The sequence below is a fragment of the Diadema antillarum genome, unplaced genomic scaffold (assembly GCF_040938485.1).
Source record: "Diadema antillarum isolate AM-2024a unplaced genomic scaffold, OU_Dant_1.0 seq00001815_RagTag, whole genome shotgun sequence".
Lineage (NCBI taxonomy): Eukaryota > Metazoa > Echinodermata > Echinoidea > Diadematoida > Diadematidae > Diadema > Diadema antillarum.
Genome location: NW_027272490.1, coordinates 240,525 through 359,303, shown reverse-complemented (window position 1 = coordinate 359,303; position 118,779 = coordinate 240,525). Strand labels below are relative to the sequence as shown.

At 38.5% G+C, this 118,779-nt stretch overlaps 4 protein-coding genes across 4 annotated transcripts; 2 read left to right on the top strand and 2 right to left on the bottom strand.

The window, feature by feature from the left end:
• Window positions 1–7,186: 7,186 nt before the first annotated feature.
• Window positions 7,187–24,618, bottom strand: LOC139712518 (uncharacterized). Its single transcript, XM_071624333.1, has 3 exons — window positions 23,865–24,618; window positions 8,728–8,873; window positions 7,187–7,666 (listed from the first exon to the last, which is right to left on the bottom strand). Exons 1-3 carry the CDS (start codon window positions 24,367–24,369, stop codon window positions 7,187–7,189), a joined length of 1,131 nt encoding a protein of 376 aa, XP_071480434.1. The 5' UTR covers window positions 24,370–24,618.
• A 14,973-nt stretch (window positions 24,619–39,591) lies between these two features.
• Window positions 39,592–54,411, top strand: LOC139712509 (tetratricopeptide repeat protein 29-like). The gene is made up of 10 exons (XM_071624324.1): window positions 39,592–39,727; window positions 43,716–44,047; window positions 45,090–45,313; window positions 45,941–46,126; window positions 46,532–46,750; window positions 46,964–47,049; window positions 47,689–47,780; window positions 49,205–49,328; window positions 50,299–50,530; window positions 52,466–54,411. The coding sequence occupies exons 2-10, from the start codon at window positions 43,824–43,826 to the stop codon at window positions 52,477–52,479; spliced, it is 1,401 nt and encodes a 466-aa protein (XP_071480425.1). The 5' UTR covers window positions 39,592–39,727; window positions 43,716–43,823; the 3' UTR covers window positions 52,480–54,411.
• A 1,667-nt stretch (window positions 54,412–56,078) lies between these two features.
• LOC139712517 (sequestosome-1-like) lies at window positions 56,079–68,039 on the bottom strand. Its single transcript, XM_071624331.1, has 8 exons — window positions 67,740–68,039; window positions 66,375–66,557; window positions 63,969–64,064; window positions 61,955–62,217; window positions 60,994–61,294; window positions 60,039–60,307; window positions 59,288–59,414; window positions 56,079–58,510 (listed from the first exon to the last, which is right to left on the bottom strand). Exons 2-8 carry the CDS (start codon window positions 66,544–66,546, stop codon window positions 58,332–58,334), a joined length of 1,407 nt encoding a protein of 468 aa, XP_071480432.1. The 5' UTR covers window positions 66,547–66,557; window positions 67,740–68,039; the 3' UTR covers window positions 56,079–58,331.
• Window positions 68,040–71,271: 3,232 nt separating this feature from the next.
• Window positions 71,272–114,785, top strand: LOC139712527 (sterol regulatory element-binding protein 1-like). Its single transcript, XM_071624340.1, has 17 exons — window positions 71,272–71,465; window positions 93,680–94,080; window positions 103,153–103,449; window positions 103,772–103,969; window positions 104,417–104,692; window positions 105,120–105,252; window positions 105,410–105,751; window positions 106,772–106,965; window positions 107,510–107,777; window positions 108,073–108,239; window positions 108,876–109,035; window positions 109,446–109,563; window positions 110,450–110,565; window positions 110,718–110,850; window positions 111,274–111,439; window positions 113,469–113,751; window positions 114,233–114,785. The coding sequence occupies exons 1-17, from the start codon at window positions 71,345–71,347 to the stop codon at window positions 114,478–114,480; spliced, it is 3,621 nt and encodes a 1,206-aa protein (XP_071480441.1). The 5' UTR covers window positions 71,272–71,344; the 3' UTR covers window positions 114,481–114,785.
• The last annotated feature ends 3,994 nt before the right edge of the window (window positions 114,786–118,779 follow it).

Sequence of the window (118,779 nt, the reverse complement as noted above, 5' to 3'; positions counted from 1 at the left end):
CGGTGAAAACCGTGAGAAAGGAGTTGCGTTTCCCTTCTCAATTACCAGGACCAGGACAACAGGAAGAATAATACCAATTATGTAGCTTTCCGTGTTAGTGACTGTTCTATAGTTGAAAGCCCACTGTGGTATGGCATATAAGGAGAGGTGGAACTGGTAAATTATTCACTGTAGGCCCTACTCATTTCCAAATCTATTCAGCAATTCTATACAGACTCTGTTTTGAGTTTGTGTATCATTATTTATGAAGAGACCATTGCGATTCATTATACTTCGTTTTAAGTTTACCTGTATTTATTTCTTATCATATGCAAACACCTAAGATTAAATCATATTCTACACAAAATATACGTCAAATGATATCCTCCATTGGTTATGATTCACCTCTTTTCTCACCATATGATATATTCCTTAAGCTGCCCCTTCTTTTCATGGTTCTTTTTGTTGAGTGTATTATGATTGAGATTTTTTTTTTGGTACAGTACTAGGCTCCCTTCTCGCATTATGGTATAGGTTTTATTTTGGTTTGTTGGTTTGGTTTTATTTCTGCCTTTTTCCAAAACACACATAACAAAAGAATACATATATTTAGCAATTAACATTACACGACACATAAGCTAGCATACTGTCTTACAAATTGATTCAAAGTACATGTATATACACTATGAACATGACAGTATTCGATGTATGAGACGTATAGCATCACACACACACACACACACACACACACAATGTTCAGAAGGAAATTATGGAATTAACAGTTGTAAATTATCTAAATGATGATTGATTATTCATTCAGAAATGTGTCATGTCGTTACAATAAACGAATTTCAGAAAAAAAAAATAAAAGAGGGGGAATTGAATGAATTTAGTTTAGGATTGAGCATTTTTAGACATTAACAATAACAGAAAAGCAGGAGACCGCGATCATAAGCAGCAGCTTGACATGGATCGAGCCCTCGGGGTAAAATTCGAAACTTATAAAAGTCGATTTACATAACTGTATAACGGACGTGTCTACAAAATAGAATCAATAATCAAATCTAAAATATCATAGTAATTTGTGAGATCCAATAGAATAGAGGGAAAATTCAAAATAGTTATCGTTTATTTGTTTCAATGTATAGCCATTCTTTACTATAATGCTGTGCTGTGCTGTGCTATGCTGTGCGTGCATTCATTAAAATACAATTTTGTTAATTTAACGTTTCGGCATAATACATAATTAGGTTTATTTTTAGTTTATTTATGTATCATGTGTATGTCTGTTACATATTTCTGTTTACAATATTAATCTTAATTAATATGATCATAAATATATAAAAAAAAACTCATGCAGAAAATGACTAAACTCATAATCCTTTTGATTTTTAGTATTTATTAATATCATCATTGTATTTATTTTGTGTGTGTGTGTGTGCATAAGTAAGTTATTCTGTTTTCAGTGAAGCAAAGTTGAATGTACATGTTTATTTGTTTTTAATGTACGGCAAGGATCCCTTTGAAAATCAGCCCTAACTTTGGTTGACAGGGCAATCCTTCCCATGTGTGGGGAATGAATTAATAAGATAAAAAATAATAAACAGAAAAAACTGTCTTTGTTTGATCATTGTATGAGGGCTTGTGAGTTGTCTCGGATTCATTGTTGGACATGTATCTTTGATTGTATCAGTTAATTGTTCTATAATAGGTACCTATGAACGGTATGTTACATTAAATGTTCTGTCATGACCAGCCAGGTGGTAGGCCTATAGTGGACAGTCGATAAGACAAAATAGAATGTGGTCTTATCATGGTCCACCTGGTGGTCACTTCTGGACATGCACGATCACATGAAATCGAAATGAAATGATCACGTCATGAAAAAGCATGAAAAGAAGGGACAGCTAAAGAAACACGGTGAGAAAAGAGGTGAATCATAACCAATAGAGGATTTCACTTGGTGTGTATTTTGTGTATATAATGATTATAAATTTGTTAATCTAATCTTAGATGTTTGCACACAATAAGAAAAAAATTAGGATTTCATCTAAAACTATTTTCTTAGTTCATCTCAGTTGCAGTCGGAGAAGAAAAAGGTTTTCCGTAGATGGAAATATCGCATAATTACGGTCGGAAGTCTCTACAAACTTGTCGTTTCTCAGCAGAGCACATCGCCACAACAAAACTACACTCTGGCAGTGCCTGCTGGACAGTTATTGACATTACCAGTGCGTGTACATGAGGTGCGTAGCGTAGCCAAAGGTATAGTCTCCTTCTTCTAGACGCTGAACAATACCAAATCGCTACCACTGATTTTGTGTCGAAATAAAGTGGCCGTTGGGGGCGGTCTTCAATATCCCGTCGCTCGTTGCAAATGAAAAATTGAAAAACGAATATCGAACCGATATCCTGTTTGCCATTTCCTATTTTTTGAAATGTCAAGAAAATAGGATTTTGAGTCATTTTTCGACATTTCATCATAATGAAACACGGAAAACAGGATTTCAGAGCAAATCCATTATCCTGTGTTCCATTTTCAGTTGAAAATAGGATATTGAGATTTTGTTCATTTTCCCGTTAGAATAGCCGACGGGCGACGGGATTTCCACGCAATATTCGATTTTCCGTCACCAGTTGTCGACCGGTCACTGAATGGTACTTTAATACCCTGTTTCATGACCTAAGTCTAGATATGTGTAAGACGGCTGCGAGGCGCACATTGTAATTGCTGATTATCAAGCAATGTATACGAGGTATATAATATATACAGGTATATGAACATAAATAATTTAGTTATATAGATAAACCCCATATTCCGCTCCGATATGGCAATCGAAACTTGGATGTAAAGATTTATTATGGCCATGCAGAGTTTAATTTGAATCATTAATGGACACATAAACGTATTGTTGTTGGAGTGATTTGTATAGTATATGGTACTTCTGCGATCACGCCATTTGATTATACAGAGGATCCTTGCTTTGTAGCTGATGATTGATTGTTATGGTGACGAATATTCCTAGTATGGAATAAATATTAACGGACATTTGCAATGGATGAATATTGATAATGGTTTCATTCACCAGTGCAGTAGATATCTATGCTACAAAAACATAATCTAATCACGACTGTTCGTCATCAAAGGACAACTAAAAGTAGTGATTGTATTTCCTGCTGTTTGAACATCATGATATTACTTATAGAACTTTTGGAGAAAATAATTATAATGAAGATCAAGGTTTTCATCACCTTCATAAATACCGTTAGTTTTCAATGACCTGATAATGACGCAGTAAGTAATTAAAGTTTCGAAAAGATGAAATCAATATTACAGTTCACTGCATATACTTTATTTTCTACAAGACAAACGAGTAGTCAGAGACGGAAAAATTTGCTTGCTAAATAAAAAAAGCCACAATAAAATGTCTCTCATTGTCATGAAATACGTGTTAAAATCATATTGTCTAACATCAACTCAACATAGAATCTAGCTCTAACGTAATATAGTCTACATAAACCAGCACTTAAGCCATACTGTCACTCAGTCTTCTCTAAGAACTCGTCGACGAGTATCAGGTCACTAAAAAAATCACATGGAGTAAACAGACTAATCGCGATATTGTATCATTTACTCCATCAACTATCACAAATGAATTAAATATGACATCAAATATTATAATCTAACAGATTGACAAACTAACAAACCCTTTGATGCAAGAGAATAATAGACACCGAAAATTTATAATCAAGTTAAGCCACGAAAATCCCAAATCACAGCTTTAAACAAAATCTTGCTTTTGAATTTACAAACTGATTTGTATATAATTGATAAGATGGTTTACTGTTCTCAAAAACTTGAATTACAGTAGTTGACAAATTGTACTGAGATCTTGAGGTGTCTCTTGCCACTTCAACGAATTCACACCACACTTCATCCAAAAATGATGCGGAACACATAAAATTGCATGGTTATAGTATGTAGTGAATTTCTGCTTTAGTTTCAAGAGTCTGCATCATTATGAAATTATTATTTTTTATTTTTTTATTTACTTTATATTGCAATCCTTTGTAAGAAAAAAAAACCTCATTTACTTTTGAGACTGCCAAAATAAGAATAAGATAAGGACCATACAATTACCGAAAGAATCTGGCGATGCGTTTGGAAAACTAGGATTAATATCAAGAACTGTTAAAAAAGTGAGTATTTGATTAAAGCCGTGGTCTTCAATCAAATTTTTTGCTGTACACGTTATCAAAATCACATTATAAAAATAAACGTAATAGGGTTCGGCACATATTGTGCTCTCCTGTTGTCCAACAAAGCGTTGGCAAATGAAATGGCGTGAAAATGGTAGCGATCGTTTTGCCAAATGACACCAACCAAATTTATGTGCATTTCTGAATATCATAATTTCATGCAAACACTTCCCCTTTCTGCCGTTTTCTGCTTTCATCGTCGGATATGAGGAGCAGCACTCCTGATGGGATATCATTTGTGATATTAGTGTCGACCGCAAAGAAATAGATTGCAATATGATGACGATGATTAATCATCTTCTAAAACTGCAACCAACAGCTTGTCTTGTCAATTTATCTGCGATCACACATTAATCCTCCTCTGACATCCCTGATAACATGAAACATACTTATGTAAACATAAATATGTATATATATGTACATAATAATTACATATACTATATATATATATATATATATATATATATATATATATATATGCATAAACATGATATATGTTTATCTGTGTATGTAACAAAGCAAGATTCCTTTAATAGTTACCTCAGTGGTGTACGCTGCTATTAATTGGCATTTGTTATCTTGAATACCACTTCAACGCTGATCATATCAATCTAAATAGTTTCAGTGCGGGGCAAAACCTTATAAAAATATAAAGTAGTTTCTGCGACGAATCGAAACAGAGGATGTCACTTAACGTCTACTCAGCGAAACGGCAACACAAGCAAGCGAACATGCAAGGCCTCCATTAAGTGGTATGATGTTCATATTAATTATAGCAAATACATTACGTTTAATGATTTTGTAAAGGAATAACATGCATTGAAAGTGGCGAGTAAAAAAAATATGCAAGTACCACCGAATTCAAATGAAGCTTTCAGTTGAAGCAAATTTGACTTAATAATAGCACTTGGATGCATCATTAAACACGGATACAGCTTAAATCAGGGAGGCGCCTCTCACCTCCCTGGCTTAAATCAAACATACTGCAATGGAGTAGTAAGGGCTTCCTATAAATGTATCTTATCTAGCTACTGACTACATGACAAAGGGTAAAGTTCCTCTAAACGAAGAAAAAACTACGTACAATCATCTATCGTCTATCTATGCAATGTTTGTCACTTAAATTTGTCATAATTATAAATCTACATACAGATACATTAATTTTCAGGTAGAAACCTTTTAAACAAACATCCATTGTCAATTTATCTTCTGCATATTTGTAGAGGCCCTCTTCTTAGTATCAAGTTTTGCGCATGAGCTAATGTGATTAGCGTCTACGCTTCATAATTAATATCAGTTTCACCGTCGAAAGAAGAAAGCCCTCTCGCTCCTTCTTATGCCGCAGGTGGCTGTATGCCTTAACCGAGCATTTATGAAAGTTTGCTCTATATAGTTTACACTATAATTACAAGTTCGGATTACAATAAGACACATTCTACAACTCTCACTTCCCTACCAGCGAAGGAATATGATACAAGCACGTGAAGTATGCTGAGATGCATGAGATATCCTACACTTTTTATCCTTAGAGCTACATGAAACAAGTATTATGATACAAGAGTACATGAAATGTCCAGAAATGTGCATGATTTTATGTTATGTAAGCATACTTATCCACGAAGTACACAATCGCTGGAACCCGGCTGTATAGCTTAAGACAATGTAAGATTGGAACTACAAAGACAAAGAGAAATATAGGACAAACACAAAATCGAATCCTGTATATATACATAAGTCTGTTTCATATCATACACTATATACAAGGTTTTCAATCAAATATCTGTTTTGTTCAAACAGTCTCGACTGATATAGCTTTGCCCGGCCAAGCCTCTTAAAGTATGGAAATCCACATGATGGGTCATAACATACCCATGTTAACATTCATAAACTTGTTGCATCTTATGATAACTACATGCAAAATGAATAAAATACTTCTAAATCTAGTCTACAATGGTTGCATCTTCCGAGGTATCTGAGAACCAAGTACCTTACTTGACACAAGATGTATTGTGATTTCATTAAACCTTAAAGTTTCTAAATGTTTACTGGATTTTGATATGAAAAATCTCTGATTGGCACCGATTGGGTACTTTGCAATTTCAGAGGGTTTGCACCAGTAAATCTGCATGCCTGATAGCTTTCACAAACATTTCCCCCAACAGGAATTTCTTGCGTTCTCGAAACTCTACGTCTCAACTAAACGGTACAAGGGCACAGATAAATCGCGATTAACTCTTGGACTCCAATCTTTTCTATTTTAGCATACGGTAGTGTGCGCTGCGCTGTAGGGAAAAAAATTCGAATCTATACAGAGTGTGAAACACTCAAACGAATGAAATTTAAACAGCAAAAAGGTACAGTTATCAAATTTCAGTATCTTTAAGAACCTGCACTTCTTCATTATGAAGAATATCATTGTGCTCCGATTTGAAAAGTGTTTCCACGTTTATTCCATATACATGTACATGTAGTAGGGGCCGCGAAACGTTTTTTTTTTTTTTTTTTTTTTACGTGCGGGGATGGGGGAGGGGCGTTTTACCTCTCTTGATGGTGGGGTGGAATTCAAGCCCGGAAAATCATGGGGTACTGTGAGCTTGTAACTTGTAAGATTCTTTTTGATAAACCAAACGTATGTGTGCAGGGGGGGGGGGGGGGGGGGTTGCAGCCCATCTGCGCGGGTATCCTTGTATTCCCTGCTTCTCCACCAGAGGGACGCGAAGCTCTCGCAGGTCTTACTGGGCCTTAAAAAATATAGTAGCCAAAATGGGTCTCAAGTTTTTTAAAAAAAGGTCGAGAAGCACGGCTTATATTCACATGAGCACCAATTTATGACAAACTACAACGGAATGATTAATACTCCTCTCCGCCGCTCAGTTTCTTATAGGAAGTTTTTTTTTTCATGTTTCCATCTCTGACGTTGTGTAAGCATGCATCAAACGCGCAGGAATTATGCCTGCAGAGAAGGCGTTTTAACGTTCAGCATGTTCACAACGTCAGAGTCCGTAATTGGAATGTGAAGCGAGCTCTGCCCTATTGGGCCCGAGCTGACGGCGTCACCGGCAGTCAGCGTTCCGCACACGGCAGCTTCAACAATGTCGGTATGCGGAGTTGACGCGATGGGTGACAGGGTGGCGGTTTTACTGATGGGGGTTGGTAATGACGTGATAGGCAGCTTGGGTTTGGTGTCGGTGAGAGCTTGAGAGTTGCCGGAGTGTGAAATGCTGTGGATGTGGTGATGTTGGTTGTGGGTGTGTTGTTGTTGATGGTTGTGGTTGTAATCCTTCTGCTGTTGGGAGGTTCTCTCCTCCGATTGTTGCCGATGTTGCTGTGTTTGTTGCTGCTGTGGCTGCGACTGGCTATCTTGTAGTTTCATTTTCTTTGTCATCTTTCTTTCTTTGGCGCGACGATTTTGAAACCAGATTTTCACCTGAGATAGGCAAGTAACAGTGACATCGTCATTGTGTTTGCATTGCACTGGGGCAATAGGAGCATAAGAAAAAAATATATCAAATTTGACATGAATGTAACTTGTACTGTTTACACAAGAAATGAGGAACATGCACTTTTCTGTTTCTATTCCATTATTCATGATATACTTTAAGATGATCAAAATGTTTTCCAAAGGAATGATAGACATGAAACTTCGACATAACAGTGAATAAATAAACTTTATGAGAGACTATATTTATTACCTACAGATACTAAATATACCCTTATTCAAAAAAAAAAAAGAAGCTTGGTTTTCTCCCCATTTCATGAAAATAATAAAAAAAGCTTAATCGAGATATGGACAACTTATAAATTCATATGATTATAATTGTACATATATTTGACATAAAAATATAATGATTGCAACTGCTGCACTTAGAGAGATCATAACTATTATGTTTGTTGATGTTCTCATAACTTCATTATGTTTTTTTAAAGACTGGTGGTGTTTGTGTATAACCTCAGTTAAGATTAATGAAGAATAATTGAAGGTTAAAGTTCTTCTTAAAATCGTGTTTGTAACTTGATTATAAGAAAAGGATAGTGTGCATGCATCATTATGTATTGCCATTTTATTTGTTTTGTTGTTTTTTTTTACGACCTAACGGATTTGATAGCGACATCTTGATTTCTTTCTCATAAAGTAAGCTATACATTGCTCATTACGGGATAACGATATCAAAAGAGAAATATGTGGGAAAAAATCTACCACTCGTGAGCTTGGAACGAGTACTCATGAATTTTTGTATAAACACTAACGGTTCAAATTCATATTTAAAACAACAGTACATTTTCATAATAATATCCGCTTCCGTTTGTGGGGGTTCGCTTTTTTCCCTTCTTAAAACCGTCTTCGCGCAGGTAGTCTTTGTTTGAACGATTATTTCAAAGTTAAGCTATGCCTACTGCAGTTGATTTTCCCATCTTAATGTTTAAATTGCCCGTCAAGTTCTTGTCACGAGGCCTGTCAAAGTATCCACATAAATTTTAAGTTCTCACCTGTCGTTCAGAGAGGCCCAATGCCAAGGCAAGTTCACTCTTTCGTCTGATTGTGATATAGCGGCTGTAATGGAACTCTTTCTCCAACTCCAGTCGCTGGTGGTCAGTGTACACGACCCGGTACTTATCCTTGGTCCGAGTTTTGCCTGCTTAGAAACATGGTCAGAAAATGCCGAAAGGTCACCTCTTTGTTTGAATTTTAAGAAAACAGAAAGATAGCAAATCTAGAACATTTTTTTTTTTGGTCTTAATGATTCCTTAGCTTTCTAGATAACGAGTAGTAACATTATTTTGCAAGAGTTTTAACAATATCATGTAAGTGAAAATTGATTTTGGACAAGCTGCCACATCTGTTGAAACTTGAAAACCCCCTCTTTCCTGGCTGTATGCTCCAGACATGTCGGCATGAGTTCATAAAAGAAGTTAACATAAGAACCATGGTTTACACTTTAGTTATAAGTAATAGCGCCAGGCCGTAATTCCTTTTGCATGCTAGCGTCAGAATGTTTGCTTGCCGACGTTATGAGCATAAAGGCGTCCGAAATATGCATAATCCGTTGACTACAATAAACGTAATCGTGGCCATTGTGGTTGCCTTTTGATAAATCGTGAATCTGTTTTCCCTATCTTGACCCTTATATAAGGGGAAGCCACGTACAAATGACAGAGGTGAAAGTGTCAAAGATATAAAAAATATAAAGAAGTGTCAGAGGTAAGAAGTCATGTTCTAAATAATGCCATGTACAGTCCTTTGTATTTTACCTCGGAAATTTAACAAAATTGCAATTGTTTTCTTAATTGTGCTGTGCTAACTTTAACTTTGACATGTTAAAGTAAACCATTACATGTATAGTGGCTATATCATCTTCTTCTAATTAAAGCAAATTTTAGATGGAAACTTTTTCTTTGAGCAAGAGAGTGAAAATGCGAGTTGGGAGTTTGTTTTCTGTTTTAATGTGTAAGATTTTGTAGGTTTGTGTGTCTTGTGTGTGTGTTTTGGTAATATTCACATCATTTGAATATCAAGCCAATTTTGCAGAACAATAGCGCCGACAGGGCAACGTGTAGATAATGTCTCTGGTGATATATTACTCGAGAAGTTCAAAAGACGTCATCATGAAAGAGCTAAATCACACACTCAGCTACTGCACGCACACACAAATTGAATATGAATTTGTTGAACAGAAAACGTGACATCCATGATAAGCCTTAACTATGCTGATGAAGATTCTTTCTTGAATGGTTGGTAGCATGCCAGCAGGGGGGCGTTTCATCAACGAGTTCGTCGGAGATTTCACCGACAAATTTGCTATCAGCCAATCAGACGCAAGGATTTACACTGACAACTGTTAAAAGCTAATGAAATCCTTGGTCTGATTGGCTGATAGCAAATTTGTCGGTGAAATCTCCGACGAACTCGTTGATGAAACGCCCCCCTGGATGGACTTCTTGTGCAATGATTTACAGATGGTCGAACAGTTTCGATTACATCTTTATTTGATGTCTCCATTGTTCCATCCCAGAATGCTACACTGACTTATACCTGAAATACTTCCAATACTTCCATTTCTAACAGCTTGTTAAACACCATTGTATGTGAGTAAAGTAGGAGAGCTAGGGACGGCTTGGAAACTCGAGGAAGTGTTCAATGTCATGTGAAATTCCCCACAATATCGATGTTTAAATTTGACATTATAAGATGAGTTGTCCCAAACTGTGTGTGATGTGATCATTAGTGAAAGCAAAAAGATTACCAAATTTTATCAGTGAATGAGGAAAATCGGACAACTAATGAACTAGAAATTATCATTAAAGTTATGGTTATAAGTCCATTTCCGACCTCTCCATATGAGATTTTGAAAAAAATGTTTTGTTACAATAGTGTAACGATATCCAGAAAATATACAAAGACTCCTAAAAACTTCCATTTGGTTTTTTGAAAACACAAACTGAAATACGATAAGAGTAATATTTTCCAAGGAGCTATACGTCAAGTGCTCGGCTGCTGTACTTAAACTTTGAAACTTTGTCAAATCATAGTATGACTATCAATAACTTTTGAGTGTTCCCCAAACGTTCAAAGATTTATTTCATTAATCCTTTTGCTTTCGCTGAATTCACGTTAATGCTTGAGAAAGCTTCCCGTTTACGGTGCTTATAAAAAGTTTTTACTCTCGCTGATTACGAAACCAACTATTCTCAGCATTAAATCATCTCAATTTTGTTTGGTATATATTCTTGAAATAATGAGATAAGTGAATTTTTGACGTTTACACTAAGAACAAGATTTAAAGAATAGTAAGGCATTTTTACTTTGACGGAGGAACAGTGAAACTTAACAGAGCCTCCAATGACAAACAAAATGTTGAGCATATCTTTATCATAAATCTAGTTTACAACGCATTTACGACATTATCGATAATTTCTGTCTCTTGCCGACTATGAACTCATAACTATTATGATTTCAATAATCGAGACGTCTTGCTTATATGACAGTGGACTCCAGTGTTATGTCACGTTACTTCATGTCAAATAGAGACTTAAGCTAGTAACAATGCGTCGATTGCAGACCGGCCATCGTAATACATGTAATTATTTTGTAAATGCAAGCTAGACAACAGAGACTTAAACGTTTCATAAAAACTTAATTTCCAAATTTGAAAGGAAAAGGTGCAATGGAAAGGAATTTATTATTGAAATGACGACAGCAACGGATGGTCAACAAAATAAATGCTTTTTAAAATTCTGTGTTTTTGTTGATTTACACACTACGGATGGTGCAACAATTTCCGAAAAACGTCTAGCCTATTCTTTCCGAAGCACAGTGAGATAGTAATATCAGGTAAGAACCAGAAGAGAACAAATTTTATCATGATTACCTTCAATCATGTTATGAATCTCAAACTACTGGTCGCTATTCAAATTGTTATTGATTATGTTCTTTGTACTATGACAAGGTTAAATCAAATATTCTTATCACAAAAGAAAGAGGTTTAGGATTTGCACAGTATCATAATAATACCATTATCAGTCACACATGGATCTTTTGTTAAGTCATTTGAAAATCTTTAAAGTATAGATATTCTATGATTCAATTGCTATATTCGTGTTTAGATACAATGAAATGCTTCCCCAATCATTTCTTTTCACACAATAGCAACCTGAATTTATACGTCGCACTAATAGCATGAATAAAGTAGGCCTCTAGATATCTGTTTGTACGAAATCATGTTAGTCATGAATCATTCCCTGTTATGAGTGACGAATTTAAAGTCAGGATGGCATGCGATTAATGTTTCATTCCAAATTAGTTTGGAGAGTAAAATTACGATAAATTGTTCCTTCTAGACAATCGAATTACTAATTTATTATTTTCTAGACACTTTCCAAAACACCCACGCAACAGCGTTGTCAACATAGTAACGAAATCGGACTTCTCGTAAGATGGTCATAACTATGCTCGTACATTTTAGGGTAAGCAGTTCTTCATCAGCTTAAAGGGATCGTATAGTTTTGGTTGAGACCTGATTTCAGGTTTCTAAAATTTTTTTGTGAGATAATGAGAAACCTCTTGTGAAATATGAAAGGGCGGGTAATTCCACGAGGAATTCAACATTTATTTGATGAAAATTGGTTTTGAAATGGCTGAGATATCCAAAACAGAGCGATTCTAGTAAAGTGTGGGACCCACACTTTGTTACGATCGCTTTCTTTTACTTTGTTTTTGGATGTTCCCGTCATTCCAAACCCGATTTTCATCGAATAAACTTTGAATTCCTCCTAAAATGGTATGCACTGTACTATTTCGTAAGTGTTTTCTTGGTATCTTGCAAAAAGTTAAAAGCCCAATTCTCATCTCCACCAATACTGTACCATCCCTTTAAAACAAACTAGTCAATATCATTGAAAATATATCAAATTACAAAGTCGATCATGTAGATGTGGTAAAATAATTTTCACTGCAGAAGTACATAGTTCTTCAACGAACGAGAAAGAGAAAATGATATGTCACCGAATATATCTGAAAGTATACTAGCTTATTACACCTTTGTTCTTACGACATATTCGTTGGGATGACGCTTGGCCATGTTGGTTGGTACACTAGGGTACCTTTCGAAGCGTCACCCGAAATGGTGGCAGAACATTCAATGGGGCCTGCGCCAGAACATCCATTACGAACTGTCACATACTTGGAGGCATGGTTAATGTGATACTGCAAGTCGCGCAACTTGTGACCATTTTTTCTCAAATACTACTAACATGTGATATAAATCCATGTGTCCCGATTTTGTCATTCTCTGTCAGAAAACAGGATATACTATCTAAAAGAATAAAAGGTGTTGGATATCCCAGAAAACCTTTGAATAAGAATTTTCCCTGGTCAGTAGGCTCTATTTTACCTTATATATAGATGTGCAAACAATTAAAAAAGGGTCAGGTGCTAAGAACGGGTGCGCGTCACGAGCTCGACACCCACGAGTTATACAGCTCACGGGTAATACAGCACACGAGTAATACAGCACACGAGCTGGACACTATTAAGTGAACAAGGCCCACGAGCTAGACACTTGGCCAATAAGGCCCTAGAGATCGACACTATACAGGCTAACAAGACCCACAAGCTCGACGAAAGACAAAAAGGCCCATGAGCTCCACAGGATATCACGGGTCGAGCTCGTGGATTTTTTTTTCCTGGTGTCGAATTCATGGACCTTATTTGTGTAGTGACGAGGCCATGGGCCTTGTTTGCCTAGTTTCTAGCTCATGGGCCTGTTCTACATAGTGTCTAGATGCTTGGTCTGTTTTACTTGTTGGTGTCGAGCCCGTGTGCAGTATGACTCGTGAATGCATGATTGATTGACCTTTTTTCAATGTCTAGCTCGTGGGCCTGTTTTAGTTGATGTCGAGCTCGTAGGCCGCTCGTGGGATGACCCCGTTGAGAACAAGGCCAGCGAATCACTGCACACAAAAGGATGTTGACCCTAATTCCGAAGATTCGTAGTATACGAATATTACGTATTCAGTGTATACATCATCTTACGTGTTTCTATTTCTCCCTCTTGCGAAATGCTGTCTGCTTTGGTTTTCTGAGAGAGGCAGTGCAGTAATGATTGCACTCGATCTATATTAATGCTTTCCAGGAACTCGCATGGAATTTAAAGAAATAAAAGGGGTTAAGAACCTCAAATTTCTACCTGAAATGCATCACGTTCTTTAGTGAAAAATATCTATGCTCTACATACACCAAATAAAAGGACACCATAGTGCATAACTGGCAGTTTGACGATCAGAAGTATTCCTCTATATTTGCCAAGATATAAACTGATTTGTTGCATACATCTTATTTCGAAAAAAAAGTCCGCTTTAAAGCACTACCACATGTTTGTCACATGACAACGTGGATTAATGATTAATCATCAAAGGTGCATGGCAAATGTTCTTTGCGACGTCTGTATAGGGGAGACTTTTCTCGCAAAAGAGAAGACACACCAATTATCCGAGACACGATATATAATTATGTGGCTTTATAATTTAGAAAAAAAAAACACCCGTAACGATATTTAGATAGTTTACTTATAGCAAAACGAGGGAAATCAAGGGAAATGAATAGAGGGAAAAAATCGTTGCCTGGGTGATAGGTCGCGTGGATTGTATGAACATACGGGTTCGTATGCGGGCGAAAAAAAAACAGAAGAAGAAGAAACATCCTGGTAGGCCCGGTTCTTTCCACAGTTTAGCAGACTTCCTTGTTGAGCATAAGCGACTGGCTTGATTTGAATTGAGAGTGGACGAGTGATGCTGAAAATGAAAACTGTAATTTTTGTTCCAAGGTGCTCAACAAGAAGTTAATTCATGGTCTTACGCCTTGCCCCCTTTCAATGGTTTAGTTTTATGGCACCCCGCTCTTGCGTATCGGGCAAAGAAGGGCTAAGATTTATTGGCCTCTCGTCAATACTGGCTTAATGTTTAACCAAGTTGGGGATAATAAATCATCGAAGTTCCTGCCTGTGTCAGCGAAAGAAGAGGGCCTATAGTTACATGAAGACGTGTTACAGTCACACTGATTAACCAGAAATCATATTTGTTAGTCCCAAGCACTGGCATTTCTGTAGGAGACTTTTGTTGACAGACGTCGACTGAGCTTATGCCATTATCCATGAGTTGTGCACAAAGAGGGCCATATGAACATTTCGTATTATTCATTTTGAAGGTACTAATGGCTGATTATATTTGATTTATCTTTATACACTAAAAAGACAGCACCATTGTTTTGGTCTGTGCATAATTGTCTCAACGTTTTTTCAGGGGAATGCTACAAACTTATTATTTTACTCCAGACTTTAGCAGAGAGTACATATAGAATATTGCGTGTCATTTATTTTTCTGTACCACAACGAATGCTACGAAAACTAAGGAGGGAGAGAGAGGAGCAACGGATAGGATCAACATGAAGAAAATAAATGATTTTAATCCACCCCTCTTAATCACAACAAGAAATTTTCCTCGTTAAAGTGCATCAGCAAAAAAAAAAAAAAATCTAAACTACCACACAAAGGAACTTAGATTGTTCCTGTGGTCAATGCGTATTTTCTTGTTCTTATAAGTCAAAGAGCTTTGTCTATATTCTAATTTTCCATAAATGATATCACTTTGAACTGCAAATTCGTTTCTTTACATTTTACTCTCATTACAGTTTCGATTTCCTCTGCTTCAAAGTAGAAGGCATCAAAATTCGCAACATCTTTGATTAACCCCATAGAAGCTCATGCAAACTCACATTGTTGTCAGTATCAAATAACAATGAATGCAGTTAACGAAACATCAAAAATCATCTGATGCCTCTGCCCAGGTGATAATTCCTGCATGAGTATTTCACACTGTTTTTACACCTCTTTGTCATATTTGCTAAAATTCTATTTAAATGAAAGTAAGATAACGTATCATTATTTAATAAAAGCAACTGACATCACATTCATTATTTCAGGTTTAATTGTAGTCGCTAAGCTGTTACACAAATGAAGTTCGCAATCCAAAATTGCATTCTTTAAAACGAGAAGACTCTATATGCGTCTATCAAAGTTATCGAATCCTTCTAGGAATGAGATTGAACAACTTACAGTCATGGTCAAACTTGAGTCCCCGAAGTCATAGGGGTGGTAAAGACGGGGACCGACAAACAGATAGGAACAGATAACAGGAATGCGAAGAGAATGCCAATTATTTGGCGTCCTCAAACAGACATGTTTAATGATTTGACCGTTAACCACGCTAACGAGATTTTCATGTTACCTCTTGTTTGCACGAGGATTTTCATCGACAAGGCTGACAATCTAACTGTTTTTGCGGCGATAAGTAAAAGAAATCAGTCGATGCATTTTTTCTTGTCCACCGCGCAATGGTGATATTATGAAGGGCTCGACATTAGCGGCGGCCAGGTGGCCCGGGGCCACTAAAAAATGTCGGGCAACTAAACTTCCAAAAAGGTTATCTTTGGGTGGCCGGATCGGGTTACTACGATTCAACATGTCTTGTTTACTTATTTCCCTTAATATCGGGCTGATACACAATTATGTTTGTTTGTTTTTTTTTTTCGGTTTTTTTCGGGCCACCAAACTTTGAAATTTAAAGAAATTATGACACATTTATACATTCATAATCTTCTTGTTTCTCTCATGTCAGTATTTAATCTTTCTCTACCTTCTAATTTTCTTTCATTTTTATCGAATTATTTTTTTTACGTTAAATGTTTTTGGCGATTTATCTTATACGGGAACCCTTTACTTTATTCTTTTCTACTTTTTCTCAAGGAATGAGCTAATTTCAGAGAGAGAATTTAGACCACAAACAAATGCAAGTTGACCAAAAAGATTTCAGTGAGAATTCGCGATGACTTTAAATGGCAGAAAATCATATAAAGTTCATGTTCATTTTAGCTATATAATTTAAAATCTAAAGTGAATAATCACTGATGGTAGGGGTGTCATTGAAATCGGATGTAAAATAAGCTGTAGGGTCTGAAAGCTCAGAAAACAGTAATATTGGTAACTGCTGCATGTGAAATAGTGTTAATGTCCTCGTCTCCCAATCATAACACTGACCTGCCTATACACATTCCATTACGAGTTTCTTTCCAGAAAATGAAATTGTATTTAAAAAAGAAAGTTTGTATACGTCGCTTAAACTTATTCTTGCGTTGTATCTCCTCTATTATGTACAACAAACACGACTTTCAGGTGGGGCGTGGTATAGTTGATAAGAAATAGATAGCAAAAGCAGGATTTTTCCACCGTTTTGCGTACAGTAAGTGTTACACTTGTAATATGACGTCAACATCCCCTTCGAAAAGTTAGCGCGCACGAGTGATTTCGGCACAATATCACTCTTTTGTGAACAATTTGACTCTCCACTTCTGAGATACTTTAAATTTTGTCATTTTTGTCGAAACATTTACCACTTTTATATTTCTATTTTCAGTTTGTCAGAAATAAGTTTACTTATTCTTATCTGCTACATCAGTTGTCTGGAGCAAGTTTTGGAACGTACTTAAACATTTTTGCTGGCAACAGTGTTTGATCTAGCTATGTTCCCAACTCTAACGTCACTTGACACTTTTCTCTATTTATTTGTCTATTTATTTATTTGTCTATTTATTTATTTATTTATTCAATTATTCATTTATCTATTTATCTATTTATCTATTTACTTATCTATCTATCTATCTATCTATCTATCTTTCTATCTGCCATTGGTATTTTCCCAAGCTTACGAAAAACATTATACCCCCATATACAACATGAAAACAAATTCTTCCAAGCTACACAAGTTAATAAATATCTTACTTGAAGTTGCTCTGCGTTGAAACTATATGAAACGTTTAACTGGATCAACAATCTATGTACACCATGCATGACCTAAAGGGTGATTTCAGGGATGACGTTAGCTGATTAACCTGGCATTCAAATTTTCACGACGCAGCAGCATTTGCTTGAATTTCGATGGGATTTGAAGCAAATTGTTGCCTTATTTTCACTGTCTCTGACTCTTGAAATATGTCCTCTTTCCTTGCAGATAAGGTGTACCTCACCATTGATTATAATACATTTTTGTACCCTATAATCTTATATAGGCCTACTAAGTAGTTAGTCATACCGTTGTATTACTAGTATTCAGAAGGAACAATAGGACTACTTGATAAGAACGTATAGCTGACAAACAGGACGAAATCATGCATCAGCATCTGCAGAAGCATAATCAGACATCAATAACTGAAACTTGAACAAGAATGCATTTACAAGGCCAAATTTCAGTGGAATAATAATATTGTTATATGTACATAATGCTGTATTGAAATTTATTGTTTTTTTTCGGATTAATGCACTTAGAAACGTCAGCATTATGCGCTATATAACTGTTATCTATCATTATTATTATCATCATTATTTACCCAAACTGTCATGATATATATAATGAACATATAAAATGCATATATTTTGTTTATTAATGTGTGTGTGTGTGTGTGTGTGTGTCTATGGTTTTGGGAATGAAGTTGATCAAAAAATGTATCCAGCGTCAATAAATTATTAGTTTCACTTCAATCTGAGCAAACAGAGGCTTATCTTTTTAATTTGCATTGATGCCATGCTCTTTTACATATACACTATGTATAAGTACTACAAAAAATAAGATAAATGATATAAGAATACTACTAGTATGAAAAATAAAACTGAGGTAAAATGTCGTAGGTGCACGCTTATGCTAAGACCCGTGAAAATCAGCCTAAAATTCATTTCAAAACTATGGTGTACCGGACACTTCGAACTCTTATACTGACTCAAATGCAGTAAGCTTCCATGGACTATGATGATGCCTGATATATTGAGACGTTAATTTTAGATTTCATAGGATGCTATCCATTTTTCAATATGTAATCTTAAATTAATTTGTGTTTGCCATCACACATCAATATCATTATATCCATTTTCCCTAGTTGGCTGTTTTGACAAGACTATCAGTAATTAAAGGGATGGTATAGTACTGGTGGAGAGATGAGGATTGGGCTTTTAACGTTGTGCGAGATACCAAGAAACTACTTATGAAATAATACAGAGCATACCATTCTAAGAGGAATTCAAAGTTTATTAGATAAAAATCGGTTTTGGAATGGCTGAGACATCCGAAAACAAAGTAAAACAAAGCGATCCTGATAAAAGGTGGGTTCCCCCTTTTATTAGGATTGCTCTGTTTTGGATATCATCTTAGCCACTTCAAAATCAATTTTCATCAACAGAACTTTGAATACCTCTTGGAATCACCTACTCTTTCATATTCCATAAGAGGTTTCTCATTTTCTCACCAAAAAAATGTTAGAAACATAAAGTTAGGTCTCAACCAAAACTATACTCCCCTTTAAGAGTCGATGCATATTGCAAGCCCGGATGTTAACAAATGTGAAAATAAATACACACATGACACTGAGGTGTAATAAAGCACATTTATAGTCATTGACTCCCAAACATTGTTCTTTGAAATTGTCTTCAGTCAATCGAAGGATGCTGACACAAAACAAATTAAACGATACTTGTAATCTCAAGTCCCATTGTAACATCATATAGTAGCAATTGCGAATTACAGCAAATAGGTCGAATTGCCAATTGTTATATCATAAAACTCTTTTCAGGTGTAGTTACGTTGAAGGGTCTCGTACATACTTACTATTAGCGAGCTTGCATGGAAATTGCTTTACAACCGCTCTCCTGTGGATTTATAATGTCTAAATAGCGTTCTGAGAGTTCTCGCCGTGACGTCTCATAAAGTGTACAACCACAAGAAAAAAAAAAAAAACCCTGCCTCAATACGCACAAGATATATGGTTGTATGTCAAGTGCTGATGCACATCTTATTTTCATAAAGAAATCATATCGAATAAAGTCTTCTAAAATCTTCTACGTATAAATATACAAACTACGCAGTTACTTTTGGTTTCATCACTTTGAGCACACAATAAAAGTATGCCAGTATTTCCATAATGAAGGAAGTTAAGCTAGTTAGTTTGCGGTGCCATCCACCAAGGTAATATAATCGTTGTACTTTCTGTAACATTATACTATAGGGCAAAAAAAAGGATAAAAAAGCTCGATCCTTCTACCATTGTGGTTAATTTTGCTCTTTTCCTTTCTGAATATTGCGACTTCAAAAAGAAAGAAAGAATAGAGGTCAGTTTCTCTCCCCTCCCCTCCCCCCTCCCTCAGTGTCTCAGTTAAAGTTTATGAAAAAGTTATCTTAAGATCAGTGATGATTGCTGCGGAGTAAAGGGGAGCAGGGAGAGAAGACTATTGTTTTTAGTGTAAACGGCTTTCACAATCACTTTGATTAATCATGGAACATTATTTTACTCTAGTTGCGGGGAGGGGCGGAGAGGGTGGCGGGGCAAAAACACAAAAATATGGCACCTGTGTAAATATTTATGTGAAACCACGCTCCGTCTTATCACCTGAAACATAGATTGATCGCTTTTTCTCATAAAACACTGTAAAAGGCGAAATTAACGAAATCAACGAAAGTAAAAGGCATCCATTGTAAAATGGTTATAATTTCACCGAAAACAGTCGCTGTCTCTTATCGATTTCTAACGTTGAACCAACTCCTATTCTCTTTAATCACATTATCTGCGCACACTCAGTCAGTCTGTCGATCATCTCTTTTATTTTGAATAATTTTCGCCGGTTATGCTTTAATACACTTATATCTGCCTTACCCCTTTAAATATGCATCCTTATAATTACACAAACACTCATTCTTTTGATTATGGGGTGCTACTTCGGAAGAAAAGTTGAACTATTTAATACAGTTCCATCAGTTTGCTCAAGCTTTGTTCACAAAGCTGTAAAGTGAAATTCCTTTTGGTTTTGATCTCCCTGTTTTATTCCCTTCTTGTACGTTTATTTTGAATATAGTATTATCATCTCACGATAACGTCCTATAGTTACTTTTGCAATAGCAAATGTTCAAAGATTATTCACGTTGCGCATGGTCATATATAAATTTAATTGTCTCTACAATTTTGATATGCATTTCCTTGACTTCAAAAAGGGAATAATACTCCAAGCAACTGTAGTATTTATTACGTCTCTCAAAGAAATTAAACTACAATAGGGCACTGACGATTAGTCAAAAAATAAAGAAGAAAAGAAACAATCCAGGAATGTTTACCAGTAAGTGAATGAAAGAAAGAATTCTGTTGAAAGAACAAAGGCTAGAGGCAGAAGGAGAAGTAAAGAGTGTCAGATCGTGAGATCAAAATATTGTGGTCTCTATATAAAGTAATCTACAACTACATTAACTGAGTGATTTCTCTGTAATGTGATCCACTGCAATTATATACTGCAATCTGTACAATTGCGCAAGTGACACTGAAAGTCTTGGAACATGGTGTCGGAGTAAAACCCAATCGTTCATATTTTATTGCAATTATCTATTTCATTCACTGATGATGGAAGCTTGGCAAAAGTGTTAAAAGATGTCAGTATCAAAAGTATCGAATACAAATGATGCGAGAGTTTATTCATCATATCTTTTTAATGGTATTCGACATAGAGAAACGTCTTGTCCTTTCTTCCGAAGTATCAAGTGACGAAATTTATCGATGATATCCATATTTTCCTTGAAGAGAATGTACAATAACGCACTCATCGTGTGTATGAATACAACTGTGCGCGTCATTCTCTGACGAAAAGAAAGTTTTCTATGTTTTCTCCTGCATCAAAAAGTATTGATGCATGCATTAACTCCTATATCAACACACTGCGATTATATTTACATTTGTCTTTTTTTTTGTAACTGACCTCGAAAAAAGTGGAAGAAATCTTTGTCTCTATATCTTGCACATTTAGGAAACAGAAAACGTAGTTTTAAGGTTTGTTCCTTTTTATCGCTGTAAGCTATCACCTTTAATCGAGTTGGGTGGCTGGCATGATAGCTTTATGTTATTATAAATGGGATTTTAGATCTTCACTTGAATGTTTGCTAAGCGTTCGATAGCATTCGGCTGTAAATGCTAACTCCGAGAAAAGACATTTTACAAGGTGAAGAAGTATAAGTAATAGCTTTCTTCAGCACGTAAAGACCAGCACGTAGAATAATTGAGACTGAATGTAAAGTAGCTCTGAAGTAATAAAACGTGTATTAGTCAAAATACCTAGTGGAAATTGTACAATAAAAGAGCCTTTCAGCGCACAGTATGGATTATAAAACTGTTATTGGCAGCCATATATCCGTTGCTTTTATGGGAGCGCCAAGAATGGCGAGTGTGTGTGTGTGTGACACAGAGATGCCAGCGGCGCGAACCCCGTCAACAAAACTGGTATCAACCGCTCTCATCTTCTCAGTTTGTAGAACGGCGATCAAAATGGGCATCGCATCCAATTCATTTCAATATTTTGATTCTTCGTTAGTGTATTTAACTTATCAACTAAGCAAAAATTGAATTTCACATGTGGAATATCAACTGGCAGGAAGAAAATGATTGCTGTGCCTCAAAATGAGATGTGTCTCAAAATGAGTAACGTGGTACGCTATGTCACCCCGGACCCGGATAAAATCATTTGATACCAAGAAGAAAATGGCAATGGGATTCACTCATCTTTACATTTACCATAAAAGGTAAGGCAACCTTTTCGAGTGCAGTTATTTCTTTTGCCATGACAGCTAAATGTAATTTTTGTGCAATTGTAACTGACTCTTGTGAATTGCTTGTTTGTTTTTGTTAAGATTAAGTTACCGTAGTCATTATTCTTTCCCCATATTTTGTGTTCATCGTCGATGTTAATAGCCTGAGAATCAATCTAATTTTCAGTCCAATTTAATTCGTATCTTGGGAAAAAAACATTTTACGAAATGGGAAATTGACTTTTTGGAAAAGAAAATCTAATCATACTTGTAAGTTTCATCTGCGCACTTAAATAGAAAATCTTGAGGAAAACTTTAAAATGTCATCTCAGGAGTGTTAGATTTCTTGCTTGGTTGGTGATCATTTCGTTGATTTTTGTTGATTCTAGGTATATATATTTGTATTTATGTGCTCGGTGTATATAATATAAGAATATATATCAATCTATGATTGCATTTTAGAATTTGAATGCAATGCACCCTAAGTATTTTAGTCCTTTAATATACGAGTTTCTTTTCAAAAGTGGATTTCTCTTTAAGAACATCAGCATGATATGCTACATTTGTGCTGGTGAATTTTGTGCACACTTTTGCAAAACAATAATAATAATAATAATAATTTTGTTTTTCATCTTAATTCCTCAGCTGGTGCGTTTGTCGTTGTCACCCCCATGCGTCACTCGAACCTTTTCCAGTCTGCTCACAATCATATTCGTTTGCCTTAGATTTATATGTAGGCCAATAATCTCTGCTTGAAGAAATAATAGCTTTGGTGTCTATATGTCGATAAAGAAACTGAAATCACGAAAAAGTGGAAAATTCCCATGATTACTATTCCCCATCAAGTCATTTAAAGTGAATTAAAACAGAGGAAGAACTTCTTCAGAAAGTGTTTTTGTTTGTTTTTAAATTGCGTTTGTTCTCAAGAAGGTACAATACATTGTAACTATGATTATCTATCCCCGTATTATGTAAACTTTCCACAAAAAACCTAAACTTTCCACAAAAAATATAAACTTTTGAGATGAGATATAGATATCTCCGAAAAAAAAGTGCACTCAGTATTCAAGTCGGAAATTTTCTTGATATGATCTAGTCGTTCGTTTGTTTAGCAAAATCGTACATAATCATGCATGGATATCGCATGTGATATAAATTTGTTATCCTCAATAGTGTTCATACATCTTTAGAACATCTCTTACTAACCTTGAAATATGGACAAGAAATAGGAACGTTATAATTACCTCATTTGTCTCGAAGAAATTTAGCAGTAGCTAGCATTGTGTGAGCATCTTTTCCGTGGTATTTTATGTTTTATTCCAGTATAGCGTAAAAACAACCATTGCTTTTTTTTAGAGTCGATTGAAATCAAGAACGCGTAAGTGGATGACCTTTTGTGTGAGGTCTGCATGTGAACCGTGATCTATTTTGTGGGATGTTTTTGAGTCTGCATCAAGAATAAACAGAATTACCTGTTTGTGGATTGAAGCGATATGTAGAACTTTTCATCCAGTCGTACGTTCTCAAAGGCCGATGAAGAGCTTGGGCAACAGACTGGATGCCACCGGAACTGGTATATGTTTGTGATTGACCAGGCCCGTTCGAGAAATCATCTACATTTCCGGAATATACAGTAGTTGGCCCTCCCGATACGCTTGTCGAGTTCGTTGACGGATGATGGAAGTACGGCCAATCTCCAGACGTCGTCGTGCCGACTGAGGTTGCCGAGATTGCCCCGGGTAGACTGGTGCTCCAGCCCGCTCCCGAATTGTGCTGGAGTTGAGACGAGGCGGTCGCCGTCTGGCCGCTCTCCCCTCCAGTCACCCCATGGAAAGGCAGGGGCTGCCAGTACTCGGCCGAGGAAAATTGATGATGCGGAGCAGGATGATGGCCCTGCTGCGGGAAGGTTCCCGGGGCGGTTGGGTGGAGGTACATACTCTCCGCCTGCTGTGGGTGCAGATACTCGAGCGTCATCATAAAATATGGTTTTATAGTTCTGCAACGAGGCAACCGATATTATATGACCCCTCAACCAATAGGCGTGTTGATGCCGGCGGCGTTCTACCAACGATTACAGATTTTATGTCCAAACTACTATGAAAACAAAACCCGCCCTTTTCGTAAACTTCGTACTCGAAAGTTCATGCACGACTGATTTTTGATATAATGTCTATGATGAACTAGCTCGGGAATTTGAAATCGTTGAAAGAAAGGTAACTATAACTTGTCCAATGCTGCGATTACCGCAAACGACGAGTAAAATATTCGGTGACGTGTTTACCTTTGTCAAACTTTTCCATCCAATATGCAACTCTCATATCGCTCGCAACACCGACTAAAACGAACGCTCTGCGAAAGAGATATCTGTCGATCATGTGACGTCTAGGCCAGGTCTTACTGGCTCAGCTTTTGAAAGGATTACAATAAACGTCATATGCTGCCGTGGAGCTTGTCAAGTCACACAACTGGAAGCTGCTCGAGCGGCAAGTCCTTGTACAGCGAGTTGAGCTTCAGTGGAGGATGCAGATCCGTCTCAATTTATGATGGCAAACTTACACAGCGAAATCTTCGAGGAAATTAGTGCCTTGGAGAGCACGACTCGAGAAATGGTAGCCCATAGCTTTTATGACAGTTTCTCAAGCACAGGTGTCGATTGGCTCAGGTGTGTCGAGTCCGCGGTTATTACCTGTTCAAGTTTTTAGCAAACAGAAGTTCAAAACAGACCCTTTGCTGCTGGGCGTCTAAGTTCAAATGATGAAAATACCATGAGGATACTGTCCCTTATATCTTCACAGAGACTCACTTTGTTCCTTTGCTTAATTTGTCCAAGTTGAGCAGCTATCAAAGGTACTTCATTTGGAAACATCAAAAGCGCCGATACATGTCCATCGTACAAAGATGTGGTGACGGCATAACATCTAGAAAGGCGCTAATGAGATTTTTAATGGGCGTGTGGCTTGCGCGCTAATTTGCATACTCGTAGAAAACCGTGATGACGAAACGGAACTAAAGCCTCGTCGCACAATGGCCCGACACCCGATGATCATTATTTTGTACATTTGGTTAATGCACAGAGCTTTTATGAGAGCTGTAATGCTTGATATAGTTTTTCTTTCAGCAATAACACTGGATTATTGAATGCGATGCAATTCAATCGTTTCAATATTGTAAATAGTTTTATTCGACAAGATGTTGTATCGACAAAATCCAGCGAAAGCGACTTTATTCCCCATGGTAAGAGAAAAATCAGCATTGATAAGCTTTAATTTTCACGAACAATAATTTTCTCAGGAGCACATATTTTGCTCTTGGAGGCATCTCATCACGCAAATTTTCAGATATTTTTTCTAACAAACTGCTTTAAGCTACTGAAATCCTTGCATCTGACTGGCTGAGAGCAAATTTGTCGGAAAAAAATCTGACAAGACGCTTGATGAACTTGATGAAATGCCCCCTTCCCCCGATACCGGTGTGTCCCATCTATCCAGCGTTATTATGCATAACCATTGAGGATATAAATGTTGATTCTTTCCCGCCAAATACGTGATATCAACTAGGCGTATTCTGTCCATGGCATTAAAAGCTCATTCAAACTGTAAAAAACCAACAACAAAAACCAATGTTGACGAAGTAGGTCTCACTCGCCACCACGATATGGCACAGTAGATAATGACTGTCGGACCTAAATATTTTGTTCCACAAGTAAACATGTACATCTTCCGAAAATCCCCCCCCCCCGATTTTAGAATATATGCCTTCTTGTGGGACAAAATAACATCCAGTTTAAGACATTGACTACCAAAAATAAAATGCGCCAAGAAGTTACCTTACAAGACAGAAGTGCACTACAGAAAAGGAAATTTATTGTGCTCGCAAAACCTGTATTTGAATCATAGTGTTCATCATCATTCGTTTCACTTTATAAACACTAGTTGTTGTTGTTTTTTTTAGATTTATCATATTCATAATACACAAATCATTCAAGTACATGTCATATCATACTATATAAATTCCATTTGGGAAGAAGGAAAGAAAATACATTATATCATATACAAATTGTAATGCATATACCAATAATACAAAGCGGATGGGTCTACTTGGAAGCTCAGCTTGTGAAATAGACCCCCAGACGATTAGAAAATTTAATATATACATTATTATGATTAAACCAAGCAAATCAGCAAATTTCATAAAATAAAGAATTAGAGACAAACATTGTAATTTTATGTTTATGTACACTATAAATAAACATACAAATGTTCTGACTATTTTAGTCAACAGTAGTTACTGAAGTCCATGGATGCTGCAACATGATAGATCGCAATCATTCTAGCACAATGTTTCACGGTTTGTTATTGTTTCAACAATGTCACCATAGCTACGATGCTGCCGACTTTACTCGAAGATGCTATTGCAAGCTCGAAAATTTGTTAGATGACCAATGAAGTGAACATGATATGGTCAGCCCCCGTGTCCTAAACACCCTAAAGGTGGGCGAAACTGTAGCAAATTCCTTGAAAGGTGCCAAGTCTGCACAAAGATGGCGGCCATAAATAAGGGTTGTAAAGTCATTCAGACGCCCATATACCCATTATCACAAGAGGCTCAATGAACACTCACTTACTGTAGTAGCATTACAGTCACTTCTCACTGTTCCACGTATGGATGCAGAGACTGTTCATCTAATTGGCACTATATTTTTTTACGGTTTACTAGCTCTCAAGTTACATACTATATAAACAATGCAATGACACACGGAGCAAAACATAGAATACGATTTGCCACATTAATGCCGTACTGTTTGTTTAAAGACTCTGAAATAATTTTAGTGTAGAAGTGGGGAAAACGAGGTAATGCAACTTTACAACAAACCAGCAGCTATTGAAGAGTTTTCATATACTTTTAGACATGCCTTAGTTAGTCCAAAATGTTTGAACAAACCTTCAGATGATACTGAATAACCTCTTGTGAACGTGACAACAGTTTTCAAGTAGCCAGTCACTTTTCTTGATGATTTAGGAAAAGTACCTTTTAGCCTCGAACAATACTGTAATATACGACAGAGCAAATATGCCGTTGGTGTGATAGATGTAAACTTGACATGATCTCTTTGCGTAGAGGTGAAACATTCATTTATACCACGAACGCTATTTCTTGTATATGGCGAACTTTCCAGTGGTTACTTCAGTAATTGCTTTGTAATATTAATTCTCTTGTTTTACTAGCTACAGCCATTTCCACAAGAAAACAAGACATGAATATACGTACAAAATCAATCCACCCTATGATCAAGTTATTCAAGTTGCATTATAAATACATCATACTTTGTCAGTGAGCGTTCTATATATTCATTTCGATTGTTTGGTAAAAGATTTAAACATATCATCAAATGAACTATACAATACAGTCCTATACTAGTAACCAATATACATTATATTTTAGACAAAAGATAACTACAACAGAATTATAAGATCAGATGGAAATCTAGAGTACAGTCATTATTACAGATAATGAGCAGGCAAACAGGTGTTCACATGGTCCCATACTTGACCTTTTCTTTGCCATGAATGGGTGTGGTCTACAAAATTTACCTCATTACTTGAAAAACCAAAGGCTTTACAGAAATTACATTACAATTCTCATATCGAAGCACACAAGAAAGCGGAAATACTTCCAACATTAACAGATGAAGAAGGTATCATTACACACAGCTTGCACGTACACGCCAATAAAGTGACGCGATACCGCTAACAACGCAAACAATGCACCGTTGCTGCAAATTGTTTAGGAAGAGTCGTAAAATTCATTGGACTTAATGAGCGCCCGGTATTCACCCCTCTGTTTGGATTGATGGCATAGACCGGTACTTCAACCAAACCAAAATCCAATTGAGTCCCTTGGTGGCGTTGCCACATCAAACGTGCCCGGGGTGACCTATGACACTTTCAACTTGAACGTCGGAGTACTGTCCCGTTCCTTAAAATAGGCGGAGATGCGATCAAAGTCAACGAACAGTAATTGTGTGTCTCCAGATAGCCGCTGTATGAGAGGTTTGCCGCCAATTAAACACCATAACGGTACCTTTTGAGAGGTCGGCCCATAGACGGTCGAGTAGGAAACGCGCCACTGGAGTAACAAAGACAAAATCAATAAAGCCGACAAAAGAATTACTCATGACTTATCAGGGTCCTGTCACAACATGGAGACACTTTTTTCCCTCAAAAAGAACAAAAATGCACTAACATAGTATTACATGAATTACACAAGCAAAGAAAAAAAAAAACACACCTGAAACACATAACATCACACGGACTTGTACTTCAGTGTTCACATTTCACATTACACGAAGTGGAGTGTTTCTCGAATTAATGGAATTAAATCACTTCCTTTTTTAACACACTGAAATGGGGAAAATATTGTGTTTATTCCATTCTTCATTATCACAAAAGTACACAATTAAATATCGGATTATAAACAACAAAATATTGGCACTAAAAGAACAAAGAAGATGTATACTCGCTTGCATACTATTCAGCCCCTGCTTAGACACACAAACAAACACACGAAACTGGGAAATGTGACAATAATACACAGAGGTCAATGATACAAATTCAATATTTCATCAACTCTTTAAGAATGATACATTGTGAATGAACAACAATGTTTACCACGTTGATAATTTATTACATGTACAAGCAAACGCTTTTAAAATACTTTACAGTAGTAATCAAAAGAAACGCTCTGTTGTTAAAAAAAAAAACAAACAAACAAGCCACACAAAAAAACCCACAAAAAACTGCATGTCAAGACACTGTGGATGTAACTGATAACTAGTACATTATATTGTTGATTGGGATTTGCACAAACCATTGTGATGGACTCTTTCTATGCCATTTGAATTATTTGCTATACGATATACTCATAACAAAAGTTCGGTGATGTGAATGGTAAAAAGTAGCATTACTGATTTTTTTTTCATTTTATTGATGTTTGCAGGGCCAGCTATGATTTCTTTCGTTCCTTAGCAGACAATGAACGTGTTTCATTGTATGTAATACATTCCTACCCTTTGAAAAACGGGCTCGCTTCTCCTCATCGATCAGCCTTGTAATATTTATCAACATGCAGATTAAATGAACATTTTTTTTTTTTTTTTAATTCAAGTTCCATTTTCCACATTCCATATTCAGGTTTCATATTCCATTTGATTTCGGAGTAAAATATGTATAACACAACATTCAATTTTAGACATAATTTCACAAATGTATATAAAGGACATGTAATAAAATGATGTGTAAATATGAGGAACCTACTAAAAAACAATGCTTGTAGGATGTAGGTTCCAAAGAAATGATATAAGCGTTTAGTACAACATGCTAATTACGAAAGATGACGAAACACAAGCGAAAATCGGTATGTGTAGGGATGTTATAGTTATGTTATAGTTAGATGTTATAGGGATGGGTAAATTCAATCTTGTGTGTACTGTGTATGTGTGTGTGTGTGTGTGTGTGTGTGTGTGTGTATTGGTATGTATGTTAGTTTAGGTTCATAAAGCGAAGTGCATGTTAGCATTACAGGCACTGGACGGACTCAATCCTGCAATAAATTGGTATGAATTCATAATCTATTATAGTCGTACCCACATTCGTTCAACCGTTTTATTTTCCATGCATGCCATGATTGCTTCAAGCGAAGGTCGGACTCTGGATGCGATATGTTACAAATTGTTGTTGTTGTTGTTGTTGTTGTTGCTGTTGTTGTTGTTGTGTTTGTTTTTTTTGTTTTTTTTTTTGGGGGGGGGTTATCATAATTCTAAAAAGAAGAAGAAGAAGAAGAAATGTTGTTAGCTGCACTGATGAGGACAGGTTCTTCACGGCCTGGCACAAGTTGATCACAGAACCGTTCGCAAACTGTAAAAGAAAAAACAACTATCATGCCTGTCTCAAATAACCCAAACGATCAGCGTTAACAGCATGATGGAGCTGTCTTGACAGAGGTGTAGATTACCAATCAGTCAGTGTAAAAAGTTATCGTATTGTACAATACCTTTGAGAAGGTTTCTACGTTAAAGACATTGAGAAAATCAATACAGTCAAAATGTTGCATAGGGCACATTCACGTGTACCGAATTACAGTTTTGAAAAAATATTATAGCTTTCGGGGATCTCCTAATCTTTAAAAATATAATTATTGTGTGTATATGTGTAATATTTGGGAAGCTATTCCATAATCCTGGGGCAGAAAGCCCGAAGCTGCGTTAAATGCATAGGCCCGTACTACAGGGTGCACGTCACGAGACCGACACTCACGAGTCATACAGCCCACAAGTTATACAGCTCACAAGTCATACAGCCCACGAGTCATACAGCTCACAAGTCATACAGCCCACCAGTTATACAGCCCACGAGTTCGACACTGAGTAAATAAAGCCCACGAGTTCTACATCAAGTAAAATAAGCCCAGGAGTTATACGGCTCACGAGACCGACACTACGCACAAAAGGCTCATGAGACCGACAGTAAGCAAACAAAGCCCACGAGACCGACACTACACTTAAAAGGTCCACGAGACCGACGCTACGCATACAAGGCTCACGAGACCGACATTACGCAAAAGAGGTTCACGAGACCGACCCTAAAGCAAAGAAGGCCCACGAGACCGACACAGTGAACCGACAGGATGAACAGCGCCACCTATCGACCAATAAATTGTATAGGATATCCTGATACCTGTAATAGCATAGGAAGATATGAGAGATGGAAAAGAAGAGTTGCCATCTCCGGCAGGGTGTTAGCCCATCAGTTGCCCCTCCCCCCCCCCCCCCCCCCCCCCCAAAAAAAAAAAAAAATGATCAGGATCTTTAATTGTGTTTGCATGGGTGTGTGTTTGTGAAAAAAAAAATGAACAAAGTACAGTAAAAGTGTGTAACAGATCTTTCTACTATAAACCTGCGAGGGTGTTGATTTAGTATTAATTAAAAATAAAAGATAACGTAATCGTCTATTAAGGTAGCGTTAGGGATTCGGAAAAAACCAGATGCATCCATGAACAGCTAATGTATTTCACGATAAAATGTACTGTTCGGAAGAGAATAACACAAGCCACAAAATTGAGGTGAATCCCTGCGACATACATCATAGTTACAGAGAAAATTACAAATAGATCTTACTGCAAAACGTCAAAGCAGGAGGGTAGAATATCTAAAATAGAATAAGTAACTAGTGAATCGGGAAAGAGAAGAGGTAAAATTTATATCCTGTCCATTTTCTAGCTAAAAACTGGTAAAGCCTATTAAAAATAGCACGATGGCATTACCAATGCTCTAAATTAATCCATACATCGTTATTGTCCTCTTTTAAATTCATTTGTGTTTTTGTCTCTTTTTTTTTGGGGGGGGGGAGCGGGGGCATGAAGAATACAATTCAATTTGTCTACTTAATAACAATGTCGCTCCCTGACACACTTGCCCCCCCCCCCCCCCCTCCCCAGAAGTATGTAGAAATACATATTTGATGACCTTCATAATTATGTAGATGGTCACCATCTTTCAATTGATAGCGTTACGAAATTACACCCGCCAATATGTTATTTTTCCGTTCATGGAACACCCTGTACAGGTGATTGACATGTAGATGGCGCTGTTTATCCTGTCGATCTCGTGGGCCTTCTTTGCCTACTGTCGGTCTCGTGGGCTTTCTTTGCTTAGTGTCGGTCTCGTGAGCCTTTTTAGCTTATTGTCGGTCTCGTTGGCCTTTTTTGCCTACTGTCGGTCTCGTGGGCTTTCTTTGCTTATATAGTGTCGGTCTCCTGAGCCTTTATTACTTAGTGTCGGTCTCGTGGGCTATGTTTGCTTAGTGTCGGTCTCATGAGCCGTATGACTCATGGACCTATTATTGATGTCGGTCTCGTGGACCGTATGACTCGTGGGTGTCGGTCTCGTGGGATGCCCCCGTACTACATACAAGTCCATCTGTGATGATCCTAATTTTGGATCTGCATAGGGCACATTCACGTGTACTGAATTACAGTTTTGAAAAATTTTTTATAGCTTTCGGAGATCTCCTAATCTTTTTTTTTAAATATAATCATTGTGTATATATGTATAATATTTGGGAAGCTATTCCATAATCCAGGGGCAGAATGTCCGAAGCTGCATTAAAATAATGTATGAGAAATTTAAGGTACTACATACAAGTCCATCTGTGATGATCCTAATTTTCTCATTGGCTCGTATTTCCCAAGGATCTCTGAGAGATACGGCGGAGCAAATCCATGTGAACATTATAGTCATGATAGTAGGGTATACGCATACAGATCTTAAATGCACAGGTGATAAATGCACAGGTGATAGAACCAACGCAAGGCTGTTAAAACGGGTGCCATTCATTTATGTTTTTAGTCATTGCCACAAGCCTTGAAACCGAGTTTTGAATAGCCTGAGTTTTCTGGAGTTGGATAGCTGGTAAGACATTAAGAGATAATTACAATAATTGATAACACACACACACACACACACACACACACACACACACACACACACACACACACACACACACACACACACACACACACACACACACACACACACACACACACACACACACACACACACACACACACACAATGTTTATACAAACTTTTCAGTGGTTTCTTTATCAATGCAAGATTATGTATGACTGGCGCTGCACAGTCCGCTGCGTGAGGCGCCTGGTTTTAGAAGACACTATAGGTTCCACTCTTCTAAATACACATGAACTTCCTATTTCCGCAAATCAATCTACACCTGATTTAAGATAGAAAGTAGTAAGACAGGTTAATCATATTTAAAGTACAGTAAAATAAGACGACAATACTGCGACAGATAAAATAAGAGAGAGTGGATAAGAATAATGAAAGCATTTCCTGGTGACAATTCATCAAGTTAAATGTGACAAGGTAAATTATCTCACCTAAGACACTCTATGCTGTGTGTTCGGTTTTGTGTTTTACTCTTAACCTGTTCGTTCTGAGATTGATATGATAACATCAAATGCATCATTTGATTTGTGATATCACACCCGGTCTATAGTGCCTTAAAACCTGGTTGCTGCTCAGATATACATTTCATTATCAAAATATGAAAACACATCTTCATTACAAACTGAAATTGCTTACAACATGTAACAACAGTATAGGTAACATTTCAATACATCAGTTAAGAAGTTCAGTCCTTGCGTGAATATTCAAAATTTATTTTGTTTTTGTCTATTTCTTCTACTTTTCGAACAATAAATTCTTGGTAATGAATATTCACAATGAGTGTAGACAGTGACAGAGCAAATCAAACGGTGACGTTACTACAAGGTTGGTTTTAACCGTTCATTCATGCACCAAAGTTAACCTAAATCTAACATTACTCTGCAATGTTTGTTTTCATATCCTTAACCCTAAAAAGGCCGGGGGGGGGGGGGGGGGGTTTGAATCAACCCCCCTCGACATTTTTCGCGACTATTCCGCCGCGTAAAATTTTTGGACCGCGCCGTTCGCTGACTTTTTAAAGGACAAGTTCACCTTCATAAACATAAGGATTGAGAGAATGTAGCAATATTAGTAGAACACATCATTGAAAGTTTGAGGAAAATCGGACAATCCGTTCAAAAGTTATGAATTTTTGAAGTTTTTGTGCAGTAACCGCTGGATGAGAAGACTACTGCAGTGTGTGAAAAACTTAGATGTCACATGCGTACAACAATATAAGGAAAATATAAAGAGAATTTCACAAAATTTCATCTTATGAAAAAAAAGTACACATTCCCCCGACTCGTTACCGACTGGATGTTATGGGTAATATTATTCCCCCTGCCTTTAGAAAGAGGCAAGTCAAGTGCTCTTTTATTATGCGAAAAAAGTGAAAATATGTTGAATTTTCTTTATATTTTCTTTATACTGTTGTACGCATATGACTCACAAGCTGTAGTAGTCTCCTCAGCCAGCGGTTCCAACACAAAAATTTTAAAAATTCATAACTTTTGCATCGATTGTCCAATTTTCCTCAAACTTTCACTGATGTGTTCTACTAATTTTGTTGCATTCTCTCAATCCTTATGTTTATGAAGGTGAACTTGTCCCTTTAATTTCAAGTCTCGCACGTCTTTGACACCATTTTCGCGAAAATCGCGCATACTGTTACGACGCTGCATGACCTTTTATACATGCCTGTCAGACCGAAAATGGCTCAAAAACGTGATTTTGTGTATAAAGTCTATGCAAATGGAGTTTTCTCTCACCTTATTCATAAAGATGTGATTATTTTCACTTTCATAGGCTGAAATCAATTAATTTTTAGCATAATTATGCTTGAAAAAGGTTCCGTCATAAATTTTGCGGAAAAAAATGATAAAACAAAATGTCGAAAAACAAAGAAATACATAAGAAATTCATAAAACAATAAAATACATAAGAAATTAAGTTTTGATACCAGATTTTTTTTTCAAGTACATTGTTAGGAATGCTGCAAAGGATGTTATCACCAAAAAATTGGATTCTAGGAGCTTTACTTTTTGATTTAGAGCAAAATGTATGATTTTATGCATTAGCATAATCAATTAATATAATGAAAATTTCCATTTCTTTTTGTATAGTGTGGTAAATTACGCCACAGGTAATGCATGTGCCAATTTTCATGGTGATTGTGCTATCGACGGCCGAGATTTCGGGGGGGGGGGGGGGGTTGAATCAACTCCCCCTTGGCTATAATGTACAGAACACCCCAAAAAGCCCGGCCTGGTTAGGGTTGATATGCCATAGACAATGAACTAATCAATGTAATTTATCGTTACTATACCTTTACCTTTTAAAGGACAAGTTCACCTTCATGTACATGTGGATTGAGTGAATGCAACAATATTAGTAGAACACATCAGTGAAAGTTTGAGAAAAATCTGACAATCCGTTCAAAAGTTATGAATTTTTAAAGTAATTACTGCTGGATGAGACCACAGTGTGTGATGTCACATGCGTTCAACGATATAATGAAAATAAAAAGAGAATTTCACAAAATTTTACTTTTTAAATAAAGTGCATATTTCTTGGACTTTTTACTGCTGATGTATGTTAAGGATAATATTATTCCCCTTGCCTTCTGAAAGAGAGAAGTCGAGTGTTCTTTTGTTATGCAAGAAAAGTGAAAATAAGGTGAATTTTCTTTATACTTTCTTTATACCGTTGTACTCATGTGACATCACAAGCTATAGTAGTCTTCTCATCCAGCCATGACTGAGCAGAAACTTTAAAAATTCATAACTTTGTCGGATTTTCCTCAAACTATGCTCACTGATGCATGTTCTACTAATATTGCTGCATTCACTCAACCCACGTCATGTCTATGAAGGTGAACTTGTCCTTTAAGTGTTAGCTTTGGCACCAAAGAAAACCAAAATGTAACGTTATTATAGCCTATATATCATGTTTGTCTTTCAGCTTACAAAACATGGAATTCTTGTCTTTTTTGCTTATTAAATCTTATAATTCTAATCAAGATATAGTGACGGCCTTATAGATAACGATTCATACCAACAAACTGAGGACTTGAAAAATACTCTAAATTTGTATGCGCGAGTAATGAGTCTTTTACCCTACTACCCCAAGTTAATCTAAATGTAAGGTTACTGCAAAGTTAGAGTTTGGTTAGCTCTGACACTGTCTGGTGCGTAATTTCATGACTGAAAGACCAATTCACATTCGTAACGTTATATTTCAGACAACTTTGGAACTTCAACGTCGTATATCAAAGTTAGAGTTGTCTGAAATATAACGTTACGAATGTGAATTGGTCTTTCAGTCATGAACTTACGCACCAGACAGTGTCAGAGCTAACCAAACTCTAACTTTGATATACGACGTTGGTCTTTTACCCGTTCATTTAAGGGCTAAAGTTAACCTACATGTTGCGTTACTGCAATGTTTGCCTTTTAACTATAACCAGAGAACAAAAGCTAACCAGTATAGCCTACTGCTTGACTATATAAAGCATTGGTGCTATAAAACTATTAAAAAAAACTATCAAAATATAACATACATACAACGTTGGTTTTGTAAACAATAGGCAGTGCAGAGCTTACGAAACTGTAACGTTGCTGCAACGCTAACCAAACTGTACCCTACTACCCCAAGTTAACCTAAATGTAAGGTTACTGCAACGGCACATTTGGACTGCATCATTCGCAAGCACCAATTCTAAGCTTACCATCATTCATGTGTATGTTACTATAACGTTAGTGTTTTGATTTTTACCAGAAGCTCTAAAGTTAACCAAAATATAACATTTCTACGATGCTGGTCTTTTAACCAGACAGTTCCAGAGCTATCCAAATTTTAACGCTCCTCCAACGTTGGTCCTTTACCCGTTTTTAAAGCACCAAAATCAAACTAAAATTAGTATACGTTACTGCAACCTCTACCCTTCGACTAATAATTATACGTTAGTTTCGCAGCTAACCAGAAGATAACATTACAAGAACGTTGTGAGATCAACGGTAACCCAAACAACCATTTCAAACGTTGGAATAACGTGTACCTGCTATGTGGGAAGAACGTCACTCTAATGTGGGAGAGGTGCGGTGACGGCGAGGCGGGGCGGCGGCAATCAATGACTTTTTTTAACGTATTGATTATGTACAACTAATCCTTTGTCTCTACCCTAAAACTCTACTAACTAAACAGCTTGCTAAAAATCACTTATTATAATCGTGATTGTTGTTAGTAATCTGCTAACATGCATTTCTGAACTTGGCTCAGTGATTGACGCAGTTTGTTGTGATGCTCTATACTCAGTACCCTTTTTGCCTCTTCTGCAGACTGAAAAATCTGTCTTTAGAGGGCGCTATTAAATGTGAATCTTGGCCTCACGCTCCTTTTCCGGGCTCCTATAGAAACCTGTGTTAAATGCAGCATATTCCATAAATCATAAAAAATCGATCGAATCATAGAATTTTAAAAAATTGAAGCAGATGAAGGGAAATTTTCTCTGCTTTCAAGCAAACAACATATTCTGGGATGTTTTTCAGCTCTAAAAAAAGTTGAGAGCCTCCATACGAGACTAGTCATCCAGTCACTCTCAAAAACGATAAAAATAGCAAATTACCTCATATATCAATAAAAATTCATGAAAATACAAAAAACCCTGATTTATTCAACTTCTTCATAGCCTGCAGAAGCTCCTGTCCGCAAGCGATGTCAAACACTGCCAAAGATGGCAATTTTCCACTTGACTGATTTTTAATGATTTTTTGGTAAAAAATAACATCAAGTAGGCAATGCGCGAGTTGAATTAGGAGCGTGAGGCCTTTTATGCACACGATGCATCTTACTATCATTTATTTTTCTTCAAGATTTTCAAGAACACCTTTTTTTAATTCGTATCTTTTTATTACTACTTCCAAGGGGCAATAGGGAATTTTCATTTCATAAACAAGTAACTTAAGATTAATTTAATTCATTGTTCAATGCACTTCGTTTCTCTTGTTTCGCGATCTTTTTTTTTTTTTTCTTCAGAGGTATAAGCTTCTCACTAAATTGAATCGGTCATGATTAGTGTGCCACCTCGCGTCAAGACTTACAACTGCAATAAAGTATTTAAATTCTCTCTATGAGTGACATTTTATGCAATTCAAATTTGAAGTTGAAGTGGAATTTCGTACCATGAGACAGATAGATGAAAAAGAATCGCCAAAGTTTCATGACACTCTGACATAAATTAAGAAGCTTGTGGAGGTTTTAGGTTCACTGCGATATCAAGAAACAGGGACAGGGGTACTATAGCAACCACAAAATAATAATAAATTCATGATTATGTTGAAATAATCCCACAATAATAACTTTAAGGGAGATGGTTTAATGCAGTCGCTAAAACAGATATAATGTTCATGACATTTTTGCGGGCCAGTTTATGGAGCAGCTATGGGTTTATAACAACATTAGCTAACTTGCCTTTGTAGGTGATTGTAACTTTTAGTATACTCAGGTATACTCAGTATCTGTAAAATATATGTACAACATTGAAATGCTCTCATTTTACTATCTTTATTCCGATTTCAATGAAATTTCGATAGTCTGTTTATTTCATATAAAACCTATTGATCTTGTCACTAATATTATGTCAATGTCATCTTGAACGCTAGGGGCCATTACATTTCATGCATATTTTGATATGAGAGATTAGATAAAACATTTTCCTTTATTAAGCATCACACACCACTGGATATGTTTATAAAACTTTAAAATGCATTGTTATAATTCTGGTGTTCAATTCATTGTTTTGTCCCTTGAGTGCGAATTAAAACTGAAAAGCGAACAAAAGCCAGTTTATAGGGCTACACCGTTACAGACTTCGACCCTACGGAAGTGCTTTAGGAAATCTACTTTAAAAATCCGTGTAGTTTACCTACGACCTACGTATTTCATAAAACAGACTATATGTAATAATTTTTCATCCACACAATGCTCAGCATGGTTTTGTTCTCGATACATGAACAGTGTATGTATGTATACCTACTTTTGTCATTCAGCCATGTTCAAGTGCCACAAAAATTGTCGAAAATTCTTATAAATGCGTGTATAATTCCAGTCGATAGACACACACTTAGGCCCTACACACTTCTAATATCTCTATCGGGATTTTTAAAAAAAAAACCCAAAACAAAACAAAACAGAAACAAAACAAATAAACTCGTCTAATTCGGCATTTTTTTCCCTTTCATTTCCCCTCAAAGCCCAGGGAAAATAAATGGTAGGGATCTCCAGAGCCGCTCATGATCAGAATGATGACCACTTTTATGTTGCGCAGTCTGCCATCGACCACTGACCTCAAGCGCTACCACTTACCTACACCAACCGTCAGTGCAGGTGCATTACCGTACGCGCACCGTACCTACGGTGGACGAAACTAGGAGATAGCTATATTTAACATAAACAGGCAGTGCATCAACGCATGCGTACCAGCATGCCTGTTTGTGGCCTGTTCTTGTAGCAATTTAAAAAATATAAATAATAACTTCATGCATCAATAAATATATATTCTAATATATTTGTATTATTTAAATGATTTTCAGATAATTTTTATATTTTTAAATATATATTTTAACTTACTAAAATCACTTTAGCTGAAAGTGCCTGAAAGTTCCCATAACAACAGCAACGCCTGTCAGCCAGCCCATCGTGGAAATTTGTGACAAGACTACCAATTTTATACTCTTTTATAGATTTGTGACAATAATACAGATCATATGAGTACGCCAGTAGCCTAAATGTACGTTTGAGCCAACATGTAGCTTAAAATGTAATAAGGGAACTTGAGGTAAGTAACATTTTGTGTATATTATATCCTGTGATTAGGAGTGCCTCACCTCACTCACTAACCTACTGCACAGCAGTCTGCAGTTCGATCATCGCCTTTCCACAGTCACAGACAGTTTGCACAGCGTGACGCACACCACTTGCTGCCGCCGCGGATGCCGAGTGTTTTGTTACGCGTTTAGAATGTTAGAAAAACCTTGTAAGGTTCCAGTAGATATCCTTACACTTATGTAGATATCCTTTTACTCATGATTAATGTTTACACTAGACTAGACTGTATTATCTTTTGTATCTTTGTGTCGACTGTCGTTATGTTGTTAGATTCTAATCTACAAGAATTGCTATTCAAAAGTACAAATTGTAGTCTAGCCTTGGCTCTGGCACTGCTGTAGACCTATTATGACCTATGTCATGTCATAGCCTATGACCTGTGATATCTTATGTAAGTTAGACCTAACGTTAGACTAGTTCTAACGTTAGATATTCTATTTCTAACGTTCTTTTGGGGTTTTTTTGGCATGATTGCAATTAGATAGATGCTCTAGAAAGTCTAACGTCAGTTAGACTACCATTAGTATTAAGTCGCCACTACACTAGATCATCTACCTAAAGTCGCCAGACATTGATTCACATTGCATGTAAGACTAGATTCCTAACGCGTGCCGCAATCAGAGATCAGCTGGGCCAACAGATTTTCATCGCTCTCAAAAGACATTCCTAATTCACTTTTTTCCTCCATAAAAACACAAATAATTGTAATCCAAATGTATTTTACCATATGTAACACTAACAGGCAACAAAACTATTTTCAATGCGAGAATGTTTTTGATTTCGAATGGATTTCAGGTGGCAGATTAACAGTTTTTCAAACGCGATCATGCACAATGCTTGACCGAAAGATCGGTCTGTATCTGGTCCGTCGGGGAATGTTCCGCGAAGACTGCGTCTGGCTTCATGGATTCCCTCCGTATACAGACCGAAGTCAATGATTGCGGCTCCTGTGTGGAGCAGTCGCGCACAGATCAAACGTTACGATAAAGCAAATTTCAGACAGTTTTTTTAACATTCAAACAAGTTTGACATGACATGACACATTATGCAGCAATATTTGGGATAAATTTCTCACATTGTGCAATCGAAATACTCACATAAACTCGGTTATAACGCAGAAATTTTATCTATATCGCAACATCGCCGTTCGCAAGCAGTAAGTCGCCATTTTGAATCTGTAAGCCAATCACATGCGAGGTACGTGTTTTAGTAAAATAAACACGTAGAAACTACCTCGCGTGTGATTGGCTAATAGTTTCATAGTGTGTGTTTCTGCAGTGTAGTCTGTGTTTTACGTTGAAATTTCTACTGAAATGTTGGATTATTCATTAATCTGGTGAGTGAAATGTATTCTTAAAAAGCTAATTTCACTATACAAGCTTAAATTTGCCGACCTAGGGCCGTGAATTAGACACAATCGAGAAGGGTGAGGTACCTCACCCAATTTTCCATAGAGACAGTGGTTAATAACATCCACACAGCAATGGGTACTGATACCTTCCGTCTGTCTACGGAGGACAGCGTTAATGGCAAAAGTATAAAACAGTCCTCCGGACAGACGGATCTTTCTGTCTAGCACAATGCATCCTACATTGTCATTGAAGTGTGTGTTTAACACACGCGCTAAGAATATGTGGCGTGCTATGGACTGCGAACTAATTCAGTGCCTAGCGTTAGTTTGCCAACCCGGGAGTGCATAGGAAATACACACAAGTGGCGACTATACGGTAATTGACGTTAGAGTCTATATATGCCAATATTGTTCTTTTCTGATTTAGCGTCAATTCAATTTCAATTCAATTTCAATTTATTTTCACAAACCATTCACATGTAATACAAACCCCTTGTAGGGACGCGTACATTGTTTTGTATAATTACAAAACTGAACCAGGTTGATGTTTTACATGGAATGTTGTGTGGGACCTGGCGACCTTTAACAAGCACAGCTTGTTAAACAAGGTCCCCAAAAATTTACATGCAGATGAGTGGAAATGATGTATAATGTATTGCAAAATAAATAAAGGGCTGAGGTGAGAAACAAAAACAAGAGGGAGGTGGGGAAGGAAGAGAAGAAAAATAAAAATGGAGAGAGTCATGACATATGGTACAAGTATGCGTAAATACATTGGTTATTAATTAAAGGTCATATTATCATCAATCAACATATTGAAAGATGCAAGGAGGTGTTTTTGAAATCTTTGCATGAATACAGATAAGCTGGGGCAGATTTAACATCAATTGGCAAATTGTTCCAAAGCTTAGGACCAGAATAAATAACAGTGTTTTGTGCAAAGGTGGTGCGTGTACGTGTACAAGGTATATGGAATAAGTTTTGCCGACGAGTAGGCCTAGAGTAATTATGAACAAGACTGTTTTTCTTATATAAATCAGAAGGGGCAGTAGGACATTCATTCACGTAGGTTTGAAACATCAAGCATCCAAGATGAACAAATCATACAATGTATATTATTTTCAGTGATTTTTTTCTCAAAAATTATATTTGAAGTGTGTGAGCAGAAGTCCAAATCACATATCACTGGTTTGGTGGTATTAGTAACTACATGTATACACAGCCCTGTCGCTGTCGCATGGCATCTGGTCCGGCTAGTTGGGTAGTTGTCTAGTTCTACATTATGTAGTTTGCCAATGCATCGAAAGATTGAAGACAGCATTTGCTTAATTGATGAGGTACAGTTAAACTCGCATAAGTCGATCTTCTCGGGACTGAGCAAAACACATCGACATAGGCGATTTTCGACTTGTGCGTAAGTCGAAAAAAATTGACTTACAGTTACACCACATTACACATACATTATGTATTAATATGTATGTATGTTGTCTACTCCTGGAGCCGAGAGCTGGAGAGGTGTGCCCAAAGAGGTGTACCGCAGCACGGGTCGCCCGGCAGGGCCGCGGCTAACTTTGCATCGACAGTGCATTAGTATTGGCACAGGTCTGATTACTTTACACCCTTGTTAAACCTTGGGGAAGTGAATATGAACGATATTTGAGCAGTGATTGATTCCAGTTTACCATACCGTGGCTTGAAATGTGTGTAGAGGTGTAATTCTGATTTGCCCGTGCCCGTAACTTCCCCCTACTTTCCGCTTTGAAAGCTCGGCAGCTTCATCTATACCACTCCACTGCACAGCGCAGACTGCAAACATACACAGACTATACACAGCCCAGTCGCTGTACGGACGTAGCGCGACAGGGCTGTACCAGCGGACCTCCAAATACGAAGAGAGTTCGACGATCGCATGCGATCGCTTTGAATTTTGATACTTTTGATCATTTTTTTGTCACCTGTCTGGTCGGGCTAGGTCTTATGTAAACAAAAACTGGCGTCTTGTGATTTTGACAGTGATTTATTACACAATAAAATCTTATTCGACTTAGGCACAGTGAATTTAATGGTTTTTCCGTGAAAGTGTTCTTGGAATTGTACATAAAATTCAGAATGTGAAAGTACTCCAACTTTGTTTTGTGAAACCAGAAACATTTGCGACATGAAACTTTTTTAAAGGAGTCAATGCCATGGCCTTTTTCAGGGCATGAAACTTTTGCAAATTTCCACTGGCATTCAATGCATTGGGTAGATAAAACCTTTGATGTGCATTTTTATTTTTACTTTTGCAAATCTTTGCTCCTTGTGAAATTTGACAAAAGTTTCATGTTGTGTATTATGTGTATTGTTTGGCATGCATTCTACAAGTACAAATATTATCACAATGGGACATTTGGTTATACTAACAATGTGTCCTGTGTGCATGGGTGTTATGAACTTTGCAAAATTTTTAAAGGTGATAAAAGTTGTCAGAAAATAATATGACATGCTTTATGTGAGCTCTGCTGACAACATTGATCATTTAAAAGCAAACCAGAAACCAACAATTACAAGTTTGTGAATTTCACATTTTCTTTTTTTATCTGTGCAGTGTACCTTCTAGAGCATATTGAGGGCATATATGTGTAATTGAATATCACTCAACATCAGCTGTGACGTCTGCTTAGGTGGAGATATCTGACAAGCAGTCTTCGTCAAGATGGCTGCTCCATTGCCAGCCATTCACAACATGAGGGGCCACTCCCCGATCCTTGACCCAGTTATTCAGCACCGAATACCCAGTCCACCCAACAAAGTGAGACCAGCAGAACTCCACAATAAGCAAAAATATAGGTTGCCGGGCAGGAGAGACCGGGATCTTTCACTCAAGCATGGGTCTGCCAAGAACAAGAGTCCACAACTGAGCAAACAAGAAGCACAAAAGTAAGTCAATGCATGGGAAGCTTTTGCCATGCCTTAGAACTATTACCTGGGTAACACTAAGTCAATAACAGCACCAGAAGCACTATATTTAAAACAATTTAATCTCACTTTGAGTACCAGTAGTCTTCTATTCCTCTGCAGCTTTCAATTGCTAGTCACTGATGCAATGTAAACTTAAATTACTTGAAATCAGTGTCTGGAAATCACTGAAAAGGCATCTTTTATAAGTGTAGATATTTCTATTGCCTTGAAAGAGAGGCTGTAGGATTTAAAGGTTTCAAACTATTTGGGAGCCTCTTTAAACAAATGGAATTTCTCTAATGATATCATTACATGCTCTCTTCAGCTACGAGTATATGTGTATTTTGAGACGAAGAATGTTTCAAGGGTGGCAAGATACTTTGCCACATTTTTCATGCTATGTTCAGGTCCCAGATGAGTATGATATTTCTTGAATTGGTATTCTCCATCTTCAGGAGAATAGTCTGTTATTTCCCACCTTGGAAACGATATACATTTTGTACAGCGTATTTGCATTATGGGGGCAATGTTTTTGTGAGCTGTTAATTTTGCAAATATCAGATGGTCAACAATACTAGAAACACAGCAAAATACTGTAAAACGAGGAATGTTCGCGTGCATTTTAATTTCGCGAGCAACAAGATTCGCGAAATTAAAATGCACGCGAAAGTTCTTGTCTACACTATATGCATTGAATGCCAGTGGCAGTTCGCGAAAATTTCATGCCGCAAAAAAGGCCGTCGGCTCCAATTCGCGAAAAATTCATGCCGCGAATATATCATGTTTTAGAGTATACAACATATTGTAAAGGAAGAATAGCTAGTGTATTGTTGATGCTAGCGATTGATTAGTGTAGTAAACATACAGAAATTTAACTACCAGCCATCTGCACTGGACTAATCTTGTATAGGTCATCCTGAAAATATGATTCGTATACTTATCGTATTATGAAAAGTATTCAAAGGATTAGGTATTTGTATCTTAAGGCCAACTTCTTGTGTATCCCTTCACACATTCCCAGGTACCGCAACACCTTCTTCCACAATCTGTGCCTGGAGGTTCTGCAGGGGGGTTTCCATCGCTCCTTCTCCGAGATCTTTGCCCTGGTGAAGCACCAGCAGAAGATTGTGGAGGATGCTGGGGCGGACTCCTTGCTCCAGGACAGGACCCTGCTGGCAGACCAGCACGAGAAGCTCAGGCAGATGAAGACACACCTCACTGCTGCAGAGCTTGCCCTCAGGCATGGTGTGTTGATTACTCATGTCCCTATAGCCTATGTATAGCACCGAGTGTTGAAAAGCATTAAAATGCACTCACCCTGAAATAGCTTGGTTTGTGCTTTTATTGTATGTTCATATATTTATGTATAGTCTGCTGAATGTAAAAAAAAGATACTTTCATTTACATTGTGGTTGTGTGTCATCATAGTTATATGAACATACACTATACACTTTACACAGATGCATAGTTCTCAGTTATGACAAAGAAACAGTGCTGTCATTATGTAGTTTGCCCCTTGCAAAATAATTCAAGATGAACAAAAGAGGGAGAACCTGCAATATAAACCACATGCTATTGCTTACAATCAGTGTATATGAAAACCTAAGTAATGCCACTGTTTTTGTAGTTGTGTATTCTACTTTGTGATAGACTGTGTGGTGATGTATATTTGAAAAGAAGATAAAACTAAAGTTATGTCTACTCTACCCTCTTTGTATTCTCACTTATAAGAGTCAACATTTCACAGAAAATCGAGTGTGTTAAGTTGTGAATGATGGAATGAGTATACCACATGTACATTTTGTATAATGTATTTGCTTGGTAGTGGTATGTATCTATGCAATGAAGACTTCATGCATGTCTACCTCACAGACGATATGGCCAAAGTGTATGAAGAGAGGGAAAAACTTGCCAAGTACTTCTTGGACTGGAATGACCTTTGGCTGGCTGACCACTTCTTTCAGTCCTGCCTGGAGACAGCTACAAAGATTGCAGATGGTGGGGATCGGAAGGAGGCTGAAGCTCACTGCTATATTGGTCTTGGCTATGAGAGGAGAAGTAAGTCCATCGTACATTGTGAGGTTTTGCGTTTGTAACAGTGTCATGTAGAGCTGTAATATTGAGGTAAATCTAATCTAGGTGCACAAGATGGGTCACATCCTTGGAGAATGTTTGTGTAAGACTACAGTGATGGGAGAGATCATGACAAAACATCAAGTCTAGCGACAATTTGTCAGTGTGTAAGTTTACAATAGTTGGAGGGCTCCAATGATTGCACATACAGTAAAATCAGTCAAACCAAATCTGGTACTACTGATGCATGAAACAATTTCTAGTACGTGCAATAACTTGTCAAACTTTCTCTTTCAAAAAAAAAAAGAAGTCTTAAGACTACTATATGTGTTAGAATTTAAATCAAACAAGCTATAAAGAGGAATTCTCTGTGTACATTTTATCCTCTAGGAGAATTAACTGCAGCAGCCAACCACTTTGAAGCATTCTACACACTGACTGATGCCAAGGAGTGGATGACATCAGATAATACTTCTCTGCACTCAGTTGCATGCGAGCACCTGCGACGCCTGTACACTGCCATGGCGGAGACATTCCACAGAGGAACAGACACAGACTTCCAGGAAGCCATCAACTTCTTGCTCAAAGCATTTGAGATGGCCAAAGAGAGTGAGTAAACAGATTTACAAGCAGTTAACGTTACCATTTATCATACCATAACAATGCTTCGTATTATACCACAAATAAAGATTCTATACAGATTTTTACAGTTAGCAACACCTGTTTGTAAAAAGAAGAAGAAGTAGTTAATGGCAAGAATTTTTAATGTATTGTCTAACTGTTCTCCACCATTTTTGGTCTTCCTTGGTCCTTGATGTGCAGGCCAAGATGGTCGCAAAGAGGGGGAGGCTAGCTACCGTCTTGGACTGGCATATGAACAGAGTGGAGACTGCGACACTGCCCTGATGGTAAGTACATTGTCTGTGTGGCTTCATAAAATTGGTCGCTCAGTCACTGAACCATGCTCTGTAATTGATGCCAGAAATACATTGTTTGTTTGTTTGTTTGTTTGTTTGTTTGTTTGTTTGCTTGCTTTCAATGGAGATACAGGCAACCTCCAAATAATCAACAATCTGATGTGTATGATAGATAGTTGATCATAATCTTAGTGCACAACTATTGCCATCACTTAACTTTGCTCATGCTTTGGACTCCAGCAGCAGTAAAGCATTTTAAAAAGTTTGATGGATCAGAAGCATTTCATTGTGGGTGACTGAATGTCATAGCAGCAGGTGTAATATTCATTTCATAAGAAATGAAATGCACACTTTCTATCAGAATGCTCACAAACTGAAGAGGTCATATTCTGTCCCTGGTGCTCCATTCTGGAATCATCTGGATGAAGACTTACAAGAGTTGCGCTCCTGCTGGGACTTGTATTACTGCGATTAAGCAATAAGCCTTGCTACCTTTGAGCTTTTTGTGGATATATGAGAAACATTTTATAGCATGTCTGAGATGTGATGTAGACTGAAGTGAAGGTGAATTATTACACACCATGCAAAAGTATGCTGTGACTCATAGTATCTCTAATGCTTTATTTCCAGTATCTTCAAGGCTACCTCGATATCTGCAAAAGGTACAAAGACCAACAAGGCATTGGACAGGCCTGCGAAGCAATTGCAAAATCGTATGAAAAGTAAGTAAACCCACACTCTTGTCTTTAATATGTATGATCTTTACACACAGGGCATCATGATTATTAAGCATCTTGTCATTTTTGACCTCTGTTGCAGGGGAAGGCCTTTTCTTTGGAAGTAATGTGAGCCTCATATGTTACTGTGTGTTGGCATTATGCACTATTGTGAGGGATCATGCTGCTGCTTTTGGCAGGTGCTAAATCACAATGTCCTGTTATATTAAAATTACATCATAGGCATGGTCAGACTGGCAAAATATCGAGACGTTTAAGATCGCGAAGTCTTCGCGATCTTTTGTCGTGCGGTCACACTGGCAGTCAAACTTCTCGATTTTTGGATCGAGAAGTTGGATCATCAGTGCGCGCGCGCAAGAAAGAAGAAACAGCGTGCCTTCTGATGGCTAGTGATTGTGACGTAACAATCCACGCCTGTACATGACAATGGCCTCGCGCTTCGGAGACACTGTCCGCAAGCATGTGGTGGACTGGTCACGTGACAAAGATCATGAAGTTTCAGTTTTTCGCAGTCACACTGGCAAAAGATCGAGAAGTTTGGAGGGGGTGGGGGAAAAATCCCTAGTTGATGTGGGAAGTTTCGCGGGAAGTTTGTGGTCACACTGGCAAAATTTAAAGATCTTAAAGATCGCGATCTTAAAGTTCTCGATGTTTTGCCAATTTGACCGCGCCTCATGTTAAATGATTTACATAAATACTGGTAAGTGACTGATCATAATGCAATCACATGACTAATGCAGTGGGAATCAGAATTGTTATATCGCGAGCAGTGATACTATGTCAGGTAATACAATTTCAGAATTTGACTCAATGCCAGCCTGGCTAGATTAAAATGATGTGGTAAGAAATATTGCCCTGTCTATCATTTTAAGTCAACTTATGACAGTCCCTTGGGAGTTTTGATTTCCCCTCAAGACAATTTTTTTCCCTCAGCGATGCGCACTTAGGGAAAATATAACTCCTGCAGAGACTTCGAATATCAAATCACACCTCACACCAAAGGCAATATCTGTATGATATTCATCATTTCAAGCATTTTACAAAGATCATGTTTGAGCACTGTAGTAACGGTGGTAAATTGTAGATAAAACATGTATCATTCTAGTAGGAATTCTCAATGGAAGATAGTTTGCTACCTTGCACTTGTTAAGAAGTATTTGTAGCAATGTTTATACAAATACAATGTTGTCCACTGAGAGTATGCAAGTACTATATGGCTGCAGCCTAATCTTCACAAATATTCAGTACAGTTCATGCACCCTAGGTCCTGTTTATATAGGCCAAGAGAAAATCTGTTGAAGGAGTGAATTTCTGGTGATTAAGCACTTATAATCCGTACATTGACATTATCTGTAAATCAAGCGAAGAGTTATCTATTTCCTTTGTTCTTAATGTATTATCCATCATAGGCAAGGCAAGCGGGATGAAGCTGTTACATATCTAGAGATGTTCGTGGAGATTGCTGAGAACAGTGGAGAAGAGAAGTCAATGAGTCAAGCATGTCGTTGTCTGGGTGCCATCTACAACTCTTTGGTGAGTCGCCATTCTTGTCTGTGCCTCATCTTCGCCTTTCTTTTGCTCGTAAACTCTTCTTGTTGGCCTTTAATGTCCAATTGCTGTTTGATCTGTCAGTAATGATACAACCAGAATTCAGGGATTTGGATAAGGGTATTGGTCGACGCTACATTAGGTCTGGGTTGACCTCGAAGTTCAGGGTTGATCCAGGATAAGGCATTAGGATATAGTGTGAGGTTTATAGTTTGGTCAGTGGACTTCTAACAAAAATCATCTGGGGAATCAGGAGAAAGAGAAAAAAAAAAGATCTTGATAGGATAGATGTGGCAATATCTTTTTTCTCATGAGGAACATACTTTTCACCTGCTAACTGTCTATTTAGAACACCTTTCCCCCCTACTCCTTTTCTCCTCTTCCTCTGTATTTTGCACCTTTCTCCTCCATTTTCTTTCCTTCTCTCTCATTTCTCCTGTGTCCACCTCTTTCCATTCAGATTCTCTATTTTTGTTCTTTTGCATTTGTTCTTTTCTTTTCCTTTGTCTTTCACAAGCTGGTCATTTTTTGTATTTGTGTTATATAATTCTATGTCATGTACCTTTTTGTTTCATCCTACTTCATCTCCTCCCTTCCTTTGTATTTTCTGTCTCCCTCAGGTATTCTTTTATGTGTATCAGACCTACAGTTTAGCTGTTTTCCATTTGTCTGTCTCCCCGCCTTTTTGTTCGTCTTTTCCTTATCTTGCATTTACCACATGATCGGTGTCTATAATAAATGTATAAATATTTGAATTACCTTGAAACACTGAAGAAATGAAGCATTGTGCTAGGTTCAAGATTTGTGACGGTCATACATGGGATCTCTATGTAGATGCAAGAGAAAGTGACCCTTATGGTGATAAAGTTGCATGGTCATGTACAATCAGTTTGCCTGCCAGTCATCTCAAACTCCTCAGGGCATCATCATTATTTATGTTCTTACTCCCTCTCAGGGTGAATACGAAAAGGCTTCACACTTCTTTGGCAAGGCCTACACAATTGCCCGCACCATGGGAGATGCTGAGATCATCGAGGAATCAAGAACACAGTTTGGTATTGCTGCTGCGCACAAGGCATTAACAGCATTTGTCTCCCTTGTTGAGAACCCTTCACGGAGAGTCATGTCACACCTCATGAACTGGAAAGATGTCAGGAATGACGCTTTTGTCGTCGCAGAATCAGAAGGTAAGGAAAGCAGTTGCTTAAGGTGTATTAAAGGAAACCGAAACCCATGGAGAATTGTGGATTTAGTGAAAGCAACAACATTAGTAGAACACATCAGTGAAAGTTTGAGGAAAATCGGACAATTGAAATCATGAAAATTACACATTCCATCAACTTGATACTGACATATGTTGAGGGTAGCAATTATTCCCCCTGCTTTCTGAAAGCAGTTAGTCAAGTGCTCTTTCATTATGCTAGAAAAGTGGATTTTTGTGGAATTCCCTTTATATTTTCTTTATATTTTTGTCCACACATGAAGTCATAACCTGTAGTAGTCTCCTCATCCAGCGGTTCCAACACCAAAACTTAAAAAATTCATAACTTTTGCATCGATTGTCTGATTTTCCTCAAACTTTCAATGATGTGTTCTACTAATGTTGCTGCTTTCACTCAATCCCCCTTTCTCTTTGGGTTTCGGTTTCCTTTAAATAAGAACCATGTCAGTGTCTTGGAGCAAATACACCAACATTATTCTGCTGTATTTAGAAACATATTGAGATTTATATGGCAATCACATCAGACACAAGCGACTTGTGTACAGTCCTGCGGCACAAGACTTCCATGATAATGTGTGAATATGACTTTCATATGTACTGTATATGGGCAGGTGTAAAAAAAAAATGCCCTGTGGGTAGTAATGATGTGATATATTGTTTTAGAGAGCTGTATTTGCTTTACTTGTTGCATGTACAGTTGGCAGCAAAATTATTCAACCCCTCTCTTGCATTTTGGACACTCTGGCACAATGAATTACATTATAACTGCAGATTATTACTAAATCATACAAGTGGTGATCAGATAGTTTGTTACAAGTAAATAACAGATCAGTATAATAGCCTTTGATTTGCATATAGTTACAAACTTTGATCATTCATGTATAAAGAGATAAGGTCCAGTGAGCACTTTTATGGTCATTTTCAGTCCTTTCGGTGATCACTGAAGCGTAACGTGAAATGCTTTGTTGAACATGGTTTGTTCACTCAATGTTTTGATAGGTGACACTATATGACTGAATATGATGTAGGATTCTTAATATTTCAATTGGTATTTTTCATTGTACAAAAATATTTGAATGAACTAATTTCTAGTGAAAGTTGCCACCATAGAGTTTGTACAAAGGTTTATAGCCATATGATATTAATAAGTCAAAGTTTAAGTCATGTCAAAATGAATATAACCCATTGAAATGCTAAGAGTTGTGTATAGAATGGCAAGATATAATTTAAAATTCCATAAAAACAAAAGAAATTAATCGTGATCATCAGACCATAACACGTCATGCTTCAGTGATCACAGAAAGATCTGAAATGACTATAATGTGCTCACTAGACTGTATCTCTTCATGCATGAATGATCAAAGTTTCTAACTATATGCAAATCAAAGACTATTGATCAGGTAATTATTTGTAATAAACTATCTGTTCACCACTTGTATATGATTTAGTAATTGTAATGTTATTTAATTTGCCATAGTGTCCATAATGCAAGGGGGTTGAATAATTCTGCTGCCAACTGTATGTCATGTAGATCAAAGGTTCTCACATTTCGTATTGTTAAATGAGTCAATAAAGATTATTATGAAGATTACAGCCAGTGTCAGTAAATAGCAAATTTAATTCCTCAAACATATTAAAGGCAGCAGGTATGACGAGGAACTAACACCAGCATTAGTTAATAACAAATTGAACGCCTTGGACATGGGCCAACTGGAATGACAAGGAACTGTGTCAATAATGCTAATTTTACAACTGTGACAAGGAAATTTAGGTAATTTGCTGACACAACCCAAATAATGTATAAATGGAGATGCGGGCTCTCTTTGACAGAAACTGCAACCTGTTCCTCATGTAGGACTGCTCCATAATAAAAGTCCCCGTATGGTCATATTTTCAACAGATGGCAAACACTGATGTGTCTCTGGAAGCATTCACCATTTCACCATCAAACCAAATGGATCCACTGTCAAGGAACTACACTGTTCTACAAAGTGGACCCCCTGGAGGAGGAGCACAACGTATAATGTATTGCCGTCCAGCTTGTATAAGTCTCTATCGGATAGATGTACATAGGACTATTTACAACGTGTACAGTTAGAAAAATGTACAGACTGTAAATATCAGTATTTTTTTCGGTGGAATCTATCGATATCAAAGTGATCAGACATTATTATCATTGTTATGATTATTATTTTTTTTTCATCTATAAGGGTTCGGGTCCATACCAAAGCAAGAACAATCCATGTTCTTTTACAGGTATTTACGTTCTGTCAGCTATGCATATCCTTGGTGACCAAGGTAATAATATACCGTACCAAAGTGTCATCAAAGAAAATTAGTTCATAAGAAACAGGCATTTACAGTTCATTTTTATGTATGAATGTATGCGACTGAGGACAGCCTTACATATAAAGTAGTGCCACAGTTGTTGCCACAGTCATCTTAGTGGACTTAAGTTGAAAACCTGCAACAGAATAGATTAACCAGGTATTTACTTCAACTGTCAGGTATTTTTGTCTCAGTGGGTGCATTCAAGCGATATCCCAAAATGTTCCATACCATGCCATACCTGAGCCAGGGGAGCGCTCGAATGATCCCAAAGTGTACCGTACATCACTGAGCCAAAAATAGACCACTTGCTAATATACTTCAAAAGCGTACCGTACTGCACCAGAAGTTGGCATGAGAAGTTGATTCTCTTTGTTAGGGACACCTGTATGTAGTGTAGGTAGGCGAGGTGAATGAGTTGGTTGCTTCAAAATGTGTGAACCCTCTGATTTGAGTCTAAAATAACTCGTGAGGTATCATGCTATCTCCACAGAGCACTTGAACGCTCCCAGTCAGGCATGGTATGGTATAGTATGATACGGTATGGTTTGGTTTGGTTGGGTTCGCTTTTGAGTGCTCTAACGCAGCCTAGATTCCTTGTGTTGTGCCATGTGGTGCTCCCTGTATCAATGGTTGTGAATCACTGGATCAAATTAGCACCATGTTGTAGATCGTGTAATGCATTATGCATTTACAAGCACTTGTATGAGTAAGGATGGATGACATGGATGGCTTTGTGTAGTGGATATGAGATATCCTTCACTTGGATAGGATATTTATAGGGTTCAAGGAATTCAGTAACTCTTGTGGTCACTTATGAGGATTAAACTTTGCTGTGCTGTCCTGTGTTTACACCCCTGGGTAACCAGACAGGTTTGTTTTGGATGTCATACATTCTGATTTCCATTAAACAAACTTGATTTTAGCCAGAGTGTTCTACTGTGTGGTGCAACAAAGCTCAAGTTAGAATTGCTCTGACAGGAATTCCTGATGACCTCAAGATCTACGTTGGGGTGGGTGTCTCATCCACTCCTCCATACATCAGTTGTAAAGTATATGCACTCTTTATGTGATAAAAAAAGCACAGACATGAACATTTACTTGGTAATTTTCATGAGGCTAATGAAAGATTTGCAATGCTGTGGTCAATGCCCAAAACATGTCCAAAAAAAAAAAAAATTCTGACACAAATTGATGGTCCTCTTAGCTAAACAGCTTTTGTCTGACTTTAGACTTTGCAAAGGCATAGAGAGCATCTTCTTGTCCAACAAGGCCACCGACTGTGAAGTTGTCTAAATATCTTTTTTTATGTGATATCCGTGTATCAAGATGAAAAGAAAGGGTAAGATAAGGGCTTCATGTTACACATAGGTCTGTTCTCATAGCAGTTTGCATTTCCTGTGTAATGGCATCCACTGAAGGATCACTTTTTAAAATGAAAATAGTGTTGTAATATACAGCCTGTGATTGTACATCTTGGTTGTAATTGTCAATAAAAGATATCACAGTGATGAACAAGTTATTTGTGTTTTGCATTCCCATTCCACGCCTTTTTGCTACAGGTTCACTACAGTCATGCCGTATGGAACCAGTGGGTACTGTAGATAGTTGATTACCTTCCTTACTTATCCTCAGGTCAAGTTTGCAATAGAGTTGGCCCTCATTGCAAAGGATTTGAATGATTTCATCATACAATTCATACAATCACAGCTTAAGTTATGACAAAAGTTGAGCACTGTAGAAACAAATAAATCTCATGTTTCAGTGATACATGTAATGGAAATGTTTCATATACAGGCAACTCCCAGTATGAAGTCCTCAAGACTGCCAGTTTCCAGCAATACAAATGTAGATGATAAATTTTGGGCCCTGAATTTTTTCTTTGTTGAAACAAGATTTTTGTTATAACCTTGATTTGTTATGACGGAAGTGCACTGTACAATAGTGTGTGTGTGTGTGTGTGTGTGTGTGTGTGTGTGTGTGTGTGTGTGTGTGTGTGTGTGTGTGTGTGTGTGTGTGTGTGTGTGTGTGTGCGTGTGTGTGTATATATATTCAAGATTCAAGATTCAAATTTATTTTCTCTTCCATCAAATAAACAAAGAAATTATATACATTGCATACATACAGGATATTTGTAATAATTGCAGAATGTGATTTGACAAAGTACATATGAAAATGAGAAGCAGATGAAGAAAAAAACACAATTATATCTTTGTGATTACATACATAAAGCGTGTAATACAAGTCTAATAAAGCGTGTAATACAAGTCAACTGATGATGAGAATGGAAGTGGAGGGTCCCACTAAGAAGCAGAGCTTGTACTATATGGGACCCTCAGAAAAAAAAAAAGACAGCAATATAAAACAAAATGAAACCAACCAATGTCAACTGACATCAAAATAATTGGGAAGGGAAAAAGAAAGAAGGAAAGAAAAAAAAATGATGTGTATGTATATGTATATATGTATGTGTGTGTGTGTCATAGCACTTTCGCACTTTCAAACAAACATCACTTTGCTATTTTAGGCTGGGAAATCTGCAGATCTTCACTGTGCTTTACAATTACACCACTTTTCACATCTCTCATAAGGCTGTCTTTTACTGGTCCCATGGAATTTCTTCCCAACACAATGTCCATTATAATGGCGCCTCTTTATGCACCACGGTGTAAACATGTGTGCCACATTCTGATAATACAACGTAGGCATGTTGTGGGAAAACATTCAGTTTTCAGATCCACGTGACTTTGAATAGATGTTTGCTATGCTGCGCATGCAATAAGTAAAGTTGCAGAGAAAGAAAGTGCAGGAATTTGCTTATGATGTAAATTTCATGACAAATCAGTGATTATTTTTCTTTCAAATGACCAGTAGCTAGTATATTGTCCAGGCATGACTGCTCTATTCAAAAGCAATGACAGAAAGTTATAATGTACCCCCAAATTCAATAGAGAACACAGTTTGATATTCAATCACCACAAATTGCAAGCTACATGTGACAGGAATGGAATCGTGAGTGAAGCTTTCATTATACTGTGGCATTTGGCGATTCATCGATGGGTTGGGGCGGGCTTTTGCGTTTGAGCAAAATATGCAAACTTGGCACACCGTCAACTGAATCAGGCTTGCAAACAAGGCAAACAAGGCAAATAAAGAGTTCACAGACATAATCAAATGTGACACAATTTCATTCATGATGCAAACCCCATGGGTTTCTGCAAGTTTTATTCCTCAAGCCAGGATAAATGATACACTAGTGCACTGCTTGTTAGTAACCATAATATAATCCCAAATAACTTCAATCACTTACACAAGTAGTTTCTTTGTGAGACACAGTATGTAATTGTCATACGTCATATGGAAAAAAACAACAACCAATACATGAGCATGCTTACACATTGATAACAATTGTATCACTACAATAGCAAGTAAAGGTTTTTTCCTGTAAAATGAAATTGTACTTGACATTTTTAAAATGGGTAAAATCTTCTGAGTAGAAACCAAGTACAATTGTATAAAAATTGTTTCTTTACTGTAAAAAATATATATTTCAATGCCAATCTTTGAATGAAAATATTTATTTTTTCATTAAAATTCTTAATATTTGGGAGCATTCCTACAATCATCCTCATCATTGTTTCATGAATTCAACATGTATAGGACAGATCACTGCAAAAAAAAAAAAAAAATCTTTTAACAGACTTGATTCATGTATGACAATTTAATGCACGACAAAGCAAAACAACGCGATACAAACAGGTGAAGAAATTCAAGATACACAATGGTTATACTCATGATACAGGAGTCCACCATATTCCCTAAAGCAGTACCCAGACCAGCTAAGGTACCACAAAGAATAGGCACTCATCAAGAGTATCAATTAAGTTACAAGTCTACCAATAAAAGCCAAACACCAACAAAGTTTGCAATGTCAAATTAACAGCTCTTCAGCTATTTCTTGCATTGTCTTGGGTCTGCCTATGATTTTTTTTTTTCTTGGCAGGGGAGGGGATTGGGGTGGATAGGCCGAGTCTTGGTGTTTTTTTCAAATCACACAAAAAAATGGACAAACAGCTTTGACTGCTGCAAGAAATGCTGCCTCTTAAACCATGCTGCACAAAGTTGTTGCACTGCTTAAGAGGATCTCTGGCTCACCTGCAGAACTCTGTCTATGGCTTGTTATCAAAACTTCTTGTTATCACTTTCTCTCCAACTTGACTTGATATTAAGCTTCAGAACAATGGATATACCACTAGTCAGGTACTATATTTCTCAATGCCCATGTAACCTTTGTTACAGTCAGTGGGATGTTTAACATTTAACATAAAAGATGCAAGTGATACGATTAAATCTGGCATGATTATGCATGCACAAAGGCAGTACGATGCAGAGTGGCAATTGTACGATAAAAGATCACCACAGATGTAACAAAGAATAGACTGAATACATCCTTGCCTTCACCAGGGTACAAGTTGTATATGACATGATCACAACTCTGGCTGACAGTGGCATTGTTTTTAAAAGTAAGGTAAGTTACACCCATTTAATGTTTGCATTTTGGTTGAAGTATGATTGTAAACATTCAATGATATATGTCAAAAGCACTTTATCACAAAAGATTTGCATTTTCACATGTGAAAATTGCATTGAATATATGTACATAATGCACATTGAAGTAACATTAAACAATTGTAATAAAGAGTTACTAAACTTGCAAAAAAACTGTACTCTGTTGAACCTATCCAAACTATATAGATACTTCAACAGTAGGAAGAACAAAAACAGCCAAAAATGGGTAATTTCATTGCATAAAATGCACACTCCTTCACAGAGTTAGGCTTAGGAAATCATAACTATGGAGTGATCATGCTGGTTACAAGTACTTTTCTGAACTTTTATTTTCAGCCATGACTGCTGCATTAGGAAGATTTTAAGATGTAAAGCATAAGTATTAAATGCCAGTTTCCCTTTTTTCATATATTGTTTTAAGCAGCCAATACCTGCATGTTCTTTGTTATTCAATTCTGTGTTGAGGCACAGAAATTCTGTTTGACACACTGAATCTCGGCCAAATTCTATAGTTGATGTGATGGGAATGGAATTTTCAACTGACACCAGGCACTGTAACAGTGCTTTATAGACAACTGCAATCTTCTCTTGGCACACAAATTCACAACATTTCCCTTGAAGATTTGCTTGCATGGCATCTTGACCTTAGACCGGAGTTGGGATAACTTGATAGATACCATTATTTTTAAAGACATGTTGATTGGACATTATACAAACCTGATGTGACTTATAACTTAATTGATAATCATTTTCATGAAAATGGATAATATATGATAGCTATAACTAGAGCAAGCAGTGTAACACATGTGCTGCAATCAATTCATCAATCGATTCATTCAACTTGACAACGTGACTGGTGTCTGGCTCGTCTACTTTGCGTTGCTCGGGTAGGTTGGCTGGTTGCCAACCTTGATGGCATCGAGGACACGCCCAATGTCGCCGCCCTTGGCCTCGAGAAGGCTCTGCAGCCAGCCGCCATCATTGTCGAAGCCCATTGCCTGCATCTGGCGCAGGGCAGTCTCGTACATGAAAGCATATTCAGTGGAATCTGTCATAAAGATCAAAGAAATCAATGTCAAGACTTCTAGAAGAACTGGATAACTTGATGGAAGGTCTGGTGTAAGCAGATGATTGCACTCTTGATCATCTTATGTAGCAAGAACACCACTTTCCAATTTGTAACTCATTTCCAACCATGCTTCTTCAGAAGCATTACAGCAAATTCTCAGGACCAGGCACAAGTAAAATGAGACTGAGAATCACTTAACATTCTTTGTCAGAACATTGTTGAAATCTTTGCCATCTCTTTATATATGAAATATACTGCACTGTGGAAAGGACATCTGTTCAGTAACTACCTATCACAAAGTGTCTACATTATTTTGAATCTATGTGATAATTTGTGAAAAGTACAAGTATGTACCAGTATACATAATTATCCAAAATGTTTGAAGGGAATGCATGAATCTTTTATTTTCTCTTGAAACTCACTGAATAGAATGTCAAATTATGGCTGCACTTATGGTATAGACAAAGTAGCACAAACACAACCATGTATCAAAAAGTGTTACATACCTACATCTGTATATTTCTATGTTAAGATAGAATAACTTATAAACAAAAAAGAAAATAATGAATGTGCATTGAACATAATCTATTAAATTGTATGAGCAGATAGAAAATGTAATAAAATTAAATTGTATGAACAGAAATCAAACAAGCAAACATGTCTGTGCCCAGACACAAAAATCTAAGGAGTGGGACATTCAAGCTACACACTCATGGGCTCTGCAGTGGTATTCACACAAGAGAATGCATTACTCACCATCTTGCACTTTGACTTGATCTGGTGGTGGTGTAGACTTGGTACCCGTCCCATCCTCAAGCATGGTCCAGTCTGCATCGTCGCTTCCACTGGAACCAGCCTGCACCTGTACCATTCTCACCCATTTCTGTGACCAAAGAAAACATGATTGACAATACAAATTTGATGTTCAACAAGATAAGCCATGCACAGATAACAAGCTGATGACACATTTTCTTATACTGAACCTCTACAAGAATGTCAGACTTATATCAAACTAGCACATCATCAATTGATAAATGTGCTCTCATTTTAAGTCTATCTTTTCCAAAGCCCAGTGCAAAAAAAAAAAATACCAGTGTGACAAATATGGCATCAAACATGCTCACATGCCATTATCTGTGCGCATTGCTGGTGTATCAACAACCAGGACATTCAAATATTTGCCATTACTAATACTCACTGGCATAAGACATATACAACAGGAATGACACAAACAGAGAAGCAAATACTTTGATGAGCTCAGCAAGCTTGCAGCATTCGGTACATTAAATCTTTCACTTCAAGCATTACATGAACTGTCAACTAAATCAAGGCATACTTCTGGAATTTTAATTTCATTCAAAGATTTTGAAATCTACAAGGTGGCATAGGGGCTTGGCATTTTCCATTCTAATCAGGGCTCAAAGTGTAGAGCTGAGAGAAAGAGAATATGAAGAAGTCTAACCCTACATACTGGCCAATTCTACAGGAGCAGTAGCAGCAATCTTACCATTGGCTCAGCTGTACCCTTGCTGCCCTGTGAGGGGGTATTGCCTTGCTGTTTCTCCTGGCTCCCTGATCCTTCATCTGGCTTCTTCTGACCCTCGCCTTCCGTTGGAGCCGATGGTGCAGCCCTTTCCTCCTCCTCTTCTTGAGAAGTGCCAGCCCATGTGTAGCGACACCCCCGACGACCTTTGCCATGGCGACGGCCGTGCTTGCCCCGGCCCCCACAGTGTGTGCGCTGTCCATTGTGATCAATGTCGATGTCAACATCAATGCCTGTTTGAGAGGAAATCATAGAGGATACTTAGTTTCAGTCCCTAACAATTTCTGGTTAAGATACTTGAACATTAAAGCAAGTTTCAGAGCATTATGAGTGCATGACTAGTACAGAGTCTATAAACTCTGAAAAAAGTGAATGAAATCTTCATTTCGTCGCTGGGGCGACAAGACCTCGTATCTACAAAATGTCAAATGTTCAGGAGAGCAAAAAAACATGGCAGCCAAAGCACTGTATCCAATGGGATAGACATTCCCTTGACATGCAGTGGGTGGTAGCTTCATTTTTTTTAGGTAAGACATCTAGGATTTGGACAGGACAACACTTAACTGATTATCTGACCATTAATCCAAAAAAGTCATTTTCACCAAAATTGCAGATACAAGGTCTTGTCACCCCAGCAACGATATATGTCGATGTGACACATGATCACATTTGTTTCAGCAAAACTTTAATCTACTTTTGCAGTAATCTTGCTGCAGAAAACATGCCCTGCATTGCTTCCAAAATTAACTTTGTCTGATATTCATATAATCAGAAAAATTTCTCCACTTCATCTAACTGGTCATCATATTAAAAAGTCCCTGCACAAGGAATCTCTATTCACATGACACATTAATGATGCTCATCCAGACCAGGATATCATCATTTAATTATGACAAATGGAAGATTTCGCAGTACTCACCAAGAGGGTCAAGCATCTGTGCCACAGACTGACCGATGTCCCTCAGAAATTCATGAGGTGGTGGTGGTGGTGGCATGTGTGGATGGGGTGGGGGGCCGAATGGTCCAGGACCCATGGGACCAGCTGGGCCATCTCCATGAGGTCCAGGAGCACCCGGGCCTTGGTGGGCACTTGGTCCAGCTCCACCCTGCTCTCCCTCTTGGCTTTGGTTCTGCTGCTGCTGCTGCTGGTTCCATGCCCACCAGTGGCGCCAGCCTCGGTGTCCATACGGACGGAACATGCCGGGATGGTGGAAGAAGCCCTATGGTGGGGGGGGGGGGGGGGGGGGGGGAGAGATCATGGTCAGAGGTAACAAAGTATGTAGACTGGAGGGCACGAGTACCAATGAGCAGGTATCTTGTTTACACAAACATGTACCTATGAAAAGAAAGTGCAAACAACTTGATTTAATAAATACTCGGTATCAAATTCAAGCGCAAGTAGTGACAATGATTGCTGAAGATTGCTTTGCCCGTTTGCTTATCAGTACAGGAAAAAACCCACTATTGGCCTTAGGGTTGCATTTCAGTGTGAGTCCACACATCGGTTTACAGCATTAAACAACACACAATACAATACCGGTACAAAATATCACATTCACAACAAGAGAAAGAACGTATTGAGTATTACAGTGGTAGAAAGACTACAGTTTTTCATCTGCCTCCTTCACTGCATTTACCTACATCAATGTACAAAAAAGTGCGCGTCAGCGGTTCCCATGTTTCTTGGAAGCAGGATGGAGTGTATATCCTTTCAAAAGTTTTTGTTGATGCTGAATGCTTGTCATTTCCTATGATAAAGCTAATTCAATAATACAATATAATGATATCTTTAAAAACACATACACAATACATATTGCCTTTCATTGCAAGAGTAAAACAGTCATCAAGGAAAAGTAGCCCAGAAATATGCTTTGTCATACCCCATGATGGCTGCGACCAACTTGTGGCTTGCGGAATTTCACGAAGCTGTGCTCCGGGTGGATGCCCTGTCCCTCGCAGAACTTGCAGAGGTCATAGTCAGGGCAGGTGACGCACTTGAAGCGTGGGCCACGGATGCGGTTGTTGCAGCCGTCACAGATAACCCCAGGATGGAACACCTCCTCTTCAGTGCCCTGTTTTGGGGGAGGGCCATCTGTAGAAGACTTGCCAGGGCACTCACGATCTCGGCGTCCCTTCCTGTTTTCTGCAATGATGGGTAAAAACCACACAGACAAAAAGCAAGGGAGTCATATTTATATGCATCAATCACAAGGACTACATACAATTGTTGCATGAGGAGCTGAGGAGGTATATTAAGTTCAGTGGAGTTAGAATGCAGATTCTCAACTCAAGACAAAACAGGTGTGAATGACAGGCATTACCTGTATTTATAAAGCAATACATGTGAGATGTGAACACGCAGAAAACCGGCAATACATACAATTGTACAATTTGGGGCGAAATAACTGGATTCCATCTACCATTCATGATTACATAAATTCAAACATTTTTCCATTGCCAATAATAACTTTTGCATGTTATGACACCTTCAAGACTGCATCTACTTGTATGATTCATCAACTGTAGGAAGGAGTCTTTGACGCACTGAAATATTGGCATGTGTGGAGCATGCACATATGTGACCCTGCACCACAAAACACACAAAAAGTCGCCAGACATGGATTTTTAGTTAAGGACAGATTCTGAAAGAGCAGACTCTTAGCTTTAAAATGATGCATAACTCAATTCAAATGGATTCTCCTAACCTATATAAATATTGGAAAGAAAGCAGACACTCAGGAAAAGTGTGAACTGAGAAAAGAGGCTCTGAAGTACAGTGTGTATTCAAGCGCTCAATCTTTACCAAGCCGTGCTGCCTGTGCAATGAATGGGACAAAAAACAGGAAGTAAACCACTGGAGTAACAACAATGAAGGGATTAATTGAACTGAAATTGAGCATGCCTTATTAACACTCTCTGTCCATAATAAACGCCAGCTTTCAAAGCAGTAGCGTCATCCTTTCAAAAGTCATTAGAGTTGAAAGTGAAGAGTGTGTACAAGGTTTCTCAGAAATGAAAATTGGACTCTAAGGACACATCTAATCACAATATTCTACAAAAAATGTTCGAGATAAACTGCTAAAAAACACACTTTCCTGACCGTTTTATGATCCCAAATTTTATCATAATGTTGAAGAAGACTTGCTCTTTCAGAAAATATGAAAAAGTCAAGATCGGCTAGGTACCTGACCCATTTCACCTATTTTCAGTCCTCGCGCAAAATCAGTGTGTGCGACTTTTTGTTCGTTTCGTGATGCACGGTCAATATGCAAATCAGTGTACTGTACAAGTATGACAAAGAAAGGGAAAGATGTGGTTACTGATCCAAATTTTCAGAGAATGTGAAATGCAATACACAATGGCTGCTACGGAGCCTCAATTGAGAGATCATTGGAAATGCATAACTTTCCATTCTTACTTGACACATCAAACATGTCTGCTTTAAAATCCTGCCCTTTCCATACCTCTTTTTCATCAGACTTCCTAATCTTGGCCCTGTTTTTCACTAATTCATGCAGAGTGACAGAACTAAAGAATTTTGATATCTACTGTATAACATCTAAGTACTATGATTGAGAAGTGAAATAACTTTCCTAGATGTATCAAGAAGCAACAAAAGGTTTGGGTAGACTTTCTTACAGCTAGATGGTTGCACACTATGTGGCAGCATCTGAAAACCCTCCTCTCATTTCTTGCGAACAAATCACTACATGAAGCATACTCCTCGCCCCCCCCCCCCCCTACCCCCTGCCACCATCAGATTATACTTTTTGTATTGGATGATCTATAGCAGCACAGTAGTACAGTATGACAGCAAATTACTGGGGGGGAAATGAAGTCATATAAGCTGTCATAATTCTAGCTGATATAATTGTAGTGTTTGATTTCACTCACCTTTCACATAGATGCGGAAGATGTCCTCATTCAGCTGTCCTAGAGCTTCCATCAGCTCATCATCACTGGAAAAAGTGATGAGGTCTCCCTCAGTGTCTATAAAAGCACAAACGCATAGACGTTCAATGTATATTTACATCAAGAAGGTATCTTTACATCGTTCGTTACGAGCACATTACAAGTAAAAATAGTGACATTGTCCCTTAGTCAAGGGTTCAAAGAAGCTTCTTGTGTACACTGAAGATTTTTGTATTTTAGCTGGTTTGAAAACATCACTCTATTACGTCCCTCTTTTTCTCTCACACAAATGTGCATAAAATATCACAAAGGCTATCAAGGAATCTTAGGGTGCGAGCAGTTCTCACAGACCAACAGTTCTCCCACACTGGATATCAGTAGAAGTGGCATCAAATTGCAAGAGCTCTTCTCAAAAAAAAAAAGAAAGGAAAAAAAAAACCTCCTATAATTTTATTTCAATTCTCATATTATATTATTGTATAGCGCCCTCTACTGACTACATACATTGTACAATGTATTCAGTGTAAGCCCTACTCTCTGAAATCCAGTCACAGCAAAAGGAAATACTCTGACAATGCAGGAAATATTTCCTCTGATGCTGTGAAATTACATGCAAATTATCGCTTTTTTTTTTCTTTTTACATCAAGGACTAGCGTACCTCAATCATGGAAGCAAAATAGCAATAAAAAAACATAGTATTGTATCAATCGTTCCAGATACTACCCATCAAATAACTTGCCATCAATATGGAAGCAAACAAGATTGTGTGGTACAAGTCAATGTACCTTCACTAATTTTCTCCTCCATATCAGCGAGTTTCTTTTTCCTCAAACTGCTACGATTACCTGCCAGTGAGATCAATATGTGGCAACACATTACTGTCCCTGTATGGAGCTTGTGATCTGTATCAGCATCTTTTTCTCGAAAGTTTTGTTTCAGTACACCCCATCCCCATTTCAGTTTTATAAGTATTTCCCATATTTACTCTCTGCATTTTGATCTCAACAATGTGCATTCTGAAATGCTATCATCCAGAGCTTTTTTTTTTTTTTTCATTTGTCTTTCTTAGAAAGGCAACTACATTGTCACTAAGATTATACAATTGATTGCCTGGAACTGATACATTTATTATGGGAAGTGGTCAGACATAAATAACACGTACAGTACAATAACTGTTGAAAAATTAGCATTCCTTCCTAGGAAAACTGGTAGGCCTACATTTTATTTATGGCACACTTGTCCACCTGTAGCAACAGTAAGAAACCTGGTAATACTTAAAGGGCCATCAGCCAGGACCTCCGAAAGATTTTCAAACTTTTACATTTGAACAACTATAAATAAGTTATACGGGTACTGAGTACAGAGTTTCAGATTTTATAGTGACTGGGATGAGGACAGGCAGGAATACTAATGTTTTCAAAATTTATAACGAATTGCAATAAACAAGGATGATGACATAGCAGCCACACCAGGAGAATGCATGAGTTGGGGCTCAAGGAAGCAGAACAAAAGAAGAAGGCACGCATAACTTCTACACAGGTGAACTTGTTAAGAAAGCAGTATTGTAATGGAATTTCACTGCTACATTTCTGAAATATGTGAGGCTCTATGTCATCAACACTGATCGGTGAAAATTTGTTAAAGATGTTTAGATTATTGGTTTCTCTGCCACAATAAATTTCACAAGTCTATACATGGAGCTGTTGATTTAGAACGTCTATGTACTACATGATGTGAAATTATGGAAATCATCCCCTTTAAAGGGATGGTATGGTATTGGTGGAGATGAGAATTGGGCTTTTAACTGTTTGCGAGATACCAAGAAAACACTTATGATTTAGTACAGAGCATACCATTTTAAGAGGAATTTAAAGTTTATTTGATGAAAATCGGGTTTGGAATGACTGAAACATCCAAAAACAAAGTAAAACAAAGCGATCGTAATCAAGTGTGGGTCCCACACTTTATTAGAATCGCTCTTTCTTGGATATCTCAGCTATTTCAAAACCAATTTTCATCAAATAAATGTTGAATTCCTCACAGAATTACATGCTCTTTCATATTTTATAAGAGGTTTCTCATTATTTCACAAAAAAAAATGTTAGAAACCTGAAATTAGATCTCAACCAAAACTATACGATCCTTTAATAGGATTAGGTTTATCTTCGAGTTGCACACTCATACAGCCCGTTATAGAATCATGTTACAATTCAAGAGTTATTGTCTTCATAATAGAATCATATCACTAGAACATTAGAATAGCATATGTTCAAGTATCATTTTCTGCATGAGCTCTATTTGTACAGAAGCCATATGAGCAGCAGCATTTTCATCTCTCTGGTAAGTCCTCATCCCCCCCCCCAAAAAAAAAAGTACTTCTGTGTTACCTTTCCATGCAATGGTGAAGTTCTCTGGACTGCCAAGGCTGGGAAACACTTGAGACACCTTCTTTGATAGGTACTCAAAGCTGGAGGTCACACTTTCATCCACAACGAAGCGTCTGATTTCCGCATTTGCATTCTCCCCACGCTTCAGGTAGGCTTTCACAGTCATAGCCATGTTGGTTTATGCTACACACAGGAACAAAATAAGGAGCCCAAATTATTACAACTGCACAAACAGTAATGATGACCATCATCATGATATGATCTAGCTATTCTGTAGAGGTTCCACGCCATATGTTGATATCTAGCAAGTCTAATCTTATTTTGAAAATCGGGCCTTCCCGACAAATTTACAGGTGGTTAAATTCACGATTGTTAAGTACAAGTGTCTGCAGTGACCAACAGAGAAATGCACGCAGAATGAGAGCTAACAACAGTAACATGCATTTTTATGTGTTTTAAAATTCATGAAAATAAAAACCTCGCAAAATATTCAGGGTATACAGCAGTCTATATACGGATACAAAAGCAGATAATTCACCAGATCAGTGGAATTCAAGTATGAGTTTAATGCAACAGCCGCAAAGAAGAAATTTTCGATGACGCAATCTGATCAAGTTACATAATGCAATGTCACTGCTGAAACTACATTTGTAACGTTTTAGAGTAGAAAGAGCAAAGAAGATGGACTTAAAAATGGCAGGCTCTATAGTCTATGCTGCTGGTTTCTCTTTTCACTGTAATTTCAGTTTTATCTGTTTTCAGAATCCACTTCAAATTGTTATCAAAATTGAGAGAAAAAACCCTTCGTTCCTTACTTTACTATTTTATATTTGATTGATACCCGACCTGCATAAAAAAAGTCCCCAAAAATTTCATTATGATCGAGATATGTTCTGCGGTGGGGGTGGGGCTGATTTCAAGATTTTGCCAATGTTAGAATTGGCAAAATCTATTACCGTTCATGTGTTAATAGGCCCTAACGTTTGTAAACTATTAAACGTTACATGTTAAATATCAAAGTCCCGCACAGCCTTCCATAGATGAAGTTGATCTTACTGTTAGGTTCAACTTAAATTTTTCGTGAAACAACCCGACCACGCCAGACCAGGCCAGGCCCCAGGGATTCATTTCCAATTTAAAAACATTAAACCATGGAGGTAGGCCTATAGAAAGAGTCTTTACAAATTCTAGTATTTCTACCTCTTAACGTTATGTGATCATGGTGATTTCGTTAATACTACGATCAGCTAAACGGGCTATCATATCATACGAAATGCCACGCCCCAAAAATCTACAGGCTATCAACAAAGGTTCATATATCCACGGTGTAATCGTGGCGATTTTCCGGACCCCGATTTTCCGTACCTTCTGAAACGTTCTTTTCCGTCCGTCAAAATTACTACACAAAATTCGGTGTCCAACTCTCTTCTCAGCTCCCAGCGTCTGGTTAGAAGTTATGGTGCAAGTAGGTTCAGTTTGGCTCGCAGGGTTGTAGCAGATTTTTCGTTGCGCTGGCTTTGAATAGTGAAACGCCCTTACGAAACCACCCGTATTTATAGTGTGGACACTCCCGTTTCTGGAACGCACAAATCCGGACTTACGCAGCAAAATTGAACGTCGACATTACGTTTTCCAGAACGTTTCAGTAGGGGTTCGTGTGCACAAGTTTCGATTGACTGCTTTGTTTATGTCCTGACTATCTAAAAATAGAACATACGTCATTACTTGTGTACCACCTTGTGTAAGGCCTGCATGCATATGCATATTTCACCGACCTACCAGCATATACTAAGATCATAGTCTAAAACGAAGACTCTAATTCCCAAAGACTCATGAGACTTGTCTAACACCTTTAAAATATATATATATATATACAACATGTAGTTCAATCAGTAAAGAGAAATACATTTCCTTTTCTGCACCGATCCACAGTGAATCATCTATTGAAAAACTGTCAAGTAATAGTTATGAAACTGTGGCCAGTTCTAACTCCTATAGCTATTAGTAAGATAACATAGCCCCCAAGTTGGTGTAGAGTCTGATTTACCAAAATCGTGCTTTCCTTCTGTAGGCCTTGAGCTAGTTAGTTATCAAAAAAAAAAAACAAAAAAAAACAAAAAAAAAACCAGGTGTAAAGCGAGAATCGTGCTAAAAAAAAGAAAGTTGGTACAGTGTACTAGACTATCCCTTTCAGACACTTTGTGATTGCATAATACTGAAGACTATCATGACAACGCGCTTTTTGTGAGTTTTTCGAGAATCCTCCATAGAAGGTGTGCGCTTCAGAACAGTCGAAGATGCTGTACACTTTGTGTGTGCGTGTGTGTGTGTGTGTGGGGGGGGACCCCACTCAGATATAAAATTCAAAGACAACAGAAACATTATTAGAAATGCATCTAGGTTTGAGTTAGTAACTCAGACAATCCATTCAAACGCTTTGAATATTTTGATTGTTGGTTCGTTTGTGTTTTATGTCATGCAATCACGGGATATTTCAGTGCCCTCGAACAGCCAAAAAGGCCGTTTCAGAATCAGATAGACTGTAACCACACTAATTTGCAATAATAAAAAAGAAAATATTCACAGATCATTCAGTTCAATTTAACAAACATAGAAAGAACGTATAGAAGACACATTAATTATTACACAATGACATGGGATAGGTTCACGCAACACAAAATGCTACAAGAGAACTGTAGGGCCAATATAAGCTCCTTGGTCTGTACGCTCTTGCGCATTTATAGGCCTAGCCGTACAGTCATGTTATAAACTTTTGCCGTCATTGCTTGTTAACTATAAGTGTAGGCTATAAGCATGTGATGTCACAGCAGTATGATATTAAAAGTAATTCACAAAAATTAGATTTAAAAAATTCGAAGTATCGGGTTACAGGACAATGAATCCCTCCCCTGGTACTGACATACTGCAATATAATCACCCGCCTCCAAAGACCTGAAGTGCAGTCAAACGCTGTGCTATTCGATACGAAATGTATAATTAAAATCATGAATCAGAGGATGAAACAAAGAGGAAATAAAGGCCACTGAGAAATGATTTTATTGCACAAGAAAGTGCGCTACGTCGGTTTAAACACAAATCACAACATAACTTTATACAGAGGATGAAACAAGGAGAAAATAAAGACCACGCAGTTTGTGTTGGTTCGCCTATACCAGTCATATATCTTCGCCCCACAGTTCAAATGGCCTATGGGAACTGGAATATTATTTTCCTCATGGAGGGCATCCTGTCTTATACATATACAACTCATTATTTCAGTATCGAGTTCTCTTGATGTAAACTGAATGTATTTGCTTGACTGTAAGCAGGGAAATGTCTTTTTCCACCTGCCTGCTAATGAGTCATTATCTTGCAACTCACATGCAGGTATATGAAATAAAGTAAAATAAAAAGGGTGATTATTACTTTACATAAGATATGCATCAGAAAAAAAGCTTTTCTGTCCTTCAGGCAGTCTGTATGATTGAACTGGATTTTCTCTACCGGCTTGAAAATCTGATTCTCAGTTTTCTATGAAATCTATATCAAATCCCTTATAACCGGAAAATAATTTGAATTTTTCTCTATAGGCCTAAATGAAGTAAATGCGCTCCTTGGGACAACGTACGCAATGTTTGTAGAATAAAAAGAGTAAGAAAACGAAAGAAGCGGTGTGAGGTTAATATAGATAAAATCGTCCATTTTTCTTTTTTTTGATGTCTTTGATATTGTAAATATTATTACATCATAATACATATATTTCGATGTTTTCTTTTCTATGTTTTTTCCTATTATCTTTTCTGCATGATAACGACTTAGTGTCGGGATTTGTCTAGGCACTGGTGTTTGTTTAGGGATGTAGTTAGGTCTATCTTTGCAATTTCACTTTTCATGTGTAAAAATACCAGGTTAATTAAGTAGGCCCTATAATCATGTTCCTGTGTTAGAGGGATGTATACCTTACAAGCACTGCTTTTTAGCATTCCTCCCCATCTCTACAATATAGCATATTTTCAGCATGTTTTTGTAGTTTTTCTTTTTACCTTTCTTAAAGTGGTATATGATAAATTTCACTTAGATATTGAAATGTCAATTTATGAGCTTATATCTTCTGAAAAAAAATCGTACATGCTATGTTGGAGATGAAAAACAAATGAATAAATGGATGAATAAATGAGAGCAATATTCATAATATATTGCTCACTTCTATTGGCCTTGTGAACTAAAACATCCCCAACAAATGCATTTTTAAGCACGTTTTAGTTCTCTTTTTATTTCATAAACTATTGAAGATTTTGTTGCTCACATAATGCACTTGCTGTTTGTATATCTTTCATGTTATATTTCATATTTTATGTTCACGTATCATTACCATTGTTATTCTACATCGCTGCCCAAGTACACCCGAATCGCAAAACTTCGTAGAAGAGTTGACATTGCGTCAGCGGGAAGTTATACATATGCATAAGGGGATCGTTTTCTAGAAACATAGTCTCTATATTCAATCCAGATATATGGTATGAATTTTCTACATCGTGCTTTTACTTTTTTTAACTTGTACAGCTTCTATCTAATATTCATTAGATTGAATATTCATGGCCAGGAATTAAATTTTGTATGTTATCATCAACTTTTTGAGCTTTTATGCTATTCATAAAAGGAAGGCGGTTGAGCGCCAAATTACACTAACCTGAAAAACTGCGATTGTAGACTAAGAGGTAGCGTGGCACGATGTATTTTTGACCAATCAGGGGCCTGTTTACAGTCACACGGTTTTTCTCGCATGGCACGTCACTTGCCTAGCACAATCGCATCATGGACCTAGCAAATGCTAGGTCCATGATCGCATAGATGTACGTATGCATTGCGCATGGTATGTGTGGAACATTACGAACGACTATCGCGATTATTGTGTTGCCGTGTTTACTTACGGGGATTATGCCAGTGAATCGCTGAGAAATGATACGAAAATGGGCGATCAAACTCATTGGTTATTTTCACCGGATTCGGTTATGAATTCTGATCCACATTTGATATCTGTCAAGAAAGAAGAGGACGAGAGTTTTCTCGATGACTTAGATCTTCAAGATGGTGAGAAATTAATACACAAAATAGTTTCGTAGAATTATCACAGTCCCAGGTACTTATTTCGGCGCAAGTGCAACAAAATATGGTAGTGTAGTCAACAAGTTTTGCCGGTTGGAATATAGACTAGTAGTTCTAATATCACTAGTCATAGGCGCCGGAAGTGGGGGGGCAGGGGGGGCGGCCGCCCCCCCAATCCAAAAAGTGGGGGGGCAAAACGCATTTTTGCCCCCCCAAAAAGCCCCCCCCCCAAAAAAAAAAAATAATAATGATAACAAAAATAAATGAATAAACAAAGAAAATAAAATAAATATGTATATGAATAAAAGGGAAAAAATACGGCTACAAACGGCAGCTTTTGGACTGTAAAATGTCAAAATTTTCAAGCTCGCTTGCTTCGCTCGCTCGCATCCAGCAGTTGAGCCCGGTGTGAAGCGAAAAACTTAGCTACGACGGCAGTTGTTGGACTCTAGGATGTCAGAATTTTCAAGATCGCTCGCTTCGCTCGCTCGCATTGAATCGTTATGCCATTCTCCTAATGTTGCTGACAGTAATTGCCAGTAGTTGCGCCCGATGCCCCCACCCCTTAATTTCTAAAGCGAAAGATAAATATAGCTACAAACGGGAGTTTTGGGACTGTAAAATGTCAAAATTTTCAAGCTCGCTCGCTTCGCTCGCTCGCATTGAATCGTTATGCCACTCTCCTAATGTTGCTGCCAGTAATTGCCAGCAGTTGCGTCCGATGCCCCCCCCTTAATTTCCAAAGCGAAAGATATAACTACAAACGGGAGTTTTTGGACTGTAAAATGTCAAAATTCTCAAGCTCGCTCGCATTGAATCGTTATGCCATTCTCCTAATGTTGCTGCCAGTAATTGCCAGCAGTTGCGCCCGATGCGCCGCCCCATTTATTTCCAAAGTGAAAGATAAAGCTACAAACCCCAGTTTTGGGACTGTAGAATGTCAAAATTTTCAAGCTTGCTCGCTTTGCTCGCTCGCATTGAATCGTTATGCCATTCTCCTAACGTTGCTGCCAATAATTGCCAGCAGTTGCGCCCGATGCGCCCCCATTTATTTCAAAGCGAAATATGTAGCTACAATTAAAACTCCAGTTTTGGAACTGTAGAATATCAAAATTTTCAAGCTCGCTCGCTTCGCTCGATCGCATTTTATTGTTATGCCATTCACCTTATGTTGCTGACAGTATCTAATTTGTCGATCGTTTCACACCGTCATTCCATAATCCATGTAAGGAAAACTTACAATGTTCCTCAATGACTGCGTTGTTGAATGTATCACATTCCGTAATGTATTGTAGTCCCATTATTGCTCACGCACACACGCACAGGCATACAGACCGTCAAAATTACTTTATGGTTCCCCCCATGTTTCGACCCACCGTACGCCACTTTACATATATATATATATATATTAGATGTGTGTGCGTGTGTGTGTGTGTGTGTGTGTGTGTGTGTGTGTGTATTGTGTAACATATGCATGGTCTAATCTTGAGCCCCCTCCAATGTTTGCCCCCCCAATCCAAAACTGCTTCCGGCGCGCCTGTCACTAGTAGTACTAATATCACAGCCCAGAGATTGCTTACTTGCCTACTAAAATATGTGATTATATATTTGTATTTTATCAATATTGCCTGTTTGTTTTGTTTGGCTCTGAATCGGACCAATTGAGGTTCCTGTGCTGGTAAGCATCGGACTCTACTGCCTGCATATCGGAGGGGCCCTAGCCTAGGCCGCCGGCCGTTGATAACGGCTGAGAAGTCTGCTCGAGACAATGTCATCATCATCATCATCATCATCATCTGGTACGGGAAGAAGGCGTTGGCCTGTAATTCCTGATCACTGCTTCTTGTTTGGCCTGTACTTAACTGAGTATGACAGAGTACGACATGCGTGCATGCGCAGGAGTGGAGTCATGGGACTCGGAGATCAAAATGATGCTCCCACCAATATTTGTCAATATATCTTTTAGATTTTTCAGTTGTTGGCAAGACCACTATATGTTCCGGCAAGCTGTTCCAGTCCTGTGTTATACGTTTGCTGAAAGACTTGCTTCGAACATCCAATCTGCAATGTTCTCTCTGGATCTTGAAACAGTGCCCTCTTGTGGTTCTACTTGTAGGTTGGGAGAAGAAGTGGTCCTGTTAGATGTTGAGAAGTCCGTGCATGATTTGATGAACAGCAATCATGTCTCCTCTTCTTCTTCTGTAGAACAGAGAGTACATATTCAGATGCTTAAGTCTTTCTTGGTATGGGAGGTCCTTGATTTCGCGAACCAATTTGGTTGCCTTCCGCTGGACTCTTTCAATTTTCATTGCATCTTCTTTGTACCTGTTGTGCCATAGAACACTCCCATATTCTAGGTGTGGTCGAATTAGGGTCTTGAACAAAATTGGTAGAGTTGTCTTGTCTAGTTGTGAGAAAGTTCTCTTTATAACTCCCAGTAGTTGATATCCCTTACTAACCGCTGATGACACATGTTGATGGAAATTCAGCTGGCAGTCAATTATCACTCCAAGATCCTTTTCGGCTTTTACTGGTTGCAGATTTTCCCCTTGCATGCGGTAATTTCCCTCAGGGTTTCTCTTACCGATGTGGAGTACTTTACATTTGTCCTCATTAAAAGGCAATTGCCATCTCTCAGACCATCTATGTAGATTGTTTAGGTCGTCTTGGAGGTCATTGATCTGTGCTGGTGTGTTCACTGTACTATACAGTTTTGTGTCGTCAGCAAATAGGGCTACTTTACTCTTCCTCACGTCAAGTGGTAGGTCATTAATGAAGATCAGGAAGAGGACTGGTCCGAGTACACTGCCTTGCGGTATCCCGCTTGCTACTGGTGACCAGTTGGATAATTCTCCATTTACGAAGACTCTCTGTACTCTTCCTGTCAGAAATGCTCTAATCCAGTGTAGGAGTTTACCTCTGATTCCATATGCCTCTAATTTGAGCAACAGTCTTTCATGTGGGACACTGTCAAATGCTTTTTTGAAGTCGAGATAGAGAACATCAATCGCCGTCCCTTCATCCAGCAACCGTGCCCATTCTTATACTCTAGTACATATAGTAATTGAGTTGCACACGTTCTTCCAGGGGTAAATCCATGTTGACTATGTGAGAGTAAGTCACTACTAAGTAAGTGAGTAACTATCGCATCTCGAAGAACTTTCTCCATTACTTTTCCCGCAACAGAGGTGAGGCTTACCGGTCTATAGTTAGAGGCTTGTGTTCTGCTACCTTTCTTGTGAAGAGGTATTACGGTGCCCTTTTTCCAGTCCAGTGGGAGTTTACTTTCTTGCATAGATTTATTGTAGATCAATGTCAAAGGTTCAGCAATAGTCTCTGCCAGTTCTTTCATCACCTTAGGATGCATCCCATCTGGACCCGCTGACTTGTTAGCGTTGAGCGTTTTTAGTTTGCTTACGACATCATCCACTAGTATTTTTACTTCACTGAGAATAGGTAAGTCCATTTGTACAGGTATTTGTATGTCAGATATACTTTGCAGGTCTTCTTGTGTGAATACGCTAGAGAAGTATTCATTCAGAAAGTTTGCAATTTCACTGTCGGTTTGAGCAAGTTGACCATCCTCATTCACGAGATTCACAATACGACTCTTACTCTTCACCTTACTGTTGGCGTAACGCCAAAAGGCTTTGGGATTTTTGTCAATATTCTCAACGAGGTCTGCTTCAAAGTTTCAGCTAGCTGCTTTTGTAGCTTTCCTCAGTTGATTTCTTGCTTGTTTATAATCCTTTAAGTCTTGTTCCCTTTCCTCTCTTGTTTTATTATCATCTCTATAGCGTTTCCAGCAACGTGTCTTTTTCTTAGATAATTTCAAGATGGGTCTTGTTATGTAGATATTTCGTCTTTTGTCTTTACTGTGCTTCCGTAAAGGCACATGGTTTATCAACACACTCCTTTGTTTTCTGTAGAAATATATTCCATGCCTGTTCACAGCTCGTTTCTGTAAGATCTTTTTCCCAGTCCATTGTCTCCAGTGTTTCATTCATAGTTATGTAATCTCTTTTCTAACAAATAAAGACAGAATAAACTGACCAGAAGGAATATAAATTATTAGTGGAAAAGTGAGCAAAGAAAATGGGATTCCATCGGGATCCCGATGGAATCCCATTTTCTTTGCTCACTTTTCCACTAATAGTCTCTTTTCTGATAGATTACACGTTTTTTCCCCTTTGTTGTCTCCTCTGTTTTCTGCAGAATGTCTAACACTGCTAATAAACACACGTGATCGCTCAGTCCTAGTGGAGGCAGATGATCAATTGAAGTAATCATATCAGCAGTATTGGTAAATGCGAGATCAAGCACATTGGCACTTTGTCCATTTCTAAAACGTGTAGCCTCATATACATGCTGGTGAAGAAACGATTCCTGTGTAGCAGTGAGGAACATGTTTGATGAGTTATTGAGAGTAGAGTCCACATGTGCTCTCTTCCAATTAATATCAGGATAATTAAAATCCCCCATGATAAGTTTGTACTCCTCTCCACTCTCACTAACCAGTTCCATGAGTTCGCATAATAATTTGTTGTTTTCCATCTTGCTAGATGGGCTCCTGTAGATGCATCCCACCAGAAGCTTGTCACTTCCTGTCAGTTGGATAGTACACCAAATGTTTTCTGTGTAGTTCAACTCAAAAAAAATTTCTTGAGCCTTGAGATTTGTACTGACGTAAATCGCTAGGCCTCGGTGCTTATTTTCCTTGTCTATATTTGTAAATACATCATATCCTTCAACTTAAATTAGTTCATGCAATACATTAAGGGTGCCGATTTCGGGATAACTTCACATATCATAATTACTTCTGGGTTATGTTCTCCAACAAGTACTTGCAGTTCATCCATTTTGTTTATAAGAGAGTCTGCATTTGTATATAATACCTTGAAGTTGTTCAGATGATTGTGCTCGGCACGTGTAAACTCTAGTCCTCCCATGGGTCCTCCATTATTATGGCCAAGTCATTGGGTCTTTGGAGACCCGCCTACTGCTCCAAATACTCCATCTACTTGAATGTCATTATCATCGTCTATGCAGTGTGGCTTATGTAGAGCTGAATCCTGAGTGCTTTCCGGTGGATATGCTTCAAGATTCGCTTCACTTGGCTTTCCTTTGTCTCTGTTGCCCTTCACCTTTTTTGGCTGATTCTTCCTCCATCTTGTCACAATTTTTCCCTGACGTATCATTAGGTCCTGTTCCCCGTTTTTTCTCCTCTGCTTGAGTTCTTGTCTTAATTTCCAGCTTTCCTCCCTTTGTTGTCTTGTCATATCAGGGGATATGTATGTGTCCTTCCATTTGTCTGTTTGTCGCAGCCTCCTAGATGCAGAAAGTACTTCGCTTTTCATGTGTGGGCTCTCCAAATGGATCAGAAGGGCTCTGGGTTTTGACGTCTTACTCTGCCGTTTACTTCCAAGGCGAATGGCTTTAACTATTTGGATGTTGTGTACTTTAAGGCCATTTTTGGTGATATCTAGGACTGCTTTCTTGTCTTCCGCAACCCTGTCGTGCAATTGTTCTTGTTGGGACTCAGGTATGTTGTAGAAAACAACATTACTGTATACGCTATAATTTTCGCGTACATAAATTTTCGCGAATTGCCGCTGTCACACATTTTCGCGAGTGGTTAAATTTGCGATTGGGGGACCAGAGAAAATATGAAGTGGCCAAGAAAGTGTGAATTTTCAACTTACTAGCAAATAAGAATGCTAGTTATACACTGCATGAAAAAAAAAAAAACTTACCAAACTCTGCTAACTAGTAAGCTAGAATTCAACATTTTTGAAGTGGTTAAGTCCATCGCGCTAGATTTCTGATGAGTGGTCCCCTTGCGATAATGGATTGGCTCTCTACAGTATTCATAAGTAGACGTGGACGTGCTATATGTACGTAAACAAGCTTAGCTAGTACAGTACTAGTATATGGTCTGTTCGGTAAGCCATGACATGGTACAGTTTTACTACTACTAGTACTGAAATTTTCGTATCATCAAGGCAAGGGATTCATTTTGGAAGGTAATATTTTCGCGTGTTGTTAAATTCGCGAATAGCTCCCAACTCGCGAAATTCGCGAAAATAAAACCCCCGCGAAATATATAGCGTATACAGTATTCTTTCTCTTTTCTCTGTCCATGATCTCCGCCATTGTAGTCATAGTCACAACATTCCCGACTTCATATTTCGAGTCCAAGTTACCTTCATCAGAACTGTCTCTATCAGTATCAGTTGTGCTGTTTACTTTTCCCGTGTGCGGTCTTTGTAGTACAGTAATTGCAGGATTTGGTAATCCTCCTTTGACCTTAGCATCCACTTCAGCCTGATCTCTACACACATCGGCATAAGACTTTCTGAGCTTTTTAACTCCATCATTCACCATCTCTTTCATTGTTTCCTGTGCATTTTTCAGTATCTTCTCTACAGTTTCCTTCATTTCACTTTCTACATTGTTACATAAGTTTTTTGTTACATTTTTGCTACTTATTATGCCTCCGCCACGAAGTGGTGCCGGAGGCATTATGTTTTCGGGTTGTCCGTCCGTCCGTCCGTCCGTCCGTCCGTCCGTCTTTCCGTCCGTCCGTCCGTCCGTCCTTCCGTCCGTCCGTCCGTCCTTCCGTCCGTCCGTAATGAATTTTGTGGACAGGGTAACTACCAAAACCTTTTGAGGTATCCTAATGAAACTTGGCATGTATGTGTATTAGGGGGTGAAGTTGTGCCTATCAACTTTTGGGTGCACATGCTCAAGGTCAAAGGTCAAAAGGTCAAGGTCAAATGCTTAAAATTTTACCATTTCCCCCATATCTATGCAATGCCTGAAGATATTTTCTTGAAACTTAGTGTATACATGTACTACCCAATTAAAATTCTCTGGTGAAAGTTTGGGGTCATGAGGTCAAAAGGTCAAAGGTCAAAAGGTCAAGTAAAATTTTAAATTTTCACCTTTTTCTCTGTATCTTGGAAATTGTTCAAGGTATCTTCATGGAACATAGTATATATATGCATCTACTGACTGGCAGTGGTTATCTAGGGAATTTAGGGTTCATGGGGTCAAAGGTCAGGGGTCAAAGGTCAAGGGCAATACTTCAAAATTTTACTATTTTCCTTATATTTATGCAATGCCAGCAGGACTTTTTTTTTTTTTTAAACTTGATGTATGCATGTATAACCCAATAGAGATTCTCTGGGATTTTTTTTTTGCCAAGAAGGTCAAAGGTCAAAAGGTCAAAGATCAAGTGAAAGTGCTGAACTTAATTCTTTCTCCATATCTCGGAAGTGGCTCAAGTTATCTTGAAACTTAGAACATGCTGAATTTATGTATGTTCTGCCTGACAGTGATTCTCTTATAAATCAAAGGCCAGATGAAAATGATAACAATTTACTGTTCAATACAGAAATTGCGCTTTTTCTCCATACCTTGAAAATTACTCAGTGCATAAACTTATGAAATGGTCAAAGTCAAGATAGTTCTTAAATCCCTAAATACATGCTCTCCTATTCATCCAATTAAACATAGGTCAAGGAAGGTAAACATTCAGTACATTTGTGACAAACATGTCATTTTAATATTTTGCCAATTTTGTGAAAATGTAATCACACATTGTCCACATGTACTATAGACCTATTAGGAGAATCATGCATTATGGCGGAGGCATACCAGTCGCCATAGCGACATTTCTAGTTTTCTTTCTGATTTTTGCTGCTTCAATTGCAATTGATTCACAATCTCTGCAGAACCAGTGGGCTCTATTCTTATCGTCAGTGAAGAAATGATACATGTCTAGTGTCACATGGTGACAATCCGGGCACGACCACCTCTCGCATGCTTCACACTCAATCATATGGGTCATGCCCTCTTCGTTACAGTACTCACAGATCATGTCCTTTTTGCTTGATCCCTTCTTACCACTTGCACGACCTAAGTCCTTTCTTTTCTCCTGATCGCGGCCATGGTTGCTTAAGTCGGCAAAGGTTACAGTTCGTTTTGCTTTAGAACTGGCTTGTTTCTTGGTTCCGGTACGTTTAGATGCATACGTACGTTCAGGTCCTTTATTAACATCCGGATGATGGCTTGTTGTAGTAGACTCTTTCAATACAACTTCTGATGAGGTGTCATCATCAAATTCAGAATCATTTACATTCCCATCCTGAATGCTAGGATTTTTATCTTTGCTGATAGGTGATAACTTAGAAAGAGTTTTCTGAAGTGTATCCATTATTCAGGCTTCTCCACTATTCCTGATTCCTTTGGGTTGCATGACCTCTGTGTAACCTTGTCAGTCGCATGCAACTTGCCTGTAGGCTATGAAGTACGCGTGCCTGGTTGAACAGCCGGGAGTACCCTGACCTGGGCAATGGCCTGGCCTTGAGCTTTGCTGTAGGCACCCAAAAAATTGGCACCTAAAATTGAGCTTTTTGAAGCAAAAATGATTTGACAAAAGTCGACTGGATTGCTCAGAAATGATCAAAAGGTCATATGCAAGTAACCATTTCCGTATTTTTGAGCAGAAAAGGGTATTTGAGAAAATTTTCTTGCAGAAAAATCAGAGCAACGAAAAAGACGTCCGACTCCTGCGCCTCCGCACAACTTAGTTCAAGCCGGATGAGCCGGATTGGCCTGAAGATATCTAAGCAGGCAAATAGACGTACCGACAGCTGACCAAGGATACTCATTACCAAAAAAAAAAAAAAAAATTTGAAAAAAAATGATAAAAGGAAAAGAAATTTATAGACAAGTGTTTGGCGTAGTAAAGAGAATGGAAAACGCCACTAAACACAAAACTACAACAACAACAACAACTGACTAGACTTGGAATTTGTCAGCACTGACAAATTAGGTGATCCGATCTATTCGAAAATCAATGATTTCAGTCCTGATTCCATTAGGCATGACCATACAGGTTTCATCTGTGTTTAGGGACATTGGCCGTGTGATGTTTGGATTCTCATATAGAAAAGGGAGTCGGGTCTGCCATCTTTGGTACCAAATTCCGTATACACTGTAACGAAGATACAGAATGAAGTATATTTGACCATTGACCCCACTTTGCACAGCCAAGATGGCATCTGAGCAAAAAGTGGTTATTTTGTGAAATGATCCTTGTAACATTGTCTTTGCGTGTTCAAAATATGGAAAATATTATACATGTATTCACCAAGATACAGGATGAAACATTTATGACCTTTGACCCGAATTTACCTACCCAAGATGGTGTTCGATCAAGTAGTTGTTATTTTATAAAATAATGTACATGACATGAGCTAAACATGTGCAAAATATGGGGGTAATAGGGAATGTCTTTCTTGAGTTATTGCAAAGAAAGTTGCAAAAAGAAAGAAATATGAAAATACACTGAAGCTAAGCTTTAATTTTAGCGAAGTTTTTCGACATGATTTCGATGTCGTATGAACAAACGGAGGACACATAACGATAACGCAAGGTCTCAGCTACAACATATTAAAATCAGGGAGAAATTCACAGAAGGGTAAGTGAGCTAGTGCTCGATAAAGACAGTCATGTCAATTTTCACATCTAGAAAAATTCCCTCCCATAGAGATAACACGTAATAACGAAGATAGAGAAAAAAAGTACATATGACCTTTGACCCCACTTTGCACAGACAAGATGACATCTGAGCAAAAAGTGGTTATTTTGTGAAATGATTCTTCTAACATGGTCTTTGCGTGTGCAAAATATGGGAAAGATAGGACATGTATTCACCAAGATACAGGATAAAACATGACCTTTGACCCTAATTAACATACCCAAGATGGTGTCCGATCAAGTAGTTGTTATTTTATGAAATAATGTAGGTGACATGAACTAAAAAACATGTGCGAAATATTGGGCTGATAGGACTTGTTTTTCTTGAGTTATTGCAAAGAAAGTTGCAAAAAGAAAGGAATATGAAAATACATCGAAGATAAGCTTTAATTTCAACCAAGTTTTTGGACGTGATCCCGACACCGTATGAAAAAATGAAGGGCACACTTACGATAGCCCAAAGTCTCAGCTACATTATATCAAAATCTGGGAGAAATTCACCAAAGCATAAGTGAGCTAGTGCTCGAAAAAGACAGTCATGTCAATTTTCATTTCCAGAAAAACTGCACTCCCATAGAGATAACACGTAAACTGGTCAAATTTGACAAGATTACTTTCAATCCATTTTTATGAGGTGATGCCGTCATCCAATCAAAATGTTGTTATTACATGAATGAAAGACCATTTAATAAGCTACAACATACTGAAATTTGGGTGAAAATTGGCAAAGGATAAGTGAGATACGCTCGAGTGAACTTGAAATTTGATGACGTCATTTTGAAAATTTACTTTTTTTACTTTATTAAGAAATTTGATATCTTTTAATCATTTTTTCTGTATCGCCAACCCATGACATGACATGTACAATTCATCAGCTTTCAAAATATGTAAAGAAATTTGGGGGTCACCGTCCATCGTGACGAGTATTATCGGATTTAAAATTGGCGGTTTTTTGGCATAGTTGCACTGTATATCGCCATTGACGCGCGCGCGGAATTTCAACGTTGACGGGCCCGTATGACGTCATATTGAGTCGGATTGACTTGAAACGTGGCAGAAATATTCCTTGACATTTCAGACATCCGATCAAAGTGAAAAAACGGGAAATTTCTATTGCATATGAGCTGTGCGTGCGTATATGCGCGCGTGCGTACGCGTCCGTCCAATTTTTTCAATTTATCAAAAAATGCTCCAAATGGTCTGAAACGTGTGCAAAAAAATTTTGAGCTCGATTTGAGCATACAAATATTTCAACACGCGCGTACGCGCACGTTTTAAAGGGTATAGATGAATTTTGAGAATATGCGTAGAATCAGCTTGACTTGAAATATATGTGACGTAAATTTCATTGAAAAATTCCTCAAAGTGCGCCAAAATTATATTCCATGGTTTCTTTTTACCCAAATGTGGTGTTCAGGGGTAATTGGGGACGTAGAATTGATTGAACATAATTTCAAACTCACGTCACTGTGATGCTGTTTTTTCATTGGCTACCAAAAATCTGTCTGTAAATGACAAATAAAGCAATGCAAATCTTAGGCTGTTATTTTTTTTTCTTTAAAGATTGATTTATTTTTTCACATTCACTGACACTGCTTACAATATACTACCATTGAATACACGACGCTTACATGTACATGTCACAGAAAGTGTACATTCGGGTTTCGTTAAAAGAATCGAATTTATGCTGAAAGTTCCATATTACACACATACTGCAAAATGATACTGTTGTCCGTGTAAACTAGTTAGAATATAAGTTTATGATGTACGCTGTACTTTTGGGTGAATTTATTCACTTTATTCTAGTTCTAGCAGGTCATAAATGTGCGATATAAAGTCAATCTCCGATATAGTTCTTATCTCTCTACTTCATAATTATAACCTTAGGCCTATGCCATATCAATTCATACAAGTGCCAAAAACATTTTGTCTGATTTGACTGGAGAGATAACAAATTGTGAAGTCAGTAATCAGGAAAATGAAAGGTTATGACTTAGCAACTAAGAATGATTCTGCCGTGTTGGAAAGTTTCTTGGAAAAGCTAAAATAAAAGATTTTTTGCATGAAAAATTTATCGGAATCACTATCACATTAAATTATAAATTCATTCACGTTCCACTATGATTTTTTTTCTCATCAGTCGTCGGAAGCAAAGTTGTTTGCTTCCGACAACCCACATGGGATCACAGTCTGATGAATTCGACTTGTATTGGTCGCCTATCAGGTCAATGTCAGACATGTCAGGCATGATCCAATGAGGCAAGATCGTCCGATGAGGATCACGCGAGCAATGTCTGACATTGACCTGCAATCGGATTCACAAACTGCGATCCTATACACATTTGTGAGCGGCCGGAAAGCAACAGACTTTGCTTCCAACGAGTAACCGATGAGAATAAAATCTCTATGTTTTAGTGTATAACGTTCTATCTGCATGAATCAAGAGTAGGATCGAAGTATTTAGGTGTCCATAACATGTAAATTGTATCGCAGAGGGAGTAGCTATGTTTACAGTAGTGGCTATGACAATTATGGACAATATGGCTATGGCCTTGGCTATGTGCAATTATGTACTCTTTTGTCTTCGGAAGAGGAGTCTTTTAGGTACCGGACTAGCCCTATACATGTATTTTATAACTCTGTTTACCTCTTATTCAGTGTTATTCATGTTTTTGTGCCTTTAACGTGCGAGAAAAAAATGATAAATAAAAAGAAATGCCGCCCTCATGTGGCCCTGTATGATATAGTGTCAGCATTCCTATGCGGCTGCAAGGTCCAAAATAGATGTAATGTGTCGCGGAAAATCAGCTCTAACTCAAAAAGTGGCAAAAGGTGGCAGCCAAATTTGGTATCAGCTTAAAGCTGAGACATCAAGGAATGTGGTGGTTTTAGAATTTAGTTGGAAATCCATGGAAATCTAAACTTTTCATTAGGGTATATAACAAAACGACAAATAATTAGCCTCTTTTCCAGGGATAGCGTAAAATATGCATGAAGATAAAGTTTCTTTGCATTTTTACGGCATTCATAACGTAAAATGAACTCTCAGAAATATGTGGGAGAAATGACAGGTTGATATCTGAAAAACTACATGTCGAAATTACTTTGAATTATTATTATTGTTATTATTATCATTATTATTATTATTATTATTATTATTATTATTATTATTATCATTATTATTATTATCATCATCATTATTATTTGTTCAGATCATGTTGATAAGAGTATGTACATTTAAAATTGGGCCAATGAGTACAGTAATGGGCATCATACAGAAAAATTGGCATTTCAGCACATGGTCAGCCATGGAGTGTAGAGGGATATGGTCTTTATGGTAATGCCAACCTTATAAAACAAGTCAGTCCCCTAATTAGATGAATAATTCACTTGACTTCTATGTCTCGCATTAAAAAGTAAGATAAAGCCATGGGAAAAGGCAAAGAAAGTGGTATTATTTTTAGGAATACTTACAACTTGTGCATGTATATAGTGATATCCCTAGAAAGTTGTCATGACATACAATTGATATATTTTATGCCATTGTTAACTCTACTTGTAGATGATTTCTGTAAGTTTTGCAGATTCTACTTACAAGTGATTCACGTACAATCATGTATCATCTCTTTGTTTTCACTATATGATGGAGTTGTAAGATTGAACGCAATGCCCATATCCCACTCCTTTCCCTGACAATCTTTAGCATATTGCATCAGGATGAATGTCACTGTGAGGATGTGCATATGGCTCAGGAATTGTTTTACCTAAATTACATTTCATAATTGCATATAATAGACTTGAGATATGCCACCTTGGGCTATGAGAACAATGTGTTCGGAACTCTGGGGCAGACACAGGAAAATATTTAATATCAGTTATCATCAAACTCTGTTTTTACAAATTACTGTAAAAGTGGATATTTTCGCGCTTAGCGGGGTAAGATGAGTTTTATGTGTTTTTCATCAACTACAGGAACATATGGCAAGCAAAAATATTCTCGTGCTTTTATTTTTGTGCTAGTTTCTGGTTGCGCGAAATGCACTAAAATTTCAACACTGAATATTTCCACTTTTACAGTAGATCTTTATGCTTTGTGAAAAACCCCTGTTTCCTGATCAGACTTCATTGTACACAGACTGAATACCAATAATAGCCAAAGAGCACATAATTGAGTTAATTTTGATGGGGGGGGGGGGGGGGGGAGGGGACAGTGGGTTTCAAAACAAAAACATTCTTACACGGTTTTTATACAGCGTATACATGTAATCATTGATTGCAAACATGTGACTGTCATGTGATGAAAAGTCAACACGTTGTTTAAAGGCTACTTCCTCCTACCAGCACCAGAATTTATAGAGAGTTCACGTTTTCACTTTCACTAATTGTGTTGATCTGTTGTATGAGCAGCCAAGAAGGATCTTTATATGGCTAAGTTTGGCTTGTGCTAAACATACTGTAACAGCTGAATTTTATCTGTTGGTTTGTTTTTGTTTTTGTTTTGTTTTGTTTAATTTCGCAAATTACTCTTGAACTAGAATGTAACTTTATGCGAATATAGTAACATGTAAAAACAACATTGCATAAAAATGCCATTTGTATTAAAAAAAAAAAAAAAGTTAAGCCATGCCTGTGCTAGACTGCTTGCAACAAGGCTCCACAATGTAGTAAAGTTCATACAACTACACTACTGAAGGTCTAGCACACTGCATAGTCCATGATATATCTAAATATTATGTAGGGCATTAGGACATGAATGCACTACTAGTTTATGTACAGGGAATCACCAAGTAATAATGCTGATACATGATGATAATATTTATATAATATTGACTGGCCCTGAGGGAGGTACCAGAAAATATTGCCCAAACTGAAAGCATATTGCCCGAGTCGAAGACGAGGGCAATATTTATCTGGTACCTCCCGAAAGAAAGGCCAGTCAATATCATAATTATTACCTATCCCCTAGGTAAATTAAGAAAATATGTGAATACGGCTATACACTATGATACAGATCAAGCCACATTTGACTACCTGTAGACCATCAACATGTTGAATAATTGCAAAATTCTTCATCAATGTATTTCATTCAACTCCAACTTCAAAGATACATATGTATTTGTAACAGGCAAACTTCAAACATCTGAACGCTCTTACACTTTATTTCTACTTCTCTGTTTAAAGTTGGAGAGTTGTAAAACTAATGGTCACTGTGCAATTACTGAGCACAAATGGACTAGTCATTGTTTGATGCCTAGTGCTGCTGTAAGTGGTCGACCTTGTATGAGTTGATTTATCAGCGTTCTTCTGCGGTGCGTGTAACCAGGGAGGTGAGAGGAAACTGGTGTAACTGACACCCTGGACGTCCTGGAATGTTTTCTTTTTGTGGGCGATCGGAATGTTTGAGCAGGGAGGTGGGGAGAGAGATTCCACTCTTTCTCTTCCCACCTCCCTGTTATACAGTGCACTCCTATTATAACGAACTCGGTTATAACAAAATTCTGGTTATAACGAAGTAAAAATTTGAGCTGCAATGTCATCCACTATATGTATTTCTATTGTTTATTTGTTCAGTTATAACAACATTCCGATCTAACGAAAAAAAACTGCCGGTCCCGAGGATTTCGTTATAACAGGAGTCCACTGTATATGTAAAACCCCCGGATGCTTGTGATATGCTCTAATGTCGCCTGCTGAACTCCCGACCCTGCAAAATACCAACTGTAATTGCCTCCAAAACTACCTCGTATAGGTAATAATTCTTGATATCAAACTTTCACTATTATTACTGTCATATGATATCACTGGCATCATATTATTATTCATCAGGACGTTGCATCTAAATTGCCTCATATCAAAATGTATGAATATAGATATATATAAACACTCAGTGTGTCTGAAAGTGCTGAAAGTCTTCAATTTGACTGACAACTTTATTTTCACAAAATAAGTTCTTTTAAAAAAAAAAGCAAAAGGAATTTCATGTTCAATTCCTTTATTTTTGTGCTTTGGATTTTCTCTTCTCATCAAATGTGGTCAATGGTGTAAAGAATGGTGTAAAGAATAAGAATAAGAATTAACTGATGCTACAGGGATGCCAAGTTCAAAAAAATTTTATGAGTGAGATTTTCATGACTCGGCATCTCGGAGCGCGAATGTGCGCGCGAGTGAAGGTGTGGGAGGGGTTTTCCCCCCTCCCACGGCCCGTTAAATTTTTAGCTCTTAATGGTGCGATCAGGTACATGCTTGAGTGACTATATTTGTCCCCGCCGAACGAGTTTGAGCAGGGGACTATGAAACGGGCTCCGTACGTGTGTGTGTCCGTGTGTCCGTCCGTGTGTCCGTCCGTGTGTGCGTCCGTGTGTGATCAAAATCTTCAATTTGCTACTTCTCTGTCATTTATGAGCCAATTTTGATTCTGTTTGCTTTATATGATAGCACTACATGGGAGCTTTGAAACTTCTACACAGAATTTCAGTTGTGACCTTTGACCTTGACCTTTGACCTATATTGTACATTTTGCTACAAAATGCTACTCCTTCGCCATTTCTAACCCGATTTCGATTCCGTTTGCTTTATGTGATGGCACTAGGTGAGGGCTTCAAAACTTCTACACAGAATTTTGACCTTTGACTTCTTTGACCTTTGACCTTGATTTTTGACCTATATTGTACATTTTGCTACAAAATGCTACCGCTTCGCCATTTCTTACCCGATTTTGATTCCGTTTGCTTTATGTGATGGCACTAGGTGAGGGCTTCAAAACTTCTACGCAGAATTTTGACCTTTGACTTCTTTGACCTTTGACCTTGATTTTTGACCCATATTGTACATTGGCTACAAAATGCTACTCCTTCGCCATTTCTGACCCGATTTCGATTCTGTTTGCTTTATGTGATGGTACTAGGTGAGGGCTTCAAAACTTGTACACAGAATTTTGACCTTTGACTTCTTTGACCTTTGACCTTGATTTTTGACCTGTTTTGTACATTTTGCTACAAAATGCTACTCCTTCGCCATTTCTTACCCAATTTTGATTCTGTTTGCTTTATGTGATGGCACTAGGTGAGGGCTTCAAAACTTCTACACAGAATTTTGACCTTTGACTTCTTTGACCTTTTACCTTAATTTTTGACCTACATTTTTTGTACATTTTGCTACAAAATGCTACTCCTTCGCCATTTCTAACCCGATTTCGATTCCGTTTGCTTTATGTGATGGCACTAGGTGAGCACTTCAAAACTTCTACACAGAATTTTGACCTTTGACTTCTTTGACCTTTGACCTTGATTTTTTACCTATATTGTACATTTTGCTACAAAATGCTACTTCCGGCGGGGACATATATTACGCACCGCTTAATTTTCTGCTTTTCCTTGTTTTCACTTATTTTGAAAGACAAAAGGGATATACCGGAGTTATGGGTAAACCCGGCCGAGCGGGTAAAGTCGTCGTCCCCCAGCGCACGCATTAAATTGTACAAGTAGTTGTACTGCGCGCGCTGGGGGCCGACTTTACCCGCTCGGCCGAGTTTACCCATAACTATGGTATATACCTTCAATTGCAACTGTCACTTTAATCCTTTGAGCTATGCTCGTTATTATAGGCCCAAGTTGCAGACATCGCCCGATGTGTGAGAAAAATGGGTGCCATGCGTGAGATCGTGAGACGGACCCTAAATGCTTGAGTCTCATGCAGAATGCGTGAGACTTGGTAGCTCTGGATGATAGTCACAGTTTTTGTGAAGAGAATGTTGGGGTGCATGCAGCAGCAAGAATGCAACATATATCAGGGCCCTGTTTTATGAAGAGTTGAAATTGATTATGAAGTTAATTTCTATGGCAAGTCTATGGCATCCTGTGTGGTAACAGGTAAGGAAATTTTGAATAAATTACAAAATGTGTATATCTTGATAAAACAGGGCCCAGGGCATAGATACATGTAGATACGTACACATTTTCATATATTGCAAAATAATGCCATGGTGGTTGATAATATATCTTATGATTAGCAAAAAAAATTCCCTTGGTTCTGTGAACTAACAGTGGGTTATTTGCCAGATATCAGAAATACCATACATAGGTAAATTTGTAGCAGTGTATTTGAAGCTATCATTGGCTATCTACATGTACAATTGTATGTCAAGAAAAGTCAAGATCATGGCATCTCAGGGTTATGATGTGAGATCTATAGCAACATTAGTTCCAGTTTGAGTGGTGATGTAAGTATCACAGAGGTCACACCAAGGTGATCAGGGAAGCTACATGTGAACCAGCAAACCTCCCTAGGCAAACAGAGTTCCCCAGGTCCTGCCAGCCCTTCCCACAGCCTCAGCCATCCCTCTATCATAAATCATTGTTTGCTGGTCATATGCATATCATGTGAGCAGTCAGGAGAGATCAGGGTCGGACATCAGTGTCACTGCCAGCAGGCACGATGAACCACTGAGGAAATAACAAATGTAGGATGAAGTGGCAAGATATTGTGATTTTATTCCATTAGTGTGTTGTCTTTTGCCTTTTCAGTCCATTTGTTCCTGTCTGTCATGGCTATGTAGAGTAGTCACTAGTCATATGACCTCCAAGGAACTTTTCTTTGTGTACAGCTTCCAGTCAGTGTGTTTTTCATGCAGCACAGGGTCTGCATAGTGAGACTATAATTCCTGGAAGCTGTTCAATAGGTGTCCTATTATTGGATGAAGTTGTATGCTATAAGTGGCAGCGTGTTTTAAAGACGTGGGGAATAGCACTGGGGACATGCTTTGTGCACGTGCTCTCTTGCCAAGTAGTTGGGAAGGATTTATCTGACCGCCAAATTCTAAACTGGGACAAGGGCTTTTATCAGATGCCTGTTGAGAACTGACCAGCAGTAAATGCTCTGGCAGATCAGAGGATGATCATTTAACAGCTGCCAAGACTTAAAGACATATCAATCTGTGTTCAGAGCTAGGGGACCCACTTGTCACGTCTGCCTGCAGTATTTCTTGGAGGGAATTGTATCAATCTATGTACATTCGTACAATGTACATCTTGCTCATTGGCAGCGTTGGTCCTGGGTCAGGCACCAATCGGTATCCACAAGCCACTCCACTGAAAATGAAGAGACCAACTGCTCATCTGTGGTTAATTCATGGTCAAGGATCAATGATGTGCTCTGGTTGACATTTAATATGCCTCCTTCTCTGTTATCCCACCTGAGAAATGATCTGCCATGAAATATGATCACAGACGAACGTCATTGCATATTGCAGTGACTGTGAGCAGTTTTGATATCAGGATGATGATCTCTGTTCAAAATGATATTGAGGATGTGCTAAGATTGGACAGCGAGAGTGAGGACACACTTCACTCACTCCATTCTTATGTACATTGTTTCTCTTGGGCTTGCTGGTTGGTCTTCTCCCTAGAGCATGAAGATGGCCATGGAAGTGTAAGGCCAAGTAAAAAAAGAAAGTAGTTTCTCGTCCGGGTTTTTTGAGCAAGGCGATGAGGGAGGTCCTTACTATTTGATATCTTACTATTTTTTCGAGGATTGTCAAAATGAAAGTAACATGTGTTTCTCGTCCGGTAATTTTGAGAAAGGTAACGAGAGAGGGCTTTACTATTTTCTATATCCAATTTATGAAGACTCTGGTATGCGGTAGCTGTGTTATGAGAGACCAGGTCCCAAGTGTATGTCTTGCCAGCACTCTGTGCATTTTCAAACAAATAGATATAAATATGTACCATACTTGAAATGAAACTTCATGCATGCAGAAATACATTTGCTTTTCCTTTCCACTACAGATGTCAAGGGAAAATGACCATCTTAAAACTGGTACATGTATTTAGTGTTGTAATGGCATTTCTGATACCAGTGTACTTGCAATTCTGATGTATTGTGCTATTAATTGAAACAGGTATAAAACACTCTATCAACAAATGTACGACTGAAATAAATTCCATGATATTCAAAAGACTGCTTTATTTATCATTGGTGTTTGTGACTTTTTGTGTCCACACAGCTGCGCTGTAAGCCTATCTGCATCTCTTCACAGTACAATTGTAGCACATTCAAATGGAAACTGGCCGGTACATGGATGTCAAAATGATACTGATATGGCATTATAGCATTAAACATTTAAAGATGTTTCTTCATGTTCTAAAAGACATTTGATAATCACTCATCATTTGGATGATGAATGATTCAATCACACTTCAGGTGATAGGCCTACGACTCACGGCCGTGTCTATGAATTTACATCGTAAAGAAAAGTATCCCGCAGAAATACAAGAGAAACCAGAATCCGTGGAAAAGTTATTTATTTTGTAGATACACCCATTTAATGATTCTACATTTGCTGGAAAAGCGCATTCATATTCTCTTCAAAATAGAATACAAACTAGTACATCGCTGTCAGATGCAACGTTTGTACAGAGCAGTGTTTGCGCCTCTACACATTCGAATGTGTTCATGCGTGCGTGCAGATAGCTGACAGACAAGGGGGATGGGACCAAAGACGCTTAACTAATAAGACACGAATCGATAAAAAGCTAAGATTATAATTTTTAAATCTTTTTAAGATAACAAAAATACCACTACCTTTGGAAATGAATGATGTTCCTAGGTGTACTGAGTTTGTACTTAGCTCTCTTTTGTATCGTCATGTAGGGTAGCCATTTTGTGTCCATTGTTATCGCGCGCCTTCGTATCTTGTTATCTCTACTACTTCAGTATCTTTGGATGGGACCCTGACAGCTACAGACACGCATACGCGGCCGGCACGGCCAGCCACTGCACTGGCACCGTACCTTCCGACACTGCACACACATGCACATAGTCACAATGACATGAAAATGTATACATTCAAACTCGATACAATCCTCACAAGCATTTGCACAGTACAATTCATCCGCTTAAAATATGAGAAACGGGGAAAAATACGAACAATGCGCGAAATATGCGTGGAATATCAGCGATTGTTCGAAAAAAATGTTGCCGCTATCGCGTTCACGACGTACCGAGTGCGCTGTACATATACATCACACAGCCAGCCCAGGCCCGCCGCGCGCCCATCCAACTACAGTTCGAAGCTTCTTGCCGAGCTCGCAGTGTGAAATGCATGCGTTATATTACATACGCACTACATAAGCTACAGCTGTACTAAGTAGAGGACGCAAGGCGTATTTAGCAATGAGAAATCACGATTGGCGGCCGAAAAAATAGTACATAAATATCAAAAAAAAGTCAATGCGGCAACTGAAATTTGATGCGGGCGGGGAGCGGGATGGGACGAGAATTATGAATTTCTTGGTATTTTCATCGCCATTTTGAAAATAGTAAATAGTAAAAAAATCGATGCGGCGGCCAAAATCGATGCGCGCGAGGACGAGAAACTGGTTTCTTTTTTTACTTGGCCTAAGAAGTTTGTTAGTCATTTCATGTAGACAGTAGGCCCTACTGGTATCCGGTATATTGTCTATTAATGAGAATCATTGCTGGCAGGAGGGAGTGAATACTACAATCTCTATCATCCATCTGTATACATTGTATTGTCTTATGCTTTGTTCTGCTTTGCCTCTAGAGGTAGATGCAACAGATGATGATTTAATTTGCCTCTTTCACTCCTTGAAGGTTCTTGCAAGTTGTGAAGTATGATGGACAACCCGTACTTGCATGTCATTCTCCTGTAGAATCTATGCTGTATGTTATTGCATTGCCATGTTGATTCAGTGAAACAGTAGAGTATCAGTGGTGTTAAATTGGGTGCATTATACCCGATAAAGATATGTTTTTAACCTGTGAAAACAAAGAGATCATCTTGATTTCACACTTAATACAACAATTTGTAAAAATTTGATGATTCGAGTGTGCTTTTCTAATTCTAAGTGAAATATGTTATGTAGCAGTGGTTTGCAGCATCACCATGACATAGTGACATCCTGAGCTTGATAGTTTTTACAATTGTAATGCCAGTTTCTTACACGGCCGGATTTCATACCGGATGGCGGGTCCATAAGGAATTAAAACCGTATCGACCCGGTTTGAGCTGTAAACATGGTACAGACCCACATTGACACGCATCGTAACCCGTGTCAATTCCTGATGGATTCCAGGGGCTACGATACGGCGGGGAAAATTTTTAGGTCATGTTCAAAATTTTCTCACTGATTTCAATTCGGTATTGATATCCAAATTGACACGGGTCGAACCGCATTGACCTGCATCGACCCGCTGCAACCCACAGCGCAAAACCCTATGGACCCTTGCCGTATACCGCATTGCCTTCATGCAACAGATGATGACAAGGTTTACATCCGGGTCGGTACGGGTCGATAGGGGTCGAAAGGGATTCAGTTGAGGATTTTAAAGCTGATTTTTGTGCAGTTCAATACGGGTCAATACGGGTCTCTACGGCTCGAGCCTGGACGATATGGTTTTAATTCCTTCTGGACCTGTTTCGAAATCTGGCCGTGTGTGACTGTACAAGTAGCATAAATTGCCCACCATTCTGGGACTAATCCGGCTCATATTCACCCAGATCAAACCCGTTTTGTTACCCGGCCGTGTATGACTCTAGCATAAAACTACCTATAGACCTGCTAAGACTGTGATCATGGTGATAGTGACATCCATAAATCATTGACTTTGTGATATTCCCATTCATTCTTTTGCAGAGGACATGAGTTTTTCCGACTTGACGTTCAATGTGTCGGATTACTCAGACCTCGTTGGAGAGCGCCTCCTTGGGATGAGTGAGGAAGAGCTGACAGGGATGTGCACCAATCAGCAGGAACTCCCTCACATGCAACAACAGAATCTGACCCTTCAGTTACAGCAACAGCAACAGCAACCTTCGCAACTTCTGCAACCACAGCAGCGGACTGTGGTGGAGCAAGTGCCAGATGTCTGCATTGTCCCGCAGCAGCAGGAGCAACAGCAGCAACGAGAGACCTTGTTGCAGGAGGTTGCCCAGCTGAAGCAGGCAGAGACAACATCCCAGCCAGGGATAAGTGTGTCCAGTGATCTCACCAATCTGGTAGCCCTCTTGCTTGGGAATCAGCAACAGCAGCAGCAGGTAAGCTTCATACACATGCACATGTACATATTGTTTATTTTTAAGAGTTTTGAAATGCAAGTTATTCAATAGGCGTGTCTTCATCAGCCCGAAGTTTCAAAATAGCGCGCTATCTTGCGGTTACCAGACTAGTCCGATGTCAAAATAGCGCGCTATCTGTGTAGTGAAGACGCAGATAGCGCGCTATTTGATCGGGAAAATTTCCCCAAAAATCTTGGTCTAGTTCGTCAACTAGAGCGCTAATTCGTGAAATAGCGCGCTATCTTGGGTGCGTCTCCATCAGCCCGAAATTTTCTCGATCCCTCCACGCTTCTGGTTAGCCAGCTGGCAATGGAAAGCGCATGTACAAGCAGCTAGTGATTGTGTATATAGTACATTACACGCACGGTGTATTCAAGGATCACATGTGTGTACTATATAGGCCTACTGTTGTTGTAATCTTTAAAACCAGGGAGGTGATTTCTCTCACCTCCCTATTAAAACTCAGTGCCGTGCATGCTAGCTGTTTTTTTGTAAACTTCTTCTTCTGGTCCACTCTACCTTAGCTGAAGATTCTTGCAGATTGTGTGCATTTTGGATTTGTTTAAACATTGCAATTCGTTAATTTCATATATGATGCCTCACTGGACAGAAGAAAGAGTAGCGTTATTAATATCCCTTTGGAGAGAATTTGCTGTACTGCTCACTGAACTGGTTGTAGAATCGTACATACGGTGATATAGGAGATTTTGAGCGGGGAAATCCACTTTCGAACCGTGAGCCAGGCAGAGTAATATTGCAAAGTGCGCATGCGTCAATTTTCGGACTAATTTCCCGAAGCAGGCTGTTCGAGCTGATGAAGACGCACATTCGCTGTATCGGTCTATTTTCCAAGACCGCAAAATGTCCCGCTAGTTTGAACTTCGGGCTGATGAAGACACGCCTATAGGGGCCCCATGTGCTTTTTCCTATAGAAATGTGATTGCCTTATCTTTAAAATTTTGATTAACTGACTACAATAAACCAGTTTGGAGTTAGCTCATGGGCACATTGGTATGAATTACTTGTACCTTTCTTTTTTCTCAGCTTGTTAGGGGCACTTCACCTATTTTTTTGGAGCAACATTTAATGCATAAACTTTACGTAAATATTCATTGGATTCATCAGTCCTAGGTTCAAACAAAGAATGAACCTGTGTAGACCATATTATGACCAGAATTATCCATCAATTAACACCTGTGAAAGCATATATTTAAAATATATTAACAGTCTCTTTCTGTAGATATTGCCAAGTACCACTTTTGCTGTCAGGTGGGATGTGCTGGCAAGCAGCATTTATAAAGATTACATGAATAATCGTTACATCACAGATGCTTATCCCAGGGAATTAAAAAACCAACATCCCTGTTGTTACGAATGTCCTTTTTTTCTGCTCGTGCCCAAAGTGGAACTGTGAAACTAGCTTAGACTCTTCTAGTCAGTATCTTACTGTATACGCTGTTATTTTTGTGTACAAATATTTTTGCAAATGAGGAGGTCATAGACATTTTTGCGAGATGTTTTCGCGAATTGATGCCGATGCTAAAGTGAATGCACTATTACTCTAGCATGTGTAGACCTTTTCGTATGTTGCTAAATTTGCGATCCAACTGTGATTGCAAAATTCACAGAAATAACAGCTTGTACAGTATTCAGATGTCAAGAAGATCTCAGTTGTCCATCATATACCAGGATTTATCGTAGCTGTACAGCTGTATGTGAGGTTTTATAAATGGAATTTATAAATTCCTTTAGCAATTTATGATTTGCATCCTGATGAACTAGGATTGATTTGCATTGTACATGTATATTTACTCACTTTCTTTAATAATTCCAGAGCCCTGTTTTATGAAGAGTTGTAATTGATTATATAGTTGATTTCTATCATAAGTCTATGGCAGCCTTTATGTTAAGGAAATTTATAATCAATTTGATCTTTTGATAAAACAAGGCCCATCTCATTGGCTCTCATGTCTCTATGATCTTTCACAATAAGTGTAGTAGATTAATAAATTGTTTCAGTATATGAAGTTGATTGTCATGTACAATTGTAATAGCTTTTTTCAAGGTCTGTGAAATTCTATTAAAATTTTAAATCGATAATCTCTGAGCTATCGATTGCACGTACAATGTAGACTTTAGTGATCCAACGAGTGACATAGTTTTCTTGTGTTCAGCTTTTTTTCTTGCATTTTTGACTTTCAAATTCCACACAATACCAGACTTCTCACACGAATTAGGTTTATTAGAGACTCAGATTGTGTCATCAATCTGTCTCATGCTCATACATTGTACACCTGATAAGCTTTTTCTCAAGCAAAAGAATATAAGTCACATTTTAGGACAATATTAGGACCATTATCAGAATGAGCTTAGATGTTATTAGTACATTTGCATCAGATGGCATGATACTGTTTAATACACTTTTACGTTAGAGTAGTATTAAAGCTCTCTGACTGTACTGAGGGAGGGGGAACTGCCCTGCCCACCCCTCCTCAATCACTTTGCTCCCTTGGCAGCAGCATACAGTACACCAACCCCAGTACTAGCAACTCTGACCTCTTCATCTCTGGAATACCAGATTCAATAATTCTTATTAGCCTTGTACATGTAGTTTCAGTTGATATTTCAGTAGAAGATTGTTTGTAAGTTTGTATATAATGAATAGCAGATAGGGCCTATTCTCTTTTGAACATTTTTTTTTTTCCTTCTGTATTTTTTTATTAAAATGTATATAACAGAATATAAGTAAACATACCAAATATTACAGTACAAAAGCATGGAACATATGTACTACATGTATATGTGCAACAATACAATTTGTGATTTCAAATTGTATACCTACTAATCTCAAAACATATTAAAAGTAGGCCTACATCTATTCTTGTAAATTTGTTTTACTCTCAGAGTCTCATAACACGGACCTTTTTTGAAGGTTTCTTTTTCCACTGTTGATTCGCAGTGAAGTGGTCAAATGTATGATTCAGTAAGTTTTCCACTTGTGTGTCTTTATTTTGCCTTGTATAGACCCCAAAGCAGAGATACAATTTTGTTGATTCACACAATCAAGAAGAAAGACCATGTTAAACAATTAACTGCAGAGCAAACAGGCAAAACATGTCTAGGATGGAGACTATGACTCTTTGCTGTCCCGTGCAGCATGACTGCCATACAATAAAGGCCAAGGCCCCTTGAATGGGGTGCCTCCCCGCCCATTGGCCATGTCCCAACCTCGATATCAGGCCCGTACTGCATGTACAGTTACACGTATGTCATGCAGAGAAAGGGAGGGATGCTTGCCAGCTGGGCACATGGTAGTCACATGCAGGCTGGCTGGGGTGGCCCATGTACAAAGTCCTGTCATGCTTGTCGCTCTTCAGCCCCTGCCAGCAAGGCAGCTTTCCTTTAGTGGCTATTCTGGCACAATTCTGTGTGGGATGTACAGTCGTTGCATGTTCCTGCTGTCGGAGCTCCAAGATTTTTATTTTGTGGTAAAAGCATGGAGAGGGGGATGTGCCGGACTTCTCTACTAACCCTTGTCTTGACTGAGCTTTGTTCATCAACGTGATCTGATACTTTAATTAATTTTTGGTAGGTAGCCTAGTCAGAACTTCATTCGTCTATCAAACTAATGTTAGATTGTTGCCGTTATACCCTGTTAATAAATGTTGAAAGCTACTGTAGTTGGATGCTTGATGCTTAATCTAGACGAGATAATCCCTGATTATCAGCTCTTCAGTCTTAGTGGATGGTTAAATCTTTGGGCGCTAGTACACTTTCACTATGTAGCTTTGACCTTTGTTGTGATTTAGGAATTTAGTAAACCTCTAGCATGTCTAGCAGACCTCTTTTACCCTGCATGAGGGTGACTGATTATCTGTCTTTTGACATCATACCGGTACCTACATGTAGCTGCTTGTTGGTGCTCTACTAGCTCTAGTCATGGAGCTACCATGGAGCTACAAGTTTGTAGCTCCATGCTCTAGTCAAGACTTGCCTGAGTATGCTGAGTGATGTTAGTGTGTGTAATGTTGTAAGTAAAGTTTCTACTGCACTATACATTTGTATGTATAACATATTAGTTTTCTAAGTATTAAAGTGTGTTACAAATACTTGTATTTACCTCTACCAAGGAAGAAGGTGATGTTTTCATTGGCATTTGTTTGTTGGTTGGTTAGTTGGACTGTTTGTGCAAATTAACTCATAAAGTTGTGAACAGATTTGAATGAAACTTAACGTTACAGGAAAGGTTGAGAATGACACAACTTGTCACAAGGAAAAAACGATTAAATTTTGGTAGTGATGCGGGAATTGTTATGGATTTTATATAATAGATTTTTTGATATTTTGGCAGGTAGGGTCAATAAACTTGGGAGTTCAAGCTGCACATTTTTTGAGGTTTGCAAGATAGCCAGTATTCAGTCACCTACCGGAATTTGGTCACTTATATCACTAATCACCAGCCAGTAAGTTCTGCTGTCACAACACCTGCAAATCACATCAGTTCACATGTACAGTGTACTTGCACACTCATTCACAACGTGAAAGTCCCTTAGTCCCCTCCAAAAATCCATCCAAAATCTCAAATTTCACCGTCAAAAGTGCAGAATCGGCACGCCTTTCCCAAAGCGCGCGCAGATTAAGCCCAGTTTTAAGAGTGTGGGTCGCCGAAAAAGCGCTGAAAATTGAGAAATACGCCGTTCTCTTGCGGGAGTTTTTGCTTATCGCAAGCTCAGAGTGTGATGGTATCCTCAAAAACGCAAAAGAAAAACAAAATTTCTGTATGTTCCGATGCAGTGACTCAATGTACAAGGGTTGAATGCAAGTGCCAATTCCCCAGTATTCGGTCACCAATGGGCGCCGCAATGTCCCCGATGCAATTATGCGCCAACAAGGTAGTGACTAGTATGCGGCGCATTTTTCAGTTGCCTTGAACACGCATTGACTTTGAACGCGCATATCGCATGACGGAGTTCTGATCGCGGTGACCGTATTCTGGGGGATTTTCAAGGTGATATATTTTTGGATTTTGTGATATTCTGTGAGATATTTAACAAAATGAACATTAAGATTAAAGAAATTTGATATATTTCACATACATTGCTGTAGATATGATGTATAATGTATTATTTTAGTTCAAAAAATATTGCAGAAAAGCTTAAATGACCGAATACTAGGGATTTTACCCTAGATGCGCACTCAAATGCGTGCTGTAGAATGAGTCGGGGCATCAGTTTGCTGCAGGGGTCCAGTTTACAGTACAAAAGTAGGAGAGTATTTTTTTTTTCTAGATTGTTTTATTTGAAGAGCAACTGAAGAGCTTTCTTTTGATGCCAAAACTATGAAGTAACCTGGATGATGGCCTTCATAATTCTAATTTAAACCGTCTTTGTCGCGCTGTTCTTAAAAAAAGTATGACTTTCATAACAAAACATTAAACTGTTGTTCTGTTGCTAGGTCACCACCATCATCCCACGTTTGTATCTTTATACAAAATCTTGATATCAAAAGAGGCCTGGCATGGTAAGGATTCCTCTTGTGACTGTGTTAAATATTCTAGAATTAATTTCCTTTGTCAGTTTTGAGGATTGCAACAGTGACCAAATGTCGGGATAGGCCCGGTTTGTGGTACCCCTATGGGATTTACACATTATAGCGCTATTTGGGTCTGGGTCCACTACTCTAGTTTCTGCTGGGGCGATGGATACTGTTCAGCTGGAAGTTGATGATGTAACAAAAAGCTTAGAACTATATTTGGAAATGGGGCGATTTTCAGCATGCATACGTATAGGTGAAAAACACTGTTTGGGTTTGATGATGTGTACGTAGCAGAATTATTTAAGAAAAGCTGTTATGATTGAGACACTGTAGGCACATTTAGGCCTATATTCAGATTCATTATTTTATTTTTTTCGGTGGGGGGGGGGTAAGATGCAGAGTTTCATCTGACCAATGTTGACGGTGTGCTTTAAAATTTGTTTCAACCACATTGCACTATGACAAATTCACATTTCATCTTTAGTGCAAAGGCAATTTCACTTCTGCTTCATTCATGTTTTCGTTTATTTTATTTATTTATTTATTTATTTCTAATCTTTTGTCAGGGTAGCCCATTCACCAATAAATAGTCGTCTTCCATGGAGCCCTGAATAATATTGATGAACATATGTGACCCGCTACAACAAAATGGTCCTAAAGTCGCGCACGTTCGAAGCCTTGAAAATCGAGTTTGAAGTTAGAGCATCAAAATTGGTCAAAACTTACGATTTTCTGAATTTGACTTATTATTAGATTCTGACATGTCTTCTATCATCTGTCGAAATTTTGAAGCAAAATGATGAGAGGAAAGACCAAAAAATAGCGTTTTTCTGGGCCATGTTTTTTTGGCGTTTCAACGAAGCAGAAACTGGTTCGCACATTTGGATTGAGCGCCACACATAGGCTCCACCCCTAACAACGACCAGAGTGATCCCATTGGTCAGTTTGCTGCTTGCCGCTGACCGAAGCGTGAAGCTCGCACACTGCCCAGTCGACTGGTGCGTGCGGGCGGGTTGCGCTATGCCCAGCCGCTTCTCCTGACATCCTGGTCACTGATTGGTCGGTGAGGAGACCGCCGACGCTGTGTTTGAATGAGCATTTCGGGACTTGCTAGGGCTTAACTTCTATTGTCCGGAGGTGAATACTGACTTGCGTGTCTCTTGATTGTGATTGCGTCGCAAGGAGAACTTTTAGGGCGCTTTTCTCGAAACAGTGATTTCCCAGACGTCTTGACATGCTCTCATTTAAACATCGATATCTCCGCAGCCGATTATTTTTATAAGACGTGTAGTATATCAATTTAAAGCAGAAAGATTAGGGAATTGTGTCATGTAATTTTCAAATAATTGACCTCGCCCGACTTTAGGATCATTTTGTTGTAGCGGGTCACATATGTACATTAAATAGCAAAACGCACAGAAGATGACATTAGACAGTGTAGATACATACCAGCATACTGTACATTGCAAAGTATGCAATGTATGTGTACTTTTGTTCATATTTCCCATTGTGGCCAACTGTCTCAAAAAGTTTCAAACTTTCCAAACTTGGAGAAACACACATAAAGCTGCTAGATTTTTTATCTCCTCTTCTGTCAGTCAGTCTATTATGGGAAAATGTTCAATACACTCTTGTTATCACCATTGTCTGGAAATACTCCTGTGATATTGAATATGACCACTATGTCTGTATCAAGATTGTGATTTATTGTGATAGCCAAGTATTTTAATCCCTGCCATATTTGAAAAGTGGTCTCCTGTTCCTTGCTCAGGGACTGATTATATTTTGTATTCCACACTATTTATTTTTATGCCTCCGCCACGAAGTGGTGCCGGAGGCATTATGTTTTCGGGTTGTCCGTCCGTCCGTACGTCCGTACGTCTGTACGTCCGTACGTCCGTACGTCCGTACGTCCGTCCGCTTTCGTTTACGCGATAACTTGAGTAATATTGACTTGAATTCTACCAAACTTGGTCCAAGTATAAAGTATGATGGGGCATTTAGTTGATTAGATTTTGGGTGAAATCCGCCAAAGGTCAAAGGTCAAAGGTCAAGGTCAAATCATGAAATTGTATCTGTTTACGCGATAACTCAAGACTGGATCGAGCAAATTTCACCAAACTTTGTCGGAGGATGATGTATGATGGGACAATTACTTGATTAGTTTTTTAGTGAAATCGGACTGAGGTCAAAGGTCACAGATCAAGGTCAAATCCTGAAATTTATCTCTTTACGTGATAACTCAAAACTGGATGAAGCAGCTTTCACCAAACTTGGTCCAAGGATGATGTATGATGGGACAATTAGTTGAGTAGATTTTAGTGACATTGGCAAGAGGTCAAAGGTCAAAAGGTCAAGGTCAAATGCTAAAAATGTTGCTATTTCCCCAATATCTATGCAATGCCCTAAGGTATTTTCTTGAAACTTGGTGCAGACATGTACTACTGCATATAGACTCTCCAGAGAGAGTTTCATGTCATAAGGTCAAAGGTCAAAAGGTCGAAGGTTAGGTGAAAATGTTGTAATATCACTTTTCTCACAAATGGTTCAATGTATCTTCATAGAACTTGGTACATACACATTAATACTGACTGGCAGAGATTATCTAGGGAATTTAGGGGTCGTAGGTCAATAGTCATGGGGTCAAAGGTCAAGGTCAACTCCTCAATATTTTACTGTTTCCCTCATACACTAATATATGAAATGCTTGCATTATTAGTTTTCAAACTTAATATATATGCATTACCTAATGGAGATTCTCCAGGAAATTTCCAGCCAGAATGTCAAAGGTCAGAGGTTAAGGGTCAAAGGCCAGGTTTCCATGCGTCCCCCCCCCCCAAAAAAAAAAAAAAAAAATATATTTTGGACTGTAATTAACTCTTTCTTCATACCTTGGAAATTACTCAATGCATAAACTTATAGGGTCTGTCAGAATTCAAGTAAAAATTCTCAATTCCCCAAATATGTGCACCTGCACTCTTCGACAATTATAGCAAACCCAGTTCAAGGAAAGTGAATATTCAAGTCATTTCTGACAAACCTGTCATATCAATATTTTGCCAGTTATGTGAAACTGTCATGGATCACACATGTGAAGACATTGTACTGTACGCCTATTGGGAGAATCATGCATTATGGCGGAGGCATCAGTCGCCATAGCGACATTTCTAGTTTTTATTTATTTTATTTTTTTTGCTGTGTATGTGTTTCTCAGGTGAGCATGTTATTGTTAGATTCATGTTTACTGCAATTCGCACCCCTAAAAATATAATGAATTATGGAATTTGTAGAACTTACTCTTCTACAGATATTTGCTTGGTGAAACTCATTCTTGATGGAGCCATTAACAGTGTATGATATTGTGTTACCCAGGGAAAGAAAATCCAGATTCATCTACATGTACAATGTATGTTCACTTTTCTACAAATTGCCATGTTTCTAAATCGTTGAAAGAGATGGAAGCACAAAACAATGTACAGTTCATATTACCATTTCATTGATACATGTTATTTACAGATAACATCCAGCAATGTGTCAGCACCAGCGACCACGCAAGTTGCAGCGACACCACAGGTTGTCGCTGCACCCCAAGTTGTCACCACTTCACAGGTGGTGGGCACTGCAGCCCCCATGAGAGCCACCACAGCCAGTGAGGTGATCCAGCAGCTGGTTCAGAAGGAGCAGCAGAAGCAGCTACAGAACAAGACCCTGGCACAGCTTGCAGTCATCCTTCAGATGCAGCAACAACAGCAGCAGCAACAGCAACAGCAACAGGCACAGCAACAAGCACAGCTGCTCGTGCCTGCACTGCAGGTGATTCTCCTGAAATTAAATCATACAGCTGCCTACAAGTACTGATCTGATCCAGCAGTCCATTATAAAGCAAGTCTGCTGTGATTCATTGCATCTATCAGACTTCACCTAGGAGCTTTAGTGATTTCTGTGATGTGTGATGTGCTGATATTTGCATTTGTGATCCATATGTCATATTACAAACTTTTAGTTTTCATTAATGCCTGGATGCCAGTCAAAACATATTTTGACATCAAGGTAGACTGAAAGAGGGGTATACGTAGGTTTCTGAAAACAATGTTTCCAGCATGTCATAACCATGATATTTTCTAATTTTTTATAGGCTGCCATTCAGCAACAACCTCAGGCTCAGTTGCAGCCACAGAAGCCAGCCCAGTTGCAGCAACAGCAGCAGCAACAGCAGCAGACCACTACGGTACAGCAGAAGGTGTTCCCTGTGACAGTTCCCAGTTCAGCCATGCCCAGCATGCAGGTGATCAAACAGGAGCAGCCAAAGCCTGTAGTTACGACTGTGCCACAGGTAAGGCAAGAATTGATTTGAATCAGTGTGGTTCAAGAATATGAAGGTGTGTGTGTGGGGGAGGTGGTAGGGTGTCCTTTGCATTGAGCATGTCAGTTTGTAAACAACCAAACTGGTTTGTTGACTTGTGTAATTTCACTCGTCTGATTTTGTTTTGACACATTTCCTAGGACAAAAGGGTGTTAAAGAGACAACTTTTGCGAAGTATATTTACAATTTGAAAATGTGTGTCAAATATTATTCCAATAAAAACCAATTGTCGAATAAGGGCATCCCAGTTTCAAGACATCAGTAATCTTATGTTTATACTCTACAGTTCTCAGTATAAAGGAAAAAATGAATACTCTCAGGCAACCATTAATTATGTTTTACAGAAGTAGAAACTATGGTGAGGATATGTAATGCCACCACTCTCGTTGCTTATACACCCAACTTATGTCTCTCCAGTTGGTGATCCAGACATCTCAGAATGGGAGTGTCGCCATCGTTGGTTCTACTGGCGTCACAGCAACGGGTTCAGCAACGGAGACCACAACAACCTCCTCCCCGATGTCCAAGATCCCCATTGCACCCCTCTCCTCTTCTCCAACCTCAAACGGCATCCAGATCGTGAAGAAGCCAGAGAAACGCAAGGCCCACAATGCTATTGAGCAGCGGTACCGTCGTAGCATCAATGGCAGGATAGAGGACCTCAAAGTCATGCTGTTCAAGGAGAACAAAAAGGTAGTAATGCTGCTTCTTGTCACCAAAAGAAAAGCAAATTGATATCATTCATTATTTTTTCAATAGATTAAAAGTCAGCCACCATATATTTAAACTTGAAAATTTTGAAGTATGCTCAATGTGGTTTGAAGTTATTCTTTTTAGGAGCACAGTCATAATGCAGATTCATAATGGATTTCAGGTCTAGAATTTTGTAGAGGCATAACCACATTTTGCATTTAAAAAAAAATACTGTCTTTGTTGACTGTTGAGAAAAGCTGGATATGTATCTACAGATGTGCATAGAAAATAGAATCAGTTGATAAATGCCTAGAATAATCAGTTTTGTATTTAAATTCAGGTTTGTGCTGCATGTAGAATGTAATCATGGTTTTACAATGGAGCATATGTCCAATTTTGTATTTTTATTTTTTTTCCACTGTTGAAGGTGTCAAAGTCTCACACATTGCAAAAGGCAATTGATCATCTGGTGGGACTGAGGAAGATGGTGCACACTTTGAAGCAGGAGAACTTCAACCTGAAGATGGAACTTGACAAGTTGAAAGGGACGACAACTGCTGGTAAGGAGTCTTTCTCATCAACACTTTGCACAGTTGTTTCTGCTTCTATATGTGAATGGAAAGTTGCACTGAATACATATCACTCACCCCTTTCATATAATGCCTGGTAAAGTGAGAGCTTCCCAAGTTGACAATTTACCTTATTGATCCCCAACAGTTCCAGATGTCAAAGACCCACTTACACCTCCATCATCCTTCACCGACTCTCCGGACCATAGCAGCCAGTCTTGCAGCGACCCTGATTCACCTTACCCTGAGTCCTTGCCCTCCCCCAAGGAGATGGACATGTCCCCGCCCAGCCCAGCGCACACACTAGGCCCCACAGGTTTGTTGGACCGAACCCGCCTGGTGCTGTGCGTCTTCATGTTCTCCATACTGGCCTTCAACCCGTTCGGATTCCTCATCAACAAGGGGTTCGAGAGTTACGTCTTTGGTAGCTCCTCCAGCGGGAGTGGCCACTCTGGTGGGATGAATGGTGGTGGCAGAAAGCTCATGGATGGTAAGAGGATTTGTCAATATTCTTGTAAGTTGTTAACAGTGATTGTAAAAGTCACACATTGACATCGTGTAATCTTTATTCTAAAGCTATTTGCTAGAGTGAGAGGGTACTCTGAAAAGACTGAGTAAGTTTTTGAAAGTGAGTAATTGAAATGAAAAAGGATATTTGTCCCCTTTCTTGGCAGTTAGTGTACCTGCTGTACAAGCAGATGTATATGCATTTGTAAAAAGCTGAGGGGTCATTAATCATTACTGTTTTCATTAATGGGAAATACCTGTAAAGCTTTTAATGTAGTTCATGATTTGACAGCATAAGCAGCAGCAGTATTTAAACAAGTATTGTGTAGGAACAGGGCTGTGGTTCAAGGGTCCTAGTTTCTCCAAGAGACCTGAAGCTGTTCCCAAATATCAAGTAAGGAATGGGAGAAGCAAATATGCATTGTTTTCCATTACTTTTAAAAAACATTCTTCTGCTTCTCTGTGAATATATACATCAACCAAGTAGAAAAACTCCTCTGGAGCAAACTGCTCCAAGCCATTAAAGGGACTGTACAGTACTGGTTGTGGTGGGGATTCATGTGTTTAACATTCCTAAGTGAGATAATGAGAAACCTCTTATGAAATATGAAAGAGCGTGTAATTTTAAGAAGGATTCGGCGTTTATTTGATGAAAATTGGTTTTCAAATGGCTGAGATATCCAAAATATTGATGATGATAAAAGGTGACAGGCCACACCTTTTATTAGGATCTCTTTGTTTCACATTCTTTTTGGATATCTCGGCCATTTCAAAACCGATTTTCATCAAATAAACTTATGATACCCCTTAGAATTGCATGCTCTTTGATGTCTCATAGAGTGGTTTCTGAATATATTGCAAAACGTTACAAGCTAAATCCTCACCTCAACCAGAACTGTACTCACCCTTTAATGTGCAGTAGAGGTGAAATTTGAGAGTGGTCGGTAGACGGATAAAATGAATAAATGAATGTTTTTCAATGATTTGCTCTGTCACACTCCAGTTGGATCAGAAGATGCCTCAGCATTTTTCTTCTGGCAGCTGATACCCACGCTGCTAATCTGGCTGGTCAATGGCGCTGTCGTGGCAACCGTCCTCATCACAATGCTCTATGGTGACAAGACCTCCAAGAGTCTTTCCATTGACGGCACAGCTTACTTCCGCTTCAGAACTCAGGCGGATCTTGAGATCTCAAGAGTAAGTTGTGAATAGCCAGTATTTAGGTTATACAGGGAAGTCTCATTATAGCAAGGTGGAATTCTATGAAAGTATACTTTAAGGAGTAGATTGTCAGGTCCCAGCTAACCTTTATGTGTTAGCCTCTGGGAATATATGTTAGCCTCTGGGAATATATGTTAACCTCTGGGAATATATGTTAGCCTCTGGAAAAAATGCAAAAAAAAAAAAAATCATGCCATTATTCAAATATACCTTGTTTTACAGTAATTAGGTAAATTAGGCAGACCTGACAACCTCGTTATAATAGGATTCCCCTGTACAATGGAAAATGAGGTACACTCTCTGTTTGCTGGTGCAGCCACAACTAAGCAACAGAATGAACGAGAACTACAGAATGAGAATTAAAAAGAAAAGCCTTGCCCTGACTTGGATGTAAAATTGTGAGAGGACATTGTATAATTTGAATTGAGTTATTTTGGTCTAAAAAGATACAGATGGTTCTTTTGAGCTGCCTATGGCTATGCATCATGTGTAATTTCACTGTTGACCTTCCTCTCAATAGGGAAACATAGCCCAAGCTCTCAACCAGCTCTTCCACTGCTTTGGTGTGTTGGGACGCAACCATCCCCTCACCAGCTTGGAGTACTATGCCTCCTTCATCTGGAACCTTCTCTGCCTACCACTCAACATCCTCTTCAAGGGGCGTGGTATTGGGATGCGATCTTCCTCCTCAAAGAGCAGAGATGGGAATGGAAAGCCCCCTACTCCAGAGACTCTGGCAAAGGACATTGCTCTCACATACCACAAGATCCTTCAGCTTTTCCTGACTGGTGAGTACTGCCTACCCCTAAAGTCCTTTAAACATTCTAATTGGTCATCTTCATTAAGGCCCCCCCCCCCCCCCCCCCCCCCCGCCACACACACACCCTTTAAAAAAACACACACGCAAAATGAAACAAACCAAAACAATGGGATCATAAAGCGACTAGATATGATGTCACTTTGCCTCAGTAGTTTCTGTGTCAGGTTTATGTTCAACTGTGATGCCATTTAGCTTGACTTCATCAATTTCAGTTCTGATAGCATTCCTTGTAATTCCCTTTCAAACGTTGTCCCCTTTCTCAGGAAACTTCTCTCTTGGAGTGCCGAGGGCATTCTACATGGGACTTTGTAGTATCAACCACGGAGAGAGGGCGAGGGAAGCCATGACCCATACCAAGCTGGCCGAGATCTATGCCACTGTCGGGGTCCTCATCAGGACACGCTGCCCTAAGAGTTTGCAGTGGCTAGCTGTAAGTTCACTATGTGTATATGCCATATAGCCTTTTCAGTGCATGGAATATCTTTGTGTGTGAGACCACGGCTGGCTGTAGGTCCTATGTTGGTTGGACTGTCTCTCGCATGGTGTGTTGTATCTCTTTCATCTTAATGCATATGATGAACTGTTTGATGCTAAACAGTAATACTGAAGTATTCTAAAAATTGTTGATTGTCTACACCTCAAAAAACAGAAAAGAAAAGAAAAAACTAATAGTAGATATTGGTAACTATATTTTATGACTATGTAACAATTTGTAGAAATCTGGTTTCTTATTAATCTGTAGCTGGCAACTTTAGTAGTTATAGTGGTAATCTCTAAATCTGATGAGGAAATTATCCACTGCTCCTTTTGTGGTTGGCTGTGGCCAACACCAATTTTTGCCCCTTATAAATAGAACATGCTATGATGATAAACACAGTGCGCCTTGTGTTGCAGAGTGATCAGAGTTGGAGATTAGTATTGTTTGCTCCTTATTAAGTTGTCTGAAGGTAGCAGTAATATGTGTCCAGAGTTTTATACCTACCCAAAGACTCACAATTCAAGTGCCTTATGAAATCTTAGAAAAATAAGAAAACAAAATTTAAACTTCTCTCCTCTCTGTGTGCAGTCACCGGCATTCTACAGGGTTCGCCGCTTGCTGACAAAGGGCCCAAGCCCAGCCGTTCTTAGCTGGACCTTGCCTGCCTTCAGCCAGCACTTCAAGCTTGACACAACAGTTCCTACATCTTGGCAGGGTCCGAGTTTCTTCACATCTGTGTCTGAGAAACGTAAGTCAAAGAGATGTTTCTCTTACTTGACTCTTATCTGTGTCTCTCTGAATTATTGCATGTTTCAGGTTAAGCTTCCAAAACTTCACTGATTTTTAGTTCTGCCGGAATTGGTAAAGGTGCAACATTAGGCTATGAAACTGTGTGTCTGGAAGTGATAGAATTATGCTTGTCCAGGAATTGAAACATACAAAACATATCACAATCTAAGTAAGAAGTAGATGCAGAAGTTTGGTGTCATATTTTATGGTGATGCCCACCTAATTATGTATGATGGCAGCAATTATTATTCGAATGATTTTGCAACAACCCTCCTCTTGTGTGATATAAGAATCTCTGATGTGTACTTCTGTGTGTATGGAAGCAGTGGTGACAGTTAATTATGTGATTTGTTCTCTGTGTTGGTACAGGAAACCCCCTGGTAATTGTAGCCCAGCATCTGAGAGAGAAAATGATTCACAGCATTCTGAAGGGGATCCTAACACAGAGCCCGGAGGATGGAGATGATGCTCAGAAGAAGAGAAAGAGGTATATACAATCTTCCTGTCTCCTAGTAACCTGAAAATATTGAGCTGACTGCTTCTACTTTTGTTATGTATATTTTATTTCGTAATTCTCGCTTCGTGAATTCATGTGAGATTCCGCTTATGCACATGTGCAGACATCACTATGTTCAGCGCATTGGGATTCGTGTGATACACGAGGATTTTTTGCGCAGAAAAATTGTCTTTCTGTCCTATATCAGGAAAATCTTCGTGAAATTACTTCGTGATTTGTCTCGAAGGAGTTACATGAACTCATTATGAGCGAGAAAGCAATCACAGATGACAATTCTTTGGAGAGAGAGGAGAAACTCTTGTCTTCAAGAATTCTTATGGTCATAGGTGCAGCGAGCCTTACTGATGTACGAGAAGATTTGCTTTGACAGGAACTTAATCTTGCCTGAAGTTTTTTTATATTTTGTTATATTTTTTTTAAACTTACACCTGATACAGTACGGAGGATGAATGGGCAAGTTGACAATCCTGGCAATTATGTCATATTGTTTCATAACATTGTTTCTCTCCTGCCTTGCACAGTTCATATGTATGCTCTCATGATCAATAGGATATAGTTGAAAAAATGTTACCCTGACTGATTATCTTGTTTGTAAGCTTGAAACAGAAAATCAGGTTCTTATGTGAAATTAAGAAAGAAATAAAGAAAGGAAGGAGAAAATGTAGTTAGCCTGTAAAGGAAGTGAACAGGGTAAAACAACATAGTAAATGGACCACAGGTAATGCAAGTTCTCAATGTGGTAATAATGAACAAAGTCAAATTGAAAATTCTCTGCTTAGTCAGGGCAATGCAAATCCCTATCCTCATTCCTCACTCAGCTTGGAGTCACTCTTTATGCTTCAATTTTTCTCAACAGTGGCAAGAACCATGACTTCCTCATGTTGCTGAACTGCCTGAACATCTCTCTTGAGGAAGCTACCAACTACCACCAGCCGAACATCGATATGAGCTCAAACCTGCAAGCAAGAAATGGTAAGCATCTTTGATGTGAGCTGCTATTTGCTGAAACCATTGCATGGATTTTAAGTGAATTGACTGGAAAGTGGTGCATGTACCTTCGAGGATGACTCTTGGGTAGTATATGGTTGATTGAAGAATAATATCTTTGTTCTCTTTGTTTTCAGATCATGACCCTCTTGCCCGCTGGTGGATCAACCTCCTCTTTGTGGCGGCTTATTGGCAGATCGGGGAGGAGGAGAAGGCGGAAGACTACTTTGCCTGTGTAGACTCTCCCCCACCAGAGCTTGAGCATGAGGGGTAAGATAGCTGTGAATGACAAATGTTTCTGTTGGAGAGACAAGCATGATGACTATTACAGGATTATTTTCACTCCCCATTTTCCTCTCCCCAACCCACTCTCCATTCAGTATGTATGTTAAGTTAATTGTCAGTACCCGAGACTGTAGTTTCATGACAGTCTTGTGTAAATTTCTTCTTGGAGATTACGTTTGCTCAGCAGGTGTAAAAAGGCAGTGTTTGTGAATAATATTCAAACAAAAGTTTCAGTCCATGCTGGAAAGATAGTGGTGTTCATTTTTTTTGTTGTTATAAGCTATATATATGTATATATATATATGACAGAGAAAGCAAGAGAGGGATATTTGATAGCCTTGAATATCGTGAGCATAGCAGACCTAAGTATTTATCAATCTCTTAATTTGTTTTCCACTCATTCCACAGCTTCCCCCTGGCTGCCCTCCAAGCCTACAAGGCTCGCCGTGCTCTCCTGGCTGCCGCACCAAACAGAGTGCCCGAAGAGTGCCCAAGGATGTTGGACCTTGCTAGTGACAACCTGGTTCGCAGCATGGACAGTTGCCATCCAGGAGAGAGCCAGGAATCCATCATGGTAAGTCCTTGCAGTTGCCCCACCCTTTGCACCTTTGTAGGAAACATCATCAAATATTTAAGATGAATTAGACAAGGGGGAAAAAAAAACTTCATGAAAATTGATGCATGAGTTGGGGAGTTTGATTTTTAGAAGTACACCAGGAGTTTAGAGTATCCAAATGCAATGAAATAAATGGAAAAATTGTAGAGTTGTTTAGTAAGTCAAGCATCACAGATTGTTTCTACCAGTGGTTTGATTTATGATTGAGGGTAGTTGGGTGGATCACTGAAAGAAATTGATGTGGACACTGGAGGAAACTGGTGTGGACACTGGAGGAAGCCAGTCATGAAACAGCCACAGAGGGTCAGCGCATCAGACTGTCCAAACTACTTGTCGCTGTGGTGCATTGTAGTTGCATTGCATGCACGTACTGCTAATGCAGTGCATCTGCAGTGCAACACAGAGGCAGGAGCTGCAACTGAAGGAAGATAGCAACAGTCGACTGGAGATCTATATCTTGTAGCTTGTCTCTCAGGTCAGCTTTTACTACAGATTAAACTTGAAGGAGACCCGGACTGTGAAAGCAGTCTTCCTTTTAATATAGTTAGAATGGCATGCCATAAGACTAGGGATCGTACAGTTTTGGTTGAGAACTAATTTCAGGTTTCTAACATTTTTTTGTGAGATAATGAGGAACCTCTTATGAAATATGAAAGAACATGTAATTCTATGAGGAATTCAACGTTTATTTGATGAAAGTTGGTTTTGAAATGGCTGAGATATCCAAAAAAGAGCGATTCTAATAAAGTGTGGGACCCACACTTTATTACGATCGCTTTGTTTTACTTTGTGTGTGGATGTTTCAGTCATTCCAAACTCGATTTTCATCAAATAAACTTTGAATTCCTCTTAAAATTGTATGCTCTGTACTATATTATAAGTGTTTTCTTGGTATCTTGCAAAAAGTTAAAAGCCCAATTCTCATCTCCACCAATACTGTACCATCCCTTTAACCCTAAAAAGGCGGGGGGGGGGGGGGGGGGGGGGGGGGGGGTTGAATCAACCCCCCCTCGACATTTTTCGCGACTACTCCGCCGCATGAACTTTTTTGACCACGCCGTTCACTAACTTTTTACTTTCAAGTCTCGCGCATCTTTTGACACCATTTTAGCGAAAATCGAGCATACCGTTACGATGCTGCATGACGTTTTATACATGCCTGTCAGACCGAAAATGGCTCAAAAACGTGATTTTGTGTATAAGTCTATGCAAATGGAGTTTTCTCTTCTTATTCATGAAGATATGATTATTTTCACTTTCATAGGCTGACACTAATTAATTTTAGCATAATTATGCTTGAAATAGTTTCTGTCTTAAATTTTGCGGAAAAAAATTGATAAAACAAAAGGTCGAAAAAACACAGAAATACATAAGAAATTCATAAAACAGTAAAATACATAAGAAATTGATTTGAATACCGAATTTTTTTGAAGTACATTGTTCGGAATGCTACAAAGAATGTTTTCACCAAAAATTAGGATTCTAGGAGCTTTAAATTCTGATTTAGAGCAAAATGTATGATTTTATGCATATATTAGCATAATTAATTATTATGACGAAAATTTCCATTTCTTTTTGTATAGTTTGGTAGATTACGCCACAGGTAATGCATGTGCCAAATTTCAACCCCTCCCCGGCCACAGAACACCCAAAAAAGCCCGGCCTAGTTAGGGTTAAAGGTGTCATTTGTAAGAATGGGGGGTGGGGGCGGTGGGAGGGGGGAGTATGAGGAAGGTGTATGTAGAGGAAATACCCTTCAAGAGCAGACTTGCACAATGTAGGCATGACAATTCTTTGCAGCAGCATTAGTGTGTGGACATTGCTGCATACTATTTAAAGTGAGGATTGCTGTTTGTATGCATGTGTATTTTGGGGCTTGTCATGCTTCGGTTAGTTGCTCCGTATTACTCATCAGCTTTGGTGATTAGCTAACAGACGAGTACATGTAGCTATGATTAACAACTATTGTGTTATCTTATTTCCTCAGTTGGTCCAACTGCTAGTGGTTGACTGGCTCCTCTCGACACGGTCCACCATCTGGCAGCGACGCCAGGGTTCCAGCTCCACTCTCTCCCCCAAGGCAGAGCTCTCTGCCTTCCAGCAGGATCTGAACTCCCTTCGCAAGCTGGCCAGCAACTTCCCACATGTCAGCTCGAAGGTCACTCTCTACGAAGCGGTAGCACGCCTGATGGCAGGTGCCAACCCTGTCCGCACTCAGGTTCTCCTTGACCGAAACCTGAGGAAAAGGGTCACAGATCCCAAGCAGAGAGGTGAGTATTGTACATGTCATGCTTAAATGGTGTCAAATTGTAGTAATTAGGTGTTGGTTTTGCTGAAGCAAGTTGCATATGATAGACTTGAGTATGTATGCCACAAATACAAGCAATGACACACGAGGCATGTATCTACTATTCTGTACTGTAAAGTCAGATGTGAGAACTTTACATTTAAAATGCATGTGGTTAATCTCCAGTCTTGCTTCCTGTTGACATTTGATACTACCTTGAGCCTGATCGAGCTTCCTAATAAACATGGAATTTGCCCAAATGGATTGATATTATGATTGACTTAAAGTGCATGAAAAACGTTATTCACTCTTACTCTCAGAGGAGTAATTGCTGTCATGGTTAGAGCCTGGGGACATTTCTTTGATGGTTGAGTGCTCTTCATTAAAAATTTCCTGTACTGTTCAACCGAACCGTTCACATTCCATTCATAGTTGTCATTGGATTTATATTATTTGTCATGCAGAGCGTGAGGAGGCTCCCACGACTGAGCGGGACCGCGCCCAGTCACTGCTGGTTAAGAGCTGTTACCTCTACTCCGCCATGCCAGCTGACCAGGTAGAGCGTAAGAACCTCCTGAACGACGCGGTGCGCTCCCTGGAGAAGGTTGGTGACAAGCGTGGCATGCAGAGCTGCCAGCAGATGCTGCAGTCACTGCAGAAGGCAGGATCACCTCCAACAACCAATGCGACAGTGACCACAGCCTGCTGCTAGACTAGGATCTCAGTTCATAATAGAAACCTTGAGGAATGATAGCAACGTACAGTGAATGCAGTTTTGCATTATCAGCTTAGTAGATCAGTTGCAAGTGTTTCAGGTTTTGGTTGTTGTCCATTTTTTTTTTTTTTTTTTTGTCTTACTACACGTGGTTAGTGTGAAATAAAATGGTTGCAACTATTTTTGTGACAAAATCCAAGATGTGCTTAAAAACGTTGAGTTTGTATACTGGTGAAGTGTATGTATTATGCACATAATGAACAAGTAACCAGATGTAGACATGAATGTAATAACATGCTTTGCTTTTAACCACTAGTATCCCAATCAAAAGCATTTCACTACATACACAGGCTATCCAAATATTTCGGAATTCAACCACACAGAGGGGTACAGGAAAGAGATTATAATGTGTATCATATTTTGATGCAATACAAACCCTTGTGATATATATGGGTGTAGCCTTAAGAGTCAAAGTCCATTATCTTGCAACCCTTTATCAGGTATTTCAGTGAATTAAAAATGAATATCTTGTTTGCTGTATTTGTTAATATAAAGCTCAGGCACTTTATACATATGTGATGAGTGTTTTGAGTATGCGCTGTAAATAATATCTTAACTTTGTATATAAGATTATTTGAGCATGTTAGAAAGGGAATAGATTAATCAAGCCTCACCTGTGGATGGATTGTGATTTAATAATTCTTCTTCTTCGTGAATGAAAAATGCCAATATGCTAATTTATTTTGCTTTTAAACATATGCTCTTCCAAAAGGGAACTTTTCTGTGATGTCTGCTTAATGGTTTTGATGAAGAATTGTCAGAATCAGGGCTATAACATATTTCTAATTATATTCGCCCCTCTTATTCCATCTTTCCTGTCGTCCCTGCAGGAAAATTCGTGAAGAATTGATTTTATTAGTATTATTCATGATTGCTTCACTGAAATACATTGTCTCCTGTTTACAAACTCCCTGTAGGTGAAATGATTTTTTATTGCAGTTATCTACAGCGTGATGCTTTGATGCCACAAAGGATTTAACAGCAAAAAAATTGAGATGTACCATTGTTTCAGTTCATGTGCTGAAAATGTTTGGAGTGGCTCTTACCATGGAAACAATCTACATATTGTTCATTGTACCTAAAGGAACTGAGAGCAACATATTGGTCAAGGCTTAATTTCTGGGGGCTTATGAATATTGTCTGTACATGTGGCTGTGCATATGCCAGAATTTAATACCCTTGTGGGGTTAACTTTCAAAACCAATGGACAAAGTGAATGGTAGTAGAGGTGACCAAAGTGATAGTCACTCCTAGCTGACATAAATGAAGGACAGTGCCTGCTTGATGTGAGCAGAGGAGCAGTTGAATCACTGAATTATGTACAGTACAAACATACATTTTGGTTTAAATTGGTCATGCTTGGAAACAAAATCAAAAGAAAACTGACAAACTTCTTCACATCTCTTAGGGTTTGTAGTTAAAAATATTAATGACAATAATAACTTTTGCATGCCTCAGACCTTGTTCAGTCTTCATGAAAACTGGGGCATTAAAGCATTAATGACTTAACATTTGATTTCAAATCTATGAGAAATGGAGGTTTTAATTTCTGCTGTACAGGATGCCCTCTGTGGATTCTTTTTTTTTCTAGGTAGTATTCATTGTGATGCTCATTGTGATGTCTGTGTTCTTTTCATACCGTCAGTAAGGTGTCTGGAAATAAAGGCAAATGCAAGCATGTACCTTGTAGAGATAACCTTGTTCAAATGTGTGGTTTTTGTTTGTGTGATTGTTTGTGTGCGTGTGTGTGTGTTTGTATATATGCACATGCTTTGAGTGATATGACTGAGGAAGCCAACAAATGAACATCGGTACACATATATGCATGGTAGCCACCACTTTTACCTTTCAAAATAAACAATGTTTTAATGTGCTCTTCAGCTCCACCTGAGCCAAAGGCTCCAGTGAACTGTTACTTCAGCTTTGACTTCTTGAAAAATTCATTTTCAAATTGTCACCAAACTTGGCAGGTATCATGACGAGGGTGATAGAATATTATACATGTACATGTATTTGTACAAATGGGTGCCATGGCCCACTTGCCCTGCCCCCCACCCCCTTGCAGCATAAAACCAGAGAAGTGGGCCTATAGAGTGATAATTCTGTTGATAAGTGTGATGTGAGTGCTTCAAGTTTGTTCAGTTCAAATCAAGGGGTGCCCTTGTTTGGTGGGGAGACCAAAGTGGGACCAACTTTCACATTTTTATCATTAACTTGAATAGATCAAATTTGTTACCAAACTTGGTACAAGTAGATACTGTATTATCATTTAGAATGAACACTAACGTCTGTGCAAATGAGCACCTTGCCCCCATGCACCCAGGGGGACCCCAAAGCCTCCCAAGTTAAGGAGTCATGGAAAGAAAAAAAAGAAGAAAAAACAAACAAACAAGAGTCATATACATGACAAAATGCTCAAAGTAAACACATCAGTGAGCATTCTTACAAGGTTGTTTACGTCAGATCCAGGGGTGGCCCGCTTGGGGTCGCTGCTTAATTTGGAGCCAGTTTCACATTTTATCTTCCTTTTGGATATGCATGCAGAGACTCCAACTCTCCCGTTTTCGACGGGAGATCTCCCGCCGAAACCCCATTTTTGCAAAATCTCCCGTTCTCCCGCTTGAGATTTGATTTCTCCCGTCCTGGCACTGCGTCTCGCGGTGGAAAGGATTTCATACTTATTGCTATCGTATGTTGAAAAAATAAGCCTTAGATAGCACCAGAGAGCATCTAGAACCATAGGAACTTCGCGCTTCGCACACATCAACTTGGAGTCTCCCGTTTGCTAGGGGTTTCGGGCGGGAGAATCTCCAGATCAGAAGGTGCTTGGGGTTGGAGTCTCTGTGCATGGTCAGTCTTTCTACAAACTAGACAGGTATTATCACAAATGTGACAGTGGGCACCCTGGGGACCACCCCAAGTTTGCAATATTCCTCTTAGATAATACACATAGACTGCAAGAATGTGTGGAAGGTAAACTTGCAATACTCTGGTTAGGGCTAGATTCAATAGGTCTCTCTTGTCTTAAAGAGATGGTACACTTTTGGTTTAGATGGGGCTGCAGGCTAGGTTTCCAACTTTGTGTGTGTGTGTGTGTGTGTGTGTTTGTGTGTGTGTGTGTGTGTGTGTGTGTGTGTCTAGTGTGTTTTGGACTGTTAAAAAGTTTCGGAAAATTGGGTGATTCAACAGCACCCATTTTTTAAATTTTTTTTGATAAAAAGAAAACATGATTTCAATTCCATTACAGGCAGTTTTGCAAAATACCCAGGCCAGCACCCACGAACTCCGAGCTAAATGAACCGCACAAATACATGAATGACCCATGCGCGAAAATGGGAGAGCATAGGCGAAATGAGTCAAGACAATCTCTATTGAGAGATTATGCGACGATTAAACTGCATGAGTGCCGTTTAAGTGGAACTCCATCAGAATTAAGTGGATCTTTGTGAAAAACCCAAGTCTTTTGGTGGACGTGATTTACACAGTGGTCTAAGAAATTGATGTCGAGAGCACTTTGACACACATTTTTCGACGAAAAACCATTGATACTTATGACGACATAATAGACCCTGTTTACAGTGCGGAGCTGGGCCGAGCCGCGGCCGAGCCCCGCAATTTTGTCCGTTTACTCTGCCGGGCTCGGCCGCGCTTTTAATTCATACCAGGGGGGTGTTTCATAAAGCTGTTCGTAAAGTTACGAACAACTTACGAGCGACTGGTGATCAGTTCTGATGTGCTATACTTATCAGAATGTCCACAATTCAGCACAAGAACTGATCACCAGTCGCTCGTAAGTCGTTCATAACTTTACGAACAGCGTTATGAAACACCCCCTGCCAATATTCAGGGCCGGCGCACTGTTTTCAAAAGTGTGGGGGCCCACTTCCGGGTTTCATGAGCTAACAAGCAAAAAAAAAAGCAAAAAAAATGGTCCTCAGCTCATCTCTCCCCGTCCACTTCCGAGTTTCTTCAGCTGACAAGCAAAAAAAAAAAAAAAAAAAAAAAAAAAAAAAAAGGGTCCTCAGCTCATTCTCTCTTCTCCCATTGTAGTGCCTCTTACGTACTTCCGGGTTTAAAAAAGTGTGGGGGCCCAAAGTGATGACACCTTATATATTCCTTTGTATGGTGCACAAAAAGTGTGGGGGCCCGAGCCCCCACGGCCCCCACGGCTGCGCCGCCCCTGATATTTTGTAGTAGTGGCGCTCTGCTTGTAAACAAACGCAATTTGGTATAGTC

What these genes read in the sequence shown, in the direction of transcription:
- LOC139712527 (XM_071624340.1), top strand. Translation starts at nt 71,345, where the DNA reads ATGGGCGATCAAACTCATTGGTTATTTTCACCGGATTCGGTTATGAAT. An exon ending in GAAAGGGACGACAACTGCTG is followed by an intron (nt 105,253 to 105,409) that starts GTAAGGAGTCTT and finishes GATCCCCAACAG; the next exon opens with TTCCAGATGTCAAAGACCCA. An exon ending in CGGATCTTGAGATCTCAAGA is followed by an intron (nt 106,966 to 107,509) that starts GTAAGTTGTGAA and finishes TCCTCTCAATAG; the next exon opens with GGAAACATAGCCCAAGCTCT.
- LOC139712518 (XM_071624333.1), bottom strand. Translation starts at nt 24,369, where the DNA reads ATGATGACGCTCGAGTATCTGCACCCACAGCAGGCGGAGAGTATGTAC. An exon ending in TCGCTTCAATCCACAAACAG is followed by an intron (nt 8,874 to 23,864) that starts GTAATTCTGTTT and finishes GTTTCTAAGCAG; the next exon opens with GCAAAACTCGGACCAAGGAT. An exon ending in TGGGCCTCTCTGAACGACAG is followed by an intron (nt 7,667 to 8,727) that starts GTGAGAACTTAA and finishes TGCCTATCTCAG; the next exon opens with GTGAAAATCTGGTTTCAAAA.
- LOC139712509 (XM_071624324.1), top strand. Translation starts at nt 43,824, where the DNA reads ATGGCTGCTCCATTGCCAGCCATTCACAACATGAGGGGCCACTCCCCG. An exon ending in AGAGCTTGCCCTCAGGCATG is followed by an intron (nt 45,314 to 45,940) that starts GTGTGTTGATTA and finishes TCTACCTCACAG; the next exon opens with ACGATATGGCCAAAGTGTAT. An exon ending in ATTTGAGATGGCCAAAGAGA is followed by an intron (nt 46,751 to 46,963) that starts GTGAGTAAACAG and finishes CTTGATGTGCAG; the next exon opens with GCCAAGATGGTCGCAAAGAG.
- LOC139712517 (XM_071624331.1), bottom strand. Translation starts at nt 66,546, where the DNA reads ATGGCTATGACTGTGAAAGCCTACCTGAAGCGTGGGGAGAATGCAAAT. An exon ending in CTTCACCATTGCATGGAAAG is followed by an intron (nt 64,065 to 66,374) that starts GTAACACAGAAG and finishes GTGCTTTTATAG; the next exon opens with ACACTGAGGGAGACCTCATC. An exon ending in TTGGTCGCAGCCATCATGGG is followed by an intron (nt 61,295 to 61,954) that starts GTATGACAAAGC and finishes CCCCCACCATAG; the next exon opens with GGCTTCTTCCACCATCCCGG.